This window comes from Salvia hispanica, chromosome 6 (genome assembly GCF_029641045.1).
Source record: "Salvia hispanica isolate PSC_SH4W2 chromosome 6, Shi_PSC_v1, whole genome shotgun sequence".
NCBI classification, from domain to species: domain Eukaryota; kingdom Viridiplantae; phylum Streptophyta; class Magnoliopsida; order Lamiales; family Lamiaceae; genus Salvia; species Salvia hispanica.
Genome location: NC_142697.1, coordinates 31,897,555 through 32,013,767, shown reverse-complemented (window position 1 = coordinate 32,013,767; position 116,213 = coordinate 31,897,555). Strand labels below are relative to the sequence as shown.

At 35.3% G+C, this 116,213-nt stretch overlaps 13 protein-coding genes, 3 non-coding genes and 1 pseudogene across 23 annotated transcripts in view; 9 read left to right on the top strand and 8 right to left on the bottom strand.

The window, feature by feature from the left end:
- Positions 1-1,397: 1,397 nt before the first annotated feature.
- On the bottom strand, positions 1,398-5,641 carry LOC125205975 (protein disulfide-isomerase-like). 2 transcript variants are annotated; one of them, XM_048105213.2, is made up of 11 exons: positions 5,381-5,641; positions 4,899-4,929; positions 4,507-4,794; positions 4,246-4,434; positions 3,997-4,122; positions 3,265-3,402; positions 3,059-3,178; positions 2,695-2,812; positions 2,367-2,479; positions 1,805-2,001; positions 1,398-1,708 (listed from the first exon to the last, which is right to left on the bottom strand). In XM_048105213.2, exons 1-10 carry the CDS (start codon positions 5,554-5,556, stop codon positions 1,810-1,812), a joined length of 1,491 nt encoding a protein of 496 aa, XP_047961170.1. In that variant the 5' UTR covers positions 5,557-5,641; the 3' UTR covers positions 1,398-1,708; positions 1,805-1,809. The 2 variants fall into 2 exon arrangements, with proteins under 2 accessions (XP_047961170.1, XP_047961171.1); XM_048105214.2 differs by having other exon boundaries at positions 1,398-1,704.
- A 1,103-nt stretch (positions 5,642-6,744) lies between these two features.
- Positions 6,745-11,613, bottom strand: LOC125205484 (uncharacterized). The gene is made up of 4 exons (XM_048104453.2): positions 9,634-11,613; positions 8,841-9,055; positions 8,339-8,562; positions 6,745-7,877 (listed from the first exon to the last, which is right to left on the bottom strand). The coding sequence occupies exons 1-4, from the start codon at positions 11,420-11,422 to the stop codon at positions 7,091-7,093; spliced, it is 3,015 nt and encodes a 1,004-aa protein (XP_047960410.1). The 5' UTR covers positions 11,423-11,613; the 3' UTR covers positions 6,745-7,090.
- Positions 11,614-22,334: 10,721 nt separating this feature from the next.
- On the bottom strand, positions 22,335-26,775 carry TAPX (thylakoidal ascorbate peroxidase). 4 transcript variants are annotated; one of them, XR_007173929.2, is made up of 13 exons: positions 26,580-26,772; positions 26,356-26,505; positions 25,683-25,803; positions 25,511-25,611; positions 25,331-25,418; positions 24,494-24,561; positions 24,328-24,414; positions 23,980-24,054; positions 23,815-23,892; positions 23,266-23,370; positions 22,818-22,892; positions 22,624-22,679; positions 22,335-22,536 (listed from the first exon to the last, which is right to left on the bottom strand). XR_007173929.2 is itself a non-coding variant. In XM_048106425.2 (12 exons), exons 1-12 carry the CDS (start codon positions 26,730-26,732, stop codon positions 22,384-22,386), a joined length of 1,251 nt encoding a protein of 416 aa, XP_047962382.2. In that variant the 5' UTR covers positions 26,733-26,775; the 3' UTR covers positions 22,335-22,383. The 4 variants fall into 4 exon arrangements, 3 of the variants coding, with proteins under 3 accessions (XP_047962382.2, XP_047962381.2, XP_047962383.2); XM_048106425.2 differs by lacking the exon at positions 22,624-22,679 and having other exon boundaries at positions 26,356-26,502; positions 26,580-26,775; XM_048106424.2 differs by lacking the exon at positions 22,624-22,679 and having other exon boundaries at positions 26,580-26,773.
- Positions 26,776-28,536: 1,761 nt separating this feature from the next.
- On the bottom strand, positions 28,537-31,124 carry LOC125204188 (uncharacterized). Of its 2 annotated transcripts, XM_089060467.1 has the most exons (6): positions 30,992-31,096; positions 30,792-30,857; positions 30,014-30,206; positions 29,829-29,927; positions 29,597-29,748; positions 28,537-29,164 (listed from the first exon to the last, which is right to left on the bottom strand). In XM_089060467.1, the coding sequence occupies exons 3-6, from the start codon at positions 30,182-30,184 to the stop codon at positions 28,777-28,779; spliced, it is 810 nt and encodes a 269-aa protein (XP_088916593.1). In that variant the 5' UTR covers positions 30,185-30,206; positions 30,792-30,857; positions 30,992-31,096; the 3' UTR covers positions 28,537-28,776. The 2 variants fall into 2 exon arrangements, with proteins under 2 accessions (XP_088916593.1, XP_047958718.1); XM_048102761.2 differs by lacking the exon at positions 30,792-30,857 and having other exon boundaries at positions 30,992-31,124.
- A 2,333-nt stretch (positions 31,125-33,457) lies between these two features.
- On the top strand, positions 33,458-36,523 carry LOC125204180 (aldehyde dehydrogenase-like). Its single transcript, XM_048102751.2, has 10 exons — positions 33,458-33,786; positions 34,034-34,102; positions 34,190-34,286; positions 34,388-34,594; positions 35,065-35,180; positions 35,261-35,365; positions 35,442-35,614; positions 35,700-35,790; positions 35,865-36,014; positions 36,107-36,523. The coding sequence occupies exons 1-10, from the start codon at positions 33,580-33,582 to the stop codon at positions 36,335-36,337; spliced, it is 1,446 nt and encodes a 481-aa protein (XP_047958708.1). The 5' UTR covers positions 33,458-33,579; the 3' UTR covers positions 36,338-36,523.
- Positions 36,519-38,222, bottom strand: LOC125204181 (protein psi1-like). The gene is made up of 3 exons (XM_048102752.2): positions 37,956-38,222; positions 37,165-37,610; positions 36,519-37,061 (listed from the first exon to the last, which is right to left on the bottom strand). Exons 1-3 carry the CDS (start codon positions 38,139-38,141, stop codon positions 36,617-36,619), a joined length of 1,077 nt encoding a protein of 358 aa, XP_047958709.2. The 5' UTR covers positions 38,142-38,222; the 3' UTR covers positions 36,519-36,616.
- Positions 38,223-41,561: 3,339 nt separating this feature from the next.
- On the top strand, positions 41,562-44,620 carry LOC125203558 (aspartic proteinase Asp1-like). The gene is made up of 9 exons (XM_048101939.2): positions 41,562-41,850; positions 42,267-42,384; positions 42,466-42,692; positions 43,142-43,369; positions 43,446-43,584; positions 43,655-43,849; positions 43,926-43,998; positions 44,092-44,179; positions 44,279-44,620. Exons 1-9 carry the CDS (start codon positions 41,702-41,704, stop codon positions 44,373-44,375), a joined length of 1,314 nt encoding a protein of 437 aa, XP_047957896.1. The 5' UTR covers positions 41,562-41,701; the 3' UTR covers positions 44,376-44,620.
- An 807-nt stretch (positions 44,621-45,427) lies between these two features.
- Positions 45,428-48,673, top strand: LOC125203956 (replication factor C subunit 3). The gene is made up of 9 exons (XM_048102484.2): positions 45,428-45,689; positions 46,440-46,656; positions 46,956-47,035; positions 47,118-47,277; positions 47,416-47,497; positions 47,733-47,862; positions 47,942-48,005; positions 48,077-48,145; positions 48,395-48,673. The coding sequence occupies exons 1-9, from the start codon at positions 45,497-45,499 to the stop codon at positions 48,492-48,494; spliced, it is 1,095 nt and encodes a 364-aa protein (XP_047958441.2). The 5' UTR covers positions 45,428-45,496; the 3' UTR covers positions 48,495-48,673.
- Positions 48,674-48,978: 305 nt separating this feature from the next.
- LOC125206588 (CELLULOSE SYNTHASE INTERACTIVE 3) lies at positions 48,979-58,050 on the bottom strand. 2 transcript variants are annotated; one of them, XM_089060520.1, is made up of 8 exons: positions 57,992-58,050; positions 55,622-57,633; positions 54,525-55,576; positions 51,719-54,263; positions 50,884-51,338; positions 50,516-50,632; positions 49,921-50,078; positions 48,979-49,605 (listed from the first exon to the last, which is right to left on the bottom strand). In XM_089060520.1, exons 1-8 carry the CDS (start codon positions 58,048-58,050, stop codon positions 49,326-49,328), a joined length of 6,678 nt encoding a protein of 2,225 aa, XP_088916646.1. In that variant the 3' UTR covers positions 48,979-49,325. The 2 variants fall into 2 exon arrangements, with proteins under 2 accessions (XP_088916646.1, XP_088916645.1); XM_089060519.1 differs by having other exon boundaries at positions 48,979-50,078.
- A 12,115-nt stretch (positions 58,051-70,165) lies between these two features.
- On the bottom strand, positions 70,166-71,566 carry LOC125207175 (NAC domain-containing protein 2-like). Its single transcript, XM_048106403.1, has 3 exons — positions 71,315-71,566; positions 70,949-71,226; positions 70,166-70,815 (listed from the first exon to the last, which is right to left on the bottom strand). The coding sequence occupies exons 1-3, from the start codon at positions 71,475-71,477 to the stop codon at positions 70,405-70,407; spliced, it is 852 nt and encodes a 283-aa protein (XP_047962360.1). The 5' UTR covers positions 71,478-71,566; the 3' UTR covers positions 70,166-70,404.
- Positions 71,567-80,478: 8,912 nt separating this feature from the next.
- LOC125204900 (uncharacterized) lies at positions 80,479-82,720 on the bottom strand. Of its 2 annotated transcripts, XM_089061011.1 has the most exons (4): positions 82,156-82,720; positions 81,976-82,078; positions 81,195-81,295; positions 80,479-81,107 (listed from the first exon to the last, which is right to left on the bottom strand). In XM_089061011.1, the coding sequence occupies exons 2-4, from the start codon at positions 82,071-82,073 to the stop codon at positions 80,551-80,553; spliced, it is 756 nt and encodes a 251-aa protein (XP_088917137.1). In that variant the 5' UTR covers positions 82,074-82,078; positions 82,156-82,720; the 3' UTR covers positions 80,479-80,550. The 2 variants fall into 2 exon arrangements, with proteins under 2 accessions (XP_088917137.1, XP_088917136.1); XM_089061010.1 differs by having other exon boundaries at positions 80,479-81,295.
- A 177-nt stretch (positions 82,721-82,897) lies between these two features.
- On the top strand, positions 82,898-83,000 carry LOC125208720 (U6 spliceosomal RNA). The gene has a single exon (XR_007174201.1). It is a non-coding gene; the product is annotated as a U6 spliceosomal RNA (small nuclear RNA).
- Positions 83,001-86,437: 3,437 nt separating this feature from the next.
- On the top strand, positions 86,438-88,660 carry LOC125204256 (uncharacterized). The gene is made up of 5 exons (XM_048102858.2): positions 86,438-86,551; positions 87,015-87,738; positions 87,831-88,143; positions 88,232-88,335; positions 88,411-88,660. Exons 2-5 carry the CDS (start codon positions 87,017-87,019, stop codon positions 88,460-88,462), a joined length of 1,191 nt encoding a protein of 396 aa, XP_047958815.1. The 5' UTR covers positions 86,438-86,551; positions 87,015-87,016; the 3' UTR covers positions 88,463-88,660.
- A 1,717-nt stretch (positions 88,661-90,377) lies between these two features.
- On the top strand, positions 90,378-90,486 carry LOC125198801 (U6 spliceosomal RNA; annotated as a pseudogene).
- An 11,750-nt stretch (positions 90,487-102,236) lies between these two features.
- On the top strand, positions 102,237-102,339 carry LOC148923586 (U6 spliceosomal RNA). Its single transcript, XR_016133099.1, has one exon. It is a non-coding gene; the product is annotated as a U6 spliceosomal RNA (small nuclear RNA).
- Positions 102,340-103,259: 920 nt separating this feature from the next.
- LOC125207558 (uncharacterized) lies at positions 103,260-105,562 on the top strand. The gene is made up of 5 exons (XM_048106950.2): positions 103,260-103,617; positions 103,966-104,723; positions 104,800-105,106; positions 105,184-105,293; positions 105,369-105,562. Exons 2-5 carry the CDS (start codon positions 103,984-103,986, stop codon positions 105,433-105,435), a joined length of 1,224 nt encoding a protein of 407 aa, XP_047962907.2. The 5' UTR covers positions 103,260-103,617; positions 103,966-103,983; the 3' UTR covers positions 105,436-105,562.
- A 10,648-nt stretch (positions 105,563-116,210) lies between these two features.
- The window catches only part of LOC125208723 (U6 spliceosomal RNA), a 103-nt gene continuing 100 nt past the window's right edge, over positions 116,211-116,213 (top strand). Inside the window, exon 1 of the small nuclear RNA XR_007174204.2 lies at positions 116,211-116,213. This exon is cut by the window's right edge and continues 100 nt beyond it. This is a non-coding gene — a small nuclear RNA (U6 spliceosomal RNA).

Below are 116,213 nucleotides of genomic sequence, written 5' to 3'. Positions count from 1 at the left end.
GTATAATCAGCGAGGGTGAGCTTCGACGCCCTCCTCCTCGCCGCCGTCGATTGGGGAATCACACCACCAACGAATTTTTGCTTGTCCCTCAACAGCGCCCAGGACTGGTAGTGCTTGAAATCGCTGTACAATGAAATGTACGACTGCATCACTTTGTCCCGCACATCCGCGAGACTCTCGCCACTGCCCTGCTCCCTCTCGCACTTCTCGCACTCCCCCGCGAACAAATTTACCTGCTTCTTTATTTGATCCTAGTGCTTGCGGAGCTACTCCCTGTGGCGCTTGTACGCGTACGCCGACTTGGCCGCGTTGTATTTCTCGGCGATGCGCTCCCAATACGCAGTCACCTTTTGGTTGGCGTACCCCGGATCCTCCGAAACATCAATCCAACATCTTGTCAAGACGATGGATTCGGGGTCGGAGTAGTTCGTCCTTCCCGGGGCGAACTCTTCACACACCTCCGTTGTAGGCAACTTCTGGGCTCGTGCCTTGGTCCGCTTCTTCTTGGTGGCGGACCCAGACGCGGCGGTGGCGGAGGGGCGGTGGGGAGAAGGCTCCATGTCGGACAGCCCGTACGAATCGGTGCTGAAGTCGGGATCGTACTCGGCGTTGGTGTCGAATGGCCGGTATTCGTCGGGTTCTGTACCCGGCCATCGTGCACCACCGAACATTGGACTATTCGGATAATCTCCGGAATTCATTTTGCTTGAAATGTAGAAAATGTAGTGAATTTGAGAGTGAAGTGAGTGAAAAATGAAGTGAAAAATGAAATAAATAAGAGGAATATATAGGTTTTGAAAATTTAATAAAATTATAAAAAAAACGGAAACGCGTCGCATTGTCCGTGACCCATCGTCCGCGTCGTCCACAGTGGTGGACGATGCGACGGACGATGGGTATCCTCCGAGCATCGTCCGCGGACGATGGGTTACCCATCGTCCGCCCCATTGCGGATGCCCTTAGTGACTACCTCGTGCTGATTTGTAGACACCTACATGTTTTGTTATTAGACGAAAGATATATTGGCAGATTCAGTAACTATTCTTCGTGCTGATTTGTAGACATCTTAGTGACTATTCTCCGTGCTAATTTGTAGGTACCTAATTTTTTGTTATTAGACGAATGATATCACGAGTAACTTAGTGACTATTCCTTGTACTGATGGGTAGGCATCATCTTTTTTATTATTTATTAGACAAAAGACATCTACTGGCAAACCTAGTGACTGTTCCTCGTGCTGATTTGTAGGTACGTCTAAAGGTAGCATGACAATATTTCAAAGTTTTTACCATATCAAATTGTAGTGATTAAATTATTTTCTTCTAAAAAGTACTTGTTCCAACCTGAAATTATCGACTTATGTTAATAATATTCATAGTAGATGCCATCTATCGACAGAAGAAGAACCAAACTCAAGTATATTTGGCAACCAACATCAAAGTAAACTGTATAACCTCAAAATTAAGTTACCAAAATCACTCTGCAAACCTACGATAAATATTTCTGAACTCAAAACTAGAAAAAATTGTCTCAACGACTGGTTGCAAACAGAAAACGGATTACAGATTAGAGGCGCAGCAATATCAGCAGAGCAGAGAAGGGAAAAGCAGGTGCAAGGTTTTAGCAGACTCCATCAATCCGCTGGCGTGTGATTAAGCTCGTCACTATCATCTGAATCATTTCAAGACCGAGAATGGCGTTTTCCTACCTAGAAACCAATGAAATGCGAATATTAGTGACAGCAACTCCTTTTACTTCAAAGAAAGGTAAATGGAAGAAGTATCACAAGAGAAAATCCATTCACCTTCTTCAGAGTTCATCATTTCTCGACTCCGGTTTCAAAGCTGCAGCTGCTCGGTTCTTCTTGATGAACTCAATTATGTCATCCTTAGTCCTGTCTCCATCATACTGCAACAGGTTTCCAGTTGATGCCCTAAAATATAGTGTCGGATAACCTTTCACATCGAAAGTCCCTGGTGGAAGATCATTTGCAGTTGCATCCTAAAAAACCACCAGCAGATGAACTAATGAAAACCACAATTGCAATATCCCAAAAGGAAAAGGTAAACCGGTTCTAATTAAACTGCCATTACTCAAAAGATTCAAGATATTTTTACTCACAGTCAATGGAAGCAAAGCAGAAATGTTACAACAGTAATTATATGGGATATAGCATTCTTTGTTAGCAATATTGGTTCTCTGCGGTTCTACAATAATTGGTAAAATCACTAAGTTTAGCGAAAAGGTCCAATTTAACAACTCATTATTTTCTTTCACCTACATTTTATCTCATGGAGTTAAGGGAAACATGGTATGGATGATAAGAACTAAGAGAATGAGTTATAGACTGATTAAGTAAATCTTACTAGCTTTGCGATCAGAACATCAGCATCATTTTCAAACGAGAGAGCCACTTCGTCCAAGATTGGAGCCAACTTTTTGCAGTGTCCACACCATGGTGCATAGAACTCTATCAGAACTGCATAAAACATAGTGCTTGCATCAAAACGAGTTTGATAAATGGCAGGCACAGTTGAAAATGTGCGCTACTTAAATGTAGCAAGCATATAAAAATCAGGGAGTAAACTGAGAAACAGCTGTAAAAATGTTACAACCAGAAAGAGCTCACAAAGAGTAAACATGCAGACAATTTCAAAGTGTAGGAACATCTCAACAGGGAATATAGATAAATACCATTTTTGCCAGAATTGAAAACCATGTCCTGCAGGGTATCAGCCACTACCACCTTAACAGGTTCATTATTAACTTCGGGAATGGGCTCCGACTTCTTATAAGGTTTCACCTTGCCATCCTTCACATGGAAAATAACATAACTACAATTAGTTTATTTACAAAGGCTGCAATAAAAATATTTTCCTGCTGCACTAAAAAGATGTATATCCATCAATTGCCTCATTAGTCATGCATATCATCAAACAATGAAATGGCATATCTGATATCACAAATGAGGGAAAAGGTTAGAGCCTAAAGCAATTCATAATTTGATAAACAAGGGTCTTAACACCCCTGAAAAAAGTAAACTATATAGTAGTATCACCTTAAAGTCCTTCACCCATGATGCAATCTGATCAGGCTCAACATTTGGTTTTAGGAATTTCTCTCCATCATTTGTCTGGATAATGATGACTGGGACTTGATCGTCCTTAATGCCAAAGTACTTTTCAAAGGGTAAAAAACAATCATGAGCAGAGGTGTCATACATTAAGAAATAGTATCAATTAGAAGGCATAAATGTGTACTGACCTGGAAGGCACCTTGACTAGCCTCAACATCACCCATTAGAAAATTCAAGTCTTTTCCCTTGTAAAGCTGAGCTGCCTCGTGATACTTTGACTTGAATGCGTCAAAGTGTTCAGTGGTGAAGTTTAGAAACAACATTGCCTGGCAATATAAAAGCCTATTGAAATGACCCTCACTTTACAATAAGTGCTAAACCATTTAGCATTTCATTTCATAACAAAATAATTAAAACACGAGGGAGAATATAAAAGGACACGCGGCCAAAAAATGTAGGAACGGAAATATTCCAATATGAGTAGATAAACATAAAATGATAGAGTTCATAGTGAAAAATAAAGTGTAGAATGTGGTGGGTGTTTGTTTCCAGAAAAAAATAACCATGGAACCACCAAGCATAAGCCTAGAAATGATGGAGATGCATTTAGTAATTGCAGATCATGAAACGTATAAGAAAAGACAAGGCAAGAAAATTAAGAAACACCAATAGCATTACTGACTCATAATATCATGTGTTTGTGAAACAACAGGAGATAAAGACTGTCAAAATTGCTCTTATAAGAAATTTTAGCTTCTAAAGAACCCACTGTACCCACATTCCTCTAAATTCGAAAATGAAATATTTTTTCAGTAGCTTGATGCACTTTTTTAGTCTCTTTTTGTAACACGGTTACTGCACTCTGCATACAATATATACTGATTTGAGGAAGAAAAACTGAATAGTAAATTGTACTGAACCTTAGCATTGGGGAAGTTGAAGTATTTAATAACAAAAGGATGGTTCTTCGGGTCCTTGTTGAAGAGAGTTACAGTTGGAATACTAGTTTCTTCAACAAATTTCACTAAAGCATCAACATCAAATTCCTGCAAGAAGTTTATGTTCAAGTTAAGAAGACGACAAATTATATAAGTATATTTTAGGGGTGAGAAATATATAGGCGGTCACATGATTTATGCCAGGGGAGCCAAATTGCAAGAGATGTATACCTCGAAGTCTACAAAGAGTTCATCAAAAGGCTTCAATAATCTAACAAGAGGCCCTTTAGCAGATGAGTCCCCACGAGGAAGAACTTTGGCAGACAAAGTGTGACCAAACTCATAGTCAGCACGCAACCTCTCGGCTAAAGTGGTGAAATTCTCAAACTTCTCACCCGAAAATTCAGGGAATACACCAACCTATAATCACAGCAGATATCTTAGTGCCGATCATGCGTACATGCATCAGAGAGAGAGGAATGGGGAACTCACAACAAGAATCTTATTGTCATCAATTATAGAATTGGCTTCTTCCGGGGATTTAATCTCAAAAGTTGCAGGACCACTTTGTTTTTTCAAATAGGTTACAATTCCTTCCGCTTCTCGAGGTCCTTTGTATTCTTGAACAACACTACCTCCATACCTCAGTATTTTGATTGTGGGGAAACCTCTGACCTCGAACTCATTAGATATGGCCTTATTTTGCTCTTCGTTTGCATCAACTTTTGCTAAGACAACCGGAGGATCACTTGTGCTTAGAACAGAAGCAGCTTTTTCATACTGTAAATTCAACAATATATGCCAAGGTGGAAACAGCACTTTAAGTAACACTTTCTAGTTATAAGCAAAAAGTTTATTCAAACAGATAATCAATAGATTCACACCTCTGGAGCAAGTTTCTTGCAGTGGCCACACCTGTAACAACATATCCAAATATCAGTGGGAGAACTCAGATCCAATAAATTAATTCGTTAAAACAGAAGATCGACTTTTCTCCTGCAATTATAGTAGTACTGAAACAAACGACATACTAATTGAAAACAAGTCAATACGATCAGTACTAGCAATACAATCAAATAATTCACCCTATTTCATTTCATCGGTAATTTATGATTCTCTCTGTTCTAGCTAGTTTACTCAACAAAAGTTAATCAAGTATATTCGTATCTAAGGTAGTAAAAACTAGTAAAACCAAATCCGTCAAAGTTTTGACTAGGAAACACGCACATCAAGTATAGTTCCACTACGCTAACCAAATCCAACGAATATGCAAAACAGGTAAAATACTATACTAAAATAGATGCAAATTCCTCAATCGAGAATAAATTGAGGCGGAAAATGAAATTCGAAAGCAGAGATGAGGTACCAAGGCGCGTAAAACTCGACGACGACGAACTTGTGCTTGGCGACGAATTCGGTGAAATTGGAATGGTCTAACGTCACCACAAACTCTTTGGACTCCGATTCCTCGGCAGTGGAGATGGTTGCGGCGACGGCGAAGGCGATCAGCAACAATGGCATCCAGAAATTGGATGACGCCATGGGTATTGTAGATCTCAGCTGGAAGAAAATCCTCTCAAATTCCGAACAACACTATACCCGTAGCCACGCGTTGGGATTTGGGGGTTTTATAAGGATTTAAGGTTCACGAGATTTTATAATGTGACTGTGACTGTGACTTTTATAGCATGTTAAATTACAACTATGTCCTTTCGTAACGAACGATGCTATTGAATCACTATTAAGTCAAATAAATATAGTTTCATTTACTACTGCTTTAATGATGCATTTAATATGGTTTGCTGTTTTGTATACTAATTTGTTTAATTCATTTATTAGTGCTCTCGAAATTGTCCCACCTGATCCTAATTTGGGAAAATTGAAATTACATATGTGGACAAAGCATCTAGTTATCAAATCGAATTCTTTTAGTAGTACTAATACTTAACTAGTTCAAATATAACGTATTTTTTCTTGTTTTGAAAATCCGTCCTCAACACACAACCCTTTCGCAAACCTCACACCCCCTAACCCTAAGCCTTCTGTCTTTGACATCAACACCATTTTGTTGGTCAAGAACGTCAGATGCAAGACTTTCGCCTCCCACAAAATCTCTACTAGGGCGAGGCGATGGCGGTGTGTGCATCAGCTGTTGATAAGGGTTTGACCATCTTCGCTTCCAACGACGAGGCGTTCAAGGCCAAGGATTCCCTAATTCTAATTGAAATGTACAACGTTCCATAAGATTTCCCTTTCTTATATTACTATATGTTAAAAAATGTTAAATGAGACCAAAAGAGACGAAATGGTCATAAAACTTTGAACACTATTCATACATCGGTTCAAGGGAAATGAGATTTTCTTTTTTATTTCACAAATACACTCATAAAAAGAGGTTTTAATTTTTTTTTAGATAAACAATTTGAAGACCTACTAATTTTAACAACTGATTCCAGAGTTTCATTTGGACCTCTCAAAATTCATAGATGAAGATCCCACCCATGAATAGGAAAGCCCATAAATCATTTTCTCTTCTCTTTCTCCTCTCTTTATGCTTGTTGCAAATTGCTAAAATGATGGGAAGAAGAAGAGTTCTGGGGTTTTTTCTAGAGTGGTCGCTGCGAACTTGTTAAAGAGTTTTTGCAAACCACATCAGACAAGTAAATTTTTAATTAGAAGAAATGATATAAATGAGAGCATGATGCAATTATCAGCCTGATCCCAGCTAGATTTAAAGAACGAACCCAGCAAATCAATAAATAAATGAAATCTCTGTACAAAACTAAGGAAAAACTATACTCCTTGGCTATAAAAAGGGCGTTACCGCAACTGATACTGATCTGCAGGCCTCCACGAACAGTCACGAATTCTCCCATATCGATCTTTACCAGCACGAGCTGAGAGAGGACCGTCTCCAGCTGGCACGCCCCCCGACTAAAACTAGTTGCCTAAAACAAATTTGGCTACAAAATTCTTCCATCTCATCTGCTTCTGCAACAACTGAACAATTTACATGTTTCCTTCACCGACTGGCTTGAACAGGAACACCAACTGGCTATAGGCGTGGAGCGCCTCGTCAAGAGGCCTTCCCAGGTTGCTTCACTCTGACGTGTTCGTGAGCTTTGACAGCTTCTGAGGTGAAGATCTCCAAGGCCTTGAAAATCGGGACTAGACCGCCCTTTAAACTCCCAGCAGCTGCGTCATGCACCAATTTCATAGCATCCTTGTGCTTCAGCCTCTCTTCGGTCAATTTGTGTTTCATGGAATCCAAGTCCACCTTCAGGTCATCCAGAGCCGACACCCCACTATTATTATCCGATGGGATCACTGATATTGCATCTTGATCTCGATCTATTTTCCCCCTCTCCATACGATTTGCTCTGAGGTGTTTCTCGTAATCCTTTGAAAGATACTCTGCTTTCAGCCTTTGACGCCCCTCGTCATCTTGTTTTTCCCATAGCTGGTGTAAGCTTGACGCAAAAGTATTCATGGCACTTGCCACCCTCGACTCAGAGATGGCTTCCATTGCCTGGTGCCAATCGTTGCAAATTACGAAGATGGGAGGAGCTCCAAGCCTTCCTGGGGAATAGGGAATGGGTCCATCTGGGGTCTCTTCTGGTTCGTACTGAAGACAGCGAATAAGCCACTCGTTCAAGGACTCAACATAAGACCTTTGAAAGCGAATCCAATCATTAAAACGTCCACACCATACACGAAGCTCCCTTTCAAGCTCAGTAGCAGCCCGCGAACTTGAATCTGCCTGCTGATCAATATTTAATTTAAGCCTCCGCATTCTACTCTCCATAACAGCTTGGAACTGCTTTTGATGGCACTTAAGCATTGCCTTCCACATTCTGGTAAGCCTGTATATCACATTATAAAGTTCATAAAAATGAAAACCAATTTAATGCAACACTTCCTCACTTTAACAAGAACACTGTAAAAGATCTGAGGCATCAAAAGTTACGACTGAAATATAACGCAAATAGAGTAGAAATTGAGATCGAGGAAGAAACCAATTTTGGAATGGCACCATATATCAAATGAATAAAGCATTTATTGAAGAGCTAGTAAATTGTCATTGTGTTAAATAGTAATCACGAACAAAAAAGCAAACAAATTATTTCAAATCACCTTCTGATCAAAAGTCGAATTTAAATAAATAGATGGGAATGAATTGCAAACTCTGAAATAGTGTTTATTATCAGCAATGGTTGTATGTTAAGAGAAAAAGCATTTGAAAACATCTTAGGCAAATAAGGTGAGATTTGAGTGCATCAGTTTGTGCAATAGCTATGTCAATATCACTGTATCATATTCATACCCATGAACTAATTCAGCAAGCTGGGGCTGCAATTCTTCATCTCTAAGCTTGTGTATTCTGCTTGAAATGGAATCAATCGCTTTGACGCTAACATCAAGCTTTGTAAGTAATCTTCTGATAGAAGCCCGAGCAGCATCCATCTTTCGAGCTTCGGCTCCTTCCTCATCTAAGGTTTTTAACCTCCTGTGCTGCTTCTCATACATGGTCCGGATTCTTTCTTCATCCTATAAAAGTAATAACCTATCAAAACTCAGAAAGATTGAATTGCAAGACAGGGCTTAAAACGAATTTAAAGGTGAAACTGAAAATATAATTAATAAGAAGCAGTCGCCAGTTTCGCGTGTGGGGAACTGGAACATATTCTTAGTTTAGTTTTACATCTCCAGAATCAATTTATTTGAGAAATCTTTTCCTTTTCTCTTACCAAGCTAAAATAGTTAATGAAGGGGAGTAATTAAGTTTCCAGTAGCAATCAAGAAACCAAAAAGCTAAATGAAATTACCTTCACTTCCTTGCATAACTTCTTCTCCCAAGCATATAGCTTATCCATAGTAGACGAGAGGTTACAAGCCATTGAGTTTACATCATTCCCAACATCTTCAAAGTAAGATTTTGCCATCTTCATAGTGCTGGAAGCTAACTTTGCAGATTCCTTTGAGGGGGAATCCCACAATGTCGTCGACGGGTGTATGAGATACAATATCCGGGACATCATTACTGTAAAAGTATGAATTAGTTTTAACAAAGCAGTCAGCATGACCAAAAACTACAGCAATATATTACAGTTTACATTGACAACCACAGGAACATAGAAACAAAAAAAACTACAGCACGCAACTTTTTAACAGATCAAAGAGGGGCAGCGCCATTGTCAAAATAGCAATCTCAGTAGTTACAAACAACACTGCGATATTGCACAGAAAGAAGGCAAAGTGATTCATAGGAAAACGTCAAGGAGTCCAATAAAAACATAATCTCGATTAGCAATATGTGAATGGCTGTCCCCATGTATGAACTACTAGCAGGACATGAAACTTGGCAGTTCATACATACACTTCAGAAATAAGGATGTAGATTCAGACTGTGCCCATCTTTATATTACCAAAGATTTTATGTACCGTAAATTAGCCGCAGCAGCTTCAGTCGGATATAAAGTTCTAGGAATGATAACAACAAGCAAATAGAATCAACAGCTAGTCATGAATCTTGAGACTTATGGAATGTTCAGCCGTTGAAATGATAAGATTTTGAAGTAGAAAACAGAAAAATTGAATTGTATATGCAGAAAATGACACCTTTTAGAAAGCTAGGCTGATAAGGCAGCTTCCCAACTTCAAGCATCATGGCCACCTCTTTCCCATAGCTAGAAGCAGTCTCAAAATCATCTCTAATCTCAGCAACAACTTCCCTCAGATCCCTTGTGCCACGAGGCGACGACAGAGTAACACTACTGAACTTTGAAGAATCGCCATCCTGCTTTGACGTCTCCTCCACATCAAATGTCACTCCTTTCTTCTTGCCAGCACCCTCATCCACACTCTTCACCACTATATGATCCGAGCTGCTTTTCTCATCCGTTAAACTAATCGAAGCGGTTTCCCCATCTACCCACGATGCCCCCTCACCATGTGGGGTTGTTGATATTGATGGCTTCACACTCTCTTCTCCATAATGTGAAGCCACTGATGGCTTGGGATGGTTCCCATCGTTATACGGTGGCATGGATGGTTTCTCACTCTCCTCACTACTCCAAGAAGGAAAAGACGTCGAACTACTATCAATCTTGTGCAGTGAAGCTGATCTAGAACTGCCCTTGCTTTTGGTAGATGGCACTGATCTTGAACTATCCTCACCTCTATGCAACCTTGAGCTGAACTCACTTCTCTGCGGCGGCTTTGATCTCAAATTACCATTCTCACTCCTATGCATCGGCACTGATCTTGAACTCGTCTCCTTATCTCTCCGCGCTGGCCTAGAATGAGGACTGCTCCCAGCAGAACTCACTTTGCCCCCATTAATAGCCTCCTTATACACTTCACTCTCAGTTTCCTCCTCCAATTCAGGTATCCCCTCTCTCTCCCTCACCTCCGTCGAATCCGGACTGCTGTAATTCGACCCGTAACCATACCCGCCTCCTGAGTAATAGCTACCGTACCCGATTTCAGCCGCACTGAACGGATCAAAGAAATCCCACGCCGAAACCTTCGGCGAAGGCGGAGGCGGCGGCTCCTTCTCCGGTTTCCCTCTCCCAATTTCCCTATCATCCATCCTCAGAGGCGAACCCGCCGGATTATAGCCGTAATTACCACCATACCCCGCCGGAGAATTCCAGTACGAATCGGAGTATCCGTAACTCGGCGGATCCTGAACCACCGTTTTAGCCGCCGGAGCTGATTTCTTCATGTAGTACACGTTAGGGTTACCTGAGAAAAACCAGGATTGCGCCGCCGCGGCCCCTTGCTGATTCCACGGATCCGGATAGGGCTCGCGCGGTGGAATCGGGTACTGATACGGATACGGATTCGGATTCGGATTGGCGAACGGGTCACTTAAAAAACCGTTACTATATCCAGTGTAAGTATCGTGTGGGAAACGAGAGGGATAAAATCCATCCTCGTTATTCAAATTCCTAGCTCTCTCTTCCGCGTGATTGCCGTGTTGATTATGCTGCCGCGCTTCGTTGCCATCGAATCCGCCGTAGTGATGGTGTTGATTGTGATTGTGATCTTCGGAACTGTCATCTTCCTCATCGGAGGAATCCGATAGATTCAAATGCGACTCGGATTCGTCGCCGCTGTGCAAATGCAGGGGAGATTCGGCGCCATTGCCACGGTTCTTCTTCGAGCTCGGGGACAGGGTGATCGACGGCGAGGAGAAGGACGACGACGACGACGGCGCGGTGATGAGCTCCTCGTCTACGAACTTCCGGAGCGCGTCGCCGACCTCCTTGAGCGAGCGGAAGTAGGAGACGTGGGCGGCGGCGAGGGCGTAGCGGTGGTTGGCGGCGGCGCGCACGAGCTCGCGCCGCTCGCGGCAGCGGATTACGAGCGGTAAATCGTCCTCCTTCGACGCGCTGCAGCCCATTGGTCAAAGCGCGTCCGCAGCAGCAGCAGAAGAAGAAGAAGAATGCTCCTCCGATTGCATCTCTTTTTCTAGAGAGAGAGGGGAGAATGAGAAATTTCCATGGCGGTGTGGGTTTGTTCAGCTATACGGCGTGGTACAACTCATAAAGGGGGAAGTACAAGTGCGCATTGGATTCTGCTGTAGCGAATTTTGGGTAAGAGATTTTGGGAAAGGGGTTTTTGGAAGCTTGTTGATGTTTCCTGACCGTCGGATTTCGAGATTCATCCTCCGCCGTCCACTTAAATACGGATCTTCATAAAATATGGAAGTAAAAATCCACCTAAATATTAATGCAAAAATAGTTATACGTATTTTGGGATGTAGATTTTGTTACGTGTGTGACATTTAATTTGGAAAATTGCTCGTGTGATTGTTTATGGAATAATAATAAATGGTGTTCTATAATAATTATTCCGTACGTATATTAAAAATAATTTTTTTTAATAAATACATTGTTTTTCTTTGAATGAATACGTGTTGAATGAGTTGAAAAATGTTCATTTATGTATGTGAAATTCCGAGAAATGAAGAAAGAGATGACTTCTGCTTCGAGACGTGTGACAAGAAAAATATACATATGGAAATTGGAGAATAATATGTTTGTCTGCAATTTGGAGTCCAAGCAAGTCATTAAATATATGTACATTGAAATTAATACTACTACAATAATTTTTTTCTTAAATAACAGTTCATTTAATAAAATATTATACTACTTCTATGGAGTATACACACATTGCTGACAAATATATAAGGTGTTACTTTATGGCAACGTTAAATTTAAGAAATAGTATAAATTAAAAAAATGATCAAATATACTATCTATCGTATTTTTAAATATTAATTTTATAAATAAATATGAATTTATTAACAGAATGTGAGATTTGAAAATGGATTGACACATTTAATGACAAACATCATAAACTGACAAATTAGAACATTTATTAATAGACATGGGAAATTATTTTTACCTCGAATCATAATAATCCATTACGAGAAAATGGCGTCTACAACCACATTTCTTGAGCATGCATCGGCGCACTTTATTACCAAATCACGGAGATGGAGGTCGTTAAACATGTCACTTGCCCTTATTTTATTTTAATAATTTGAACAAATTGTATTTTATCAAAGACTGAAGGAGTACATATTATTATGTACTTAAACCTTGCAGTAATATCAAACACGGTGTCCATTCTAATTACAATCCCACTTTTGTAGTAAGTCATTTTTGACAGAATGTACGATGTTTTTATTAATTAATTTGTTGAAACATAAATTAGTTTATTGAGAAGGTATTTACGGTAATACTACATCCTTAAATTATTTCTACCCATGCAAAAGTATGCAATGAACTCTGATTAGCAAAATAAAAGATCATATGCCATTATGTACGTGAGCAAAATAGGTTAATGAATAGTTATGGAATATAAAATTGCGAATGAAAATTTTTGGAGTATTTTTTTATGCAAGCTTCTGATTTCTGTATACCAAGCACATATCCTTTTTAGTCTATTATATTTTTAAATTTGAATTTTTTTCTCTCTTTAATAATATGTAATTCATTCTCTACTAACAATAATTTAATTACTTATTCTTGAGTGACACGAGATTTTAAGATTGTTAAGTGCGGTAAGTAAATAGTAAAATATAATTAAATATTTTAATTAGAAGAGGGAAGAGATATGAGATGATTTATTTCTAAATATAAAAAGTGGATATATTGAGAGTGACCAACTAAAAAAAAGAAAGGTGGACGTCTTGAAGAAGATAGATGAAGTATTTTTTTTCTTTCTACTTCTCTCTTACTTTAACAATTATGCATTTAAACTTATGTCCAATAAAAAATATATATTCTTGTGGGACCAAAAAGTATTTGGTAAAACCATTTATACTACTTCCTCTGTCCCAGCTAAGTTGATTCGTATTCTTATTTGGGATGTCTTAACTAAATTGAGTCATTTATTCTTTTAACAAAAAAATAAAAACATCCAATCACTTTTACTTTACTTTACTATCCACTTTACTCTCTCTTTATCTTTTTTATTTTATTCATTTTTTTTTATTTTTGACACAATTTTTTAATCTCTGTGTCCAAAAAATATGTCTTTAACTTAACTGGGACAGGGGGAGTATGAAATATCTATTGAAATTAGAGCATCCGCAATGGTGCTTAGGCCAGCAATAGGCCAGCCATTCTCTCCCGTGCAACGTCAGCACCTGCCACATCAGATTTAGGCCAGTCATAGGCCAGCAGCAATAAAAATAATTCAAAATATACTACATTTACGGAATTAAAATCACGATTAAATTACCGAATTAAATTTACGAGACATATACGGGAAAATTCATTAATTTTATTTTTAAAAAAAAGTACATTAACTAAAAATCAAAAAAATTACATAATAAAAAAAAAATCCGGGCTTTCACACACGAGCCACCACCCCACTCTACTCCTCACTAATTTATTAAAAAAATACATTAAAAAATGTTAGTATGCCTTGAATCCGTTATAGTTTGCCGCTAGCCGAACATGTTTCTGTTTTAGGTATTAATTTTGTATTAGGCTAGTTGTTGTTGTCCATCGCTAGATGTTGCTCTTGTACAGAAATTTAGAGATAGAGAAAATCGCGTTTATATAGTTTTTCAAAAATTTAAAAAAAAAGAATTAAAAAAAAAGAATTAAAAAAAAAAGATTAAAAATAGCGCTGGCCGATCGGGCCGCCACAATGGCGGCCAGCGCATCGGCTAGCGCACCGGCCAGCGCCCACCAATCGGCCAGCCCACGCCGATCGGCTCGCCGGTTAGCCGCTCGCCGCCTCCAATGGTTCGGCTAGCCGATCGGCCAGCGCGAAGAATCGGCTAGCCGATCGGCTAGCCGACCATTGCGGATGCTCTTAGTTTTGATCTGAAAAAATAATTGAATTAAATTAAATAACACTCATTTTTAAAAGATAGAGAGAGGGAGAGTGTCAGAATGTGGCAGTAGAGGAAGCCTCGCGAAAGCCGCCATTGGTGGCGGAGTGCTGTCATTACAACTCTATCCATCATTACTCCTCTCTCTAAATTTTCATTATCTGTCTTTTCCCTTTCACTTTTTACGGACAAATTTCATAAATTATGCTGTCTGTTTGCTATGAAGTATGAACATATTGTAGAAATTTCAAAATATTAGTAATAAAATTTGTAATGGGTTTTTCAACTCTCGTCACTGCAAAAAAGAGAAGTGTTCAGACTTCACAGAGGTAGACCCCAAAATCCATGTAGTGGACAAACATCTTGACTACTCCTATTTGATAATTTTGGAGCTTATCTTAATTTCACATATACTACTGATAATAACTTTAATATTGTAGATAAATTAAGACTATTGACTTAGGATTTGGATAAATAAAAAAGAAAGGAGAAAAAGATTATTAAACCATGATGTCAATTTGTGAATTGGTCAATATGAATATGTGAATTTGTGGTTATCCTGGAATAGCTTTCCCATCACAAAAAATTCATAGTGCTGAATTTGACATTGACCGCTAACATGTCTTATCCTACGGTACTCTCTCCATTCTATAGTAGACACGTTTCTTTTCGGCACGAAGATTAAGAAATATTGTGTTAGGTAAGTTAAGTAAACGAAGAATAAAGTGGAAAATGAAAAAGGTAGAGAGATGAAGAGAGAAAAAAGTAAGAGATAGTAAAGTAAATGTGTTGATTTTTCCTATAAAAAAAAATGACTCTATTATTATAAAACGTACCAAAATAGCAAAATAACTATATTACTATGAAACGGATGGAGTATTAATTTTTTCTATTGAAAAAAATTCAAAATGCTGAATTTGCCATTGATCAATAAAATGCCAGCAAGTAAAAGGTTAGCATATCAAATTAAATTGAATTAAATTAAGATTTTTTTTTTAATTTCAGATTCAAGTAATTCCTCAAACCATTTTGAGGTCCAATCGATTTATTTACTTTCTCAGTTAATTGTTATTTCCTAATATTTTACACCATTGTAAATAAAATAACAAATCATCAATAATTATAGAAGAGTTTATAAGGTATGGTAAATAAGAAATCATTTGTGAGGGATTTAGAGTGTTTATAGATGATTAATCAGTGCGATAAATAAATGCACGATTCATGTGGCGCACACAATGCGATGCACCGCGACAAAAGACTGGCCAACTCGATGATGAAGATACGGGGAAATGGTTGAACCAAATGGGATCGAGATGTCGACCAACCGACCACCAATATATAGTGTTATGGACTCAATATCTCACATCGGTTGTAAAAGAATAATGAATTATCTCCTCTAATGGACAATTTTTTTGAGATAAGTTCTCATGTTTGGTCCATAATATATGAGGCTCCTAAAATTACATTAATTTTGGCATTTGAAATTATCGACAATCGCTATGCTATAACCCTCTTGGGTAAGTATATGCTTCATTCGTTATCAATTGCCAACTACGGACATCGTACTGCGTCTGCCTTCCGGTATTAACGACGACCTTATTCCTAATATCCGACTCCATTAGTTATACTTATTGAACCATGTTAATAATTGGGATGAAACGAAGACATGGAGTATGTGATTGAACTTGTCGGTAATGATATTATCTAGTTTGAATAGCTAATAATTTCATAATGCCCTACTATTACTATTTGTAATAATTTGTATAGTAAATCCATTCAGTTCTTAGTAGACGACAAATGTATCGATCGAATAGAGAATCTATATGATATGCACCTCACTTTTAACCATGCTTTATCGCATGATTTAGTAAAAGTAGTTTTAATTTCAATATTATGAATAATTACAGTTATTTAAAACAGGAAATAAAAGAAATTTTAATTAATTTATAATGTTTAAACATTGAATATTAGCAATAACTTTTTTTTTTTACTTTTCATAGTTGTCTCATACTCCCTCCCTCCGTCCGTGAATAAGAGTTCCGTTTTTTCATTTTTGTCCGTCCGCGAATAGGTGTCCTGGTTCACTTTTACCATAAATAATAATAGGATCTCACATTCCACTAACTCATTCTACTCACATTTCATTTAAAACTAATACTATATATTAGTGGGATCTCTATTCCACTAATATTTTTTCACCCACTTTTTCAATATTTTTTTAAAACCCTTGCCGCTTAAGAATGGGACTCTTGACAATGGACGGAGGGAATATGTATACAAAATATATCCTTTGTTGATGCACAAAGCGGCACCATTTCATTAAAATATGCGAATTTTATTTTCTTCACTTTTCTTTTCTTATTTTGATAAAGTCACTTCTTATTTTGATAAAGTCACGTTGTTTTAAGTATCAACAAAAAAAAAACATCATTTTATACAAGACAATTAAATTAAAAAGTATGATATTTCGTTTTCAAATATTATTGCAAAAAATATTTGACTACACATATTGGGAATTAAATGCTACTACTATTATCCCAATAAAAAGACAAAATACTTTATAAATCTGGTTTTGAATATTCGATAGAAATGATGCTGGGCTTCAAAAGGGAGATACACAAGTGGGCCCTCCAAACTCAAGTAGTATGGCCCACCTTTTCGGCCCATATTACACTTTTCTGACTTTTTTTCTATAAAGAATAGGATCTTTTTACGGTCTTGTCACGCAAAAAGCGCATTTTCTTTTTAGCTTTAAAACGTGTTTTGCAGAGAGTAGTTAAATTATCAACCTCTCCTTTTTGTGTGTGGGGTATTTAGAATGTAAATAATTAAATTGAAAGAATCTTAATGTTGGATCTAAGTCAATTATTGTCAAAATCATGTATAGTTCACTAAAATGACTAGTTGATGTTAAGAGAATAGATTTATTAATTATGCTTACTTCAATCATTTTCAGCCACTATAATTTAAAACCCTTATTCTTGTTCTTATGTAAAATGACAAAAATCTGTATTTGAGAAATGAGAGAATAACCTTTGATTATAACAACCAATTACCTTATTTGAGAAGTTATGTAATGCTCGCCTATTTATTTAGTAAACTGTGGTTATTTACACTTCCAACTTATGAAAATGAGAGAAATGTTTTGTTAATTAAACTGCATTTTTTTTACATTTATTTAACATAAACAGGGAGTATAATATAGATGCACATTTTGTCTCACACACTCATCTTTTCACGAACTTATATACCTTCCACACATACAGTTCACTCTCCATGTATGCACTTTAGGTTTGGCATGAGTTTCAATACGTAATTAATAAAGTAAGAGATGTACAAAAAAAAAGTAATTAAAGTATTGTTAAATAAGAATGTGCACGTCACAGATTTTTCATAAAATGAAAGTGCATTCTTGTAGGATGGACTAAAAAGGAAAGACTGCATATTCTTATGGACGGATGAAGTATCAAAATGAGGTGGCTTGTTGTCATAACATACTCCCTCCCTACATCTTTATTTTTTAGTCCGTCCACAAGAATATGCACTTTCTAAATATAGAAACTCTATTCTATCTACTGAGGTGTGACTTATTCTTTACTAACAATCTTTTAATTATCTTTTCTTTCTACTTCTCTCTTACTTGACTGATTATGCACTAAAACCCCAACCAAAAGTGTATATTCTTATGGGACGAGCACTTGATTTGATAGAGTAGTTTTTATTTTGATTATCTAAATTTCTACTCCCTCCGTCCGTGAAATATTATCCAGTTTTACCATTTTGATCCGTTCGTGTGAAAAGCTGTCCATTTTTTTTGTTTCTATTTTTGATAAATGGACCACACTTTCTACTACTAACTAAAGACACTCACATTCTATTATAAAACTAATATATAAGTGTGAGGCCCTCATTTCACTAACTTTTTCAATATACTTTTCTTCACATTTCTTAAAACTCATGCCGAATAATATTTGATAGAGGAACGGAGTAACAAAATAATACCCTCCCCCCATCCCACATAAATGTGGGCCCAAAAGAGACAAAGGTCTTGGAAGTCATGTGAATGAGAGTATTACATAGATATAATCCAAAAATAGACACGCCATACAATACACGCATCCACATGCAATGCCCATGTGCTCACTCAGTGCTTCAGATCTGGAAACTCAACCCCACCCCCAACCCCAAATACTCTCACAATTTCACTACTAATTTAAATTAAAATTTTAAAAAAATCAATAAATATAAACAAATGATGTAACGTGGTGGTTGATGTAGTGTACATCTGCTAATATGCTAAACGGTATTCAGATCTTTAAGTACCACAAGTTAACCTAATCCCTAACAAAAAGCAGCCACTAATTTGCTTCTAATCATATTAGCACTTTGCATAATTATTTAAGTTGGGTACATCTCATGCTACAGAAATTAATACTGTACAGCTTTTGGATAGTCACTCATATTAAATTTATGTACCTCACTCTATACTATACGTACAAGAAACATAGTAGTATTAAATACAAACTGATATGTAGCAATCAATATTTTGGTTGATAGCCCTGCCTCTTAATATCAGACAATCAACACTGTTCATATTATTCTGTGTACTATATGGATCTACAGAGACATATGTAGCATCTTAGCTGTGAGTGACACTAGGTGAGATTCAAAATGTTTGAATTCATTTTTATTAGACACCCTATTCTCTTTAATTAATTGGATAGAGTGATGCATAGTTAAACTAAAATTGTAACCTCTTTAATTATTTGGATATTGTGATGCATAGCTAAACTAAATCAGATTGATCATTTCAATTTTCGAAACGCTAACTTATTACATGGGCTGAAATGACATCTTGGTTCTATCAGTCAGGTTTTTACTAGAAATTTTGGAATCATATAAGCGATTGGTCGTTAATTTTTCCTTAAAATTATAAAATATAAACAAATAAAATTGGAATCGCGAATTTACTTGTCAAAGCAGTTTTGGTTCTGTGTGAATATACTTGTGACGCCAATTATGGTTTCACTTCTCTTAGGACCTCACCTCCTCATTTATAAGCACTTGTTAAGATGGATCAGCAGAGTATTCGAATTTCAGATTCTGACACCTAGAGGGATAAGCTCTCCCCAACGATGTTTCATGCCGAGAGTTAGCTTTGTTTGTGCCTTGTGGAGACTGGGTATATATTGACACTTTTGAATTAAGTCTTTGTATGTTTTGTACAGCTCTGATCACTTGGTGGGGATTGACCTTTCGACTTGTTTTTACATCTTTTCTGCTTTGTTCTTCTTCATAGATAGAGTAAGTAGATGACTGCCATGTTTGGTAGACTAATCTCTTGTTAGTTTATTTTGATTGGGTGAACACCTTCAAACCTATTTTCAAAACTTTGATTGTCTTTTTAGTATGGACAAATTGAAAATCAATCTAACCCTAATAAAAAAAAAATTTAAAACCCAAAAATGTCATGTTTCCTCATGATATTATAATGCTTATCTCTGTGCACCATGCAAACATCCTCGTACTTGTCGTTCCTCATGGTATATTTCTTCTCGTTTTCTCTCATCTTTTATTTTTCTTTCAATAGTGGGTGAGGGGCATGCCTAGGTGTCACGTTATTAGATGAACGAATCTGGGCTCGACCAATTATTACTAGTAGTTAAAAGCACATAAAGGTAACATCATCAATTGTATGAATATTACTTATATATGTTAAATGTTTATATAATTTAGGTGAAATATAATCATTAAAAGACGTAAATGACGTAAATTTAGTAAAAAAACATTCGGACTCGATCTTTTATGTTAGAAATCGCATTCCCTATATTACTCTACTTTATTTAGTCATTTCTATTTCTATTCGTAGTTATATATTCATGTTTTTAATAAATTAATGAAATAACATAAATCAGATTGTAGACTAAGGAGCATGCCTAAACTCTATATGGGGAGTGTTATATTGTTTACTCAATACCTAATTGCTAACAACAATTAAATAATAGCCATTAGATATTCAAATTAAGGGCCTAGATCATCAACCACGAAATGTCAATACGATCAACAAAAAATGTCAATAAAGCCATAGGATTAATTCCATAAAATATCAATAGGGGTACTAATGTCAATTAACTACATATTTAGTTATAACTAACTTTTAAAAGAAATCCCAAAACGTTAAATTCATATAACATATATCAAATTAAAGATAATTTTATAAGGATTCCAACGATATCATACATGCATATGTTCCGACGTCAAAATTTGAAAAAAAATTCGAATTTTTTTCAATTTTTTCGTAAAGCAGAAATGTCAACATATTATATAAAATATGTCAATATAATACATGTAGAATGTCAATATAAGCAATGAGTTAACATTCTCAAAGCATTGTGTTGACATTCTCAAAGCATTGTGTTGATATTTCCGAAACACTATATTGACATTTTCATTTAAAACCCTAATTTGGCATTTTTTTTTTAATCTTTTTTTATTTTATTAATAAAAACGAAAATTGCACATGGCAAATTGTAGACCACACATTTTCTAAAATCCTATGGCCTTAAATTAGTTGTAGTTAGCAATTAAGTGATGAGTTAGCAATTAATCACTCCCCAACTCTATATACAATAATTAAAAATATTATTAGTAATTACTTGAAAGAAAAGTAAAATCTTAAAAGCATGTGGGATCTACCAAAAACCGAATTTGGTGCACCATTCGAGTGAAAAGGTGTGAAGACCACACCAAATTTGATCATGATTGAAATAGCCCTTATGCATCCTCTTATTTTATTCTATGGATTCCACCTAACCCTATATACATGATTATTGTATACTCGAAAGTGTTACATTCTTATGAAGTTGAATTTAGCGGAAATGATCAGTGAATATATTTGGTACTCTCTCCGTCCCAAGAAAGATGACCCCTTTCTTGGACGGCGCGGGATTTTATGCAACTTTATTTTGTGTGTTGAGAGGAGAGAGTAAAGTAAGAGAGAGCGAATAAAATAGACATAAATGTGTTTCCATTTTAAGTAATAAGTCATCTTAGTTGGGACAAACTAAAAAGGAAAGTGAATCATCTTCAATGAGACGGAGGGAGTACTACATTTCCTAATACGAAAATATAAAATACCAATTTATAATATAGTCTATTTTTCATGTCATAGTTGTATATTAGTAGAAAATAGATCACAAACATATTAGGTGATTCTTTCCATAATTTTATTGATAAGTGTGAAAGGAAAACAAGACTCATCTAGTCGTTAAATTTTTTCCCCGTGGATGAAGGTTTTTTCTCCTCGTTGATGTAAATAAAATTCGACTTCATTACTTTCATTCACATGATGAAGGGTGTTATTCGAATCATGATTGGATCTATTCAAATACCCTATCTTGCAAGGCCCAATATTATACAATCAGACACCTAATATACTATATGCCTTTTCTTTTTAAGTAGTACCACTAATAAAGTATTTGGGCTAAGTTTAGTTTAGACATCTAATGAACTTCAACATATAAGATGTTGCTACAGTTTATAAATTGTCAAGAGTGTTGGATGATTGAGCTTATGGGCTTCGGTTCAAATATAAAATAGACTTTTGGGACTTTATTTTCTAGATAATCTTATAATCAACAATCTAACTCATACTCCCTTCGTCCCGCTTTAGCAATCCCATTGACTTTTCTGCACTCGTTTTGTAAAAATGATAATAAATAGTTAAAGTGGAGAAATAATAAAGTAGAAAAGAGAATAATATAGAGAAGAGTCTCATCTACATTATTCTCTTTTTTACATTATTATTTTTCCACTTTAACTATTTATTATCATTTTTACAAAACGAGTGCAGAAAAGTCAATGGGACTGCTAAAGCGGGACGGAGGGAGTACTATGGTTTATTATTTTCTTTCTAGAAGAAGAAAAGAGAAGAGCAGATTGAAACTTAGGCAAATGCAAGTAAGAGAAAAATGTGTATCTTCCTTCTATAAGAAACACCAAACCCGTTTTCAGTTCACAATCAAAGACGAAACCAATGCCAAAACAGCAACCACAATCATGATATTAAGGAAATAGTTTGATTGGAGAGGCTTATCTGGAGACCCTCCAAAGCCTTCGTACTCCGCTCTAATCTTTTGTTTCATAGCATCCGAGAGTTCTCTCTGCAATCCAAATATAACACTCATTGAATTTATTCTTCTCCATTAAAACTTCCAGATTTTAGTTATGCTGTTCACACGGTTGCTCACTCGTGTTATTATTCGTAACAACAACTAATAGTAGATACTTGTATTCAGTTTTAGTCCTGCAGCAGCCATAAAAAGTGATAGATTAAAGCATGCGCTATTACTTTTGCCAAAAAAGCATTTCAGGATGAAAGCAAATAAAATGAAAAAGATATAAGGTTATGAGAAATTTAGTATACACTATAATTGATTCTCACCTTTCCCGTTGAGTACTTGGCTGCTACAAATTTCTCTGGCTGACCTTTTGCAGGACTGTCATCTAGCGAGAACCCCTGTACAGAAGAGTTGTGAGCGTAGCACTTCAATGCAATTACTAATCTAATAACAGGTAAAGGTAAGATAAAACACTAATAACAAGAAGCATGCTTAGTTTGATATTCAGGATCTTCTGAGAAAGAGTTGTTCAGGTAGTTCTAAAGTAGCCTCAGCGTAGTACTAAAGTAGTAGATGAAAGAATATTTTGCAGTAGGATTCTTATACTTTTGTAAATGTTTAATGTCATCTATGCTTTTTTAAGAGTCGCTTATCAATAAAAGAAAATTTGGGTAATGAGGGAGAAAGGAACTCCCTGTGAACTCATTTCATTGTGAGTTTCAGCAAGCTTAAATAAAAGAGCAAATGATGAATAAGCACATGCATAGATACCTCAGCTGGGTCAAATTTAGCTCCAAGATTGCTCAGCTTAGCATGGGCCTCAGCATAATCTTTAAAAAATGCATCTTGGTCTGCAGCATACTTCTCCGAATATTCCTACAAGGGTGCAACTTACTCTATGTAAGCACTGGTAGAGTTGGTGATTGAGATAAATTATGAACAATGAAACAGACAGAAATCATATGCAATAAAAAAATATGAACGAGGAAAATAGAAAGAAATCCTTGTTAGGCCCTACAGTGAGATGCTAACTGGAACTCCTCTTGGAAGCCTACAGCGATGCTGTCTCAAAAACCATACTAAAGTGATGATTTTAAAACCCTAACTCACTAATAACTATTCATATTCAAAGACCAAAAACTTGAAGCCCACACAAAAGCACGATCCATCTCTTTATTCTAACCCTCAACAACTTAACCCTAAATAACTAAACAAATTAAGGATATAAACAAACATGATGAATGGTATCACAAGTCATTACATCTCAGAAAATAATTAGTTATATGTTTTTGTTTTTCTTGTGTTATCATGTTATTTTACCTTGAATGAAGGATCTTCAAATAGGACTGCATCAGTAGGTAGAACTAGCAGATCCTCATCTCTTCTTTCTTTAATATCCTATGTAAAAGGCATGGAAAAGAAATATGAGTAAATTGTACTGACACCAAACCATAAGAACTCACATCATCATTTTTCCTGTATCACCTTGAAGTAGGAATTTTCAAATTTTAGCCACTGTGCTGTCCATGATTGTCCTCCAGGGGCCCCTGGTCCGTCTTTCTGTAATGCAAAGCAAATATGCTAATGTTTCACAAACACTAAGATCTTTTTTCATATTTTGAAGGTTGGAACATTTTTAGAAAAAAATAAGTTCAGAAATATATATACCCTTTTATTATCATTTAGGTTATTTATTTGAGTTCTTTAGAACTTCCCAAGCTATGACAGCTCCCCACTATCAATCTTTTACAAGTTAAAACCAAACCACATAACACACTGAAGTAGAATATTTAATCTACAAGTAAACTGTAAACAAATGTCAACTTTCAATACCGTGTATTTGGTCTCTGGTTTACCCCATCCACTGCGATCCGGACGTGATCTTCCAAGAGTGTGTGCACCAGAAAGAGCAACTATTTCCTGGGAATTAAAAGGATAATCAATTAAAAGTCTTATAATGGAAAATAATTATAATGTCAAAGTTAAAACAAACAATTACCTTATCATTCAAGCCCATTCTGTAGAAGACGTCACGTAAATGTGAAGCAGGGGAAGGTGGGCCAGCATCTAATAGAAGAAAATATTAATAAGAAGAATTGAATCTAAAGCTAGTAGAAGAAAATAGTAATAAGACAAATAAAGTTGATTGTCAGGGCCAATAGAGGATTATGCTACATACGTTGAGAAAAGTGTGATAGCATATAGTAAAATTCCGTGTTTCGCGAATGACATGAGAAAGAGGACATCATTTGATAAAGGGGGAAAAGATATGGAGTACATTTGTAGACCTTGATGTCGAAATATATACTGTTAAAAAGACCCAGATGAAATATTTCAGTCATATTAGATGCTTCTAGAAACAATAAACTGGCTAGTTGCATAATGTTCTGTATTTGAAGAACAAGCCTAACTACCACTAAACTTTTCCTAAGTAGATAGTATACTCTCCAAAACTCTATCTTGTCTAATTATCAAGAGCAAGGAGGTCTGTTCCTTAGCTTTAAAGCATTAGAACAGTGTAGTAGAACCATCAACATAAAAAGGATACCACTACCAGTCACAGCACACACCACCATCTACTTACAGGCATACAAATGAAATAAGTAGCATCATTTGACCACTCCTTATGTAACAGGTTTAGGCTCTCAGAGCACATTTTAACACATATCGGTTCAATGACACCTCTGTTCTAGGAATTTTTTTTTTTTTTTTTTTAAAGTTCTGCACCGTAAAACCATTTCTTAAAGGGTAAAACCCCTCCATTCTAAGAATTTTTTTTTTTTTTCAAAGTTCAGCACTGTAAAAGCCCGAATTTAAAGTTTGGCAGTTGTTTTACCAGGGAGCCTTCCTTCTTCAGGGCATTGTTCAGGTCCAGATACATCTACTCTTCCATACTTCATAGGAATCTTGGGGCCCCCAGCTTCCTGTAGTACTTAATAATTGTATTAATCTAAATTTCTGCATCAGGTTGAAAATTCAAGCAAATTGAACCAGAAGTCCAGAAGAAAGGATCAACCTCTATAGCAGTAGCACTAGCCAATTGAAATAAGTCTGCATATGTCACATTGGAATACTTGTCCTTGATGGGCTGAAGAAGCTTAAGAGCATTGACAAGACCTGTACCACCCAAAAATGTCAAGCAAATAATTGAATAAACAAACAAAAACCTATAAATAGGGGCATCTTACCAGCATTTGCTCCATGTTTCAGTTCTATTTCAAATCTTAAACTTCCATTAGCACCACCCCTTTGCGGCCACTCCTCAATGTTCTTGTTATATGTACCCGCATCATGCCAACCTAGCCGAACCTATATAAGAAAGACGAAGATAATATGTAACGTACTGCATTTTTGTTCATGATTTTTTGCGTTACATCTCAGACACCTCAGTACACATCCGAGGTGACTCAGAACCCTAACCTAATGATTGGAGGGGAGTGTCTTCTCAACTAAGTGATAATCAACAATCAGAACAGTGAAATTGATAAGACCAGTGATTTAAAAGAAACATGAAAGAAACACTAGTGCTGCCCCCAATTTCTTTAGTATTGATAAGACCACTGATCTTCACCTCTATTTACCGAGCCTAACTGCCAAGTTTTAGAAACTTGATATGAATTTTCTTTATACCCTAAATGCCATTTTATACCATAAAATCCAGCTGGTTAAACTAAATTTAGTTTCCTTTCGATACTTGGTTGGTTGAGGAAATACAAAGTGATCGTAAATAGTTCCGCAAATGTAAATAAAAAATGCAAACGATATCAAAATCTGCTATAGAAACCAGCATCCAATACGAAACCTCAGCTGAACAATTATTAGGCCAAAAAAAAGCAGAAAAATCAGCGGCGATAATTTTACCAGTATAGGATGACAGAACTTAGTCTTCAGAAGCTCTTTGATATCCTCACGCGCACTCTTCAGCTGATCGGGGTCCGACGCCGCGCATTTCGGCGGCGGCGCAGTCGAATAGCCAATTCTGCCAGTCGATAACCGCCGCGCGGTGCTCTTCTACATTTTCAACACGCAGTTAATACGAATTTCGCACGCGCGCATAATCGAGAGAAACAAAATGAACGAAATACCTGGGGAAGGAAAATGCGCGAGAGGAGAGGCGACGATCTGAGGGAACCGAGAGAGACGGAGGGGCGGTAGGAGAGCCTGGCGGCGGAGGTGGAGGCTGAAGGAAGAAAGCGAGTAGCGGCGGCGGCGGCGGCGGCGGTTGAGAGAGAAGCCATAGCTGCGGAAGTTGAATGTGAGACGTTCAGTCGTTTGCTGTGCAGTGGTGACCTTTTGTTGCGGGCCGCGTGTTCTCTCCTGTTCTCTTTCCTCCAATTCTATCAAGTAATTTCTAATTTAAATTATGTTTGTGTAGAAGTTTCTTTTGCTTATTAGTAATGGATTTGTTTTTAATCACTTTTTGTTGGTAGAATTAAATCGAAGTATCATTGTTTATAAGATGTAGGGAACTTATCTATCTATATATAGTCGTATTTTAACTATTCATAGTCGTAGCAAATTCAAGACTTGATTAGTAGTAACTTTTTGAAATTTTCTTTCTAACATAATATTCCTTTCATTCCATGAAAATATGAATATTTTTCTTTTTTGATCCCCATAAAAATATTTCATTTTCATTTAAAAAAAATTCTCTCAGACTCATTAACCATAACATTAATTTATTTGGTACTACTACAACTTATGCTACTCATTAAATATTAATAATAATAAATATATAGAGAAAGAGAGATAGCGTTAATTGTAAACTAATCATGATAGCATTGTTGTTATGATTTATTGGTGTAGTACAATTTATTTATAATCTAATTTTTGCCACACCATAGAGTGTCCAGCACATATAGTGCTGAGCATAGTCAAAATCTATTTATAGGAATGCAAACTAAAAATTCGGTGAAAATCGACTATTTAAAGCCTATTATTCCAATAAATATAAAAATTATAAAAAAAGAACTGCAGCAAACACACATAATCTAGGAATTACTTAGTTTAATTTAACCATTGCTACTTAATAATTAATCAAAACTACTATTCTACTGTGGATCATCAGCCATAGGTACTATAAATTAATAAGGAAAAAATTTATTATGAACTATAGCTGCTCACTACTATTTGTATCAAGAACTTACAGATCTTGTTTGAGAATATATCTCTGTATATGTGTTCATAGCAAATAATCTTGTTTTCTCGTTTTGAATTGTCCATAAAAATTTATCACTTTCTAGTTTTGATTATCGACCAGTATAGTGCAACGACACAGCTGTTCAGACGAGTATACTCCTCCCTCCGTGGCAACTGAGCCATCAACGTTTACAATAGCAAACCTCTGCAACCACCTAATATATTTCCAATAACCCACTTCTCGTCCTGCTCCTAATCTCATCTAGGCTAAGCTATATGACTCAGAAGTCGCGCCAGTTCCAATTTTAACTTACCGACTACTTGTTTCATGGCTTTAATTTGAGCCGCAGACCCTACTCTGGAAACAGAGATACCCACATTAATGGCAGGTCTGATTCATGAATCTCTTGTCGGTTCGAGAAATTAAGAAGATTTGGCACGACAAATAATCTAACTGACAAAAGTCTACCTTAGTCCGGCAAATAATCTATCAAAGTTTTCATCAAGTAAAAAAAACAAAAACTGCACCTGGAAATACTTGTAACTAAAGATCCAATCAATGTAATCAAACAACACCACCATAATTTGTGAAAATATGTTTCGAAAATAGCGGAATTTCACAAATTAAGTGGAGAATAAATTTAATCGATTATTATAATGAAGTGTTTTAGAAGACTCCATATTAATCGTTCGATAAAAAGACTCGGTAACGACACGACACCGGCTACTCTGACGCAACACCAACTCCTCCTTCGGTCGCACCCACAAATTAAGAATTCTTGGATCCACCATTGACAATCGTATGTCTATTGAATGTGACACGTATGAGGTTCAACATTTATATTAATATGTGAACAAGACAATTTGAGAAAGAATAACTTAACATAAAGAAAACACAACATATTCTCTGGAAATAATAAAGTTTGATTAAATTACAAACAAATTCGACAAGAAAATTTATGAGGTAGCATATTAACATCACCTATACTCTTTAAAGAAGTAACTGAACATGAAATAAAGCACAACATACTCTACGATAAGAATTATATATGACCAAACAAACAACTAACAAATTTGCCTGCAAAATTTTGCATATAAACATCAACTAAACCTTAAAGCAGCAGCTTGTGCCCGATCGCCACTTCAAACAAGCCAGTTGAGAGTAATATTCCCGAGCCAAATAAGAAGAGGGAACTGCGCCAAGGCAATGAAGAGCAGCAGGTAATGGTGTCTGCTTGAATCGTAGGTCCTCACTTCTGCAAAAAGAACTCTCTTCATGGTCTTCACCAGGAAGGTTCCCATGCACAAGCATGTCCATGGCAGCAGAAAGTAGTATGCATAGCCCCAAAATATCTTCCCTAGTATTGCAAAAGACAATCCGGTGAAGGTGTATCCAGCATACGCCACAATGTCGAGCAAAGGAGCCTCCCCACTACCCAGGGAGAACAGTGACATCTTTAGCAGCGCAACTTGAAAGGACCAGCCAACGACACCTTTAACAAATAGCCAGTTCAGGGCTTCCGGGCTAAACCTGACAGAATGTACAGAATAAGCATGCTGTAAGTTGGAAAGACATCAAAGCTATTTTAGCAGTATGTATAAAGAAAGGGAGGTGTGGGGAAGAACAGAGAGGAATATATATATCGGGAAAAGTATAATTTTTAGATTAGCATATTCAACAAGTAAAATATGGTAGGCTGCTGGCTGCAGGAGACTACGACGTATGTGACAAATTATTATTTGGAATATGTATCTCAACTTTCAATAGAAAACAAGAGCATAGGGATATACACACAGACACGAAAGTAAGGGAAGTGAGAGAAGAGAACTTTAATAGTTCAAGGTGGCTAACTAACAAGAATGTGTTCTTGCAAACAAACTATCTAGGTTTGGACAAAATTGGAAGAATGAATGGACAGGATAAATACAAAACAGTTAACAGAAGAAAAATTAATGAACTTACTTTCCATGAAGTCCCAATGATAACCCAGCAAGCACCACATAAGTACCAAATGCCATGAGAGGTATGTACAAGTCCGGAGCATTTATATCATAAATAGGGGGTTTGTAGGAAAGTCTACCACCCACTGGCTCTGTAATTCTTGTCCAATGACCCTGTAAGAGATTAAATCAGCTGAACACACTACATTGGAACAGGTAGCACAATGAATAAGTATGGACGCACACCGTCTTACCCTGTGCAGGAACGGGAATAGAACAACCTTTAACTTATTCTTCACATAATGATCATTAACTTGGAAATAGTATTGTGGGTCAGAGAAATAGCGGCTGATCTGTTTACAACAATTCAAACATAAAAGGGAATCAATCTAATTCTTAATAATCATGTAGACTAGTCAAAAGGCACCTAGACACTTACATTGCTTTGCACATATTCCGAGCTAGATCCCAAGATTTTCTCCCCATAGGCACCCAGCCCACCCCTTATGAATCCCGAACTCGCACCATAAAATGTATTTCCAAAAGGACTGGGCTGCTGCGCATTAGGTGGTCTGGGTACTCCCGGCTGTCCTCCTAGATTATCATACATGTCTTACAGAATACCTAAAAATCTGCAAGGATAAGTTTGGGAAAGGGTTATGTGAGGTAAACACTTGGTTAAAGACTCCAGAAACCAGCAAGATTCACCTTACAACCTTTATTGACATGATTGATTATCCAAGATGCAATATATATATATTTAAAAATGCTCATTTCATTAACACAGTCAAAAAGATACATAAACAAACAACATTTTCCCTGAAATGGATACTAAACAGAAACAGTGCACACAAGTTATAACAAGGAGGCAACTCAGAATAATTTTAGACTTGATCTACTCCTACAAAATTCAAAAGAGAGCTCGATGTATATCTTCTCGAATTACAATTGCACTTTAAATTTATATTTACTCAAACGATATGAAAGCATATGTGTACCAGCAATACAAAACATCTAGGAAAACGAAGCTCGTATATACAACAACAACAACAACACCGCACTTTCACATGCATCAACCACAAAGTGATTTTTCATATATCCGTAATTCCGATAGAATCCTACACACTAACATCAATAAGCTTCATCGATCGGCAAAGTAGAAATGAAAAGATTAAAAATAGCACATTTCCCCCGCACAAAATGGTGCGATCACACACTTTAGATACTGTTACAGATCAAATCGCTTCAATTATATCGCAGAAATGACGATTTACACCAGCGACCTGGACATCAATCGCGATTTGGCAACGAATGGCCAATCACGAACGACGATCTCGTAAGCTCTCAGATCCAAACCTTAGATGCTCTAAACCAGATTTATATATAGAAAGTATAAATCGTCGGAAAAGAGAAAAACCTGATCAATTCGAAAACGGTTCCTCGCCGGCGGCAACGATAATCGGAAATTCAGGCGATCGGTAGTACGGGAAAATTGAAAAGTCGGTTGATTTCTTCTCGAATTTTAATTTTTGAGAAATAAATATGGGTGGTTTTCTTCACTTCTAAGGTTCGACGCGGCTTTCATTGGGCCTTCAAATTGGGCTCTGAGAGCCCAATTTGCTTACATTCATAATGAAGAAACTAAGATAGTACTTAATTATAGGAGTTTAAATACATACTACTATTAGAGTAGTACAAAATTTGAAATAATTTAATAAATATTCGAATTTAAATTTGTTGTAATACTATCAGGATTATTATGGTTTTCGTGCAAATTAAAATCTATGTGGTAATCCAATGCACAATTCACATGAATTTCGCCTAAATATTGTTATAAAAATCAAAAGCAATTTTTTTAAATTGCATCGGTGATGAACAGGCAAAGCTACCGGTGTGGAACCACTTGTCGAACTGTAAAGTTGTTGCAAATATATTCATCATAATTAAATTTAGTGAATGATAAAATGTAATATCCAAAATATATCAAAATTCTCAAATGTTAAGGTACATATTTTTCTTATACTCCAAGTAACAATAAATCATAACTCGTTAATATTATTATAATGTGCTATTCATGGTAGAAAAGTTTGAGCCACTTGTTAGGGAGTATTAGTAAACATTCCTTACACATTGAACATAAAAAAAACATCGGAAAAAAAGATGAAATACAATTACAATCTAACTAAAATGTTTGTTTAATTATCTTAGCTATATAATCTACTGACATGTATCATTGGTGTAGCAGTATAACAATATTTATCTACCCTTGTTTTTATTTAAAAATTCCATTAACCATGACCAATAATTTAATCATCCCAAGTTTCACGGGAAATTTGAAGATACCAATAAAAACTCTTCACCATCATTTTCACACTATTTTTCAGATTACTATTGATGGGTAAAGCTTAACACCTTTTTATATAAGAAGTTTTTTTAATGAAAAAAATAGTAAAAGACAAAAACTCCAATTCGGAAAACATAACAAAGTGACGAAAAATGATAGATCGGGTTTGAAATTGCAAGTCATTGTGATTATTTTCGCAACCTAAAATTAAAATTATGGATTCATCACTGGACTTGCCATGACTTGGCCCCGGCCTCATGTGATCGCGTTGAAGTTTATATATATACCGGTGCTGCGTGTCAATGATGTGCCTACGAGGGCTAGAAAATTCCATTAAATTCAGTCTTTCATTTAGAGTTGATTTCATTGTACATCAACTCCACTTTAATAATATTTGTTGGGTCTTGGGTTGTGTTAGTGTGCTAACTATCTTAATATGCTACTCTCTCCGTCACCGATTAATTGTCACTCTTTGACCGAACACGTGTTTTAAGAAATGTAAAGAAAAGTTGGTTGAAAAAGTTAGTGGAATGTGAGACCCACTTTTTTATATTGGTTTTATAATAAAATGTGAGTGAAGTGAGTTAGTGGAATGTGAGACCTACTTACCATTTATGGTAAAAACGAAGTGTGACAATTATTGAGGGACGAACCGAAATGGAAAAGAGTGACAATTAATGGGACGGAGGGAGTATTTGCTAACTAATCAACACATTACATTAAAAATGTCAACAGAGAAACATAAGTATGTCAACACAAATTTTGTTGACAATATTCATGTCACTGTGTTGACATTTTTAATATAATGTGTTAATTTAGTTAGCAAGTAGCACGTTATGATTAGTATTTGATCACATCCCAGAGTTTAATATCGTTAATTATTCAATGTTTGATTTCACAAATTTCATTTTCTAAATTTTTAAGTACTAAACGTGACTTTGGCTTTGTATCGTATTAAATTGGTTTTCGATCTAGCATGAAAAGACTTGTACTACTAGTCAATAGTCATGCATATCATTGGAGCAAAATAGTTCATAAATTTGCTAACTTGTTGATAATTAACTAACTAGAAAGAGCCGTGTGGGGAACTTTTTTGGATGTTCAATATTTTTGGTCATGATTATTTCATTACACATTTTTTTTATGATATATATATTTAAAAAAATTTATACTAATTTGAAATATCGATAAAATATTTTATAAGTATGGTGTAATACCCTATCCCCTCTACGTACTAAAAATGAAAAAAAATAAATGAGTATTTAAATTGTCGACGTCTTAAATGATAAAATGAGTCATTATTTTATTATATAGACAAATTTGTATCTATCCCTATAATTTTCTTATGTATAGTACTCCATCTCAATGTAATTGAGTGATAGTATAGTTTTTTTGGATAGTCACACTACTAGTACTAGACTTTTTTTATAATCGTTTTATTTAAGAATTTCATAAACCTCGTTTTTATTTTAAAAAAATCACTATTCAAAAAACGTTATCTTGTGCCAGCTCAGTTCATATTCAACCATATATAGAGAGAAATCCAACTCCATAAACTCTCAATCGAATCCCGCCAAAAAGGAGAGTAAAACCGCATTTCTGATACAGCTCAGATCGACGTCAATATACATCGCAACCGCATTGATTCGATCTCGACAATCATGGCTGCGAGTGTCAGTGTGAGCGTGGTGCCGGCGGCGGCGGAGGGGCTGAGAGCCGTGTACACCTCGGGGAAGACGAGGACGTACGAATGGCGCGTTTCGCAGCTCAACGCGATGCTCAAAATCACGACTCGCCACGAGAAGGATATCGTCCTGGCTCTGAATTCCGACCTCGGCAAGCACGAGCATGAAGCCTTCCTTCATGAGGTCGGTACTCAATTTCGATTGCGTTGCGTTGATTATCCGATTTGGATTACGTGTATGCGCTTTAATTTGATGGTGTTTTAGGAATTAGGAGTTCATGTTTTTCGCGCTGATCGCACAGATTCAAATTGCACTTGATTGATTGAGTTTATGATCTGATTAATCGAGTTTATGATCTAATTCTCTGTTTCTTTGTTTCCAGTTCATATTAAAATTCGTGTTCAGAAAACTCATTGTGTTATTATTTCAGATCTCTGCAGTTTCAGCGGCATGCAGGATGGCACTGAAGGAATTGCATCTATGGATGAAGCCTGAAAGAGTAAATTTGTGTTTATTTGTAGTAGTTTAAAACTATTGCGATTCTCCTATTTGTTTGTCAAGTGGTGCTGATTTTGTGTGATTGCAGGTTAAAACGTCGATGACAACTTTTCCCTCATCGGGTGAATTGGTGCCAGAACCCTACGGTGTCGTATTGGTTATATCAACTTGGAACTATCCGATCGGTATGTTCTATTTCTTACCCTGCATATGTTTGGTCTTTTCTCGATTTGAATTATTCGGTGTGATATTGATAACCTGGCCTTGTTATTGTTCTGTGCCAAAGTGTTGTCACTTGAGCCAGTCATTGCAGCTATTTCAGCTGGTAACGCTGTAGTACTGAAGCCATCTGAAGTTGCTCCCGCAACTTCAGAAGCTATGGCAAAACTTCTTGGGCAGTACATGGATGCCTCGGCTGTCAAAGTTATAGAAGGTGGTGTTCAAGAAACAACTGCATTACTCGAACAGAAATGGGACAAAATATTTTATACAGGTACTTCGAGCAATTATTAGACATCCATAGTTGGTTCATTTCTCTTGCCTGCTTGTGATGCTAAATTAGCACCATGTGTTACCAGAAGTTCTTTTAGTTTGAAATGTGATAGGTTTGTTGAATTTGATGGTTTCCAACTCTGCAATGTTTTGAGGACCAGTATAAATAACTGAACCACTTGTAGTAATAGATAAGTTCAGCTTTAACAGTCAAGTGATATTTCTGAATGAAGTCAATAATCTCTTAGTCTAGCCCCAGAGGTATAGTAATGAAACTCTAATAATAATCGACGAATCAATATAACTGTCCATTAAGATGTAAGAGAGTAAAAGAAGGTTCTGTAAAATGATAGCTTTATTAGAAAGTAACAGGAATTTGAAGACACATTTCACAGCTGTGTATTTGGATATAGTTGGCTCTTTTTGGAGATGAAGTCTCAGTGTATCTCTATCTCAACAAATTTTCGACAGGGAATAACAAGGTCGGACGTATTATCTTAGCCGCTGCTGCCCTGCATCTTACACCTGTGATTTTGGAGCTTGGTGGGAAGTGTCCAGTAATTGTTGATTCAAACATCAACTTAACAGTAAGTCCCTTACTTACCCAAACTTGACCAAACTTGAACTTGTCTGAAGCAAACACCAACAAATGATGTTATTCCTCAAGGTTGCAGTAAAAAGACTCGTCTCAGGCAAGTGGGGATGCAACAGTGGACAAACCTGTGTTGCACCTGACTATGTAATAACTACAAAGGCTTTTGCTTCAAAACTTGTAAGCCATATAAACCAACTGAACTCTATATTCTACATGCGATTATGGGCATATACGTTCTGATGTAATTTCCCAGGTTGACGCTATTTCTTCTGAGCTAGAAAGATTCTATGGAAAGGATCCTGTGAACTCAACGGACATGTCAAGAATTATAAATTCCCGCCATTTTGAACGCCTAACAAAGCTTTTGGACGAAGATAAGCTTTATGGTAAAACAGTTATTGGTGGCCAACGCGATAAAACCAATCTGTGAGTTTCAAACTTGGTTCTGCACTTACTTCTTGATGTTGGCTTATGATGTATTCATAAATTATTTTTCTTTTCCATGTTACAGCAAGATTGCTCCCACTGTTATACTGGATCCCCCACTAGATTCTCTGATCATGACTGAGGAGATTTTTGGTCCTTTACTTCCCATCATCACGGTAAAAGTCCACATGTTTTAGCTGTGGAAACATATTGGTTTTCTTATGCTTCTGTATTTTCATTTCATATGAAGGTCAATGACATTAGGGATGGAATTAACCTGATCACTTCTAAAGAGAAGCCTCTTGCTGCATATATATTCACAAATGACAAAAAGCTCAAGGAAAATTTTGTGCAACGAGTCTCAGCAGGTGGAATTGCTGTTAATGAAGTAGTTATTCATGTAAGTCTTTTCTTCTTGTTGCTTCAATTTTTATTCTGCTAAATCTGATGGAAAATGTGACTCTAATCATATTGATAAACTCGTTTGTGCAGCTTACTGATCCGGCATTGCCATTCGGAGGTGTGGGTGAAAGTGGCATGGGAACATACCACGGAAAATACTCTTTCGAAGCTTTCAGCCACAAAAAGCCAGTTCTGTATCGCGACTTCAACGGGGATATATCTGCAAGGTATCCACCATACACCACTAGAAAGCTGAAATTTCTGAAAGCTGCAATGAGTGGTAACATAATTGGCATCATCCGCGCCTTGCTCGGATGGTAAGATTCATACACCTTCATTCCTTCGCGTTAGTTAATAAGATGTAGTGGGTTTAGATGGCTATGTAGATCGAAACATGTCTCTCGTTCGCTTTTATGTCTTTCAATATGCTATACACTTGTCTACTTTTCGTTTTTTCTCACCACATATAACTCATTTGTATGTTAAAGGTGACATATTATACTTTTATGGCTATTCTTTTTGTTGTAGTATACATCAAAACAATAGAAGTACATCAGCTTTGCATCTGTGTTGGTTTAGAAAAAGAAGAGGCACATAAATTTAACAAGCCTGTTGCAAAATAGCAGCAGCAGCAGTTCTTTGCTCTTGTGTCAACTCATCAGGGAACTTGACGGAAATGTTGACGAGCAAGTCCCCTCTTGCCCCGTGCTCGTGTTGCTTTGGCATGCCTTGTCCTTTAACGGTCTTCACGTAGCCGGGGTGCACGACGTCCTCTATCACGAGGCTGGTTGTCTCGCCCCCCAGCAACGGGAGGAGAAGCGTGCACCCTGATAGAGCATCCACCAACGTGATCTCAACTTCCATTTGCAGATCATTGTCTCGTCTCTTGAACAAGGAGTGCTCTTTCTCTGCTATCACGAATATTACATCCGCAGCTCCTGCGCCCGGCATCTGATTCCCCTTCCCCTCGAATGTGATCTTCGTGCCTCTCCTCCATCCCGGCTCCACTTTGATCGTCACTGTTTCATCTTCCTTCACACTTTGCCTGCACCAGAGGAAAAAGGTGTTTAAGGCAGTCTACACTCTACGGCCCTGTTTTTTATATATATAGTATATTGTTTGCAACTTTACTTATTCCCCAAACATACCCGTTGCCTTTATATGCATCTCGTGTGATGGCGACCTTCTTGATGCAACCGAAGCAGAGCTCCTCGAGGGTGCACTCGAGCCGCTTCTCCATTGCAGCCGGCTTGAGCAACCCACTAGAGTTCGAGAAAATGATGGGGGCCGGGACCCCCTTGCTCACATTTCTCGATAAGGTGTGGGCACGGGAACGGGCACCCCTCGTTGTTAGTATATCGCTGAATGCCCTTGAAAGGTGCCCTTTGGCTGTTCGCCCCGAAGGCTGGGATATCCGGCTGTGGTAGCTCAGATTCCTCGACAGCCGGGGCGAGTCAGAGCCGTTGCCCAACTGTGGCAACGTCATTGCCTGCTTGCCGTCGTGATCAATGCCTTGTTTGAATTTACCCTTGTCATGTCTCTTATCATCACCTTCTCTCCCTCCATTATGTTTCTTCGTCTTTGATCTGCTGATCTGCACGATTATTAGGATGTTAGATCTGTTTTCTAGAAATATGACGATATATTACATGCAAACGATAAAATGTTTCATCATTGTTGCATATTTTTTCGCGTTTCATTTCAATATTCCGTCAACTCTTGGACATGGTATACAACTTTTTTACCGTTGTTTGATATTGGTACAAAAAATTAAATCGCTATTGCATTGAAACATAGAATGCAGAATGTGTTAAAGTGCAACGCGAATGAAACTTCTTTATAATTATCATTCATGCAAACTTTAGTCCTTTTTTGTATCAACAGACATGATATAATGGTGAAATATTTTGTATGAATAGCGTAATTAGCGATAACGTACCTTGGTATCTTCTATTGGCTTGGGTTTTCGAGTGTTTGGTGTTTTCTTAAAGAAAAAAAAAGGTTGCTTCTCTGAGTATAATAATGGGTAGCATTTGGAGAGGAAGGATTTGCATGACCTATAAACGTTGCCAATTCCTAGTAAACGAATCAAATTACTAGGATTTGGTTTTGAATGCTCTCCCATTGATGATATGGCTATGCTATTCTAGAGAGAGAAGAACAACAAGAAGAACAAAAGATATATGAGAGATTAGTACGGAGAGCAACCTCTTTCTGAGGTGTGTGTTTGTGTGTGTGAGAGAGGGAGAGACTAATCCGGACAGCGGCAGTAGTAGTAAAATTGTGATCTTTGTCCTATGAAAATGTGGGTATGTGTTATTCGATTTAGATATAAAAACCGCTACGAATGTTAGAGTATCTCCAAGAAGGAAAGATATATAAAAAAAGGTATATCATATATTTACCTTCTTAAAAAGTGAAATATCATTTTAAAAAAGTACACATATTTCAAAGGAAAAAAATATATAGAAAGGTAAATTAATTCTTTTATATAAAATAATCATATAAAATGCATTCAAAAACATAAAAGTGTAATACTTTACTTTTTCTCTTGGAGAATGATTTTTTATGGAAAGAAAGTAAATATGGTAATTATAAGATTTTAAGATACATTTTCAAAATGAGAAAATGTATAATACCTTCTCAAATCTCAAATATCTCTCCCCTTAGAGAATAATTTTTCATGAAAAAAAAGGTAAATATGATGATTATATTAATTTACCTCTTCATTTACCCCTCCCTTTGGAGATAATCTAATATTTTAAATATTTCGATGGTTGTAATTTTGTTGGAATTTGATGTTATTAATATTTAAGATTATGCAATATAATGTTTTATTTTGTTTATCATCCCCTAAATACTACTCTCTCTATTCAGCAATAAATATTCCATTTTTTAACTAGCTCAAATTTTAAAAAATTACTATTTATCTTTGTAAAAGAAAGTGTGTAGAAGAAATAATGGAATCGTTATCATATTTAATGTGATTGAAATGAGTTAATAAATGTGTGTGGTTCACTTTCAAAAATATGTAAAAGTGAATGAAATGTTTAGTTTGATATCTCTTGCAATTTCATAAATCAGTATAAAAAATCATAATTTGCATTGTTCACAATTATCAAATGCCTACAATTTTTGATCTGCCGTGTGTGATATATTATTGATGTTTTTTTTCCAAACAACATCATTTATTATTGGGATATTGACATCTATATCACGAAACTTTCAACAAGTTGGGTTTTTCCCACGAACTTTAAAATTGCAAATAATATCACGAACTTTATCACGTGTTTGTTTTTTTCCCACGAATGAAATTTTTTTCACAAATAATACTATGATACCCATTTTTTTTCGTAATTTCTCGACAACAATTTCAAAAGTTTCAAGTTTTTCAATATTTGAAGATAGTTTTTCTTGAAGCACACCCTCAAAAATTGTTCTTTAATCTATTAAAATAACATGAATTTTTTCATTCGTGGGAAAAAACAAACCCAAGGTAAAGTTCGTGATATTATTTACCAATTTTAAAGTTTATGGGAAAAACCCAACTTTTTGAAAATTTCATGATATTAGATGTCAATATCCCTTTATTATTTTATTATAAGTACTTCTAGACAGTATCATTCAACTCACTGACATTGGCGTCCACTTAATGATTTTACGTTAATTATATCAAATGTAATTTCACACAAAAATTATAGTGAATAAATTCAACTTTTATAATTTTTTTAAGTATTGTGATATAGACCAAATTTCAACAAAAATTAACAATTTTTCCGATATTTTGTCGTGTATCACAGCTTGAAACATTACCTAAAATTGGCTGCGCACATAAATATCCTAAATCCTAAGCGGCGAATCATTTCAAGGGGAAATATTTTCATTCATACAACAAATATTTTCATTCATGCACCTTGTTTTCTTGCCCCAAATATTATAAGCAAAACAAATATTACAAGCTTACAAGTTACAACAAATCATGTTATAGACTATAGTATTGTTTTAGTATGTCATCACATGCCATTTTTTAATTATAACAGTTTTCTCGTGCCCGAAATTTAAGGTATGCCTTCTCCCAAAATGGCCCAACAAATTTTGGATTTTTCTACAAATTTGCAGTTATTCGTATTGAATTCAGCATAGATTCATAAGGCACCGAAGGATACACATGTAATTTTGTCATGTTGTCAAATATTAGATGAATCTAAATTTGGAACTAATTTCATAGGATAGATAAACTCATCTATCTTGGAGTTTAGATAAAAGAAAATCTAAAATATGTATTCTTATTATTTCTGTATGGCGACGATGAATGCTCAGTGGTCAAGATTTTTCATTTGTTTGATAAAGTAATATCAATACATTTAATCTCCTCTGACTTTATTAAGACTCATACTTTATTTTCTCAATTTAATTTATTAAAAAAATAATTTTTAATATCTGTACTTTAAAAAAAGGTCTCAATTTAATTTATTAAAAAAATAATTTTTAATATCTGTACTTTAAAAAAAGGTCTCAATTATATTAAGATGGAGAGAATATTAAGCTATTCATAAGTCAAATATAATAATCCTAATAAATCCGCATATGACTAATAGTCGTATTTTCTAACTTTAACTATCAAGTGTCCAAAAAAAATTGATATGTTTATGTCTATACATAAATGAAAGGACGTGATCAAATGAAAATTATAAATATTGTACAAACTTAAAACTATATTCTGAACCATTGAAAAATGTAACAGATCACGAAAAAACATCAATAGGAAAATGTCAACAGAATTTCAACGATAGTCAATGATTGATGCTGTATTGATATTGTGTTGATACTGTGTTGACATTAAAATCTTGAAATTTTACACTGTATTGATATTATATTGAAACTGTATTGAAGCTGTGTTGGGGAGTTATGAGTTTGTACAATATATAAGTTTGCATTTTATCACTACCCTTGAAGTGAATCATACCATTCTCTACTAATAATATTTTAAACACTTTTTCTTCTGATATTTGTTGCATTTTATCACTTTTTGTATTAAAATCCACTAAAATTAATGGCAATAGACAAAAGTAGTAATCGTATTATTTCTTCTCTTATGCTCAATTCATCTCAAGAAAGAAGTCTTTTCCTTGGGCAAAGTTAAAATTTTTACAAGTAATAGTTATTATTTATTTGTGTAAGAGAATAAAATATAAAATAAAATAAAAATAAAATGTTTTATTTAAAAGTAGATCATCTTTATTAGAATTAGTAATAAAATAAAATTGACTAATGTCGTTCCAACGGAAAGGAGCAGTAGAAAAAGAGTTTTTCCATCAAACCTCCTCGAAATTTGTCCCAAAAATTACATCATCATACTGATTTACTCACAAAATGCTAGAAAATGAAATTATTCGTTACTATAGTCCAAGCGCGAAATATGTCTTGGTTACCGCGTATAAATGGCACTCAAAATCATGATGCAAACATTTTATTTTTCAAATATACTAATCTCTTTAATTTAATATAAATACAAAGCTCACATACTAACTTCCAAGTGATTTCATTTCTTTAAATTCTCCCCCAAAATCTCACTAACTGAGCATAAAAATCAAGTCTTTTTCATTCTAACATAAATTATCCCTTTTCTTCTTCAGAATCCTAAATCCCTTTTACTTGAATTGAATACTCGTGATCAATTTCAGCATGCATAGAGAGTTGTACCTCAAAGCATTGGTGTTGTGCCTTCTCACATGGATTGCAGTTGCAGCATTCCAGCCTCACATCTTGAAATCCGGCAGAGGCTTCCGCTCCTCTCTGATTTTCTCCCTCTCCGGAAATGTTTATCCGAAAGGGTACTTCGTTTTCTTCACTTTGTTTGGAATAATGAGAAATTTTTTTATTGTGATTTTGGGGGAATGTGATCCTCACCTGTTTGATGTTTTGTTCTTGAATATATAGTTGTGATGTTCTGAAAATTAAGGGCCTTTTTTTGTTTTTTGCTGGTTTTGTGATGAATTTGATTTTTCATGTTTGTGTGCTAAAGGAATTAGGTCTGACTTATGGAATCAGTGTGTTTTGATTTGGTAATAGAAGTATTTATTTCAGGAATCTGTATTTGGATGTTGTGATTGAGATCATTAATTCATTATCACTATTGCTCAGTACATTTCTTGATGGAAATGATCAAACTTTGATGTTGAATCTGCATCAGTTGATGAAATGTTGGTTCCATCTTGTTCTCAATTTCAATTTATTGTTTATATCATAGGTACTATCATGTAACAATGAATGTAGGGCAGCCTCCGAAGCAGTACTTTCTTGATATCGATACTGGCAGCGATCTCACATGGCTTCAGTGTGATGCACCTTGCACGAAATGCACCCCGGTAACCCTTCTTGCTCGACGTTAGTTTAGAGTTGAATTGTTTTGAGAAGGCATGCTTATAATTTGCTAAACATTTTCTCAGGCTCCTCACAGTCTTTACAAACCCAAACGGAACCTCATCACGTGCATTGACCCTGTGTGTATCTCGCTCCATGGACCGGGGAACCATAATTGTCAATCACCGGAGGAGCAGTGTGATTACGAGGTGGATTATGCCGACCATGGTTCATCTTTGGGCGTGATGGTTAAGGACTCGTTTCCGCTTAGGTTTACCAATGGCACAATTGTTGCTCCAAAGCTGGCATTTGGGTGAGGACTATCTTTTGCTTTATGAGCTTAAAACAAGGCTTGTAATTTTTAGGTTAAATTCAACCGAAGATTATCCTAGTCTATTCATAATACTTGTACTTCCAATTTTGTTTATCCTAATCCAACCAATGCCTATTTTTCACTAACGAAATCTTTAATCTTTGCTGACCTTGCAAAGATGCTGACATGCCATCTATGTGGACACTGGTGTTAGTGGTATTTGCACGGTTAGCAAAAATTAAAGGTTCTGCTGGTGAAAAATAGACGGAGGTTAGATCAGGATAAATATTTGAAAGTATGGGAATCATAGGAGTATGAGATATTTTTGGGTGTAAGTCGATAGTTTGGGCTGTTTTCGGTAGTTTAGACTATTTTCTGTTTATCGTGCTGTATAGCTTATGCCTCCAATTCAGCTACTTATTAACTTATATGTGCTTCAATGCATCTAGATGTGGATATAACCAAGAAGTGCAAGACACGGCCCATCTGCCTTACACGGATGGAGTCCTCGGACTAGGCCTTGGCAAATCAAGCATCCTAGCTCAGCTACGGAACATGGGTTTGATACAAAATGTCGTTGGTCACTGTCTAAGCCGAGAGGGTGGAGGGTTTCTCTTCTTTGGAGATGACTTTCTCCCTAATTCGGGGATCGTTTGGACACCACTATTGAGCCAATCGTAAGTTTCATAATTTGTAAAGATACAAGCTAAGTATGATATTCCTATTGCTTACTGTCCTCCCATCGTTATCCAGGAAATACTACGCCTTAGGACCGGCCAACCTCCAGATTGGTGGTCAAGCTACTAATATTAAGGGCCTTCCCATAGTTTTCGATAGTGGAAGTACTTACACGTACTTCAGCTCTCCAGCATACAACGCTCTCGTTTCTTTGGTGAGTTTTGGTTTGGATGATTCGTTTCAAGCTATGCCTATGTTGTCTAACAAGCTTCAATCTTTCCCAGATAAAAGGCAACTTAAACGGAAAGCAGCTGAAAGACGCAGTCGAGGATAAAAGCCTTCCCATCTGTTGGAAAGGCGCTAAGCCCTTCAAGTCGGTTCTTGATGCTGCTAACCACTTCAAGCCTTTGGGTCTGAGCTTCACAAATGCCAAAAATGTTCAGCTTCATCTCGCCCCGGAATCTTACCTTGTTGTTACAGTGAGTAGCTCGACTCACCTATCTTTCAACAAAGTCAATTTCTTGGTATAAAAAAACTCACACTTTCATGATTCAGGAACAAGGCAATGTCTGCTTAGGCATTCTCAACGGTGGAGAGGTCGGGTTAGAAAATCTGAACGTGATTGGAGGTAGGAATTCTCGACACATCCCAGCCCAATGAAATTAATAACCCCGTTTTTCTTACAATCTGATATGTGAGTGTGACAACGTTGAATATGCAGACATTTTCCTGCAAGACAAACTGGTGATCTACGACAACGAGAGGCAGCAAGTGGGATGGGCGCCTGCGAACTGCAACAAGCTTCCAAAGTCGTCCTGACCACTTAACACTCTTTTTCGTTTGCTTTCGCCTTTACTAGGCTGGGGGCAGTCTCACTACAACTTCTTTGTTTATTTATTTATAAACAGCGTGGATCGTGGAGATCTCGATCAGCGTTATGCTGCTCCCGTTTTTGGTGCCTTGAGAGATATCTGCCCAGCGAGGCTCAGATTCTGGACGCGTTAGGCGCAGAAATTTTACGCAGAGGTGGTTTGTAGCCAGATATGGTGCAGTGACTCTATGGTGTTGTTAGAGTTTAGGAAATATAGAAATGTTTGAATGTTTATAATCTGTAGTAGATGAGGCATAGAACATGGATGAATAACATAATTATTTGGGGTTTTAGAGGAAGATGCTACCATCTTGTATAGCTCCATGGTGTTTTGTCTTTTGTACCGCTTTGTGTATATTGATGATGTCATTTTCGTAAACGAGCTAATTAAACGTGTTTCGTATAGGTGTTGTATCGACGAGTGCGTATTGATGATGTCATTTTTATAAGCAGACTAATCAAATTAGTCGAGACATTTTTTTTAGGTAAAGGTTAAAGTGGAGAAAATAAAGTTTCAACAAAAGAAAAGATTTAACTATCTAGGAATGGTCTGTAAAGAAATACGACTCAACTATCTTGTCACGGACGAAGTGAGTATTTAGTAGGAACAAAGTTGCAATTTGTCTCTTAATGAGATTTCTTTCTCTTAAGCATTAGGAATTGATGAATTAGCAATTTGCCTCATAATGAGATTTCTTTCTATGAAGCATTAGGAATAGTCGATAGAGAAAACGTCTCATCAACTGATATTATATTTCGTCGTTGATTTTATTGACTATGTATTTCGCTGTCAACTTTAAAATGGTGTGGATATCATCAATTAATCGTAATTAATCGCTAAACAATGCTTAATTAAAATCCTGGTTTAGGGTTTAACTTATATCCATTCAGAATCTAATAATTATTTAATTAAATAAAATTACAAATTAAAAATAGGTGGACGCACCGTGCGACTATTATTGGCGGCTTGGCGCCAATCTCCTCAGTGCGCCTCTACGGTTCTTCTCTCTCCTGTTTCATCCAATTCTAGTTAAAAAGAAAACAAAATAGTTGTTTATTTTTTTTTCAAATTCCTTGCCAACTAAAATCGCGATTCCTTGACAGCCTCACTGCAGGAACCGCACCACATTCCACCGGAGGCAGTCCCCCGCTATTTCTTCACCATAAAAGCACACTGCATTGAGAATTAAGAGAGAAAATTGCAGAGGCGAAAAACAGCTGCGTCGAAGCGGCGTCGTTTTCGAGCTTAGAAAGAATGGCTGAGGTGATAGATGTCATGGATGTCGACGACGACAACGGCAATTTCAATTCCGCCAAGCCCAACCTCAAGGGCAAAAACGTCGTCGTTTCAGCTGCTCCACCGGACACCAGAGCCACCCCTTGGGTCGAGAAATATCGCCCCCAGTCTCTCGACGACGTCGCCGCCCACCGCGACATTGTTGAGACCAGTAAGTTACGCCTATTTACTTCTTAAGCATTTCGTCGAACAGTCGGTAGGCTTGATTTTGGAAAAACCCTTCACTTATTAGACTGTTCAATTTTATTGCGTATTTTGACAATTACCTGTTGAAGGATTCGATCTTCAGTGAATTACGGTTTCTGGATGATTCAAAAGCAAGGAAACATTTACATAGTGCGATTTTATCAAGCAATGCTGATATGTTTTACAAAATTTGAATCTTCTGCACCTTATGCTTATGAATTAAGGTTAAGGGATATTTTTCCAGTATATCTGTGCATCCTACGTGTTGTTTCAGTGTTTCATGTTTGCATTTAGGGGTTTTCAACATTACCATTATAATCTCCATTGGTAATTCTTGTTGAAGGATTTGATCTTCAATGAATTACGGTTTCTGGATGATTCAAGCGCAAGGAAACATTTACATTTTCTAGCTGTGTATACCTAGTGTTGGAATTTTAGCAAGCAATGCTGATATTTTTTGTACAAAATTTGAATCTTTTGCACCTTATGAATTAAGGTTAAGTTATATTTTTCCAGTTCATCTGTGCTTCCTACGTGTTGTTTCAGTGTTTCATGTTTGCATTTAGGGGTTTTCAACATTACCATTATAATCTCTCCATTCTCCATTGGTAACTCTTGTTGCTTAATTCTATGATTTCAATGGTTTGCATCAAAATTGTGAGCTTAATTTGTTTTATGTATATGTTATTTAACTATTGTTTTTTTCTGTGCAAAGTTGATAGATTAGCATCTGGGAACAGATTGCCCCACCTACTGCTTTATGGACCGCCAGGGACAGGGAAGACTTCTACTGTTTTGGCAATGGCTCGGAAACTTTATGGAAACAAGATGCAAAACATGTTTCTGGAGCTGAATGCATCCGATGATCGTGGTATTGATGTTGTTAGGCAGCAGATTCAGGACTTTGCAAGCACACAGAGCATCTCTTTTGGGTATTTTCCGGCACACACATTTGCTATTTTGCACATACCTTTAATGTTACTAAGTCACTTTGATCAAATGATGTTGGAAAATGAAAATGAATAACATGCTTACATATGCATTTTGAAAACAACTAGGGAGCTTCTGATGCTAAATGTCGTACTTTTTCTAGGATATGGGAAGTTTTCTGTCGACTGGCTTCTAAACTTGATCCTTGTGTCTATTACTGTGATATTACATTAGTTATTTTGGATTTCAGAGGTCACTTCAATCAGACCTATCACCTATCTGACTATCTTGTATTGTACAGGGGAAAGTCTGCCGTAAAATTGGTTCTACTGGATGAGGCAGATGCCATGACTAAGGATGCACAATTTGCTCTTCGTAGAGGCAAGATTTGTTTTACTTTTCTTGATATTTTTATTCCGTTATATTTTAAATTACAAACATTTTTGCATCATTTGCTTTTCAGTGATCGAGAAATACACCAAAAGCAATAGATTTGCTTTGATCTGCAACAATGTCAATAAAATTATTCCAGCACTGCAATCAAGATGTACACGGTTCCGCTTTGCCCCCCTTGATGCTGTTCATGTCAGGGATAGGCTCAGACACGTAACTGAATCTGAAGGGTAAGTTTCATTGTTACTTAGCTTTGGTTTTTTGATGGTTTGCATCTCTTACTCTTCACTAGATGCAAGTATTATGTAGTTGGTGTGGAATCTTTGAGACTAATATCAACTTATTTCACACTTCATCTGTTAATTCAGGCTTGATGTTCCAGAAAATGGTATGAAAGCTCTTGTACAGCTTAGCAATGGTGATATGAGGAAAGCCTTGAATATTTTACAGGTATCATTCTTGCATAACCTCGTTAGTTTTATATATCTCTTCAGCATATCTCCATCATCAAGCCAATATTAAGATGGAAATATAGAGTTCATAGATGGTCCATATGAGGACTATGTTAGCATCTTCCCGTCTACACGATGATGCCCATATGTCCTCCGCTTAATGCTTTTGCTTGGAATTCATTATGCTCAATGATAATTGATAAAATAGTTTTGTACTTGCTGTTTGTGTGCAGTCAACACATATGGCCTGTCAGCAAATCACAGAAGAAGCTGTCTACTTGTGTACTGGGAACCCTTTGCCCAAAGACATCGAGCAGATATCCCATTGGCTCCTGAATGAGCCCTTCACAACTAGCAGCCAAAGTAATCTCACTCCAAGTATCACTATATTATCATAATTTTCTTATGCAGGTGTGCTTATTCTGCTGTTTTAAACCTCCAGGAATATCTGAGATGAAGACAAGAAAAGGGTTGGCTTTGGTTGATATCGTGAGAGAAGTTACCATGTATGTGCTCAGATATATGTTTATTCACTGCATAAATCTCCTCTTCCTCATATCTTACTTCTTGATATCAGGTTTGTTTTTAAGATCAAGATGCCACCAGCTGTCCGCATTCAACTTATTAACGATATGGCTGATATCGAGTATGTATCTTTTCCTTTATGGTTTACATCAGTTTGCTGAACTTAGAGCTTGGCTGTGATTTGCCATTATACTTGAAATATGCCTCAGTTGCTTCAATAGTCATCTATTTAGGAAAGGAAACTGGATTTCAATGTGTATATCTTACACATACTTTTGTCATGGGCCTCTACATTGAACACAAATTTGTCGTTTGTGTGAGTTTTATTAGTTCTGTTACTTTTGTACCAAGTGTTAGTTGTGCTTCGCAGATATAGGTTGAGCATGGCATGCAATGACAAGCTGCAGCTGGGGTCATTAATTGCTGCTTTTACACGAGCCAGAGGTTCGATAGTTGCTGCTGCAACATAACGATCATGTGGGTGACGAGTTTCTGCTAGTGTGCTGCTGCTCATTTTATGTGCTACCGTACAGTAACAACCCTCCTTCGTAGTTTGATTGACTGGTGTATATTTTTGTACTTGAGAGATGTTTTCCCACCCCTTTTTAACTGTGAACACCTTACTTTGGTACGTGTGACTTTTTCTTCACCCTTGAAATTTTTGGTACTTTTGTGATGAACCGGCACCTGGGGCTGTGAGTTTTTGTCGTCACGGTCAACTGGCCGTCACGCGGATCGTAGCCCAAAATGAATTTGCAGCATTTCAAATTTGATGTAAAATTAGTGGAACTCAGATGAGGATTACCATTTACCACACTTGGAAGTTGGAATTGAAAGCAAAAAATTGATTGGTTTATAAACAAATTAAAGATATGCTGATTGATGGATGTAAACCATAGGATTAATTCAAGAAACAATTAACGCGAAATTACAAAACAATGCATTTAAGATGGCTGTTCAAATTTACATTTAAGTATACATAATACTAAATGCAACCTCATTTTCACCAAATAATAGAGGAGCACATTTCCAATTACAGCTGCTAAACCACTAAATATTTCTATACAAAAAGTTGCATTATTCAACAACTTAACCAAACTACTTCCCACTAAAACTGACATTTCATACAGTCTCTTCAAAACTAGAACATTTTAGGTAGATATTCACATTGGTGTAACAGATAATCTAGCCTCATGTGTTTCACCATTTTTCAAGTGGATTATGGGGGCCTTTTCATAATATTTATCACAATTACCTCAAATGGTGATATATGTCATGCTTCGTCCTCTCATACACACTTTTTACTCGACCCTGTGGGACCAGGTTACCTCGAGTTCAAGTGTTCGCTCAGTGCTTTCCTTATGGGTAGAGCTATCTTTATCTTTATGACTGGAGCTATCTTTTTCTTTACGGCTGTGGCTGTGGCTGTGGCTGAGGCCAAAAAGGCCACCATGCCCTTCCTTATGGGAAGATTCATCTTTATCTTTATGTTGGCTGTGGCTATGGCCGCCGAAGCTGTGGCTGATGCCGAAAAGGCCACCGTGCCCCTCTTTATGGCTGGAGCTATCTTTATCTTTATGGCTGGAGCTGTCTTTTTCTTTATCACTCTGGCTGTTGCTGCGGCTATGGCCGCTGAAGCTGTGGCTGAGGCCGAAAAAGCCACCGTGCCCCTCTTTATGGCTGGAGCTATCTTTTTCTTTATCACTCTGGCTGTTGCTGCGGCTATGGCCGCTGAAGCTGTGGCTGAGGCCGAAAAAGCCACCGGACCCCTCTTTATGGCTGGAGTTATCTTTATCTTTATCACTCTGGCTGTGGCTGTGGCTATGGCCGCCGAAGCTGTTGCTGAGGTTGAAACGGCCACTGCTGCCCTCTTTATGGCTGGAGCTATCTTTATCTTTGTCATGGTGGCTGCCCCCGCCCCCCAGGCCGAAAAGGCCACCGTACCCTTCCTTCACACATCCGTCTTTGTCATGGTGGCTGAGGTTGAAAACGCCACTGTGTAATCCTTCATTCACGATTTTGTCGATTTGAATTGTGATCTTACCGAGAGTACTCTGACAAGATCGAGCAATGAACAGATTAAAAAAAGGAGAGAATTTTAACCATGTTTTATTAATGACAAGAAAGAAAATTGGTTAATTATCACAAGCATTCTATACACACTAGATGTTGCAATTCTATCTTGCATATCCTCATTCCCACACTACTTGAGTTTTTTCTTTAAGAAAGTTGTGTTTAGTGGGTTATGTGAAGAGAAAATAAAGAGAATAAATAAAGTAAGAAAGTTTAGATGTTTTTTTTTGCTATAGAAGGAAATAACTAAGTAATGTGAGACAACCCAAATGGGAATACGACTCAGGTAACACGGGACGGGGGAGTAGTTTCTAATGGTAAGTAGAATTTACTTGTTTAGTTTCTTGTCTGTGCTTAACATGAATCTTCGTTTTCTGGAGGGGTATTATGATGAATCTATTGAGCAGAAAACTTGTACCTTTCCAAACGTACTTTTGTTCCTGCACACAATGTGCAACTTTTGCCCCTTAGGTGGCACATCAAAGGCCCACGTAAATGCTTCTTTCCATTCCGGTGAGGTGCTATGGTTCACAACCTAAGAGAATATAAGAGTCATTTGTTAGCCAACTCTATATATGAGCCATCTACATGCATATATTATGTTATGTAAATGAGATAGAAGAAACACTAGTAAAATATACTCTTCCTAAATACGTAAACGTTACGAGTAAGAACAGAGAGATGAAAACATATATGCAAATTCCATATTATGTCCAATCATACAAATACAATTGATACTCACTCAGTCACAGGGTGGCAATAATTCGAAAACAAAGTACGCAATACCTTAGTACGCCTAGGAGGGCCATGGCCTATAGTCAATCTGCAAAAAGCATTGGTACCTCCTAAAACCTGTCTCAAGTTGTTAGCTCGGTTAATGGTGACTGTTAAGCAACCAGGTAAGCTACTCAATAAGCTTTCTACTCTTTCAGGAAAACTTGCTGGACAACATTTCATAAGCTTTTGTAAAATAGGGATGGCTTCCGCTGTGACCATAGCCTGTGACTTTGACACGTCTAGTGGCATGGTTGACCATGAATGTTTCAGCAAGCACAAGGTAGTTAACGTTATATCCTGAGCAGTCTCGCTCCCAGATCTCAGTGCTGTGACCAAATGGGGTATGCACAGTGTTGCAGCTTCAGATATATGAAGCTTTTGAAAATTTGAAAAGAGAACAAGTATTGTTCTCAACACCTCTTCATTGACAGTGGCTGCAGACCACAGTTCTCTCTCCAAAGCAGCTGCACAATAACACAGTTCAAATAAGAAACCCCTCAAATAAAAATGTTCCGACTGACTTCCGAATTGGCTCATATCAATGCGAAATGGAAGATGATGCTAGCAGGAATGTCAAATTAAAAGAGAAGGAAAAAGCAGATACTTTATTATTTGAAGATATAAATGCTGCATAACCTGACAATTTGATCTGACCTTAAATTTAGAATAGAAATATTATGAGTTATAAAGAGGAAGAATAGCCATCCTTGTCTAGAAATTCTGAAAAAATAGAAGATGGAGTAGTTGATGTGTTCATCAGAACCAATTTCAGACACACCAGATATTGCATAAGTGCACTTAACCCTCTAAACGAGAAAAAGAAGAATTGTCCAAGAGTAAATACCTGTCAATGACCTTATAAGTTCGGGCGACACATATTCTTGAAGGGTGTGGTTTGAAAAGAGAAATTTGATGAGCATTGACGCTTGTCCAGCAAGTTCTGGGTCTGGGGACATCACCAGTTCTTGAATCACCAAAACACCACCAGCTTCAGCAACGGCTTTTCTATTGGATCTGCTCCGCACAACAAAGTTTTGTAATGCACAAACCGACACCATTTTCATTTCCTCAGTTGGCTGATCTTCAAGCAGGCTTACTAGTGCCCGACATGCCGAAACAGAAACACTAGCTCTAGCAAGCCCTTCATGTTGGGAGAGATCGCCAAGTGCAAGAGCTGCGAGGAGTTTACCAGTTTGTGATTTTGTTTGAGGGTCCAGCAAATACTGAGATAGGGGTGCGATCGAATATTTAGAAGCCTTTGATTCCCGTATTCGTGTATTATTGAATAATGCTTCTAGTAGCCTTGCTGCTAATTCTTCACATCGGTGTGACCTTAGTAAGTCCAACAATGCATCTATAGCACCGGCTTCAGCCATCAGTTCAGCACTCGAGGCATCTGTCTTCTCTTGAACAATGAGAGCGTTTAGTGCAGCCTTAATTGTATTCTCTGCAGTTGAGTACAACATTTTCACAAGTGCATCAGCTGGAACACGGAGATAGTATCCAGAATCAGACCGAAGAATATTCGAGAGTACTACGGCAGCAGATTCCCATAAATCCACGGGGGGCAAAGGGTTGTTTTGAACAAGGACTTTGGAAATTTCAACTATACCACCTGCTTCGTAAACTGCCTTAGGCCAACTGAAAGAGATACTTTCCAATGCCTTTATTGCAGTTTTTTGTATGTTAAATATGCCAAGTCCAGCAAGATGGACAAGAGGAGCAATTGCGTTTCTTGTGGTTATATCTTTCTTAAAATGTTCTTGTGCAAGAAGATGAGACAGCAACTCTGCACCAAGCTGCTGGATAGCTTGAGATGGGGATTCAAGAAATGAGGTTAGAGGTTCAATGACTTGACTAGGACTAAGTTTCAAAGCCGAAAGACTATGTGGTTTCTCCAGAATGTTAACAAGCGCTTGCAGTGCACTATGATGTCCCCACAGTCCAAAATCTTTCCTAAGGAGCACCGTAAACAGAGGTTCCACAATTTTTAAGGCTACTGAGCTTTTTGAAATGACGCTACTGTTTGTCAAGATGCGGAAGAGTTCTGCAATCAGTGCACACAATGAACTTGAAGCAGTTGGTAGTAACTCAAGGCATTTATCTATAATTCCAGCATTGACCATATCCAACTTTCGTGGAGTTCTGTCTTTACCCAATTTAATAAGCGCACTGATGCTTGCTTCAATAAGACGATAATTCGAGCCAGAAACTAGAGCAACAAGCATACTAATAAAATCATGTCTCGATTTGATTTCCAGTAGTCGTTCATCATCCAACAGTCTCTCAAAAGCACAAACAGCAGCCTCCACTGCCTTTTCACTTTCAGACTGCATCAGCAATATCAAGGGTTCTGAGCATTCCGAGGCAATTCGGATTTCTCTGAATTTAGAATTACCAAAAAGCACACGGCATAGTTCTGCAGCATCACATTTCAATTTCAAAGTAGAACCAGAGAAGAGGATACTGCTAAGACTATGGACAGGATTTCCTTCCACTTCAGCCAGCATAGATGTCTTTGTGTTGCTATCTGAAGTCAACTTAATTAAAGCACATAAAGCAGCCTCTTGTTCACTTTCTGAATGAGCATCAAGCATGGCAGCCAAAGGCTGAATTGCTTGTATTGATAATTCATTATCTCTTATATTATCAGCATAAAAGAGTTCTATTAAGGCTCTAGCAGCACTTAATCTAGCGTTTCTTGATCCCAAATGGAGAACAGCAATGAGTTGATTCATGCAACTAATTGCTGCCCCGTATCGAATAAGATCGTGATTGGTAAACAATATCCTTAATAACTCAGATATAGTTGCCTCTACTAAGTCTTGAGGGCTCAAAGATAGGTATTTATTCAAAGCATCCAGAACCCCAGCTTCGGCCATGAGTTGTTTATTGGTATCATTTCCATCTGCAATCTGAATTAAAAGGCGAACTGTAGATGAAGGGGCCCCAGATCTATCTGGCATGGGTTTCAGCAAATCAACAAGCAATGGAATGGTCTTCCGAGCAACAGAACCTGATTTTACTTCATCAATTTGGAATAGATTATCCAGAACAACGAGGTCAGGATTCTTTGCCAAAGAAAATTCTTCAGATAATGCTATGAGATTCGGCATATCGGATTCCGAGTGCCCAATTAGGGTCACTAACCCAGCTACGGCACCTGAGTTGGCTATTGCAAGGTTTATTCCTTTGTCCCGGTGGAAAGCAATACTAGCAAATGCCTGAGCAGCAAAGAACCTTTCAGTCACTTCGTCTGACTTCAAAAGGGCAGCAAGTGAGTGCACAAAATGCATCGTCATTGGAGATGAGACAATTTTATAATCCTGGAATAGTACAGCTGCAAGAGCAGTGCCTATCCATGTTCCCTCTGAGTCCTCAAACTCAGCCTGAAATAAGAAGTCAACTTTCAGGAAGCATATATATATATATAAATGTATATAAGAAAAAAAAATCAGTCACAACGAGAGAAACATGGGATTGACAGATTAACAAATTGTAAGAAGTATATAAATATAATGCAAACACAATATATAGAAATATAAACCTTCGGTGCATAATATATGCTATGAGAAATAAGGCATAGTGGAAGAAATTAATGGAGATAATATGTATGCCTAAGAAATTGTAGCAGAAACAATTCACTGTACCAGTTCATTATTAGTGTGTCTTGCAAGCTTGTCAAGTAGGATTTCCAGTCCCCCAGCTTCCATCACAGTACTTTTGTTCTCTGAATGAGATGAAGAAATTAAGCAGAGCAACCACAAGGCGACAGTACCTCCCAATACAGTTCCAGGATCAGGCACATAAAATTCATCTCCAGCCCGAAAAGCTGATCTATCCCTATAGGTTCTCGAAGTTTTAATTTCGAGCTCAGGAGAATAGGGAGAAGAATTTTGCTTGACCATATCTACTAATGCATAAATTAGAGATTTCATACATCCAGATCTATCGAGTATATCCATTGATCGAGCTTTATGTAGCTTGATGGCACATATTAGCAGTGCTGTTCCTCCAACTGTCACTTCTAGACTTCTCGATTTGACTACTCTATTGGCCAATGCACCAATTGATCTAGAATATGAGAGCAATAAATCACCTAGCCTAATTGGTTGCTCCCCAGAAAGTCTAGACAAAATTTCTATTGCTTTATCTTGCATTTTGACCTGTCCCTCACACAAGCAACGGACCAGAGGCTCTAAGCCTGATGGAACTTCAGAAAGGGCATACCACGGCGAGTAACTTGAGTTGCGGACCTGCTTCATCCGAGACAACAGTGAAACAGCCTCTAACACATCAGCAGCATCACTGCTACCCGTATCCATTGCATTTAACGATTCAACAAGTGCAAGAACAGCAAACCGGCATTGGCCACCCCCAGTAAGTACATCCCCAACTGGAAAATGCCTCAATAATTGGGAAAGAGCTCTTGAAGCATTCTTCTTACCCTCTAATGATCCTTCTTCTAAGACTTTTGTTATAGCTGAAACAACATCCTCGGCCAATGCTTCTGCAGCTACCTTAGGATCTGACAATAGATTAGCTAAAGGGTCCATTGCAGTTTCTGCAGAATCAACTGATGATGTTTTGGCTAACTCGATTAATGGCTTCACATCACCATGTACCATATAAGACATCTTATTTGTAGACTTTGTAGGTCGAGATAAAGCACCCAATGCTCGAGCTGACTGAGTTGCAATGCCTTGAGTTGCAATGCCTTGAGTTGCAATACCTTGAGTTCCAGTGCCTTGAGTATTGCTAGTTAAAAGCTGTATGCATGGATTAATAACTTCATCTGTTGCAAGGCTATCACATATGTCTTGCCTATGGTTGAATAAATCTGCCAAAACAGATGCTGTGTACTCCTGTGTCTTCTCATTTGATGAATTTAGAATCTGAACGAGTGATCTCAAACCTGTGTTAGCAGCACCACCCTGATCCACAAGATCATCACATGATGCTACGCCAAGTATATGTCCTAAAACTTTGATGACGTGGACCTTAGAGCTTGGAGGGTCCCCATAGAGCAGAACTGACAATTGGTTGATTGTGGCTGGATCAGCATCTTGAACAAGTTTTATAAGGGCATCAGCCGCAGCTTCTTGCGCCTTTGCTCCACCATGCTTTAAAAGCCACACAAATGCAGGGATAGCTCCAGAACTTACAACACAAGCTCGAACATCTTCACTGTGAGAGCCCAAGTTCGCCAAAATATTAGTTGCAACTTCTCTTGCCTTCACAGACCCAGATTCTACTAACTGCACAAGTGGTGGAATTCCACCAGCTGCTGTGATTGCCCACTTGCTGTCATCCACTTGTTCAGTCAGGATTGCAAGCATTTCAACCGCATACTCTTGGTGCTGTTCACTGGACAAACCCAGGGCTGAAATCAGTATCTGAATTCCATCTCTCCTTCCCAAGGCATCCCACACAGTTACCTCTTCAGTAGATAATTGTACTAGCGACAAAATTAAATATTCTTGAGCATCACCAGTAGCCATGGTTATGAGCCCAACAAGCACCCTTTTAGCATCTGACTCATTGATTGCAGTTGAAAGATGAGGATTTCCATATAGACCCGCCATTGCCTCAAGAATTCGGTCCTGTACCAGCTTATTGTCTCTAGGCTTCAAAAGCGCAACTAAAATACCTTCGACCTTGGTTAACTTAAATGGTTCTTCATCATGACTCGTCTTGAAAACCATTAACACATAAGCAAGTGAACCTAGAATATCAGGAACTGGAGCTGCTAACCTTGGTGAATGAGAAAGTTCTGCAAGGTGAATTATTAATGCCGACATACCCCCAGAGATGTTTGCTAAAGCAAATGCTGAGTGCTTCTGAAGAGCCTGCCCCCACTCTCCTTGCACACCTTCTTTGGAAGGAGCAACTACACCACCAATTAGTATTTGCATACCTTGTGAATCAATAATAGCCTGCTTAGCTTTCTCTGATTTCAAAGAAAGGGACTCTAATGCTTCAGCAGCACTGGCTCTTACAGAAACATCTTTCTGTTCACTTAGCAGACAGAGCAAAACTTGGATTACCCCAGAATCAACTATCTTTGGTATGCTATCTGGGAAAGCCAACACCAGGCGTGCTAGGAGAGAGGCGGCATTGGACTGAGAAGTAGGATTATCGGAATGTAGAAGGTTGACAATCAAATCCACTCCACCAGCATCAAGACTTTTCATCAAGAACCCATTTTTATCCCCACAAAGATTTCTCAGTGCCCCTGTAATATATCCTTCCACCACCTTTTCCTGGTTATACTTTGCATGCAATGCCTCCCATAAGGATGACACCACACCCTCAGTAACAAAGATTTTCATGCCCACATGATCATCTGAAAGTCCACCTGAAGATACTTCACATAATGCCTCTGCAGCGGCTTTTCTAGCTTCTGTTGCATCAGACTTCAATAATGAGAGTAAATGGGGAATACATCCACCCAGAAGCACCTTTAATCTTAAATCCTCTTCTTTACACAGGGCACTCATTGTTGCAGCAACATTTACTTTTGCCTGCATAGAACCATTTCGAAGAATAGATACCAACAGTGGCATTGCCTGGGCATGAGATCCAATGATAGTTCGTCCTTCCTTTCTCGCTTTGGCTATACCTAGCAAACGAGCTGTAGTGAGTTCTCTCTCATATGAGGATGCATTGGAATTTAGCTGTTCGACCAATTGAGCAACCCTCGCGGTCATCTTCTCTGAATCATCCGTTCCAGCATCTCCAGTTGACTTTAACAGATCCCTGAAAATAGACATAATTTTAGTTCATTACAATTCAGCATTTTGAGCCTAACATATCCTTTTACATAGAATTTTGCATTATATAGCAAGACAATGCTTATATTTTAGCAACTTGAATTCCCTAATGATTCAAAGCATTCAAATCCACGAGCTATTGGGCAGTGGTTCCAAGCAGTGAGCTATGAGTTTATTTGTTTGTTAGAACACTGGAAAACGATCGCTACTTCTGTGTCAAAACTACCTATCTGCAACTCTGTGAGCTTCCAATAAATAAACTGCAGAACAGATCCTTCCTTTTTTTCTCCTTCCGGAATCAAATTTACATCATGTCCAAAAACATTAATAATGAGCGAACTTACTTATTTTTTTGCCACAGAGCTGCAGCGCTCTGCTTTCCAGGATTATATATCCTCGACATTTGCAAATCGACTCCGCCCTTTACAACAAATTCTCCACCACCTGCAATTTCTCTCGCATTATAACACCTCTATCAAAACCAGCACTCAATCCCTAACATAAGGCTCATACAATTTATTCATCATAACGTATTTTCACAAATTAACGCCAAGTCAAGCCGAATCAACATATTTAACATGCTCTTAAACAAAACGAATGCAGAAAATCATACTATCATCAATTTACCTGAGCCGAAAAGTCGGCGAAAAATGCTTGCAGATTACCCCCTTCGCAGCTCCCCTCCAGATTCAAATTTTCCCACTCCCGAAAATCTCCCAATCTGACGATTTTTTTTGCACATTTCACACGAACTACTCGCGAATGCGTCTACGCCGATTCACGCAACCGTTTTGCAAACAAAGCAGAAGCTGAACCACCACCAAACAACCGCGGATCACCGTCTACAGTCGCAAACATTTATGCCATCGGCGAATGCCGCATACGAACGTAGCGCAATACACATGCAACATTGACAACCATTTTCATTGCATTAATGCGGAATTAGGATCGAAATTACACGACCTTGCAGCGCGCGGTAAATCAAAAATTGGTAACAGGAATTATTATTCTATGCGGAGGGGCAACGAATCGAATCGAATCCCACCAAATTCACAAAAAAATCGTTGAATTGACGTGAGGTAATAAATTAATGAGCTAAAAAACATGAGGAAATTTTGGGGAATTAACTCGAGAAAGGCGTCAATGGTGGTAAATTTAGAAATGGAGGAGTGGAGAGAAACAAACAGGATCTTTTTCATGTTCCTTTTTGCATGAACAATTTTATTATGTATGAATGAATTAGAATATTAAATTTTATAAATTTAGAAACTTATTGCATTCTTTTTTTGGCCTAATAGGTTCTAATTATTGCTTTTTTACATTATTTAATGGCTAAATATGATAACCATTAATCTTCATATATTTGGTGTAGTTGTAATAAGTCAAAAATAGATTGATGGCAAATTTTCGTTGCTTTTTCGGTTATAGTCTCATATTGAGCGAGAATATCCTATCATATCGGAGTACTAAAATCATGACATATGAAATATGGTTCCCTCACGTGCAATTATGATTTTCTCTATTGTTGTAAAAACTTTAGTCGTGCAAGCATAAAACTGAACATAAAATCCTCGAAATTTCTATGTTTCTTGCTATGATGGAACTGTGATTCCTAATGTTGCAGATGAAACATACACCTAAAAACCATGTTATTAATTTAATTAAAGTGACAATCTATTCGGTGTCGGTTTTTAAGTTTTACATATGTAAGTACCACACTACTAAATTAAGATACATTGGACATTATAAGATAATTGAGAAAAATATTAAAAATATGATAATTCACAAAAATCTTTTTTAATGTGAGATTAATCAGACTTTAACGAAATTGGATAGTTGTTCTGGCAATCACAGTTGGATCATTCTTCCCCTTTCTTTGTAAATTTGAATAATAAATAAACAGAAAGGTGAGATTTGAGGGCGAGGCGAATTAGTTTTGAACTGCTTTTTCTGGATAAGGACAAATATATGGTGATGAAGGGCATCATGGGCCTTTGCAAATTGCAACTCCTCTATCATTATTGAAGTGGCACAAAATGAATAAGTTAATATCGAGATTGCTTATTATTATCTCCATCCTATATTAATTTAGATATGCATTTATATAACTTATATTTAAAAATTAAATAATGAAAGAGAATAAAATATGAGAAATGAGCTAGTAAAGTAAGAAAGAGTAAAGTCTTTTGTTAATAAAAAAAATGATTCAACTAACTTGGAATAGCTCGAAAAATATACGATTCAACTATTTTGGAATGGATAAAGTATTATTTTTGTTATTTTCAATGGCAATATAAAAGAATAGCACCATTTCGAGAAAGTAAGAGAAAATCACCAGGTTTTGCTAATTTTTGGTCTATACCTCTGCAACTTTTAAAAATAGTCGATTATATCATAGTTTTAATGATTTTTTTTATCCATTAACACATAATGAAAAAATCTGAAATCCTATGCATTTTTTTTATATCCCTCATTTAGACAATTTTTCCACCAAAGTTCCAAGAGATAGACTTACAAGGCAAAAATTTTTGCAAAAGACAATATATCAAAAATAAAGACATGTAGAATGTCACTTTACATATTTTTCAATAACAATCACCCTTCTTAGGGATAAAGACCACAATCATGTCAAACATAGGCTATTTTGTTAGTGAGACAAAGGTATCGCCTATGTGGCCAATATTTTAAAATTTTCCCAATGGACGCATCATTACTTAAATAGTTAAAAACTTTATATATTCATATCATCCTTATCACTAAAAGTATACTTTACTTATCGATTTATAGCAAAAGGGTTAACTTTTACATGAATAGGTAATACCAAACTTTCTTCTTTTCAATCGCTTCATTATTTCACTTTTATTCCCATCCTATTCTATATACTCCACATAGCTCGTAATAAAGTGCTATTATTTCCATAAATTTTATAAAATGTTAAAGCTTAAAACATATCAGTTCTTTGTGATTTTCTTTTTATATTGGTAAACCCTGTAAATTTTGACTATTTGATCAAATTTCATGACATGAAATGTAATTAGATTTTATTCAATTACATATCAATAGATCATCAATCTTTGGTTTACAATAAGTTAATATTAGCAATAATACAATTGGGCTAGATTTAAAGAAGCTAGCTTTTTATATTGATTGACCCATTTATACTATTCAAGCCCACAATTGAAAGAGATTTGGCGCTTTCTAAAATATTATGTATTGCTCATTTTTCTCATTCACTATAGCTTCTAAATAAAATAAAATAATTATATTTAAAAATATAATATGTAAAACTTCCTAATATTGTGCATAACCCTTACTAATAATATCGGGCCCAAGACTATGCAAATTTCTTAATGGGCCTTCTTTTTTGGTAATAAGGCATACAAAGTTGATTACTTGAGTACAATATTACATATTCTGCGAGCTGGTCTTGACGGTGGTAGACTATGTTCGTTTGCGAGACTGAAGTTCTAGATTATATAGTACATATATTTCATGTTTAGTTCTTGAGATTACGCACAATATAATTTCAGATAGATAATTATGAGACAATAAATCATCCTCATAATCTCCAACAAAATTAATCTAAGCTTCAAACTAATGTTTTGTAGTAGTACAATTTATACTCTACAATAAAATTAATCTTAGCTTCAAATTAAAGTTTTGCACTAGTACAATTTTACCTTTTACTTTTTCACAAGAGTTCAAGCTCTTCAATTAAAATGCTAAAGTATAATATTATCAAAGCAACTGAACGACACCTGTATTTTATTCTGATCGTTCAACAATTTTGCTACAATAAGATTTGAATTTCCGTGTTGATTCAACATTTGAGCTGCAGGAGCAAGTGTTTTAATCTCATTCAAATGTCCGAAAACCACCATTAAGACAGTATTAATAATGCTGATAAGGACATCATGGGCACTAAATCTTTTAAATTATTGGATCATTTAATAACCAAATTATTGTTATTTTGTGCTTGGAAGTGATACTATCTATCTTCTATCGCATTAATTTCACTTCGTAAGTCTTTTTCTGGATTTCAATCTCTTTTATCAATCAATTTACAATATTATTAAATTATGATATTTGTACTCTCAACTTATATATTAAAATTTACATTTTATGTTGTTTAAAAATTTATTTAAGTATTGTTTATAATATTTTTTATTCCATGTAGCAATTAAAATGACATATAAACAAAAAATTTAAACAATTATATATTTATATGTGTGAGCGAATGGGGGATATATCATATATATATATGCTGTTCAACAATTGACTATCGACAAAGAATAGGGGAAGGGTCGTCACTTGGATTGATGTAAGAGCACTCCCAATGCTCTCCCTAAAAACTCTCTTATTTCTTCCTAACTCCTGCCACATCAGCACCAAAATTTATCCCCAGTTTTTAGCCAACTTTTAGCCAACTGCTCCAATGGTTTCTCCCTTATTTCTCCCTAACTCAACATTTCATTTTTACATCATCATTTTTAATATTGTTTAATTTTCCCTACAAATGTGTTTAATAAATAGATTTATAATGAACAATTCATCGTTGTATTAATCATTGGAAAATATAATACAACGAGAAAAAAAAAACTACAAATAAAAACCATAAAAAACAAAGATTTAAAAAAACAAAGATTTAAAAAAAACTTCAAATAAAAATCATAAAAAACAAAGATTTAAAAAAAACTACAAATAAAAACCATAAAAACAAAGATTTAAAAAACAAAGATTTAAAAAAAAAAAAATTATCGCCGATTTATCGCCGAATCACGCCCACAGTGGGCGGCGATGATTCGGCGATAAATCGGCGATAATAAGGGAGTTGGCGATAATAAGGGAGTTTTATCGCCGAATTATCGCCGAATTCACTCCAACGCCCGGCGATAATCCGGCGATAATCCGGCGATAATCGGCGATTTTTCGCCGGATTTAACGCCGACCCATTGGGAGTGCTCTAAACACAGGGCTACTTGCCGAATTCTATTTATTGCTGAATGCAATGTTTTAAAAATCGGATCGGCCAGCGAACCGGCGTCGTTACTGATTCATTGTTTCAACCGGTTTATTGGTCGAACCACTGGTTGAACCGGAATATATAATAAACATATATATTATATAATATTAAATATATATAATAAAATATGTGAATAAAATATAAAAAAAGCCTTATAAAAATATCAAAAATAAAAGATTTGGGCCACATGCATTTAAAGTATTTTTCCACACATTGGCATGCATGGTCGTCAGCTTGCATCAAGAATTTACAATAAATATTGAGTTCAAAAATAAAAAAGACAAATAAATACATAAGCAATGGCCTACAACTTGAGAAGTGGGAAGCTTGGGAAGTGGAAGGGACGCCACGAGAATACTTAATGCAGTAAGTGTAAAACTAATCTAAAAGCAAAGCCGCACTATCCAAGTAAAATACTATTTTAATAAATAATTAAATATTTAAATGAGATAAACCGGTTCCCGGTTAGCGGTTTAACCGGTTCAACCGGCCGATTTTACCGATTCTGGACGGGTCAACCTACAGACGTTTTTTAGAGGCAAATCGGACCGAACTGCCTTTCGGTTTGCGGTCGACCGGTTGAACCGGCCGGTCCGGTCCAATTTTTAAAACATTGACTGAATGCAAATGTTCAGATTATATAACTATATCATCACATTATTAGAACATGTACCAATTTTAATTACAATCACCACCAATTTAATTATCAACACATAGTCTATAGTGTATAATATAAGTCTACGTCAATCACAGATCTAGAAAATCAAACTCAAGTAGCCAAACACAGTAAAAAAATTTGTCACTAACGTCAGAAGATAAATGCGGTGCAAGAACGAAAGTGAATCTCAATATTTTCTGAAATGTTGTAGTGGAGTTGCAATAATATAAAGTCGGCGGCAATAACTCTAAAAATTAAATTTAATGGAATTTTCTAAGGGCCGATGGTGAATGGTCGATCCCTAATCTCACTTGGATTTGTCATTGCATCAACACGAACCGAGTAGGAAGAGGGATGTGGCGATACTACGAATATTCGATCATTCTAAAAAAACGTCAAGAAATTGCGTGGAAGAAGGTGCAAAATGGGAAGGACCACACGCACCAAATTCGTACCCGATTGACACGTTGGTTAGGGCCAAATAGTCCAGCTAGCTAACTCCGACCCGCATTTTTGGACCACATTTATTTTGCTATACAAGAAAGGAAAACATGTGTTATGATCATGTGTATGCATGCACCTTAATAAATGGTGACAGGATAATCAAGCTGACTATTGTGCCAAAAATAAAAAAATATGTTACATTCATTAAATTAACTGCATTATTATCAGAACAATTGTTGTATTTCTTTTTTTTTTTTTTTTTTTTAATCTTGTTTATAATTATTTATATTCTGCAATAATTACTTGATTCCGTGTTCGATATGACTATTTGGTTCAACTACATGAAAAGAAATTGAATCAAAATAAAGAAGGAATCATTTAACAATTTTAAAAAGTTTTAATTTATTTGGTCTAGCACCAAAAATTAATTATAGTGTAGGAGAAAAAGCGACGAAAGAAGAACAGTGAGAAAATCCAAATATAGGGGGAATCTTAAATAAATAAATTTCATATTTGTATTCTATTAAGTAGAGGATTGAGTAACTCAATGTGTGATTCAAATTTCAATAATTTGATTAACTCAATGTGCGTTGTCAGCGTTGAAGTCTCACATTTATAAAAAATCTTTCTCCTTCAATAAAAAATCAGAATTCGAGTCACTAAATATGCATTTCAATCAATAATGCAATAGATTGAGTGAGTCAGTAACCCAATGTGCATCCAAATCTCAAAAAAGATTTAGGGAATATTCAAGTCACCTAATTGAATTTAAATTTCCAAAAAATGATTAGTACTCCTTGTTTATTATTCAACCCATAATTTATTGTGACAAATATGTAAACCAAACTAAATTAGACTTTAATTAATTAAAATCGAATAATAATTAATCAATCCAGAGAAAATAACACTCACTTCATCTCCTATAAATACAAACTTTTGAAATGACACATGTTTTAATGCAAAATTAGGAAAATAAAAGAAAAATAGAAAGAAAAGTATGTTAGTGAAAAATGGATCTCACCTTATTAGGAAAGAATTTCCTCAAATAGAAAGTTTATGCTTTTATGGGACGGATTAAAAAGGAAAAAGTTTCTATTTTTAAGGGACGAAGGGAGTAAAATGTAAAGAGTGCATACTCCTGACTCCTGAGTATGCACTCTTTACATTTTACTTCGTCCCACAAGAGTATGATGCACTTCTAGTTTTGTTAACTCTTCTCTCTCAAATATGAGACTCATTCTCCACTAATAATACTTTGATTATTTTTTCTTCTCTCTATTTCTCTCTTACTTTACTAATTGTACATTAAAATCTACATCCCACCAAAAGTGGATACTATTATATGACTGAGGAATTATAATTCATGAACCAGTAGGCTATGGAATAGTTAATATATGCTACTAGTATTTATTTATCATCGATAAATAAGAGAGGAGTTTGAAAAAACAGTCAATTTTTGATAGATGAAAACTCAATTTGTTTTGGCTCTAGATTACAATCTTAAATTCTAGTACTTAATTAATGCATATAAAATAATTTAAGCTCGTTATCTAGTGACTTATGTAATAATATACTCCGTATTTAATTTTTTATTTTCATAGATAGATAAGAGAGATTTGAAAAGGCAGAATTTTTTATTTATGCCCTAGATTGACATATAGTACATCAATATTGATGAACATAGTCTCTAAACTTTTAATTCTGCCCCAGATTGACATATAGTACATCAATGTGGACGAACATAGTCTCTAAACATTTTTCTACCAAATGGAAAAAATTGTACCAGAAATTGTAGTATATTTTCGCATCGGATTGGCAATTTGGCATATATATAGCACGTGATAAACTTTTTACTAGACATTAAAGTTTTACAAAAATTATTTATATGCGTAAGATTAACATATACATCAATAGCTACGAACATAATCTCTAAACCTTTTTAACCGAACATAAAAAGTTATACCAAAAGTTGTATATTTCCACATCGGATTGTCATACATGACGATAAACTTTTTCTACTAAAAATAAAAGTTATACCAAAAAAGTATTTATTTATGCGTCACATTGAGTAAATCGATACACATTAAAATAATTTTTTTCTACCGAACAGAAAAAGTTGTACCAAAAATTAGTTGTAAATTTCCGCATCGGATTGTCATATACGAAGATAAACTTTTTCTACTAAAATTAAAAGTTATACCAAAAAAGTATTCGTTTATGCGTCACATTGAGTAAATCGATACACATTGAAATAAACTTTTAACTTTTTCTACCGAACAGAAAAAGTTGTACCAAAAATTAGTTGTAAATTTCTGTATCGGATTGTCATATACGAAGATAAACTTGTTCTACTAAAAATAAAAGTTATACCAAAAAGTATTTATTTTTGCGTCAGATTGAGTATATCTACACATACTGACAAAATTTCGTAACTTTTTCTACCAAATAGAAAAAGATGTACCAAAAGTAGTATATTTCCGCATCGAATTGTCATATGCGAAGATAAAATTTTTCTACAAAAAATAAAAGTTATAATACCAAAAATATTTATTATTGCGTCACATTGAGTATATTGATACATATTGACATAATTTCTTAAATTTTTTCTACCGAACAGAAAAAGTTGTACTAAAAGTTCTAGTATATAATATTTTTAAACCCGTTCCGAACCAAATATTAATACTGTTCAGAGACCGATGGAGTATTTCAATATTGACATATACATCAATAGCTACGTAAATAATCTCTAAACTTTTTCTATCGAGCAGAAGAAGTTGTATATTTCCGCATCGGATTGTCATAAATGACGAGAAATTTTTTCTTCTAACAATAAAAGTTATACCAAGAAAGTAAAATTTATTTATGCGCCACATTGAGAATATCGATACACAATGACATAATTTCTTAACTTTTTCTACCGAACAGAAAAAGTTGTACAAAAAGTTGTATATTTCTGCATCGGATTGTCATATACGACGATAAAATTTTTCTACCAAAAATAAAAGTTGTACCAGAAGGTATTTATTTCTGCGTCACATTGAGTATATCAACACATATTGACAAAATATCGTAACTTTTTCTACCGAACAGATAAAGATGTACTAAAAGTCGTATATTTCCGCATCGAATTGTCATATACAAAGATAAATTTTTTCTACTAAAACTAAAAGTTATACTACCAAAAATATTTATTATTGTGTCACATTGGTATATTGATAGATATTGACATAATTTCTTAATTTTTTCTACCGAATAGAAAAAGCTGTACCAAAAGTTCTAGTATATATGAAGTAATACATTAAAACCTGTGCCGAACCAAATATTCATACTGTTCAGGGACCGATGGAGTATTTCAACATTGATGAACATAGTCTCTGAACTTTTCTACCGAATGAAAAAAGTTGTACCAAAAGTTATATATTTTCACATCAGATTGACACATGTGTGATACACTTTTTCAACTAGTCAAATGTTTTACAAAAATTTATTTATTTATGCGTAAGATTGACATATACATCAATAGCTACGTAAATAATCTCTAAACCTTTTCTACCGAGCAGAAAAAGTTGTATATTTCCGCATCGGATTGTCATAAATGACGAGAAACTTTTTCTTCTAACAATAAAAGTTATACCAAAAAAGTAAAATTTATTTATGCGCCACATTGAGAATATCGATACACAATGACATAATTTCTTAACTTTTTCTACCGAACAGAAAAAGTTGTACAAAAAGTTGTATATTTCTGCATCGGATTGTCATATATGACGATAAACTTTTACTACCAAAAATAAAAGTTGTACCAGAAAGTATTTATTTCTGCGTCACATTGAGTATATCAACACATATTGACAAAATTTTGTAACTTTTTCTACCGAACAGAAAAAGATGTACCAAAAGTCGTATATTTCCGCATCGAATTGTCATATACAAAGATAAACTTTTTCTACTAAAACTAAAAGTTATACTACCAAAAATATTTATTATTGTGTCACATTGGTATATTGATAGATATTGACATAATTTCTTAATTTTTTCTACCGAATAGAAAAAGTTGTACCAAAAGTTATAGTATATACGACGTAATACATTAAAACCCGTGCCGAACCAAATATTCATACTGTTCAGGGACCGATGGAGTATTTCAACATTGATGAACATAGTCTCTGAACTTTTCTACCGAATGAAAAAAGTTGTACCAAAAGTTATATATTTTCACATCAGATTGACACATGTGTGATACACTTTTTCAACTAGTCAAATGTTTTACAAAAATTTATTTATTTATGCGTAAGATTGACATATACATCAATAGCTACGTAAATAATCTCTAAACTTTTTCTATCGAGCAGAAGAAGTTGTATATTTCCGCATCGGATTGTCATAAATGACGAGAAATTTTTTCTTCTAACAATAAAAGTTATACCAAGAAAGTAAAATTTATTTATGCGCCACATTGAGAATATCGATACACAATGACATAATTTCTTAACTTTTTCTACCGAACAGAAAAAGTTGTACAAAAAGTTGTATATTTCTGCATCGGATTGTGATATACGACGATAAAATTTTTCTACCAAAAATAAAAGTTGTACCAGAAGGTATTTATTTCTGCGTCACATTGAGTATATCAACACATATTGACAAAATATCGTAACTTTTTCTACCGAACAGAAAAAGATGTACTAAAAGTCGTATATTTCCGCATCGAATTGTCTTATACAAAGATAAACTTTTTCTACTAAAACTAAAAGTTATACTACCAAAAATATTTATTATTGTGTCACATTGGTATATTGATAGATATTGACATAATTTCTTAATTTTTTCTACCGAATAGAAAAAGTTGTACCAAAAGTTCTAGTATATATGAAGTAATACATTAAAACCTGTGCCGAACCAAATATTCATACTCTTCAGGGACTGATGGAGTATTTCAATATTGATGAACATAGTCTCTGTACTTTTCTACCGAATGAATAAAGTTGTACCAAAAGTTATATATTTTCGCATCGGATTGACATATGCGTGATACACTTTTTCAACTAGACATAAATGTTTTACAAAAATTTATTTATTTATGCGTAAGATTGACATATACATCAATAGCTACGTAAATAATCTCTAAACCTTTTCTACCGAGCAGAAAAAGTTGTATATTTCCGCATCGGATTGTCATAAATGACGAGAAACTTTTTCTTCTAACAATAAAAGTTATACCAAAAAAGTAAAATTTATTTATGCGCCACATTGAGAATATCGATACACAATGACATAATTTCTTAACTTTTTCTACCGAACAGAAAAAGTTGTACAAAAAGTTGTATATTTCTGCATCGGATTGTCATATACGACGATAAACTTTTACTACCAAAAATAAAAGTTGTACCAGAAAGTATTTATTTCTGCGTCACATTGAGTATATCAACACATGTTGACAAAATTTCGTAACTTTTTCTACCAAACAGAAAAAGATGTACCAAAAGTCGTATATTTCTGCAGCGAATTGTCATATACGAAGATAAACTTTTTCTACTAAAAATAAAAGTTATACCAAAAAGTTATGCATCACATTGAGTATATATCGATACCAATTGACAAAATTTCTAAACATTTTCTACCGAATAGAAAAAGTTGTACCAAAAGTTTTATATTTCTACATCGGATTGTAATATACGATGATAAATTTTTTCTACTAAAAAAAAGTTATACCTAAAATTATTTAATCATATGTCAGCTTGACATATACTCCTCTAAACTTTTTCTACCGAGAAAAAATTGTATCAGAAATTATGTATTTCTACATCGAATTTGACATATACATTAGTAAATTTTTTCTACTATCAGTTATTCCAAAAATTATTTATTTAAATGTTAACTTGACATACATTTAACTTAATCTCTAAATTCTTTCTGCTGAATAGAAAAAATTGTACCAAAATGACATATATATATGGACATAATCTCTTAAATTTTTTCTACTTAGCATAAAAAGCTGTACCAAAAAAAATATTTCTTCATTGCATTGATACATATATACGTCGATACCGATTGGCATAATCTCTAAAATATTTTCTATTGAAATGAAAAGTTGTATAAAAATGAATTATTTTCTCTTAACATTTTTCTATTGAAATGAAAAATTGTAGCATAACGATACCCGCGAATTTAGTGTAACCAAGAAAACCAATAAGTGACAAATAAATATTTTTGTTGAAAAAATTAATTGACCAAGAAATATTTCGATGGCGGAAGTAATAGAAACCCGCCGAATTTAGCTATAACTAAGAAAAAAATCAAGTGACAAACTAAATATAGTATTCTTCTTTATCCTTTCTTTAATTGAATTTCTTATATTAAATTAAGTATCGTATTATAGCTTCACAAATTGGATTAACAAAAAATTAAATTCCTTTTGTAATTACACTTCTCACTTCCATTTCCATAATAGTAATGTTTTCCATCATTTTATACCAACCCAAATTACACTGTAAATAACAATTTAATTACCCACTAATCACTATTACATGACTGTCTGACTTAATTAAACCCCCTCACGGCTCACACGTGCACACTCATAGACCCAAGTCTCCTGTGCCACGTGCGACCCAAACCCTCTCCGCGCCGTCGGCTCAAAACGGCTTGCTCATATACGGCGCGAACACCTCCTGCATCGCCTCCATCTGATAATTCCCCTCCTGAAACCCCGACCCGATCAGCCCGAACCCGAACGGGAAATCCCTCTCCCACTCCGCCAGCTTCGGCGCGCTCTCCACCTCCGGCGACAGCACGTGCTCCGAGCCGCTCGAGTCCGTGTGCAGCCGCGGCATCGAGTCGGAAGCGTCCAGGTACATGAAGTCGTCGTACACCACCGGCGTCGCCTCCGGCACCGCCTTCAGAATCGGTGGCTTCTGATCGTCGTCGTCGTCCTCCGGCTTCGGCATATTCCGGCTGATCACGCTCCCCTGCTGCTGCTGCTGCTGCTGGCGCCGCTCGATCGCCCCCTTTTTGTTGTAGATTCGGCACAGCACCCAATCATCCAGCTGCAGATCGCAAAATTAGCTTCAATTTCAATCGAATTCAGCAATGATTTAGCTAATTCAGAGCTGCAATTGCTTAATTAGCTTCAATTTCAATCGAATTAAGCGATAATTTAGTTGATTCAGAGCTACGAACCCTAAGGCTGTTGTTCTTCTTCCGAGCGGAGCGGTCGACGTCGGCGAGGCGATACTCGTGCATAATCCAATTGGTCTTCTCGCCTCTCGGCGCCTTGCCGGAGTAAAACACCAGCGCCTTCTTAATTCCGACGGATTTCGGGTGACCGATCGGCTTGTCAGCCCCGGTGGCCTTCCAGTAACCGCTTCCGGCGGCGCGATTTGGCCGGGAGCCGTTGGGGTACTTCCGGTCCCGCGGCGAGAAGAAATACCACTCCTTCTCGCCGTACAGAGCCAAACCTGAGTATCAATCAGCAATGCAGCGGCGAATTAGGTAATCGAATTGACGAAATCGGAGGAAATTAGATGAAAATTCGCAGCTGAATACCTGGTAATTCCCATGGATCGTGCTTGTAGAGGTCGATTTCGGCGACGATCGGAACGGAGATCGGCTGAGAAGCGCATCTCCGGATCAGGTAGTGCATCACGAGCTCTTCGTCGGTAGGGTGGAAGCGGAATCCCGGCGGTAATTGCAGATCGGCGGCGGCCATTGGAGGATTTTGATTTGAAAAATATCTGTTTCTCGGAAATTGGGGGAAATGGATTGTGGAGAGGAAAGGGGGATTGAGAGAGGAGGGGTTTTGTGAAACTTAAATCGCAAGAGGGGGAGGGGTATATATAGGAGGGGGGCACGTGGCGGGGAGGGGCGGCGGGTTCTAGAACACACGTGGGTGATAAGGTGGCGGGGGGACACGTGGCGCGAGGACAAGTGGTGGGTCTGAGTGTAGTGTGATTCTGTCATGGCTTACGCAATAAATTTTGGACGGATTTGAGCAGTGAGGAATGGGTTGGGTGACACGTTGGAGGGTCATGCAATCGGTGGCATTTGGACCCTTGTTTTAACCCTTGTTTCTGTATAAATATATAATTGCTCCATTGGTCCCCATTAATTAACTTGACCTTATATAAATTTTAAGGAACCTAATAAAAATTAGGTGGAAAAAATTAGTAGAATATAAATTCTATTTTTATATACTAATTCTATAAAAAGTTTAGTGAAAATTTTGTAGAATAAGTGAGTGAAATGCAAGATTTATTATCAAAAGATAGTAAGAGTAAAGATGTTAATTAACTATGAAGAGATGGAAAAAAGAAATTAGCAGGAACAGTAAAAGATACTCCCTCCATCAATTTAAATTGCTATTTTAATTTGACACAAGTTTTAAAAAATTATTTAGCTATATAAAGAGAAATGAATGGAATAAGTTAGTGAAATATATATTTCATGCATTTTACTATTAGTTCTATAATAAAATGTTAATAAAAAAATTAGTAAATTAGAATATAAAATCTGCATATTAGAAATGGATATTTTTTCTAAAATTATGTGGACATGATAAAATGGCAAATGGATCTTTAAATAATTTACGAGGGCAGTAAAATACGGTCATTCTTATATTCTAGACTAGAGAAACAATATGCTAATAAAGGAGTATCAGTAAAACCTATGTCAATTTTCAGCATAGGAAAAGTTTTACACTTTCTACTAATAAAATTATAAAACTCGCTTAAAATTAGAGAAAATACAAAAAAAATTATCGCATTCACGATTCCTTTGTCCTCTAATAAGTACTCCCTCCGTCCCGGCTAAGATGACACATTGCTTAGCCGGCACGAGATTTTAGGAGTTATTGGTTAAAGTGTTTAATTGGAGATAAAAGGTGGGTGTAAGTATTAAAGTAGAGAGATAAAGAAAGATGGATATTTTAATAGGAGTGAGAAAAAATGGTTGAGTGTATTAATTGGAGAGAGAAAGTTACCAAAAAAGGAAATATATCATCTTAGTTCGGACAAACTAAAAAGGAAAACGCGTCATCTTAAACGAGACGGAGGGAGTACTGTTATAGGAGCATCTGTGATATGCAATAAAAACATATTAGTACTCATATTAAATAAATTATATATTGAAGTATTGAAGTCAAAGAGATGGTGAAAGATGGGCATAGCTATAAGCTACTATCTTAATTTAATAAGAAAATCGGGTTCAAAGCGGTGGTGGCAACAACCATCAATGATTAAAGATTTAAAGGCCAACTATGTGTCGATCTTTGATTGTAGACCTCTTCTTTAACTGACAAGTACTACTTTCTTATTTCATATCACTAATTTTTTTTTGTTCATTGTCATATTTTCAATTATTAGATATGAGGTTATAATTAACTTATTAATATGGTATGTATAGTAGGTAATCAAATAGTACGTCACGCCATCGTTCATTAATGAAGTTGACTATTGAAATTCTAAGCGACCATGAAATCATATGATCACATGTAAGAGATCTCCAGCGGCATCCTTCCAGTTACCCTTCGGATAGGCTTCCGGGAAGGGCGCCTGAGACGTCTGCCATTAAGGTGTGGAGGGACGGATGCGGACGTCCCGTGAGGACGCGGGAGGGGCGGCCTTCGGGGGAAGGGCGTGCCGACGTCCGTCGCGAAGGGCGCCATTGTGGCGAGTTGCGGACTTTAATCCCCTCAGCGAATAATTAACTTTAATTTAGTTTTATCAGCAATGTAATTTATGCAGGAGTATTAATTATGTAATTTTTTTTATTGTAGTAATGCTACATTTTATGATTCAATGAAATATATGTAATTTTTTTAGTCGCATATCAATTTAATTAGAATTTACACTTATAAATTATAAGTATAAAATATGTAATTAAACAAATTAAGAAATGTGATTTATAAATAATGAAACATGTGACCTGAATCAGAGATAAGATTTATGGATGACTAATGAGTAAATGGCTAAATTACATAAACATGTGATTTATGGATGACTAATGAATAAATGGCTAATAGCTGACTGACTCAATTAATGATTAATAGATAAAAGATCAAAGACATGGTTTCTAATGTTGATACAAGATTCTTAAATCCAAACCACACGTGACCATTGGATGACCTACTGTCTGCTAGTAAAATTATTGAGGCCATAGTCAAACGCTAAAAATTACGGCAATTCGTATCAGTATCATAATCCCTCTGTTCTATAGTAATGGAGTAATATTGTTATTTTGATACGTTGCATAGTAATAGAGTCATTTTTATTTTTAATAAAAAGTGAACACATCATAATTAAGCTTGCAAAAATACTCTCTTTTTATATTAAGGGTATATATAAGTATTATGATACTCACATTTTGTGAAAATCGATCAATGCTTTCATTTAGCTTTGTTATTTTATATATGTAATTTATCTCTATATAATACCCTAAAAAGTCGCTATTAATTTTGCAGCTCACATAAAAATTATTCACTATGTTAATTTTATTCATTTATTTATAACTAGAGAAAAAAAAATAGAGCTTTAAGTAATAATTTTTATAGAAATAGAATTAAAATAAATGTGCAACATAAAGAATTCACGAATAATACTACTGTGTGGAGTCTTAAACGAGATCGTTTCTCAGTTGATACTTACTTCATTTTATGCCTATAGCATAATCATTTAAAATACTAACAAAACATCCCCTAAAAGGAAATTAAAACATATTGTTCTTGAAATCAAAACAACCATTTCCCCTTTTAGTACCATTCTAAAACATGTCGACACAACCTAGAATTTGTATATCCTTATATAGATTAATTAATTAATTAAAAGATGCAATATTTTACCGACGTAGAAGAGGAATAAAAAAAGGTGAAAAGGATTAAGACAGGTTTGCTGATGTGGCGGAAGGAAGATTCGCATGAAGTTTCATGAATCGTACAAGTGAAGTGAACTCAGTTGAAAATTGCGGCTTTATAATTTTTTGTTGTTTTGGACTTTGTCATAAATGTATATTGACAAGACCTTCACTAGAAACGCCCACATTGTAATAGGCGCCAACCACACTCACCCGTTTAATATAGAGTCATATTTTAAACGCTATGAATTTTATACTCCGTCCCCAATAATTTATCACCATGTAATCTAGCACGAGTTTTAAAAAATGTACTAAAATGTGAGTTGTAAATTTTAATGGGATGTAAATTTTACTTTTATGGAATGTTAATTTTATAATAAAATATGAGTGAGAATGAATTAGTGAAATACAAGCTCCACTGTAAAAAAAATAATCAAAGTGAAAGGAGACAAATTTTCAAGGACGGACAGAAATGGAAATAAGTGACAAATTTTCAGGGAATGGGGAATAATACTCATTATGTCCCACAAGAATATGCAATTTTAGTTGGGGCACAAATTTTTATGCACAATTAGTTAAGTAAGAGAGATGTAAAAATAAATAAATTAAAATATTATTTCTCACTCTATTAAAAAAAAGTTTCTAAAATTAGAATATGCATGCTCTTATAGGACAGATGGATTACCACTTATGAGGCCTGACTATGAAAAATAGATTTATTTTTAAAGTTGTTCATAAAAATTAGTTTAAGTTTATTTAAGATATGTATGTTTGTGTTCATTCTAATAAGACGTGTTTCATTTTCCATAAAAAAATTATGTACTGTTTACAACAAAAATTATTTTTTTTGGAAGGAGCTTAGATAAAATTAGTAAGATACGAGAAGGTACACTAATTTGACTACTATTTATAGATAAAATGAATTCTTTCACTTAGAAAATTATTTGAGTAATAGTAAATTACTATGTGAGAGATGGAGCAAAAGTAAAGTCATAAGCCATGTAACAGGGAATGTAATGTGAATAATAATATTGGAAGGAGACTATTTTCCAAATGCTTTCATAGTGTTCTTCTTGTTACTAGAGTTGTCAAGAATATGGATGAATAAAATGAAAAATATTGGAAGGAGACTATTTTCCGCATTTTTTCACAGTGTTCTTCATGTCACCAGAGTTGTAAAACATAAAATGACTCGAAATATCGAATCATAGCTAGCGACATAAAGGTCGGGGGCAGAGACAACCAACGGGGGGGCAGGGGCATGATAAAGGTCGGTCGCAAAATCCCATGGCCGCTCTTCATTTGCAGAATTAGTGAACGAGATGTCTAATGAGATTTTTATAAAAAAAATTGTGTTGTTAAATCACAACTTTACTTTTCATTAAAGAGAAAAACACTTCTATTTTCCTGTTTGTTCATTTCAGGCTGTATGCATTCGATTCTAGATCTGTCATTGATACCTATACGCTGTGTTATTTGATAATAATAGTATCATCTGGTACTGTAACTATATCTTTGTCAATAAGAAGATGATCTTCGAGATTTTGCCCATGTGAAATGAAGTAAACCTCCAATATTATCACACTGTTTGTTTCAATATAGTATTTAGAATATTTGATTGGCGCAATGACAGTTTGACTATAAAAATCAAGTTGCAGCCGCCTTGCTATTCTTGATGTGATTTTTCTTGTCTTTTGTTTTCAATCGCTACTTCTAAACTAAGATCTGTTCTACACCGTTCAATTATATATAGCTTTAAATTTTCATATAAAACAAAAGTCACGAAAATATATATGAAAATGACATTATTGTAATTACTAGTTCTCAAATTTGAAAATGTTAAATTTTATAAAAAAAATGTGTATGTAGTCATAATTGTATCTTTTAGAAAAACCAAACTCGAGTTCCTCCAAATTTCAAGAAAAAAAATTGTTATATGGAGTATATAAGTAAATGTCTCATATAAAAAACATCACTCTCTTGTGATTTAATGTGAACTGCTAATTTGTTTAAGGTTGGACACTTCAAGACATAGTTATCTACACGAAATAATAATGTAACTTATCCTAGTATCAAGTCCAATCACAATTTAATTCTTCCTTTTCATTATTGTTTTATACTCTCATTTCCACGTCATTGATACATATCATATCAACACACATTCAATTATAATCTGATTATATTTGAGGTATTTTGTATAAATAAATTATATTTGAGGTATTTAAACAATATTTTAATTCATTTGAGGTTACTTTCTTTAAAATTGTTTTGGAACATTTTTACCTTTGATTTTAATTGAATTTGAATATAAACAAAACTATAACTTGAAATTAATTTTTCTTCAGTTATGTATTTTTTTTATTCGATGTTTGAAACTACTAGTATTAATTATGTGAAGTATAAATAACAATTTTATACTGTCTGAGTTAACTTAAATAAAGAAGAAACAAATAAAATAGTAAAAAGATCGATAGGAGAATAGAAATTATAAATAAATTAGAAGAGGGAAGAGAGAGAAGAGATATATAAATTATAAATAAATATAGTACTCCCTCCGTCCCACTTAAGATGACACGTTTTCCTTTTTAGTTTGTCCCAACTAAGATGACACATTTCCTTTTTTGGTAACTTTCTCTCTCCAATTAATACACTCAACCACTTTTTCTCACTCCTATTAAAATATCTATCTTTCTTTATCTCTCTACTTTAATACTTACATCCACCTTCTCTCTCCAATTAAACACTTTAACCAATAACTCCTAAAACTCCGTGCCGACTAAGTAATGTGTCATCTTAGCCGGGACGGAGGGAGTAATAAAGAGAGAACATGATATATACAAAGAAAATATCAGTTTTGTGCCATAGAGACTAAATATGGCAGATCAGACAGAAAATGTGAAATAGTAGGTAAAATGAATTTAAATATTGCCCAGATATCTCGAACGCAATTTATTTTTACAAAAATACCTTAAATGCATATTTATATTGTTTGAATACCATTTTTATAATTCACCCTTCTTAAATAAAGGCTTTGTTAAACAAATTTACTTACTTTTCGATCCAACACGATTTTTGTTCAATTTCTGGTCACATGTATGAACCATGTTAAAGCTGCAAAATGAATAAAAGTTCGTATATTGTTTAATAATTAATACAGTAATAAACTACTTCCTCCATCCCCGAATACTTGACACGGTTTGACCCGGCACGGATTTTAAGAATTGTAATGGAAAGTGTGTTGAAAAAGTTGGTGGAATATGAGGTCCACTATCAAAAATGGAAAAAGTGAACTGTGTCAAGTATTCGGGGACGGACCGAAATGACAAACTGTGTCAAGTATTCGGGGACGGAGGGAGTATTTAATAAAAAAATTTAGATAAACTTTTAGTATTTTCCCAAAATTCCAGGTAACCTATTTTGTCATTATTAGGGACTCACATGATTCTTTACTCTCATAAAGCAGCCGCAACTTTTCAACCGAAATTAAATTACTATCAATAGTTACCAATAATGTAATAACTCAACCAATAGATAATAAATAAATTTAATCATGTGTTGACAAGTATAAACGGTGGGCAAGATCATAATCATCATCCCACTAGTCAAAATATAATTAGCATAATTAACAATGGCTTAAGGATATGGATGGGTGGGTATATGATGACTTCACCCCTACTTTATTTTATTACCCTTTTGATCACTTCATTTACTTCAAAGTCATTGTGATTAAGATATATAATTGTCACGTTTGGACTTTTGAGCCGTCATCTTAATTTCAACATTCTTATTTGTAAAGTCTAAAAGCACTTTATATTAATTTTATAGAATACAACTATATATATATATATATATATATCTAGCGGATGATAAAAATAAACATATCATACTGAACTGACAATATAAATAGAGAATTGAAATTATTATAAAAATCTCGTGGATAATATGTTGATTGACTAAAAAGTGATAAAATAATTCATCAATGCTTGAAATTTGGTCCAATTCTTATTTCTTATTAAAGTTCCTTTATATTACTACTCCTCCGTTCAGTATAAGCGAGATATTTCATTTTCACTCAGTGTTTTGAAAAAGTAGTAATAATAAATAATTAAAATAAAGAAAAAATAAAGTATAAGAAAAAATAATGTTGTAAATACTCTTACCTAAAACTATTTTAGACTTAGCTAAATGTCACTTTTGTGTGTGAATTCAATAAACTCACACACTTGCTTCAAAATATAGTAGTAGTATTAGTTTTAGACTTAGCTATATGTCACTTTTTGTGTGTGAATTCAATAAACTCACACACTTAGATTCAAATTATAGTATTATTATTTTAGGATAAGGTCAAAACATCCCATAATTTTAGACCCGACAAATTCAATTGAATTTAATTCAATTCAATTGTAGATGACTTATGCTTTAGTCACATGCACGCACGCCTATGCACATGTGTAAAATTATAGTACTCCTCCTGTCCCACAAAAGATGTTACACTTGTGGGACGATACGAGATTTTAAGAGGTTTTATTTTGTGTGCTAAATGAAGATAGAAAATATAATTTTTATATTCATATGAGAGAGAACTTAAAAAAAAAGGGAAATGTAACATCTTTTGTGAGATAAACTAAAAAAGAAAGTGTGACATTTTTTGTGGGACGCATGGAGTATTAATCACTTTAGCACGCAATATAAATAGTTGAATTTAAAAGATTGTTTATAATTGTGACATTTATACAGTCATGTGGTATCTATGAATATGGCATATGTACTTGCTGATAATAAAAGCGATAAACTTGCTGACGGTGCAATTATAATGTACTCCTTTGAGAAAAATTTTAAATGAGAATTCTGAGAATTAAAAATTATACTACCAGTTTGTTTGTTGATATTGTAATAGTACTAATTAGCATTAAAAGATATATTAGTTCCTGATATTGAGTCAGAAATTGATATTTATGAATTAACAAATTGATGTTGAGTCAAGAACTAATATGTTTTGTGATATCAGATGATATAAATCTATTTATGAAAGTTTCTATGTTCTAACTCTAAAAAAAGTTTTTAAATGAACCATCTCATGTGAACAATTTTAAAGATGGATTAATAAGTCATGAAATTTACCATTGTTTTTAATTGTTTCAAGGACTTTTATTTAGGTGAAATTGAATTTGAAGTAACAATTAAGATTTGGTTTTAATGTTCACGTGAATCTTCGTCAAATTGCAGCTAGATCTGCCCCTCCGTTGCTAACTGTGTTGCCCCAACGGGCACCTAAACCCTTCATCAAATTGATAATGCACTTTAACACCTACCTTATACTCACAAATATGATACCCGTATGTGCCATATTAACAATATATTATGCATATGCAATTAGAATATTTCAAAGCGTAAAATGTTGCCATTTCGTTTTTCGGCATACGTTAGACCCCATTGAGAAGAAAGCTAGTAGGCTTGCAGGGAACGATGCTTCCTACGCACACATAGGGCCGGACGGATGCGATACACTGTACACGCCCTACACGTGACAAAGAGGAGAAATTGACGTTATCTTTGTCTTTGTTTTGGGAAATTGGTCTCTAATATGATCATCAACATTCTTTGTTATCTTTATCTTTGTTTTGATATAATTTTGGATTTTGCCACAAAGTGAAAACTAGTCGTAAAAATCATGAACTGCCGTTGTTTTCAATTTCCACTGCTTGACGATTATGGCAAAATTGAAACTATATATACTCTTTTATACATCACATTCTACTCTCAAATACTCCTAACAAAGAATTTGCATTCTCGTAATCTCTTTTTGATTATTCTTGATGATTTGTGAAATTTTATTTGAATTATTGCAAGATAATGCTACCATAGATCACAACAATAATACCATTGACCAACATTGCTTCCATAGAATAATTATTTACATCATAAAACATAACTCATCACTCAGTCACTCTACTTTCCAACATAGGGCTAGGCCTCCCGCGATGAGGCCTAGCCCCATGCCTCGACCCCTTGCGGGCGAATTTCGAATTCCTAGTCACTCGAATATGATCATCAACATTCTTCATCCTACTCAAACGACGAGAATTCCCAGAAACCTCAACGCCAGCTCGATGAGAATTAGCCCTCAAAGATCTCTTCATATGGTCCTCTTTGTACCTCTTCCTCTTACTCAACTCCGATCTTTTACACTCCACGTTCCTACGCGGCCCAAATGTCGACATTTCTCCACCTTCATCCGCACCACCACTACTACTACTACTGCTGCTGCTGCTACTACTACTACTACTGCTGCTTGGTGCTTCAATGTCTCGCCTCTGCCTCCGCCTCCGCCTACGATTCTGCTTCAAAGATTGAAGCTTGAGGCAGAAATAGGAGCAACAGCAGTGTACAGCCGAGAAATAGCTAGAGAAAAAGCACCATATAACGCGACAAATCGTGCGGCAAATGCATTGGCAGATTCCCAAGCTGAACAATAAATAAAAGAACAAGAGCACTGCATAGGCATATAATGATATACAGATCAATTTTGTTAGTTGGAACAAAATGTCTAATTTATCAAGAAAAGTCAGGAAGTTATTACCAAAGTAGGCCAAGATTGCCACCATCACAAACTTCAACAACTGTGCCACGCAGAAGTTTTCGATGTAACAGATGAAATCCCATGTTGGTGCACATACTGAGCTGCATTGAGATTTAAATTAGAATGAGATTTTGTTTGATTCATTCAGTCAAGAATAGTGTTCTATTTTAACACCCTAGATCAAGAAACTGTCGTATTCCTATCGTGGAATCTAGAGACAGAGACTTATGTAGGACCGTCTGAATGGTCAAAATCCACCAGGCATGTCGAGAGACACCGAGCCAAACACGAATGGATGATACCAAAATAATAATAAGTCATTGAATATGGGTTCGAGTCCGAATACTTGATTGACTCCTTCGACGAATTTTTGATCTGGGACTGGAAACATGGGCAGAACCTACTGTAGATTGAAGTTGGTTCGTACGGTCTGGATTTTGACAAAATGTAGCTCACAAAAGGAATGATTCGGCTTCAAAATTGGCAGAATCTAGTGTAGATTGAAAGGGAAAAACTATAACCAGCCCAACAAGTGAATTCATGGTTCCGGTTTTGAACTGGCATTAAAATGTTTCATCTTCCAGTTCAAAACCGGCACCTTTTTGCTGATTTCCAACAGTTTTTTTTATCGATTTCCAACGTTTTCCCCAGTTTTGGGCCAGAATCAACGGTTAATCGCTAGTTACTGTTTCAAAATTCTGAAAATCGAGGCTTGGTTCAGCCCGTGAGAATTTAAAATATACTCCTACTTAAGAAATTAGAGTAAGACGAGATTGATTACTTGCAAGCTTTTCCAGAGAGGAAATCAAGAGGATGGCCGAAAATATTTCCAACAATTTGTCCAACTCCAGAGAATACCGAACCAACTGAATTCCCCATTGATCCTTCCAAAAATAAGATACAGATTAGTACTAAATAACGAGATTAAATTCCCTCCATTTTTTATAACACGAGAAACTACCTGGAAATTTATCTGTTCATCATCCGTGGAGAAGAAATTCGGATTCGAAAGCGATAAGTATCAATAAACGATCTCCAAGTTTTTCATCATAATCAAAGAGGAAAACAACTATGATCACAGTATTTTCTAATTCTCTTTCAAATGTTCATACGAATCTCAGATTTCTAGCCGAAATGGATCACCGCCCTCCGCTGCCGCGATTGGTGTCTTCTTCTTCTTCTTCTTCTCTTGTCTCAGCCAACATTTGCAGAAACTTTCAGGCTGTAAAAAATTGCCGCCTCTCCCAACTTCGAAGTTGCTTATCAGTTTCTGCAAAAAAAAATTCACTCGGAACTTCCGTCGAACACTTGGTATGTGAATATGAAAAGAACAGAGCATCTGTTTGGAAATTATGGGGAAAAAGGAGAAATACAGCATCAAGGAATTAAAATAACTGCTTTTTCGATGAATTCCAAAGAAATAGGAGCGGATTATTTGAATTTTAATTCTCAAATGAATCCGCCTAATTCCAACAGAAAAATGAATCTACAAATGTACTATCTTAATTCATTTTTTATGTCAATGATTGGAACTTGTATTTTCGGTTGAAAATCATTAGAATTAAATGTTGGCAGTTGGCACCGACTCAACAAAGCCCAGCCCAATTTTGAAGGCCCAAATTATGGTTCTGATTCAAATTCCCACATCGGAAAAATGTAGAGCTTTGTGTGTCTTTATTTAACATCAGCAAGCTTCATATGTTGTCCCTTCGGGGACATCCGATAAAATTGGAACGATACAGAGAAGATTAGCATGGCCCCTGCGCAAGGATGACACGCATAAATCGAGAAATGGTCCAAATTTTTTTTTCCCAACATTTTCTGGTGTTCCTGTTTTCACTGATTAAGGTAAAGATGTTTAGATGATAATAGGTACAACCACAACATCAATAATAAGTGATAGCATCAACATTTCTCAATAGAGGATTGGTTGGAGATTTTTTCTATGCAAATGATGCTAAGTGGCAATAGTAGCACAAAAACTTGAAGCATTTGTTTTTGGAAAAATAATTCTCTTATCATTGATTTTGTTTGGACAGAAGAGGAAAACAAATGGAACGACTTGTAAATCAGTCTCTAGTGTGGTACAACATGCAGTAAAATTCTAGTAACAACACGAAATGATAGATTAGATAATATGTGATGGGTACTTTGTACAATGAATTGTATAGTCCAAAGCTTAATGAAGAAGAGATGGAAGGATGGAAACATGTAGAGTAGAGTGTAATGGATGATATGTGAAATATTGAGTCTTTGAACGAGATACACTATTTCTTTATGAATTATGAGAATTGTAGTTGAACAATGGTACAATTAAATACTAGTCATTAATATATCCATCAAATGGAATTTCTTGATGAGGTTATAAGTAGTTGGATCTTATTCTCTAAACTTGGTTTTGGAGATTAATGTTTTCCTCTTGAATTGGAGAAAATCGGGAAGGAAATTGCAAAAAATTGTAGAGGAATACCTTTATCAATTGTTGTAGTGGACGGTATTTTGAAAAATATAGAACACACACAAGAATAATATTGGGAATCAAAAGTATCATAACTTAAGGGCAAAACACATTCTTAGATCCTTACACTTTAATCAAAATGTTCATTAGGTCCTCGTACAATTTTTTCGTTTTAATAGGTCCTTATACCTTTCTCATAAATTTCATCACATCCTCGTACAATTTTTTCGTTTTAGTAGGTCCTTATACTTTGATTATAACTTTTATTAGGTCCTTATACAATTTTTTATTTTAAGATATTCTTTTACTTTTATCTTAGATAATAATTTATATTAAATTAAATTTAATGAATCTTTTATTTTTATTATTTAACTTATCTTATGATTATAAATATTGGGAAACGTATCTTTCAATATAAATATAAATAATCAATTGAAAATTCGGATAGTTATTCTGAAAAAAAAAACTTTGATTGTAATCATGAATCATCACGGTTAATCTTTTTATTATTCTCTACAAGTTATTGAGATAATTGGATAACAAGATGATATTATCTTTATAGACTATGCTAAGTTAAACAATGGAATATTAAAAAGATCATTAAGTTTAATTAAATTTAGATTATTATCCAAGATAAATGTAAAAAAAGTCCCTAAAATAAAAGATTGTACAAGGACCTAATGAATGTTATAATAAAAGTATAGGGACCTACTAAAACAAAAAATTGTACGAGGATCTGATAAAAATATTGTGAAAAGTATAAGGACCTATTAAAACGAAAAAATTGTACAAGGACCTAATGAACATTTTGATTGAAGTATAAGGACCTAAGAATGTGTTTTGCCTAACTTAAGTAGTAAAGATAATAATAAGCCATGCTTTTTATACATGGGCATGTTCGAGGAAGATGATGCAATTTTGGTCTCAGCACTCACGAAGCTTTGGGTTTGTGAATGGTTTCTTAGATGATGGTAAAATTCTGGAAAGAGTGGGAAAGGATTTTAAAGGAATTAATCAATATGTTCTGATATTGTGCTTGTTCAATAATGTTGTGATTGTTGGTTGCATAATATTTCAAAATGTTATGAATTAAATTATCTATAATATTATATACAGTTTTATTAATTCTTTATTTACACCTCCATCTTAAGTTACTTACAGTTTAAATACACAATTCGTATGTATAACGATGGGCAAGTATTTGTTAAATTAAATACTAAAACTTTACAATGTAATAAAAAATAAGTACTACTATAATATTAAAAAAAAACTTGGTAAATTCTCAGTATATTTTTACGCTAACAGAAAATATATCTATCTATAATCTATCTATCTATCTATAAATATATAAAAGAGGAATTTTGGGAATAATTACATGAATGCCATTGATAATATAAAAATACTTTTTTAATATACTTACTATATTATTAAATTGTATGAAAAGGGGAGTTTTGAGAATAATTACATGAATGCCATTGATATATAATTTTTTTTTTCTAATATACTTACTATATTATTAAATTGTAACCTAAATGAAATATTAATACTATGACTCTTCATTTTTTTCATGATTAACTACCAACTAATGACGTTCATTGCCACTTACCCACTAAACTATTAACTTTGAGATTTATATAGTTGTCAAATTATGAAGAGATTAATTTAAATATGGATGGCTCTGAGTTTGTCCGCTTTAGTCTTGCATAGTATTATTGTTACATTTACATCTTGCCTTTGAATTTTTGGTGCAGGTGCATCTTCCGCATTTGTTGTTTATGTTGTTCTCCTTGCATGTCTTTATGGCGGAATGTATAATTTTTTCATGTAGTGCTCTATATGAATATTAGGTTGGTGGCAGCTCTTATTCATTTGTCTTTCCTGAACATGGTATGGGTAGTAGCAACTACAGGGGAAGTAGGCGATGCGGGGTATACTATTAGGGTATGCAACCATTTTTTTTCCCTACTACATGCATGCATATTGATATCAGTTGTATATTCCATGCTATTTTGCTGTATTTTTGTTGATGATTTTGATCAATTTGACTATCTTCTAATATTTATTTATACATTATTTTTATTGACATGTGTTTGTGATTGATCTTTTGTATTCCTGTCCCATTCAAGATGACCATCTTTCCTTTTTTATTTGTCTCAATCAAGATGACCATTTTCCAATTATGGAAATAACCCCTTCTCTCCTCTCTCCACATTAAAATATTCAATTACATTTTTTCTCTCTAATTTATTCCACCTAACAACACTTCCTAAAATCCCGTGCCACTCAAGAATGTGATCATCTTGAATGAGACGGATGAAGTAGTATAAATCTAAAAGTGATTTAAATGATATGTGATTTGTGTGAAATTTTAAGTTTATAAATTTATTTGGTTATATGAGTTTTTATTGGTACAATAAATTGCTATTGTATAAATTTGTGATTTTAGAACTTGAAATAATAATATTGTTTCTCATTCAGTATATTTCTTTGTTTGATTTTATATTTTTTGATAATTATTTTTTATTTTATATATTATTATTTATTATTTCAGATTTCATATAAATATATTTATGAATTTATAAAATCATTTTATAATATAAAATAAGTTTAAATAAAAAAATAGATAGTGCATTGCACGTGGATGGGTTATACTAGTTTTCTTAGAAGTTAATTTGATATTATTTATATTTCCCAATATAATATTTATGATACTCCATAATCCATAGTCCTATTTTCATGTTTTCCTTTTGATTTTACATTTCCTCATTAAATTATATTGTAATCATTATAATATATACAAATGCCTTTCAAATTTTCTTCTGTAACGGCAACACCAAAAGAAGGGGCAAATCGCCGCCGCTGAATCGCCTTGCTAAGCTCACCTCCGCCGTCGAAATCGGTACGAGTCGGTTTTAATTGTCTTTAATTAACCTCTAAGTAGCTCAATTTCGCAAAATTCATCCTCTGTTTTCCCTGCTATGAGTTGTTCTTCATTCAATTGAAGATTTGTACTGACTGATTAGGGCTAAAAATTATTTCCATGAATTGATCATTCTCTGTGCTTTCGTTTGGTTGGTTTGGTATTGTGTGGCTGTAGAGACAATGCCGTATTTGATTTAGGTTAATTATTTCATTCTGATTTAGGTTAAATCGGTTAGATATTTCTGTGTTCATGCTACTGTGACCATATCTCTAACACTGAATTCATACCACAAATTTGTGTAGTTGAATAATAAAAAGCTTCTGAAATTGGTAGGCTGATTTCTGTTTTGGCATATATTTAGGAAAATGTGATAACATTTTTGAGTTTTGGTTAATAGAAATTTCTTCATTTAGGAGAAACTGATTGGATTTATTCTAAGGAATGGAACCAGAGAATATTTTGTTCGGGAATTTACATCTGGGAATGATGACACCTCTAAAGGTAGCATATATTGTATATGATGACCCGGATAAATCTTTCATGCAAGGCGAGACTTCCATGTCCACTGGCTTATTCAAAGATTTTCGTATCAAGATAAGCTGCTTGCCCATGGACTATGATACGTATATGGCTCATGGAGGATTCAACAGGATTGAGAAATCGAATACCGTGGAGATAAAGTTCTTCGACTCAGAAAGGTCTAATGCAGGAGTCGAGAAAATAGACTATACGTTGAAGGACTGGCTAGAAATGAAGCTATTAAAGGGCGACAACGATGTTGAATACTATGCTGATTTAAGTCATCCCATGCACTGGTGGGATTATATCGAATCAGACTTCAAGAGTGTTTTTCGTCCTATCATTTCTGGGATCAGAGTACTTCACTGTCATGGTAAGTATCATGGCAATCTGTTGAATGGAATTGCCATCACTATCTCAGAACAAGATGAATCTGTGGAGGGCTTACTGTTCGGCATGGACAATCAAACAGAAAATCTCTCGTTCGAAGCTCTATGCAGCCGGCAGTGTGACGACATCAAGAATCTCGTGCACTTGATCAAGTATGCTTCAACGTATCCGCTCATACGATCAGATCCCGAGCGTCAACCTCCTTCCCCTCCGAGCGTTGTACAAGTGCTATGCCTACAACAACTGGAAGATAGGTAAGCATCGTTTTGTCCCTTTCCTATTCTTCTTCTCTACTGTCTTGAATTAAAATATATCAAAACATGAAATTTTCTATAACTTTATGCAGGATTTCTTCAATTCATTTGAACCCTGAGTGTTCTCGTGCACATTGGGATCTAAATCCAGTACTCTTATGGAGGCAGCGTGAGATGATAGACTTCTTGATGATGATGTATCGGATCCTATTAACATGCAAATCTAAACTCCTCCAACAGAGTGTTGCCTCTGCTTTTGTGAACAAAGAATGGGCAAGACAAGTGACGGAGCGTGCAACGCAGAGCTATATCGATATGTTAAACCGTGACGTAAGTGCACAAAAGACAGGGATGGGAAAGCTACGTTTCTACAGAAACTGCCAAGAGCATATCAGACCAGAGAATGTATAGAACATATCAGTATTTCTACACATAAATTACTACTATTATATATTTTGCACTTTAATACTGATTTTATCTGTAACTTACACAGGGCGTGTATAGTTCCATGGGCACCCACACAGCCATTGTCGAAATGATCCCAGAGTTGATTCCCGAAGTTGTGAATGCTGCTCATTTTATGATCACCGGCAACAAGTAAGTTTTGTGGTTTTTAATTTATTTATTAGCTTAGAGGATGTTCATTTGATACATGTTTTATATTTCGTGCAGTTTCAGCAATTATGTAAGAATTCTATTCGCGGACATGAATTGGAAGGTTTGAAAATCATGTAAGAGCTCTATTAACAAAATTGGATTGGAGTTAATTCCAAATTTGTCCTAAGTTTTTGTAAATTGTTGAATGATATCTCTGTTTTAGCTAAACCCTGTCTGGTCCTGTAGAAAGCTTTGATTCACTGATGAACATTGACCTTCTAATTTTCACCTACTAATGAACTGATTAGTTGTGTTGATTGTCCCATTTTTTTGTTTATAGATTATTTTCAAAACTTGACTATTGTGTTAGAAATTTTAATTATGTTGTGTCTATGGAATGTCTTGTTCTGTTACATGTAAAAACCTTGTTTAACCTTATTATGACATATTATGTACTAGAGGATGTTCATTTGATATATTATGTACTAGTTGGTTAGTCGTGCTTTGATTTGGTGATTGTTTATTTCGTGCATTTTCGGTGTCTTGCTATTTGGGATTATTTGTTTGGTGCGAGGAGATTGTGTTGTTTGCTGATTGATACAGCAACGGATATGAGCGAGCATGTCCTTTGGTCTTAGGCATTAATTATTCTACTACCATAAGCCAACACGCTCGCGCTAATTCTCTAGTGTTCTTATATTCGTTTTATGTGGCGGGTATTGATTAATATACTATAAATTTTGATCATTCGATAGTAGATAATATGGTGTCCGATATAGATATAGAGATGTTGAGATTTTTTAAATGTTTAGATCATAAAATAAATAAGAAGTTGTTTAAACCGAGAATCAAGAAGCATAGTTCTATATAAGTGAATGGTAACTTAGGATGACAATTTGAACAAGCCACAAAAGCATGATCCGAATATACATGAAATTAATAGATTAATGTACTCATAATATAGCTTGAATTTTACTTGCACTTTGAATTTTAACTTAATTCTCCAAAGCCTCATTATGTTGAATTTCAACTTAGTTCTTGAATATTTTCACATATTATTAGCAACACATTTTTACGTAACTAATTTTACATTATTCTCTCTCTTACTTTACCATTTCTCCACTTTAACTATTTATTATAATTTTTACAAAACGAGTGCGTAAAAGTGACTGGGACTCCTAGTGGAGGACGGAGGGAGTACTACATTAGATGTATATATAAAATCCGAACCATAGACGAAAACCAAAGCGAATGATTAAATATATAATCTCTATAGTCAATTCATCCTACTAGTGTTAGGAGCAATGAAGACAAAGGAGCCACACGTGCTAAAGAAGAAAAACCGTAAGATTAATGGTGTTCTCCCTTCTTCTTCCTCTTCTTCTCTCAAAATTTTCATTAAATACTCCCTACAACTGCACTAATAACTGCCCAAAACCGGCCTCCCTATCTCTCCTTTCTTTCACGTGTAATATTTTCATTTGGATTGTCAATCAAGAATAAAGAGTATTAGGTAGAATAGATAATTTAGCATTAGGCATACTCACACTCCTTTAATATTAAAATAAATTAGCAAGTTAAAATATTAGCTAATCCAAATGAATTCATCTTCCTTTTCCATCTCACAAGGCTCAAAATTAGCTGAATAAATGTCGAACATTTGATTCACATCAAACGGATTGATGTTAAGTGAGTTTTTGATCGATCAAATTAGCCCTACAAATTGCTTGAATCAATTAATATTGTGTTCTCTATTCTAATTGGAATATTTATATAAATATAAAATGTCGAGCTTCTTTCATCGTGGCCCATGTAGTGATGTAGCCCACGATGAATTAATGCATATATCATATATGCTGCAAATTCCAATTGAATTCTGATGATCTAATCCCAACATGAATTAATTCTGAGAGAATTAGTAATTTAAAGAGAAGGAAACATTATATTCCGAACTAGTATTACATTAAATTATTTAATTAATAAATTTTAATGATGCTCAAATATTAGTAAAGTCATGGCACATATTTTCAACTCACCAGGCCCAGCCCAAGTTTCAAGGCCAGTTATTTAAAAATTGGAACAATACAGATAAGATTAGCATGGCCCTGCGCAAGGATGACCCGAATAAATCGAGAAATTTTTTCTTTCCTATTTTTTTGAATCAATGGTTGCATCTTCATTTCGCAATATATTGAAAGAATACATCTTTAAAGTAACTTTTTGATTCCTTAGATGTTTATATTCGTATTTTAGCAGTATTAGTATAATTTCTTAAAAGTGAATTTGGTATTTATATTGTTTCCTAACAGAGTTATAGTTTTGACCTTATAAAAAGCATTATTTCCTTTTATATTGTTTCCTAACAGAATACAGTTTTGACCTTATATACGGAGTATTATTTCCTTCTACATTCATGTTTTCCTTTTATTTTTATATTTCCTTATAAAATCAGATTTTATTTTGCTTATATAAACGCCTTTCTTATTCCCAAACAAACACAACACGGCTATTCTTTCCCTTCAATTTCGTCTCCTTTTTAATTAGTTACTCTGTTTTCTTGATTAGGAGTAACTCCAAAAATGGTGTCCCAGTTTCTAGATAGGCTTCTAAGGGTGATTACATATGCTCTGTATAGGCCTCTAAGGGTATGCTTACATAAAGGATTCAACAATATCGAGACTTCGAATACCTTGGTGACGAAGTTCTTCCCCTCCAACATGTCTTTAGATGCTTGGCTAGAAACGAAATTATTAGCGTGCAAAAGCAACGTTCAATACTATACTGATTCAAGACATCCCACGCACTGGTGGGATTATATTGAATCGGATTTTAAGAATATTTTTGGCCCCGTCGTTTCTAGCATTCGAGCACTTCATTGCCATGATAAATATCATGGGAATCTCTCGAACGGAATTGCCATCAGTATCCCAACTGAATATGATGAATCTGTGAAGGGCTTGGTGTTCGGCATCGACAGTCAAACTAAAAATCTCTCAGTCGAAGAGCTAAGAAACCGCCAAAGAGAAGACATCAAAGATCTCATACAGTTAATCAAGTACGCCTCAACGTATCCGTTCATGCGAGCATATCCAATGTGCCAACCTCCTTCCGCCCCAAACATTGTACACGCGTTATGCCTACAACAACTGGAAGATAGGTAAACATCGTTACATCGTTTCTACTATCTTGAATTAAAATATTTCAAATCATTAAATTCTCTATATTTATATGCAGGTTTTCTTCAATTCAATTGAGCCCTCAGTGTTTGCGCGCACATTGGGATCTAAATCTGGCAGTATTATGGGACGAGCGTGATATGATACACTTCTTGCGGATGATGTACATGATGCTGTTTAAATACGCATCTAAACACCTCCAACAGACTGTTAGCTCTGCTTTTGTGAACGAAGATTGGGTTAAACAAGTGAAGGAACGTGGAGCTCAAAACGTGATTGATGTCTTAGACCATGACTTAAACGCACAAAAGACGGGGATGGGAAAGCTACGTTTCTACAGAAACTGCATAGAGCATATCATACCAGATAATGTATTGAACATTTCAATATTCCTACACATAATTACTACTATTGTATTTATTGCATTCTAATACTTATTTTTATGTAACTTATAGGGCGTATTTGATTGCATGAAGACCCATACAGCCATCATCGAAGTAATCCCAGAGTTGATTCCCGAAGTTGTGAATGCCGCACACATTATGATCACAGATGACAAGTAAGTTTTGTAGCTATCAATTTACTTATTAGATTAGAGGATGTTCATTTAATATGTTTTATTATTTCGTGCAGTTTTGGCGATTATGTAAAAGCTCTATTCTCGGACATGGCTTGGAAGCGTTGACGATCATGTAAAAGCTCTATTCATAAAATTGGATTGGAGTTAATTCCAAATATTTGTAAATTGATGAATGATATCTCTTTTTTAGATAGATATATATGTTGCTGGTTCACTATAAATAATAGTAACTTTCACTTACATTGTTCAGTTATTGATACTTATAATTGTTTCTTGGTGATACAAACTCGATGGTTGCCTTTGTTGATAAAATAGGTTCAAAGAGATATGGTGTAAGAAAAAAAAAAACTTGAAATTTCAATATACTAATACTATGAAAAAGGCAAGATGGAATGCAATGTGAATGAGCAAATGCACACATAATGCGTCTAATCTAATCAGAATCATAGAAATTGACAACAATTACAAGCTTCATAGAAATCCATTTGTTTGCAATATTGATACCAATTTTCGTAGATATCTATCTACTTTTGGAATTCTTTTGTTAGATTTGATTTTAAAACAGAGAATCTTTAAATTAATTAAAAGGCAATCTTTCAAATTAATATTTTAATTCGTATTATTAAACCATTTTATACATTCCTTAATTTAAGGAATTCGATATTCTAAATTATGGCAGTTATCATATTTATATAATTTTCCTTAATAAAAAGATTTCCATAATATATTATTTAATTTAAAGAACCCGATTTTCTTAATCATACTATATTATGTGAATTTCAAGATTGGGGTGTGTATCTTCTGCTTCTATTCTGAATTGCGCTGGTGCAGGTATTTGTTATTAATCATCACAGTTTTATGGTTTTGTTTTTCTTTTGCTTTAGTTACTACTTGTCTCTCATCAATACTACTATAATAGATAGATTCATTTAATGATTAAGGCTAATTCCATGGTATATTACTATTTTGATTGATTCGATAATTAATCTAATTTTATAAAGTACAATAAAATAAATCTCAGGATCAAAAGCTAAAAGCCAAACACATTATAATCTCGAGCACAAGTTAGCTTGCTTGTACAATTGTCATGACTTCAGTGGCATAGACTATGAAGATCTCGTTGAGCTCGAGCACGAACTCGAGCTCTCGCTAAATAAACTTCGAGCTCGAAAAGTAAGTTCAAATATCCAACTCATATTAATTAATTTAACTACTATTCAACTAACTCATCAATATAATGTATTAAAAATGTCGTGTTGACATTTTAATGTGATCGTGTTGACATTTTTAATACACTACTTTGATGAGTTAGCAGGTTAGCAATTTAAGAAAATTTAACATCATAACGCACCCCATAACTACATAGTATAATTCTCTTATATCAGGTTCAGCTCATTCCAGAGCAAGTGGAAAATCGAAAGAGAATGGTACACGGATGAGTAATAGTATTAGTATTATTTTCGTTAACTAATACTCTCTCTGTCCCGCTTTAGCAGTCCCATTGACTTTTCTGCCTTTTTTTTGTAAAAATGATAAAAAATAGTTAAAGTGGAGAAACGGTAAAGTAAGAGAGACAATAATGTAGATAAGACCCTTCTCTATATTATTCTCTCTCTTAATTTACCATTTCTGCTATTTAACTATTTTTTTTTATCATTTTTACAAAAAGTGGGCAAAAAAGTCAATGGGACTGCTAAAGCGGGACGGAGGGAGTACATGATTGAGTAATATTTTGTGTTGGTTTTGATTCAGCGTGATCATATAGGGGGCGGTATACGCTTCTTGTTGATTAAGTATCATGACGAAAAAATGAAGTATCCGGATGTGGATTTGAAGGATGCTTTAACATCTGGATCGCATGGCTTTTCTTGTGTTGAAGGCGTTGTGTATAAAGACATTCCGGGTGATATTGGAGTTTGTCGTGTCGGTGGTGCTTTGTTCTTGGTTAGAGGTAACTTGAGACAGACAGAGCTCAGGCATGATGGCTCTCAACGTTCCGTTCCTTGTGCAAGAAAATGGTTGTGGTCTGCACCGGCACCACCAATAGCCGGTGGTGGTTCTTTTACCATGACTTGGACTCGTTGCGACACTGCTATGCATTCAAGCCGAGAAATTCCCATGGTAGTCCCATTACGTGATGGCAGGATATTCATCTGCGGTGGCACTTTAGAACGTGAATGAATGTTGGGTTGAGATATACAACCCGGAGAAAGGTGAGTTCGACTGCAGGGATGTGCCTGAACACATCTTCAATCCCTTTCCATACTCTTGCTTTCAGTGGAACGACAAATCGGTTATGTTGTACTATGACAATATTAACGTACTAGGAGAAGGAGATGTACACGAATCATCACTTGTCTTGTATGACGTGGAAAGAAACAACTGGGAAATCTTCGCAGAAAACCTCCCCGCCTCTCAAATCAATTGTTGGGGGGATAGGAACCTCATATATATGGGGGGAAACATTCTATTCATTATCGATGAAGCATCTTGTTGGTTCGTTTACGATCTCTCTACCAAAAGAGAGGTCAGGAAGGTGGATGTGAGGGTTAAGGATGAGAAAGTGATCAAAGCTTTGTATCTTGGCAACACTGATATTAAAAGTAGTAGTTGGATGTTCTACATATTCTTGCCAAATGTGGAGAGGGGCATGGAAAACGGTGCTCCATTTCATTGTAATCTTCATTATGCCAAGGTTGAAGTTGTCGAAGGAAAGGGCGGGGATTACATTGCTGCAGTTCAGTTCAGCGGTGTACTCAAAATCGGTGGCTTTAGTGACCTCTTTACTAATTTGAGCCCTGTACTAATTATGATTGATATGGTTTGAATTAGAATTTTTCATAATTTGAAGGTCCTTTTATTATAATGAAATGCTCATTTTTGCATGCAGTATTGCCGATGAGGCGAGCCTTAAGAGAGTTGCGGAGGAGGACCGCCTCAAAGAGAGAAAGAGGAGGATGACAAGTGAATGATAGTTATAGTTTAACCATTTTAACTAACTACTTGTGTGCAATATTGATGCCAATTTTCATACTACATTTTGAATTCTTTTGTTAGATTTGTTTTTAAAATTTCTTTTTGAGTCATTTTATGTGATGATCATGTCATTATCTACGTTGATAAAAGCTAAATAAAGTTAGAGTTGGAAAAGTAAAATCAAATATATATTTACTCTTCTCAATCAATTAACTACTACTTCCTCTGTCCCAAGGAAGATGACGACTTTCTTGAACGGTACAAGATTTCTATTTTTAGTAATGGATCATCTTGATTGAGACAAATAAAAAAGAAAAGTGAGTCATCTTTAATCTTAAATAGGACGGAAGAAGTAATAACCTACTACTATTATATATTGTATTTAAGAAAATATAGTTTTTTATACTTCCTATGTCAACCAAAGATAGTCTCATTTATACATTTTTTTAATGTACAATTTGTAAAATAAAATAGAGAAACAAGAAAAAATGAATAAATTAGAAAATAGAAAGAGAATCTTTAAATTAATTAAAAGGCAATCTTTCAAATCAATGTTTTAATTCGTGACAATCTTTTAAATCAATTTTAATTAAAAAGGCATTTAAGTAATTATAAAACCATTTTATACGTTCCTGGTTTTCGGTATTCTTAATTATGACAGTTATCAATTACCATAGGTACGTGGGGTTAAGACGTGTGATTAGGGATGTCAGTAGGCTCCGTGGACTAGTCTAAATAGCCCGCCAATTTTATAGGGTTAGGGTTGAAAATTCATAGCCCGATAAGCTCACACCTGATTAGGGGTGGGTTGATACGATATATTGTATCGAAAACGTTGTATCGTGTATTGTATCGAAAATATCGATATGAAAGAATTTCATATCGTTATCGTATTGAAAGTTTCGATATAAAAAAATTTCATATCGTTATCGTATCGATATTTCGATATATCGTATCGAAATTCGATATATCTTTAAATATTGATATATATCGAAAATTTCGATATATATCGAAAATATCGATATATCGAAAATTTTCGACATATATCGTATTTTCGATATAAAACGATATATCGCGATATAAGAAAATTCATATCGTTATCCGATATCGTATCGTATCGAAAATTACGATATATCGAAAATTCGATAATTTTCCGATATTTTTCAATACGATACGAGCGATATATCATTTTTTCGGTATTTTTCCCCAGCCCTACACCTGATTAACACACAACCCGTTAGGGTCAGACCCGAAAATACGATGGACTGGCCCGAAAACCCGATAAAATTTTATTATTCCAATTTTTACTCCTAATCCGACACTTCATTGATTGATTTTATATATATAGATAACTAAAAAAGGTAACTTCTAAATAATTATTTAAATTTCTAAAACATGCATTAAAATTTTACGAAATATCTCAAATATTAGTATTTGATCAAGTTTATGACTGAGTTTAAGCATATATCTCAAATTTATCATTATTAAATATTTTACATTTTATGAATATAACTAATTTTCATCATGTTAATCTTATCGGTAGCAACCCGATTAACCCGTTGGGCTAGCCCGAAACCCGAGCTTTTAGGGTTAGGGTTGAACTTTTATAACCCGATAGAAATCGCAACCCGACTAGCCCGCACTCGATTGACCCGCAACCCGGTGGGCCGACCCGATTGACACCCCTACGTGTGATATATTATTGTCAAACCAAAAAAATAAAAAAATAAAATCATATGTAGTATATAAAATTTTCGTTAGTTAAAAGATTTCCATAAAATAAAATCATATAATTTCGTTAATTAAAAGATTTCCATAAAATAAAATCATATATAATTTAATGAATTTTCAGATTGGGGTGTTCTGTACTGAATTGCGCTGGTGCAGGTGAGGGTTCAGTTCTAGGGTTTTCTTTTTCTTTTACTTTAATTACTACAGATACAAGCCATGATTAAGGCTAATTCCATCGTTAATTTATATTAGTTTTTCAGTGATTCAATAATTAATCTTGTTTCTAGGAGTACAATAAAATACTAAATCACAGGATCAAGAAGTGCTAAAAAGAGTTTAGCCGAATCATGTCAAGCCAATCATATTATAGACTTGAGCGCAAGTTATCTTGGTTGTGCCATCGTCTTGACTTCAGCACCACTGTCTATGAAGATCTGGTTGAGCTCGAACACGACCTCGAGCTCTCGCTAAATAAACTTCGTGCTCAAAAAGTAAATTCGAACCCAACCCGACCCATCTTTTTTAATTTAACTGTTACTATTGTATAAGGCCATCCGCAACGCTATCTCTTATCCGTCTCTTAACCGTCTCATCTCTTCACTATTCATGGGCCCCACTGTACTTTTCAGCTCATCTCTTAACTAAGAGACAGCACCTGCAACCCTCCATCTCTTAACCATCTCTTAACTATTCATTCAATTTCATTTTTTATTTTTAATTCCAACAAATTCAATTAATAAAAAACACACTTCATTATAAATAAAATAAAATTACAATTTAAAATACATAAAAAAATAAAAAAGACATAATTAAAAAACTAGAAATTACAAATTGCACACTTAAACTCAAAAAAAAAAAAGGAGGCAAAGAAGCAGAAGAAGGAGTTCTCTAGTGACGATCATCTAATGGTTGCCAAATTTTGCCCAAATGTGCTCCATTAGATCCTCCTGGAGTTGGGCGTGGGCGGTAGAATCACGTGTCCTTGCCCGAATAGACAACCGCTCTTGCAAAGACGGATGCACTCCCGTTCGAGGCGGACTACTTGCGGTTGAGCTTCCCGGGGTTTCAGGGTCGAACCAATTTCCCGCCTCAGGTCCTTCGTCGGCGACAATCATGTTGTGCAAGATTATGCACGTATACATGATGTCGACCATATTCTCTATAAACCACTGTCGAGCCGGGGCTTTGATAATGTTCCATCGAGCTTGGAGAACCCCGAACGCTCTCTCCACATCCTTGCGAGCAGACTCTTGCTTCTGCGCAAAAAGAGACTGCTTTTCGTCCGTAGGCCTGTTGAACGTCTTCACGAAGGTTGGCCACTTCGGATAGATGCCGTCGGCAAGATAGTACCCCATTTTATACTGGCGATTGTTAGCGACAAAGTTGATGGCCGGCGCTTTACCATTCAGAACTTCAGTGAAGAGGTCGGAGTTGTTGAGCACGTTGATGTCGTTGTTCGAGCCGGGGACCCCGAAATACGCATGCCAAATCCATAGCCGGTAGTCGGCGACGGCCTCGAGTATAACGGTGGGGTGGGTGCCTTTGTGGCCGCTCGTGTATGACCCCTTCAACACCACAGGGCAATTCTTCCATTGCCAATGCATGCAATCGACACTCCCGAGCATCCCGGGGAATCCGTGCACGTGTTCGTGAAGACGGAGCAGAAACTGACAATCTGCGGTGGTTGGCTTCTTCAGAAATTCGGCGGTGAAGGCTGCCCGGACGCCTTTGCAGAAGTTCAACAAACAAAGTCGCCCAGTGGATTCTCCGACGTGCAGGTATTCGTCGAACGCATCCGCCGTTTGTCCAGTAGCAAGCTGACGGATCGCCGCAGTACATTTCTGGAGCGTCGTGTGGCTAGGACGGCCAACAGCGTCGAACCCTTCTCTGAAGAACTCTTCCCGTGCCGCCAATGTATTCGCGATATGCAAAAAGAGCGGGCGTGACATACGGAAACGGCGACGGAAGTAGATATCTCCCCACACCGGATTCGGACTGAAGTAATCACGTTCCAACCTTGCGGCGGCTTCTTCCCGGTTACGGTGGATGTATGTCCGGCGTTGCCTAGGAGGCGCGGCGGCTTCCTCCTCCCTACGTCGATCTGCTTCTAGCGATTCTTCCATTATTCGACGCATTTGCTCAAATGGATCCATAATTGATTAAATTTGGGAGAAGAAAAAAATAAAGGAATGATTTTATAGAAGTGATTGGAGAGGAAAGAAAGAGAGATGAGAGGATAAATGTGTGTTTGTGTGTAATATGGAGAATGGAGAAGAGTATATATAGAATATATAAAAAAAAAAAAAATTAAAAATTAAAATATTACCGTTCAACGGTAATATTATCGTTTTTTATTTTTATTTTTATTTTTATTTTTTTGAAAAATCTGATTTTTTTAAAAAAAAATTGAATTATGACGTCATAAATCCGACGCCCACTCGCGGGTCGGCGAGTGGGCGTCACGCCACCAGCCCGCGCGCGCCACGTGGCGCCGGGCGCGTGTCTCGCGACCTCGAGACTTGCCTCGCCGGGACGCGTTGGGCGTCGAGACATCTCGTCTCGTCGAGACGAGACGGGAGCCGCAACGCTGTCTCGATGCCGTCTCGTCTCGTCGAGACAAGATCGAGTCCGCAAGGAGGCAGCGTTGCGGATGCTCTAACTATCTTAATTTGATAATGTGTGTTATGATATATGTATGTCTTCTGTTGACATGACATTGACATACATATGTCTATGTTGACATAGTTGTCAGTTATAAAGATAGTTATGAACTGATCATATCATATAACTTTGTTATATCAGGCTCAGCTCATTCAAGAGGAAGAGGAAGATCTAAAGAGAATGGTATGCGAATGTGTCATTTTCATTAAGTAATATGGGAATAAGTAATATTTTGTGTTGTTCTTCACTTCAATTTCATTCAGCATCATCATATTGGGGCCGGTATACGCTTCGCGGTGATGCTGACAAGCTATGACGACGAGAAAATGCAGTATCTGGATGTGGATTTGAAGGATGCTCTAATATCCGGATTGCCTGCTGTTTCTTGCGTTGAAGGCGTTGTGTGTGAAGACATTCCGGATGTGCCTGGAGTTTGCCGTGTCGGTGGTGCCTTTTTCATGGTCGGGGGTCGCTTAAACCGAGAAGAGATAAGGCGTAATTATGAATACAAGATTCCTTATGAAACAAAATGGTTGTGGTCTGCACCGGCACCACCAATAGGCGGTGGTGGTTCTTTTACTATGACTTGGACTCGTTGCGACACTGCTATGCATTCGGCTCGAGTATGCCCCATGGTAGTCCCATTGCATGATGGCAGGATATTCATCTGCGGTGGCACTAATGAACCTGAATGTTGGGTTGAGGTATACGACCCGCAGAAAGGTGAGTTTGACCGCAGGGACTTGCCTGAACACATCTTCAATCCCATTCTGTCGTCTTGCTTTCTGTGGGACCACCAATCGGTTATGCTGTACTATGACAATATTTACAAAGAAGAAGAAGAAGAAGAAGTCTGCAAACCATCACTCGTCTTGTACAACGTGGAAAGAAACAATTGGGAAATCTTTGCAGAGAATCTCCCCAAATCTCAACACGGTAATTGGAGGAAGATGAATCTCATATATGTGGGGGGAAACATTCTATTTATTATCGATCGTGCATCTTGTTGGTTTGTCTATGATCTTTCTGCCAAAAGAGAGGTCGGGAAGGTGGATGTGAGGGTTAGGGATGAGACAGTGACACAAGCTTTGTATCTTGGCAACACTGATATTAGAAGTAGTAGTTGGATCTTCTACATATTCCTGCCAAATGCGGATAGAGACAGGGAATTTTATAGTAATCTTCGTTATGCCAAGGTCGAAGTCGTCCAATGAAAGGGAGGGGATTACATTGCTACAGTTGAATTCAGCGGTGTCCTCAAAATTGGTGACTATCATGAACTTTATATGTGAGCGTCTTACTAATTATGATCAATATGGTTTGAATTGGTTGTAGAATTTCTTCATGATTCGAAGGTCCTTTTATTATAATGAAATGCTCATTTTTGTTGCAGTATTGCTGATGAAGCAAGCCTCAAGAGAGCTGCAGAGGAGGAATGCTTGAAAGAGAGAGAGAGGAGGATGACAAGTGAATGAAAGCATGCTTCTTGCACTGAAGCTTATGAGTCTCGTCTGGCTTAATTTTGTTATGTTTGGATTGATTAACGTTGTAATAGCTGTTGATTTCATTATTCTCAACAAAATAATGATGATGACTCGTGGAATGATTTATTGGCGGCAGTCCATCATCGCTTTGCTTCGGAAAATTATGCAGATGTGATACGGGCGCAGTGCAACCCAACGACGTTAGCAACTCCATGAACCCGGTTATCCGCCAACTGCTCTAAACTAAGGGGTTGAATCTGCATGACCAAACTAGGCCCAATATATGTAGTAGATTATATTTAGAGAGAGGATCAATATAATTATTCTTTGGATATTATTTATTTTACAAGTTTCTTTCTAGGGTTTATTTTATAAGTTTAGAATTCCTATTTAAAAAGGATATTGAGAAATACATTAGCACTCACCTAAATTCTAAGTTTCTAACTGATCTTCTACTTGAGGTAAAAGGAAAAACCAAACTTGAAAATTCAATATTCTGTAATAAGGAAAATGGAATTTGACGAATGAGCAAAGGGCATAAAAGAACGGCATTCAACATTGTAAATTTGTAATACAAGAAAATATAGTGTTCTTTTCACTTCTCATCAATCTTCTCTTTCCTTTTCCTTGTTAGCTAAACAACAAAACCCATTACAAGGCCAACTATTCAACCGTGCCTTGGACAACTTCAACCTTGGCATATTGAATATCACTTTTAAAGACTCTTCAGCCTAATTTACAAATTAACTACTACTATATATATAGAAAATCAAGCTCAATACAAAAAAAAAGAGAGTTAAATCTAATGTTTTAATTAAATCATTTACGAAGTGCTACAATTTCTTGATTCTTCTCCTTCTCCATGAGAACTTCCTAAAATCAAAATATCCAAACAAAAGTTAAATTGACTAATTATATGGTAATGAGTTAGGTAAACATCTCGAATTCATTTTTATTTGACACTTTTACTTTTTCTTTTAATATTTTAATTTAATTTCGTAAAACACTTTTTATTCTTTAAATACTCAAATCTAATCATTTTATTCTAAGAATAATCTTTGATATCATAATTATACTCTAATTCATAGTATTTTTTACTTTGACGTGTTTTTGCTTGACTAGACTTCAATATCTGTTTGAAAACAAAACCCGATGGAATTAAATATAGGCACCAACTCAACAAAGCCCAGCCCAATTTTGAAGTCCCAAATTGTGGTTCTAATTCAAATTCCCACATCGGAAAAACCAAGAGCTTTGTGCGTCTTTATTTCACATTAGCAAGCTTCATTTGTTGTCCCTTCGGGGACATCCGATAAAATTGGAATGATACAGAGAAGATTAGCATGGTCCCTGTTCAAGAATGACACGCATAAATCGAGAAATGGTCCAAATTTTTTTAATCTGAATCAATGATGGCATCTTCATTTCTCTTTTGCATAGAGGATTTTATGAATTTCCAAAACGGAGTAGCTTATATGTCCGGTCTTGGCTGAGAATGCTTCTGTCACAGCCTTGATTATGTTCATGGTCCATCAATTTATGTTTGAACTTTAATGGATCAATCATTTACTTAATTTATTCCACAAGGTGTTCACAAGTTGATAATAATCTCTCTTCATGACCACAACTTGCCACCATTTCTACTGTCAAATGGGAAAAGGAAAGCTTCAGGTACTTGGCCGGTGTCGATCACATCAGTTTGAACCTCTGTTTTTCTCTCTTGGTCATGAAATATTGATCATATCTAGGAAATGAAAGGTTGGCGTTCTTGAGATTCATTCCACTTGACTTGATTTGTAGAGAAACTTGTCAATTCAAGTTACATGTTCCATGTCTCACTTTTCTAACCAATGTTTAGGGATTTAATAAGAGTTTCATACTCCACAGTTATAATTTCGTAATTCAGTAGTATGGAATCTTTCTTCATCGCATTTATTTTAAGACGAGAATCAAATCGAGTCACGTTATGGGACTAAACTAGATCTTCTCTTTTTCATAGTAATTCACTATATATACTTCAACGATGAAAGATTTCCAACCATTAAAACTAATGTAGTGAAGAACATTGACATGTACACAAAAGCCTTCAAATGCAGAATATATCGAATCATGGCAATATGGTAACGACACAATAACAATATGTTTGACTAGTATGTCATTAAAAGGTTCATATGATAGATAGTGATAGCAACAGCAATCACTTAATCATAACATGCAAATCTTGTACTACGATGAAGAAATAAATCAGCAAAGCTGGAAATTTTCAAGTGTTTGGTATGGTTCACTGAAGTAGCATCATGTTTGGAGAGAGAAGCCAATGCTAGGAAAAATCATCAACTATGTAGAATTCTTTTCATTGGATAATACAAGCACAGCAGAGCTTGTTCTTTTTGAGAAAAATTCATTCTCTAACAGTAATTATATTTTCGTAGAAGTTAATTTGATAAGTATTAGTTTTATTTCCCAATAGAATATGAAGATAGGTAAGAATTTGTGTCCAATTTTCATGTTTTCCTTTTGATTTTACATTTCCTCATTAAATTATATTATAATCATTATAATATATAGTATACAAATGCCTTTCAAATTTTCTTCTGTAACGGCAACACCAAAAGAAGGGGCAAATCGCCGCCGCTGAATCGCCTTGCTAAGCTCACCTCCGCCGTCGAACTCGGTACGAGCCGGTTTTAATTGTCTTTAATTAACCTCTAAATAGCTCAATTTCGCGAAATTCATCCTCTGTTTTCCCTGCTATGAGTTGTTCTTCATTCAATTGAAGATTTGTACTGACTGATTAGGGCTAACGATTTCGTATTGTGTCTGTATTTTTTATTTAGGTTAAATATTTCATTCTGATTTAGGTTAAATCTGTTGGATATTTCTGTGTTCATGCTACTCTAACACTGAATTCATAACACAAATTTGTGTAGTTGAATAAAAAGCTTCTCAATTTGGTAGGCTGATTCCTGTTTTGGCATAGATTTAGGAAAATGTGATAACATTTTTGAGTTTTGGTTAATAGGAATTTCTTCGAAACTGAATGGATTTGTTCCAAGGAATGGAAGCAGAGAATTTTTTGTTCGAGAGTTTACATCCGGGAATGGTGATAGCTTCAGCGGTAGCATATAATGTATATGATGAGCCGGATAAATCTTTCATGCAAGGCGAGACTTCCATGTCCAATGCCTTATTAGAAGATTGTCTTTTCAAGATAAGCTGCTTACACATGGACTATGATACTTATATGGCTCATAGAGGATTCAATAGAATCGAGAAATCGAATACCTTGGAGATGAAGCACTTTGACTCAGATAACTCCACTGCACTAGTTGAAAAAATAGACTATACAGTCAAGGACTGGCTAGAAATGAAGTTATTAAAGTCCGAGAACCATGTTGATTACTATACTGATTTAGGACTTCCCACGCGCTGGTGGGATTATATTGAATCAGATTTTAAGAGTATTTTTGGTCCCACAATTTCTGGCATTAGAGTCCTTCACTGCCATGGTAAATGTCATGGCAATCTCTCGAATGGAATTGCCATCAGTATCTCAGAACAAGATGAATCTGTGACGGGCGTACTATTCGGCTTGGAAAAGCAAACTGAAAATCTCTCGTTCGAAGCTCTATGCAGCCGGCAAAGTGATGACATCAAAGATCTTATACACTTAATCAAGTATGCCACAACGTATCCGTTCATACGATCAGATCCCGAACGTCAACCTCCTTCCCCTCCAAGCACTGTACAAGTGTTATGCCTACAACAACTGGAAGATAGGTAAGCATCGTTATATCTCTTACCCTATTCTTCGTCCACTGTCTTGAATTAAAATACATCATTAACATTTATGTAGGATTTCTTCAATTCAATTGAGCCCTGAATGTCATCGTGCACATTGGGATCTAAATCCAGTATTATTTTGGAGGAAGGGTGAAATGATTGATTTCTTGATGGATATGTATCGGATTCTGTTAACATGCGAATCTAGACTCCTCCAACAGTCCGTTACCTCTGCTTTTGTGAACAAAGATTGGGCAAGACAAGTGAAGGAGCGTGGAACTAAGAACATGATTGATATGTTAAACCGTGACATGAGTGCACAAAAGACAGGGATGGGCAAGCTTCGTTTCTGGAGAAACTGCATAGAGCATATGAAACGGGTACAAAACATATCAATATATCTACACATAATTACTATTATATTTGTTGCACTTTAATAGTACTTATTTATATGCAGTCACAGGGTATGAATAGTAGCATGAGCATCCATACCGCAGTTATCGAAATAGTCCCAGAGTTGATTCCCGAAGTTGTGAATGCCGCGAATTTTCTGATCACGGGCAATAAGTAAGTTTAGTACTTGTTATTAATACTTATTAGATTAGAGGATATTCATTTAATATGTTTTATTATTTTGTGCAGTTTCGACGATTTTGTAAAAATTCTATTCCCGGAGCATGGATTGGAAGACGGTTTGACGATCATGTAAAAACTTTATTCAGAGAATTGGATTGGAGTTAATGCCAAATATATGTCCTAAGATTTTGTAAATTGTTGAATGATATCTCTGTTTTAGCTAAACCCTGTCTGACCAGCAGAAAGCTTTCATTCACTTATGAATATTGACCTTCTAATTTCACCTACAAATGAACTGATTAGTTGTGTTGATTTCTTGTTTATAGAGTATTTTCATAGAGCTATGGTGTAAGAAAAAAAAAAAAAAACTTGAAATTTCAATATACTAATACAATGAAAAAGGAAAAATGGAATGCAATGAATGAGCAAATGAACACATAATGCCTCTATTATTCTAATTTAATCAGAATAATAGAAATTGACAATACAAGCTTCATAGATATCCATTTGTGTCCTTATGCGTGCAACATTGATACCAATTTTCATAGATATCTATCTACTTTTGGAATTCTTTTGTTAGATTTGTTTTTAAAATAAGAGAATCTTTAAATTAATTAAAAGGCAATCTTTCAAATTAATATTTAATTCGTAATTATTAAACCATTTTATATATTCCTTAATTTAAGGAATTCTTTTTTTTTCCCCTTAATTTAAGGAATTCGATATTCTAAATTATGGCAGTTATCATATTTATATAATTTTCCTTAATAAAAAGATTTCCATAATATACATTCTTAATACTATATTATGTGAATTTTAAGATTGGGGTGTGTATCTTCTGCTTCTATTCTGAATTGCGCTGGTGCAGGTATTTGTTATTCTTAATCGCAGTTTTATGGTTTTCCTTTTCTTTTACTTTAACTACTACTTGTCTCTCATCAATACTACTATAATAGATAGATTCAATCAATGATTAAGGCTAATTCCATTGTATATTTCCCTGAAAATTTGATACATATTACCATTTCGGTCCGTCCCTGAAAATTTGATACATATTACCATTTCGGTCCGTCCCTGAAAATTTGATACACTTCACTTTTACCATTTTTGGGAGTGGACCCCATATTCCATTAACTCATTCCTACTCACATTTTATTATAAAATTAATACTTTAAAAGTAGGACTCACATCCCACCAACTTTTTCAACTCACTTTCCATTAGATTTCTTAAAACCCGTGTCGGGTCAAAGTGTAGTAAATTTTGGGGGACGGAGGTAGTACTATTTTGATTGATTCAATAATTAATCTTGTTTTATACAGTACAATAAAATAAATCTGCTAAAAGATGGGAAGCCAAACACATTATAATCTTGAGCACAAGTTAGCTTGCTTGTACAAGTTTCATGACTTCGGTAGCATAGATGACTATGAAGATGTGGTTGAGCTCGAGCACGAGCTCGAGCTCTCGTTAAATAAACTTCGAGCTCGAAAAGTAAGTTCAAATACCCAACTCATGTTAATTAATTTAACTCCTACTATTGTGTAATAACTATATAGTATAATTTTTCTTATATCAGGTTCAACTCATTCCAGAGCAAGTGGAAAATCGAAAGAGGATGGTATGCGAATGAGTAATAGTATTAGTATTATTTTCGTTAACTAATACGTGAATGAGTAATATTTTGTGTTGATTTTCATTCAGCGTGATCATATGGGGGCCGGTATGCGCTTCTTGTTGATTAAGCATCGCGACGAAAAAATGCAGTATCTGGATGTGGATTTGAAGGATGCTCTAACATCTGGATTGCCTGGCTTTTCTTGTGTTGAAGGCATTGAGTATGAAGACTTTCCGGGTGATATTAGAGTTTGTCGTGTCGGTGGTGCCTTATTCATGGTCGGAGGTCAATTAAATCGGACAGAGCTCAGTTATGATGGCTCTCAATGTTCCATTCTAGATGAAGCAAAATGGTTGTGGTCTGCACCGGCACCACCAATAGCCGGTGGTGGTTCTTCTACTTTGACTTGGACTCGTTGCGACACTGCTATGCATACGGCTCGAGTATACCCCATGGTAGTCCCATTACATGATGGCAGGATATTCATCTGCGGTGGCACTAATGAACGTGAATGTTGGGTTGAGATATACGACCTGGAGAAAGGTGAGTTCGACCGCAGGGACGTGCCTGAACACATCTTCAATCCCGGTCTGTCGTCTTGCTTTCTGTGGGACCACCAAACAGTGATGCTGTACTTTGACAATACTAACATAATAGGAGAAGGAGAAATCCTCGAATCATCACAGTCTTGTATGACGTGGAAGGAAACAACTGGGAAATCTTCGCAGAGAACATCCCCGAATCTCCAATCAACAATTGGGGGAAGAGGAACTTCATATATGTTGGGGGAAACATTCTATTCATTATCGATGAAGCATCTTGTTGGTTCGTCTACGATCTCTCCACCAAAAGAGAGGTCGGGAAGGTGGATGTGAGGATTAGGAATGGGAAGGTGATGAAAGCTTTGTATCTTGGCAACACCGATGTTAAAAGTAGTAGTTGGATGTTCTACATATTCCTGCCAAATGTGGAGAGGGGCATGGATAACAGTGCTCCATTTCATTGTAATCTTCGTTATGCCAAGGTCGAAGTCGTCCAAGGAGAGGGTGGGGATTACATTGCTACAGTTGAATTCAGCGGTGTCCTCAAAATTGGTGACTTTCATGAACTTTATATGTGAGCCCCTTACTAATTATGATCAATATGGTTTGAATTGGTTTTAGAATTTCTTCATAATTTGAAGGTCCTTTTATTATAATGAAATGCTCATTTTTGTATGCAGTATTGCCGATGAGGCGAGCCTTAAGAGAGCTTCGGAGGAGGACCGCTTGAAAGAGAGAAAGAGGAGGATGACAAGTGAATGATAGTTAGAGTTTAAACATTTTACCTAGCTAGGTTTCCTCATGATGTCGCTATAAAAAACAATTTTACCAACTGGGCATAGATTGTTAGTGGTTAAACATTTTACCTAGGGATCCTCTTGTGTGCAATATTGATACCAATTTTCATACTACGTACATTTGAAATTATTGTGTTAGATTTGTTTTTAAAATTTCTTTTTGAGTCATTTTATGTGAATGATTATGTCATCTACGTTGGTAAAAGCTAAATAAAGTTTGAGTTGGAAAAGTAAAATCAAATACTGTATACTTACCTGACTCTTCTCAATTAATTAACTACTGCTAATCTACTACTTCCTCAGTCCCAATTCAATTAAGACAAATCTTTTAGGCACGAAAATTAAAAAATTGTGTTGAAAAGTAGGAGATAAGAATAAAGTAGGAAACATAAAGAGAGAGTAAAGTAGATGGTGAAATAAAATAAGAGTCGTGATTTGATGTTTTGTTTTTTGTTATAAAGAAAAATGACTCAACTTAGTTAGAACATCCCAAAGACAAATATGACTCAACTTAGTTAGGACGGAAGGAGTATTATATATTTAAGAAAATATAATTTCTTATACTAGTGTGTCAACCAAAGATAGTCTCATTTATACACTACACATATTTTAATGCATAATTAGTAAACTAGAATATTCTAGAGAAACAAGACAAAATGAATAAATTAGCAAAGAGAAAGAGAAGCTTTATATTAACTAGTGTTAACCCACGTGCGATGCACTACAGAATATTTTTTCGTCATATGCTTTTAAATTGTTAATTGATTAATTAAAATGACAAACAATATAACTATGTACTCCCTCCGTCCGCCAATAGGAGTCCCATTCATGGACGGTACGAGTTTTAATAAGTGTTAAGAAAAGTGGATGGAAAAAAGTTAGTGGAATAAGGGTCCCACTTGCATATATTAGCTTTAAATGAAACGTGAGTGGAATGAGTTAGTGGAAGGTGAGACCCTATTACTATTTATGGTAAAAGTAAATCGGAACTCTTATTCACCGACGAACTAAAATGGAAAAACGGGACTCTTATTCGCGGACAGAGGGAGTAAGATTTAACATAGAAAATATATATAATAAAAATTCAATAAATATATACTCCTCAATTCCTTTTACACCTAAAGATATTAAATTAAACATATTTAAAATATAATTAAGACAAACACAATTATTTGGACAATGATGAAGAGACTATATCAAGTGTTGACATATTTGAAAAATAAGTTTAAAACAATCCTTCATATTTCTCTACTAAAAATAATGTAAATCACATTTTTAACAAATTAATGAATCGTAACTCGTAATATTCAAAACGTCAAAATTATGACCATAAAAAATTCAGATGGTAAACTACACAAAAAAAATTACATTAATTGGTTGAATTAACATTATTACATTAATAAATAATGATATCCCTTTTGAATGTTGAAGCATTTATCTTTATTTATTGCACTTTTAAAAATGGCTTATTGGAACATGAAACATCTATACTATTTTTTATACTACTAATTTACAATTCTCAATACTACATTTTTTTATAGTATACCTAATATGGAGTATATATTTTACTCGCAAATAAAATAATTAGATTCTCCATATAAAATCAATTGTACCTCAACAAAATATAGTGTTAAATCCTAATTTCAACAATAGTATTATTAGTAAACCAAAATTTGGGAGCAGATTATTTTATTCATTTGAACAACTAAATATACCAAAATAATAAATTGTGTAAAGATGAAGATAAATATTATGCATGTTTCGAGTTAAGGATGTTACAATTCCTCCCTCTCTAAGAATTGTAAGAAATATTGGGATAAAATTCTCGAACCATATACACGCGGTGCTCTAACTATTATAATCAAAGAAAAAACAAACAACAATAAATGAAATGGAAATTACAATGAAAATTAGTCAAGAAAAACCCTCTTTCCACAAGACAAATTACATTACAGTTAGTGCTCTCGGATTGATGTATTATCCCCAAAGATGAAACGACTTCCTCCTAGCGTATATAACATCTCAAAATCGCTAGACATCTATGAACTTGATGGAGCTCCAAAAATTAAGCAAAACAATGTTCCTAAAATGTGCAATAAAATGTTGATAGCTTGAGAGGGAATGAAGAATGCTTTTGTTAGTGTGTAATTCACCCACAACTCTATGCCTTTTATAGGCACAAAATTAGGTCATGAGAGTCATGAAATTAAAACACCATAAATTATAAAATTAAGACAATAAAGATTACAAAATTTGTTAAATGCTTATTATCCTAGTAAATATTTGTAACCATTGGTTACTCATTATAGTGGTTTAAGAATTAGTCAAATGCTCATTAAAATATATAAATAAATATTCACGAGAGTTACTTATAAATACTCAAATTTATTTCATAAATATTTAAATTGATCCATAACTTATAAATATATTAGAATGAGGACAAAATATATAAATATTTTAAAAAAAGGCCAAAACACGTCTTTTATATATGTATAGATAGATTAAAAGGCAATCTTTCAAATTAATGTTCTAATTCGTGATAATCTTTTAAATCAATTTTAAATTTTTAATTGAAAAGGCACTTAAGTAATTATAAAACCATTTTATACGTTCCTGGTTTTCGGTATTCTTAATTATGACAGTTGTCCATTACCATATGTACATGGGGTTAAGGCGTGTGATATATTATTGTCAAACCAAAAAAAATAAAATAAAATCATATGTAGGATAAAATTTTCGTTAATTAAAAGATTTCCATAAAATAAAATCATATAATTTCGTTAATTAAAAGATTTCCATAAAATAAAATCATACGTAGTATATATAAATGAATTTTCAGATTGGGGTGTTCTGTTCTGAATTGCGCTGGTGCAGGTAAGGGTTCAGTTCTAGGGTTTTCTTTTTCTTTTACTTTAATTACTACAGATACAAGCCATGACTAAGGCTAATTCCATCGTTAATTTATATTAGATTTTCAGTGATTCAATAATTAATCTTGTTTTGTAGGAGTAAAATAATTAAGGCTAAATCACAGGATCAAGAAGTGGTAAAAGAGTTTAGCCGAATCATGACAAGGCATTCAGATTATAGACTTGAGCGCAAGTTATCTTGGTTGTGCAAACGTCTTGACTTCAGCACCACTGTCTATGAAGATCTGGTTGAGCTCGAGCACGACCTCGAGCTTTCGCTAAATAAACTTCGTGCTCAGAAAGTAAATTCAAACCCAACGTAACCCATCTTTATCAATTTAACTGCTACTACTATTGTATATTAACCTTATTAAATTGATAACTGACGACAATGTCAACACATTTGGACATATGCATGTCTTCTGTTGACATTCATATATGTATGTCAACAATCTATGTTATGAATGTCAACAGAAGACATACATATGTCCAAATGTGTTGACATAGTTGTCAGTTATCAATTGAAGATAGTTATCAACTAATCATGTCTAAATGTGTTGACATAGTTGTCAGTTATCAACTGAAAATAGTTATCAACTGATCATGTCATATAACTTTCTTATATCAGGCTCGGCTCATTCAAGAGCAAGAGGAAGATCTAAAGAGGATGGTATGCAAATGAGTAATATTAGTATCATTTTCATTAACTAATATGTGAATGAGTAATATTTTGTGTTGGTTTTCACTTTTCATTCAGCATCATCATATTGGGGCCGGTATACGCTTCACGGTGATGCTAACAAGCTAAGACGGTGAAAAAATGCAAATGCAAATGCAGTATCTGGATGTGGATTTGAAGGATGCTCTAATATCCGGATTGCCTACTGTTTCTTGCGTTGAAGGCGTTATGTGTAAAGACATTCCGGATGTGCCTAGAGTTTGCCGTGTCGGTGGTACCTTTTTCATGGTCGGAGGTCACTTAAACCAGACAGAGATCAGGTATGGTGGTAATGAATATGAGATTCCTTATGAAACAAAATGGTTGAGGTCTACACCCGCACCACCAATAGGCGGTGGTGGTTCTTCTACTATGACTTGGACTCGTTGTGACACTGCTATGCATTCGACTCGGTTATACCCCATGGTAGTCCCATTGCATGATGGCAGGATATTCATCTGCGGTGGCACTTTTAAACGTGAATGTTGGGTTGAGATATACGACCCGCAGAAAGGTGAGTTTGACCGTAGGGACTTGCCAGAACGCATCTTCAATCCCATTCTGTCGTGTTGCTTTCTGTGGGACCACCAATCGGTTATGCTGTACTATGACGATATTTACAAAGAAGAAGAAGAAGAAGAAGTAGTAAGCAAATCATCACTCATCTTGTACAACGTGGAAAGAAACAATTGGGAAATCTTCGCAGAGAACCTTCCCGCCTCTCAGCACGGTAATTGGAGGAAGAGGAACCTCATATATGTGGGGGCAAATATTCTATTCATTATCGATCAAGCATCTTGTTGGTTCGTTTATGATCTCTCTGCCAAAAGAGAGGTCGGGAAGGTGGATGTGAGGGTTAGGGATGGGATAGTGATGCAAGCTTTGTATCTTGGCAACACTGATATTAGAAGTAGTAGTTGGATCTTCTACATATTCCTGCCAAATGCGGATAGAGACATGGAATTTTATAGTGATCTTCGTTATGCCAAGATCGAAGTCGTCCAAGGGAAGGGTGGGGATTACATTGCTGCAGTTCAATTCAGCGGTGTCCTCAAAATTGGTGACTTTCATGAAATTTATATGTGAGCCCCTTACTAATTACGATCAATATGGTTTGAATTTGTTTTGGAATTTCATCATGATTCGAAGGTCCTTTTATTAAAATGAAATGCTCATTTTTGTTGCAGTATTGCCGATGAAGCGAGCCTTAAGAGAGCTGCGGAGGAGGACCATTTGAAAGAAAGAGTGAGTGAGGGGGATGACTAAGTGAATGAAAGCATGCTTCTCGAACTGAAGCTGATGAGTCTCCAATATTGGAGACTCGTCTGTCTTAATTTTGTTTTGTTTGGATTGATTAACGTTGTAATTGCTGTTGATTTCATTATTCTCAACAAAATAATGATGATGACTCGTGGAAGGATAATAATTATATTGATCCTATCTCTAAATATAATCTACTACTGGCATGTTTGGTAGGGGTGATAACTCATCTAGGGATGAAATTTTATGAACAAAATTTTAACATCAGCGTCGCCGGCATAGAAAGCTCCAAACACTCCCTCATCATCCCAATAATCCAGACCAACAACCCCCACTTCCCCCACTTTCTTTTTGGAGGACAGATCAAGATCATAGACATACATAAGACATGCATGGTCGATAATTAACAGAATGTCCCCACCCACATAGACGAGGTTGCTCCTACACTCTTTAAATATTGGTATAGGGACGTCATCTGCAACACAAGACCAGTTGTTGCTTTCCAGGTTGTACGAGAGGAGCGAATGCATTTCCTTTTTTGGTAGTATACCATAACCATAACCTCTTTGTCAGTGTACGAGGATGCAAAGGGAGACCCGTACTTGGCAGGCAAGTCCATGCCCTTGAACGTGCCTTTCTTTGGGTCGTACAACTCAACCCAACATTTTGGTTCAGAAGTTCCCCCAAAGATGAATATTCAACCATCATTATGCAACGGGAGTGCAATAGGGAAATCTCGCTTTGAATTCATACGAGTGGGGCAAAGAGTCCAAGAACCATCCGGTGGCGCCAGTGCACACCACAAATCTTTAGATGAAAAGATAATCTTCTTAACGAATATGATACCTCCGGCCATGAACAAGTCACCATTGGCAAAAAAATATGCAGCAGTCACCGGAATTTCATCATCTTCCGGAGAAATGTGTAAGCAACGTGAAGCGTAAACCGCCCTGAGGAATCAAATCCAACACATAATAATGTGATTAATTGTGTACAAATTCATTTACAAAGTACAAAAAGCAATGTAGCATCTCCTAATTTACAAATTAACTACTACCACTATATACTCGCTTAGTCCCATTATATATGCAACATTTGTTTTTTGGCACGAGATTTTATATAGTGCTATTTTGTGAGTTAATGAAGAGAGAGTAGAGTAAGACAGAAGAAAAAGTAGAGAAAGTGTTGTTTCCATTTTTAGAAACGTTTCATTTTTAATGGGATAAACCAAAAAAAAAACGTTTCATTTCTAATGTGACAGAGGGAGTATATAGAAAAACAACCTCGATACAAAAAAAAAGAGTTAAATTGATTAATGTTTCAATTAAATCATTTACCTGAGTGGTGCATTTCTTGATTCTTCTCCTTCTCCATGAGAATTTCCTAAAATCAAAACATCCAAACAAAAGTTAAATTGACTAATTATATGATAATGAGTTAGGTAAATATGTATTAATTGAATTTACTTTTGTAGCTCGAACTTTATCTATTGAGAGGTGAAGCTGGTGCTCGAGCTCAACCAGCTCTTCATAGTGTGTGCTGCTCAAGTCATCACCGTTGCACCACTCCACTAAACTGTGTTTAAGATTCTGTGTTTTGCTTCTCATCATCCTGAAATTTATTTTATTTTAAACATAAATAATTACAACTGAATCAATTAATGAAATACTAATAATATATCTAAACCACCAAACAATGAAATTAGCCCTAAGAATTGCATGAATCAGCTTCTAATTTGTGTATCTACTATCATAATAATATTGATGATCAAGACAAGTAGTAATTAAAGTGAAAAAGGAAGAAAGAGAATGAAGAATTGTCACCTGTTTCAAAATATGAGGAACGGGTTGATGTTGAGTGATATTTTGAGAATAGCAGTGATGATCAAATAGCCCTACAAATTGATGTGAATCAATTATAGTTTGCTCGATTCTAATTGGAATATTTGTGTCTCGATTTCATCTTTGTCTTTTCCAGCTTTTCAATTTTCATACTCCCTCTGTACCATTAAAAATGCAACGTTTTCCCTTTTTGGTTGTCCCATTAAAAATGAAACGTTTCCTAAAATAGAAACAACTCTATCTCTACTTTTTCATATCTCTTACTTTACTCTCTCTTCATTAACTCACAAAACAACACTACATAAAATCTCGTGCCGATTCTCAAATGTTGCATTTTAAGTGGGACGGAGGGGGTATTTCGTAGTACTTTCTTTTTTTTTTTGGAAAAACTTGCTACGTCTCATAAATATAACAATTTTCATATTTTTATTTTACACTTTTACGTTTTTTAATATTTTAATTTGATTTCGCAAAACACTTTTTATTCTTTAAATACTCAAATCTAATAATTTTTTATTCTAAGAATAATCTTTGATACCATAATTAGTTGTTTTGATTTATACATTTAGTTTGATTCTAATATATTAAAAAAAAATCATTGAAAATTTTAATTTCATAAAATTCACACAAATCAAAGCTTGATTTGCTCGTTTTCTCTATAATTTCTGATAAACTAATAAAATTAATTTTTATGAATTTTGTGAAATAAAAATTTTTTCGATAATATTTTTTAATATATTAAAATTATATTAAATATATAAATCAAAACGAGCAACGTTAAACGTATCTCAAAGGAGAGTCGTGCTCATATAAGGCATGTAGCATATCATTCCTCTAATTTTTTTTAGTGTTTAAACAAAATATAAAAATATTGCAATTTGCGTTCCATATTGCGTTTTGAACTGAGTGTTTTAGGAGTATAAAACAGCAGAGGATTCATTCTCGATTTTCTGAATCATATTATACTAGTTGCCATATTATGTGATTTTCCCCTAATTTAATGAATTTTGGTATTTTAAGGATTTATTTACTTTGACGTGTTTTGCTTGACTAAACTTTAATTTCTGTTTGAAAAAAAAAGCGATGGAATTAAATATAGGCACCGACTCAACAAAGCCCAGCCCAATTTTGAAGGCCCAAATTAAGGTTCTGATTCAAATTCCCACGTCGGAAAAACGTAGAGCTTTGTGTGTCTTTATTTTGACATCAGCAAGCTTCACATGTTGTC

What these genes read in the sequence shown, in the direction of transcription:
- LOC125205975 (XM_048105213.2), bottom strand. Translation starts at nt 5,556, where the DNA reads ATGGCGTCATCCAATTTCTGGATGCCATTGTTGCTGATCGCCTTCGCC. An exon ending in ATGACAATAAGATTCTTGTT is followed by an intron (nt 4,435 to 4,506) that starts GTGAGTTCCCCA and finishes CTGTGATTATAG; the next exon opens with GTTGGTGTATTCCCTGAATT. An exon ending in AACTCTTTGTAGACTTCGAG is followed by an intron (nt 4,123 to 4,245) that starts GTATACATCTCT and finishes AACTTCTTGCAG; the next exon opens with GAATTTGATGTTGATGCTTT.
- LOC125205484 (XM_048104453.2), bottom strand. Translation starts at nt 11,422, where the DNA reads ATGGGCTGCAGCGCGTCGAAGGAGGACGATTTACCGCTCGTAATCCGC. An exon ending in TCAGCCTAGCTTTCTAAAAG is followed by an intron (nt 9,056 to 9,633) that starts GTGTCATTTTCT and finishes ATACTTTTACAG; the next exon opens with TAATGATGTCCCGGATATTG. An exon ending in AGTTATGCAAGGAAGTGAAG is followed by an intron (nt 8,563 to 8,840) that starts GTAATTTCATTT and finishes TTACTTTTATAG; the next exon opens with GATGAAGAAAGAATCCGGAC.
- TAPX (XM_048106424.2), bottom strand. Translation starts at nt 26,732, where the DNA reads ATGGCTTCTCTCTCAACCGCCGCCGCCGCCGCCGCCGCTACTCGCTTT. An exon ending in AGTTCTGTCATCCTATACTG is followed by an intron (nt 25,804 to 26,355) that starts GTAAAATTATCG and finishes TTTCTTATATAG; the next exon opens with GTTCGGCTAGGTTGGCATGA. An exon ending in GAAACATGGAGCAAATGCTG is followed by an intron (nt 25,612 to 25,682) that starts GTAAGATGCCCC and finishes TGGGTGGTACAG; the next exon opens with GTCTTGTCAATGCTCTTAAG.
- LOC125204188 (XM_048102761.2), bottom strand. Translation starts at nt 30,184, where the DNA reads ATGTATGATAATCTAGGAGGACAGCCGGGAGTACCCAGACCACCTAAT. An exon ending in TATTCCCGTTCCTGCACAGG is followed by an intron (nt 29,749 to 29,828) that starts GTAAGACGGTGT and finishes AATCTCTTACAG; the next exon opens with GGTCATTGGACAAGAATTAC. An exon ending in TCATTGGGACTTCATGGAAA is followed by an intron (nt 29,165 to 29,596) that starts GTAAGTTCATTA and finishes ACATTCTGTCAG; the next exon opens with GTTTAGCCCGGAAGCCCTGA.
- LOC125204180 (XM_048102751.2), top strand. Translation starts at nt 33,580, where the DNA reads ATGGCTGCGAGTGTCAGTGTGAGCGTGGTGCCGGCGGCGGCGGAGGGG. An exon ending in GGACAAAATATTTTATACAG is followed by an intron (nt 34,595 to 35,064) that starts GTACTTCGAGCA and finishes AATTTTCGACAG; the next exon opens with GGAATAACAAGGTCGGACGT. An exon ending in CAACGCGATAAAACCAATCT is followed by an intron (nt 35,615 to 35,699) that starts GTGAGTTTCAAA and finishes TCCATGTTACAG; the next exon opens with CAAGATTGCTCCCACTGTTA.
- LOC125204181 (XM_048102752.2), bottom strand. Translation starts at nt 38,141, where the DNA reads ATGGGAGAGCATTCAAAACCAAATCCTAGTAATTTGATTCGTTTACTA. An exon ending in AGCCAATAGAAGATACCAAG is followed by an intron (nt 37,611 to 37,955) that starts GTACGTTATCGC and finishes ATAATCGTGCAG; the next exon opens with ATCAGCAGATCAAAGACGAA. An exon ending in GATGCATATAAAGGCAACGG is followed by an intron (nt 37,062 to 37,164) that starts GTATGTTTGGGG and finishes CCTCTGGTGCAG; the next exon opens with GCAAAGTGTGAAGGAAGATG.
- LOC125203558 (XM_048101939.2), top strand. Translation starts at nt 41,702, where the DNA reads ATGCATAGAGAGTTGTACCTCAAAGCATTGGTGTTGTGCCTTCTCACA. An exon ending in GCTCCAAAGCTGGCATTTGG is followed by an intron (nt 42,693 to 43,141) that starts GTGAGGACTATC and finishes CAATGCATCTAG; the next exon opens with ATGTGGATATAACCAAGAAG. An exon ending in AAATCTGAACGTGATTGGAG is followed by an intron (nt 43,999 to 44,091) that starts GTAGGAATTCTC and finishes TTGAATATGCAG; the next exon opens with ACATTTTCCTGCAAGACAAA.
- LOC125203956 (XM_048102484.2), top strand. Translation starts at nt 45,497, where the DNA reads ATGGCTGAGGTGATAGATGTCATGGATGTCGACGACGACAACGGCAAT. An exon ending in ACACAGAGCATCTCTTTTGG is followed by an intron (nt 46,657 to 46,955) that starts GTATTTTCCGGC and finishes TGTATTGTACAG; the next exon opens with GGGAAAGTCTGCCGTAAAAT. An exon ending in CTTCACAACTAGCAGCCAAA is followed by an intron (nt 47,863 to 47,941) that starts GTAATCTCACTC and finishes TTAAACCTCCAG; the next exon opens with GAATATCTGAGATGAAGACA.
- LOC125206588 (XM_089060519.1), bottom strand. Translation starts at nt 58,050, where the DNA reads ATGTCGAGGATATATAATCCTGGAAAGCAGAGCGCTGCAGCTCTGTGG. An exon ending in ACTTATAAGGTCATTGACAG is followed by an intron (nt 51,339 to 51,718) that starts GTATTTACTCTT and finishes GTTATTGTGCAG; the next exon opens with CTGCTTTGGAGAGAGAACTG. An exon ending in GCCCTCCTAGGCGTACTAAG is followed by an intron (nt 50,633 to 50,883) that starts GTATTGCGTACT and finishes ATATTCTCTTAG; the next exon opens with GTTGTGAACCATAGCACCTC.
- LOC125207175 (XM_048106403.1), bottom strand. Translation starts at nt 71,477, where the DNA reads ATGGCCGCCGCCGATCTGCAATTACCGCCGGGATTCCGCTTCCACCCT. An exon ending in CGATCCATGGGAATTACCAG is followed by an intron (nt 71,227 to 71,314) that starts GTATTCAGCTGC and finishes ATTGATACTCAG; the next exon opens with GTTTGGCTCTGTACGGCGAG. An exon ending in AGAAGAACAACAGCCTTAGG is followed by an intron (nt 70,816 to 70,948) that starts GTTCGTAGCTCT and finishes TGCGATCTGCAG; the next exon opens with CTGGATGATTGGGTGCTGTG.
- LOC125204900 (XM_089061010.1), bottom strand. Translation starts at nt 82,073, where the DNA reads ATGGGGAATTCAGTTGGTTCGGTATTCTCTGGAGTTGGACAAATTGTT. An exon ending in CTCTCTGGAAAAGCTTGCAA is followed by an intron (nt 81,296 to 81,975) that starts GTAATCAATCTC and finishes ATCTCAATGCAG; the next exon opens with CTCAGTATGTGCACCAACAT.
- LOC125204256 (XM_048102858.2), top strand. Translation starts at nt 87,017, where the DNA reads ATGGAACCAGAGAATATTTTGTTCGGGAATTTACATCTGGGAATGATG. An exon ending in CTACAACAACTGGAAGATAG is followed by an intron (nt 87,739 to 87,830) that starts GTAAGCATCGTT and finishes AACTTTATGCAG; the next exon opens with GATTTCTTCAATTCATTTGA. An exon ending in TTTATGATCACCGGCAACAA is followed by an intron (nt 88,336 to 88,410) that starts GTAAGTTTTGTG and finishes TATTTCGTGCAG; the next exon opens with TTTCAGCAATTATGTAAGAA.
- LOC125207558 (XM_048106950.2), top strand. Translation starts at nt 103,984, where the DNA reads ATGGATTTGTTCCAAGGAATGGAAGCAGAGAATTTTTTGTTCGAGAGT. An exon ending in GCATAGAGCATATGAAACGG is followed by an intron (nt 105,107 to 105,183) that starts GTACAAAACATA and finishes ATTTATATGCAG; the next exon opens with TCACAGGGTATGAATAGTAG. An exon ending in TTTCTGATCACGGGCAATAA is followed by an intron (nt 105,294 to 105,368) that starts GTAAGTTTAGTA and finishes TATTTTGTGCAG; the next exon opens with TTTCGACGATTTTGTAAAAA.